At 42.2% G+C, this 139,030-nt stretch overlaps 3 protein-coding genes and 1 pseudogene across 3 annotated transcripts; 2 read left to right on the top strand and 2 right to left on the bottom strand.

Annotated features, from left to right (window-relative positions):
- Nucleotides 1–22,995: 22,995 nt before the first annotated feature.
- CCR6 (C-C motif chemokine receptor 6) lies at nt 22,996–24,976 on the top strand. The gene is made up of 2 exons (XM_068416023.1): nt 22,996–23,004; nt 23,891–24,976. Exons 1-2 carry the CDS (start codon nt 22,996–22,998, stop codon nt 24,974–24,976), a joined length of 1,095 nt encoding a protein of 364 aa, XP_068272124.1.
- A 19,853-nt stretch (nt 24,977–44,829) lies between these two features.
- LOC137672588 (centromere protein J-like) lies at nt 44,830–79,884 on the top strand (annotated as a pseudogene).
- A 3,480-nt stretch (nt 79,885–83,364) lies between these two features.
- Nucleotides 83,365–85,157, bottom strand: TTLL2 (tubulin tyrosine ligase like 2). Its single transcript, XM_068413327.1, is given in 2 exon segments — nt 83,365–83,669; nt 83,672–85,157. Coding segments are annotated over 2 exon segments (1,662 nt in total). The 3' UTR covers nt 83,365–83,493.
- Nucleotides 85,158–95,098: 9,941 nt separating this feature from the next.
- UNC93A (unc-93 homolog A) lies at nt 95,099–116,595 on the bottom strand. Its single transcript, XM_068412557.1, has 8 exons — nt 116,509–116,595; nt 113,487–113,668; nt 112,464–112,693; nt 109,246–109,371; nt 105,511–105,728; nt 104,229–104,364; nt 100,824–100,955; nt 95,099–95,364 (listed from the first exon to the last, which is right to left on the bottom strand). Exons 1-8 carry the CDS (start codon nt 116,593–116,595, stop codon nt 95,099–95,101), a joined length of 1,377 nt encoding a protein of 458 aa, XP_068268658.1.
- Between the last annotated feature and the right edge of the window lie 22,435 nt (nt 116,596–139,030).

Genomic DNA, 139,030 nt, shown 5'->3' with positions numbered 1-139,030 from the left:
AATGGGGCCTGTTAGGAAAAGAGAGGATGCACCTGATGAAGATGATTATCTTTGCTGGCAATGTTGCTAACCTTGTGAAGAGTTTAAACTAGGTTTGTTGGGTGTGGAGACCAAAGCCTGCAGGTATGTGTGAGTTGAAGGGAGCACACACAGGAGAGTCTGAGGGAGGGACATCCTTCCCTGCAAGAAATCAGGGTGACTGGGATCATCTGAAGTTCTTTTCCACAAACAAATGTGCAACAGAATAAACAGAAGTCTGTGCAGTCACAAAGCTGTGACATCTCTGGGATGACAAGAACTTGGTGGAATAGCTTGCATGACTGGAGTGCTACAATGAATGGACACAAGCTTAACAAGCAGGCAGGGAAGAAAAAAGGAGGGGGAGAGGTCCACAGGGTAGTAGTCTGAATGTGCAGAACATAAATGGAATAGAAAAAGCCTGGTGACAGGCCTGCCAAGACTTTGTTGTCATGGCTGAAGAGGAAGCCAACAAGGGATATTGTGGTAGGCACCTGCAACAGACCACTTGATCAAGAAAAGGAAGAGAATGAAGCCTTCCGTAAACAATTTCAAGAAGTCTCCTGATTGCATGCTGTGGTTTTCATGGGGATTTTTAACCACCTCCAATTTGCAGGAAGAGCAGCATGGCAGAACACAAACAAGCCAGGAGACTTACAGTGTATCAGGGACCATCTTTTACTTGGGTGCTGGACAGGATGGTGGGGGGGATACTCTAGATCTGCTACCCAGGAATAAGGAAGAAGTGCTCAGATGCAATAGTCAATGGCAACCTTGGCTACAGTGACCATGAGATAACAGTTAAAAATCCTGAGAGCAGAGAGGAAGACAAGCAGCAGAGTAACAGTCTTGGACTTCAGGGAAGTGAACTCTATCTTGTTCAGGGTTCTGTTTGGCAGGAGCCCCTGGGAAGGGTACAGGGGCCAGAGCTGGTTGCCTTTCAAAAAGATTCCTTACACTATGCAAAACAATGCATAGGCATTGCAGGAGGACACACCGGCTGACTGAGAAACTCCTGGCTGAGCTCAAATGCAAAAAATTGTATGGAAGGTGGAAGTGAGGGTGCACTACAAGGGATGACTATGGAACTGCAGAGGCATATAGGAATGGTACAAGGGACATCAAAGCTTGGCTGGAGCTGAAACTAGCAAGGGAACTGAAGACAGCAAGAAGGGTTTCTGCAAGGGCAACATCAGTAAAAGGAAGGTGAAAGTAAATGTTGGCCCACTGCTGAATAAGGGGGCTGACCTAGTGATGAAGGTTAAGAAAAAAAGATTGAGGTACTGTTTCTTCGTCACCTGTGTCTTTACTGGGCAAGGTCTGCTCTCAGGCTTCTTTGAAAGGTTGTGGTGATCAAGGGACATTCCTGGTGACTTGAAAAAGGAAAATGTCTAGCTTTTAGAAAGGTGAGAAAGAAGATGCAGCAAGCTACAGACCAGTCGGCCTCACCTCAGTCCCTGGAAAATTTGTTGCAAGACCTCGTGGCAGCCATTTCTAAATACATGAAAGAAAATAAGGTGACTAAGAACAGCCAGCATGGGTTTATGAAGGGCAAATTGTGCCCGACCAATGTGATCACCTTCGGTCATGGCTCTGAAGGCAACAGTGGATGTCATTTTCTTTGGCTTAGGCCAATGTCTCCCAAAGCATCTATGTAGCCAAATTGTGGACAGATAGGCTGGGTAAAAAGCAGCTTTGCAGAAAAGGGCCTAGGGACAGCTGTGAAAAGTGAAAGCCTGGAAGAGTGAGCTGGGAAATGGTTATTTCCCTTATATCCCCTTCCTTGTGAGACCACACCAGGAGTATTGTGTTCAGTTTGGGCTCCCCCAGTACAGAGATGCCAACAAAATAGAGAGAATCCAGTGGAGGGGCCAGAGGATGGTGATGAGGCTGGAGCATGTGACCTATGAAGAGCTGGGGCTATTCTGTCTGTAGAATGAAGGTAAAGGTGGGTGGTTGAGCTGTGGTCTTCCATGCTTATGGGGAGCCATGTGGAAAACTGACCTGCTTCCTAGAGGTGACCAGTGAAAGCACAACAGTCAAATTGCATCAAGAGAACTTCCAGCTGCATACATGAATTAAAATTTTAAAAATCACCATGAGAATGGTCCAGGACTAGAGCAGGTGCCCAGAGAGGCTGTGAATTCTCCATCACTGGAAATTTTCAAAACTCAAATGGACAGACCCAGATCAACCTCATCTAGCTTTGAAGTTAAGTCTGCTTTGAACAGGAGGCTGGATCTCCAGAGAGCCCTTTCAACCTAAATTATTCCACGATTCTACCAAAATGGACCTTTTTATGGAAGTTTAGTTATTATGGGTATAGACAGACTCCCATCTGGCTGCCTCTGTGCATGTAAACTACTTTGCATGCAGAGACAGTTTTGCTACAGTTTATCGATGCAGATGTTCATGTACATGCAAACTGTCCTACGGAGAAAGGCCAGCATTTGCGAATATAGTAGTTTAACATCAACTCTACTATAAGGTTTTAAACCTTATGTTCTTGAAGGAATCTCTTAGGAAAACGTGAGCTTAGAACATAATTGGATAGTGCACCGTGTGAGTAACTGCAGCTGATCCTTACACTTGGATCTATCTATGTTTAAAAACAAGCCAAAAGGTTTCTAAAAGTTGTTTTTCAGTTTCTTGGCAGCTTTAATTGTTTTGTTTCAATTGCTCTATGCTATGGGGAAACCACAACAGATACAAGGTAGTAAAATCAGGTCATTCGCACGGTTCCCCTGTAAAGGTTTCACGTGCATCTTCATACCAAGAAAGGTGCTTCAGCTTTTTTTGCTCCGAAATGGCAAAACTTCCCCCTCATGCGCACAACATGGTCCGTTTTGGCTGACAGATGGCCTTCAGGGCATGCTGCAAGGGGCACTATTGGGAAAGGGATGGCATGTGGCAGAGCAGTGTTTCCAGTTACTTTTTTGCCTTAGGTGATCATGGCAGAATTGCTTTTAAACTGATGTTCACGTTATATTTTAGGCATATAATTCTGGTAGTTTGTGTTAAGTTATGTGATTAAAAGCTCATCTCCACAAATGGAAAGGAGGACAGAGGATCAAGGTAACTCCTGTAGGTCCAGCTGCCACTGCCGAAGTCTACTCTGGTCCTGCAGCTCCCTTCCTGAGCCGTGGGGCTGTGAGGCTCCACACACAGCAGCCATGCAGACTGACAAGCCCCTCAGAAGGTACCCTGCAGCGGCACCATATCTCCTGCTTGGGGAGCAGAGCCTGCCCAGGCAGTGAAACATGGCTGGGAAATGCTGTGCGAGGGGAAGGGGTGGTGCAGTCCACCTGCTTTTACGTAGGTGAATGTTGGGTTATGGGATTAAGGCTGAACTCTTATGAAGGCAAAGGAGCAAGGGCAGGGGGGGCCCAGTACCGAACTGGAGCCCCTGAAGCCCCTGCCCTGTCTCTTCCCTGGGCTGTCCCAGGAGAGGTGCCAGCCCACGGACCCCCAGGCAAGCCCTCAGATCACCTCAGGCTGAGGGACCTACAGAGGCATGGGCTGACGGGATGTCAGGGAGGATCATTTGTGGAGTGCACAAGTTCTGTTATGGGATATTTAGGGCAAGGACCAAAAGGGGAAAAGGGAAGGATTGTGGTGGTTTCGGGGAACAAATGTGGGCAAACAGAGGGGAAAAAGGGATAAAAGGGGCGCGTTGTGTGCAAACAGGCTGCTGCTCAGCAGCTTGTCCGGCTGTGTTTGCTGCTGACCAGCTATGTCTGTCCTGTCTCCTCCCTGAGTGCCGTTTCCAACCCTTTCTAAGCATGAATAAAGATGCTTAAAACAGTCTAAATAATTCTGTCTTGTGGATAAATTAGGGATGAATTTAGGCAAAATCTTAACACATACATTTCCTTGAAATCAATGTGATATTTTCCTACCTAAGAAGTGTCTTACAGAGGCTGGATTTTACAAAATTATACTGGCAACCTTTGTGAGAAAAGGCACCTTTATAGTGTTAAGTGGCTCAAATGAGTGGCTGGCATGTTGACTGAAGTTTTCTTTATCTCCTTTCAACTGCAAAGTAGGAAGGCTGTGCTCTGTTCATTAAAAGGAAACTGATAAAATTGAAAGATAAGTGGATCAAAAAATTCTGAGCAAACCAAGAGGGAATTACAAAATGTTAGTTTTGTTTTTCAGAGACTAAAGGAATCCTGGAGATTAGAATTATGTACGCTTAAACTTCATTGCTAAACACACATTAATGGGAGACATATGAAATTTAGAAAAATTCTTTAAGGAATAAGTTGTAGATTTAAGTAACAGATGCTGCTGTAAGAAAGCAAGCCCTGCCCCAGCTGTTGTTAAAGTGTAGCGCTGCAAAACTGGTGTTCCTCAGTTACACTCAGTCAGTAGGCTAAGTTAATTAAGCCTTAAGTGAAATTTTAAATTGAGTACCTGAATCAGAAACTATTAAAACTATGAGAAAGTCTGATTTTTGAGCAGGTTTTTGCACTGCATGTCCCTTTAAGGTGTGGTTACAGATGTGGGAAGGTGCTGACATTAGAAATCTGACGTTATCAGAGAGAAATAAGACAAATTCTCATGGACTTCTTCCATGAAAGAGAAATTTAAATTCATGAATACCTTCTTTTCCCCTAGTTTCTCATTTTAATAAGTGTGTGCTAATTTGATGGTACTTAATCTGAAGGAGTTGAAAGTACCACTCAAAAAAATGAATACATTGGGGCCATAGGTCTCATCTAATCTGAGAAACTAGGGGAGAATAAACCAGTGTGATGTTAATGCACAGTAGCTCTTCTGCACTGATTCCTTGCATGCATGCTCATTTTGCATTAAATATCAAAATGAATTAAGCTAAACTGTGGAAAGATGCAAAGGAGTCCAGAGGGGTACTAAAAATATGGGCAGAAATGAGTGCCAAGCACCACTTTGAAAGAACCCAAGCAAATCCAGTGTATACAAAGAAAAGGAAACCAAGCACATACCCATGAATTGAGACTAGTCCAAAGAACAGTGAAGCTGAGAAAGCAATGGGTGGTAGCAGAGAGCAAGTTATGTAAAACTGATTGAAACTGTATGAGCGCCTGCAGCCAGCACACGAGAGCCATGGAAACTCCCTCTGCATTGCCAAAGGGACGGCTGAAGCTGGGCTCACTTCCCTGGGGCGTGTGGCTGTGTTCTTGATAAGCAGATATTGACTTGGGCAATTTAGAGCAGGAAGCAGCAGACGCGGAGATTAATTTGAATTAAAAAATTAAAAAGTCTGAAGAAAGCAGCACATTTAGAGAGTAACTGTGAGGAGCACTCTGGATTTGAAGCAGAAAGTCAGAATCCCATTTGTAAACAAAAATTTAGAAGGTGGACTTTGGTTTTGGCCGTGGCCTGGTGTTGTGGGGGACATGCTAGAAAATATGTTTGTTGGGAAAAGATGAAGATTTGCATGCCTGTAGGAGCTCATATAGACTATATGATCTCATAGCTCTGGCCCACTGGTTTTTGTGTAACAGAAATACCTTGTAACCCAGCAGCTCTAGCAGTGCACAAAGCAGGCATGGCTTATTTGCAGTGCAAATAGGGGCAGCTCCATAAATGTCCCTTACTCCCCTCTCGCTCATTAATGGTGGGAGCAGAACCGCAGAGGTCCTCTTCCTGCACCATAGCACATTTGTGACCACAGCCAGCAAATCAGCCCCACCCCACCCTGGGCTTTGGCTCTACTGAGCAGCTCAGGTTTGGGTGCAATTCAGAAAGAGGTGCCTGAGAGTGGAGGCTGTTTGTCTCTTTTGTCCCTTTGCTGAAGAGTAGCATTTAAGGTTCGATTCAGACTCAGGGCTATGTGGAAGATAGAAAGCATGCAAGTTAGAGCCGTGCACCTCATTCAAGACTCACTCTGTACCCGGCATTGACCATTCCCACTCCTTCACAGTGCAGGCTTTGCACCAAAGGATTGAATCTCTGCAGTTCAGCTATAAACCTGAAAGAAAAATGGGGTCACAAATATAGGCCAATTACCCATGCATCATGGAACAGGAAATCTTGCAGAACAGCCTTTTTCTTTTTTGTTTGCTCATCTCCCAGTGTGGTTTGCTATTGTGGTCTTTGAATTTAGAAAAAAGGATGCATCCTGACTTATGCTGTTGTATAAGAATGTTCTTACTGATCACCAAGGATCTGTTGGTCATGGGAAGCAAACTGAAGACTGTCCAGTTGCATGGTCTTTTGCAATAAACAGCATGTATACATCTTTTTGTCACGACTGTGCTTTTGCTAGGGTTGACTGCTTTTTTCCGCACAGTAGAGACAAATTCTGCTAATGAATGATTTTATTGTTACTTGATCCTCTCTGTGCTGCCTTGAGGGGCTGGGGAAGTGAATTGAAACAAACTTTCAACAGGTAGGAATATAAAAGAGATCATCCAAATCAAGCAAACCTATTCAGTTGGAGCTTATTTTCTCCCTCGTTGGTTCCAACAGTATAGGAGTCCAGAAGCTGAGCTGTGATAAGCTGACCACATAGCTAATGACAGACTGCTCTCTCGAGTATGGCTACCCCTCTCCTCCCCCAGCTTTTGTTCTTAACCTGAGGGTTTAATCTAAAACCGCAGTAGTCTGTTGTTTGCTACCAGCCTGGGGTTATTTGGAATGATCGCTAGTGAACTGTGGTCATTATTTTAACAAATACGATATTTCATAGAATTTAATGCTCCAGCTCAAAGCTGTGGCAGTGTAGAAAAATCTCACCTGGTGGAGAATTTGCCAGGGCTTTAGGGAAACAAGAAGTTTTGCCACTCAAGGTATTGCCTGCCAGTGTGAGATGCTGAGAGGATGGTCCCCACCATGCATTCTGGACGGGAAGGGGCAGTGCCTGCGCTGTGCACAAGGTTGCACCAGGGGAGGGGAATTTAATAGTGTGATGTTAAACCTACCTGAGTGAATAAGTGCAGGGACACTGACATCTCGTATGGCCTTGTTAACCTCTACCTGCAGAAAACTGTACATTTAGTTAAAACTACACACGCACAAATTTGTATCTAGTCTCAGTGAGGCACAGAAAGGAGGGATGAAGGACAGTAGAGGATCCTCTGCTGTGGTCAGTGGTGAGGCAGTGTGGGACCGGTGCTGAAGTCCTGGTGGAGCACGGTGAGGCACGCTCGGGTTGTGCGGTGCAGAGCCTTCCTCACTCTCAGATTTGTACAGTGGTGTTAGGAAGGGGTTGGGTTATTCTTCCTTCCCATTAGTTTGATGGAGTGTGAAAAGGTAAAAACCGCTGTTCTCAGAAATGCCCTCTGCATTCAGCAGTCCTGAAACCTGTCAGACTGGGAACTCAGCCATGCTAAGCACAGCATAGGTAGCCACAAGATGGTGGCTTAAAAAGTCCTTTGACTGATTGTTTCAAGCTCCTTCCCTTTTTATATGGTCTGTTTCCTCTTCAGTTTCCTTTCTGACTTTCCTTGTTTCCTATGTTGCCTTTATTCCTCCGTTTCTCCTACTGGATCCCTCTCCCTCTGTTGTTATCTCTGCATTTCCCCTTCTCATCCCATCTCCTCCTCAGCTCCCAGTTGCACTTGATTTCGACAGAGCAACACTGTCAACCTAACTGACACAACTGTGCTCCCACCAGCCACCTCTGCTCCCAGCATCAGGAGAAATTCCTTTTGTCCAAACACATTCTGAGGAAGGGCCATCTAGCCTTTATGGCACCGACCTGCATCTCCCAAGGCACGTTCACAGGTCTGCCACAGGCTTCATGGGTGACTCTGGCTAAGCTGCTTAATGTTTCGGTGTGGCTAAGCTGCTTAATGTTTCGGTGTGCCAAGTCCTCAATTGTAAAATGTGGGTGGATGGACCTGCTGCAAGCTGGCAGTTTGTCAGACCGTACAGCTCATGAAGTTCTTTACATCCTTGGGCGCCGCTAGTGCCCACACGGATTTCCTCCCATGTTGGTTCAGTCACCTTCTTCCTCTCTGACCCAGGACAACGGCCTGTCATTACAACTCAACAACTCTGCTGAAAGTGAGATGGTTTGCAGCTGGCCCACTGTTTCAGTCTGGGATAGGTCTGAGGAAACAGCAACACTATTGCTCAGAAGGAAACGAAACCCACCCTGGTGATGACCCTAGCCTTTAGAGCAAGTTGGAGAGGAGAAAGAGAGAGAGAACAGGCTCTTGATGGGAGTAAAGACAGTTCAACATACTTCTGTATGTAGGTGGGAGGCCTGACTAATATATCTACTGGTCTTCTCAGGGTCCTGGAAAAAAAACCTTGAATTGCCTTCAATTCAAGCAGAAGATTTGGTTTCCCCCAAAGAACACTATGTAGTTCCTGAAGAGTTCAACAGTGGAGGCTTGCACTTTTTGGTGGTACATTTGGTGGTTGTGGGGTGGAAGGAGACACAGGGACCAGGCAGATTGAGAGGTTAAATGTTCAGGAGGGGCTGCTAGGCAGAACTGGGCACCCCAGAGATGTGCTTAGGAGTCCTAGTGCAGGGGCAGTGCTTCATGCTCTAGTCTGAAGTTCAAAGCATTTGAGTGGGATAGGGACCTTGAGAGAGCAGGCTGGCAGCTATCCCAGGAAGAAGCTGCTGTCTACAAGAACTTCAAAGCCTCATCATGAATTGGATGCTAAGGTACTCTAACATAGACAGAAAACCACCCTGGGCCTTGCAGGACAGCAGAGAGAAGATGAAAGATGTTTAACGTAGGATGTTACCACCTAAGGTATAACAAGATAAAGTTGAAGACAGTGAGCAATCTCTGCATTTATGACAAAAGAAACAAGTCTGATTCTTATCTTTTCCAATTATTAGAATAATGAGATTTCAAGTTAATAAAAAACCATCTGAAACCCTCTCCAGAACAAAGCACCCTTAGTACATGGCTTATAGCAAATTGAACTCTCTCAAAGCTTCTTTCTTCTTTATTCAAATAGCAGCTTTTTATTTAACATATGATCAGAGGGGAGCTTTTAAGAATAAAACCTTGTGCTGCACTCAGTGAGGGGGCATCTTCCACAGCAGGAGCTCAAAATAACTTTTAACCACAAATCTCCTGTTGCTTCTACAAATCTTTCAATCTAATGTTCTGTCTTGCCTTTTACAGTCTTTGTTGCACTCAGCTGTGACAGAAAAGGAAAATTAGTGTAAACAAAAGTTACTTCAAAGTAATAAGAAAACCCTCAGGGAGAACTGTAAAAATACCATCTTTTCCCACACACCTTTTGTCACAGGCTGGAATGGCCTCACACTTACCCTCCATTTCGCTTAACCAGACAGGATCTACATCATGTGCTCGAGGGCTTCTCTCCAACTGTTGGCATGGGCTCCCCCTCACCCTTTGTGGGTAGGGTGGCACATCTAGCAGAGGGATAGATTCTGAAGTTCAGCCTTTCCCTTACCTACCACCGTCTTGCACTGAGAAGTGTCTACCTGGGTATTGAATCTTCACAGCTGGTTCAGATGATGAGGAACCCGCAAGGAGATAAATAGCTATCGCAAAACCATACCGTAACAAGAATTTGTTTTTTGAGTCACTAATCCTGGCATCGGTTCCACTTCTGTAGAGCTGGGGGAACTTCTGAATTCTGAGGTGTAGCTCATGGTTATCAGGCAGTAGCATCTCAGTAACACAGGACACGAATCTAGTAATTACAGTGTAGCTCCTTTCATGGTTACTCTTCAGTAGTACCATTAAGTGAGGCATCACAGTGCAAGCTCTTTTGTTGTATTTGTTTGGATTAAATTTTTTAAGCAGCCCCACATTATCACTTCAGGACTTCCAAGAACCTTCTGGCTGAGCTCAGCTAATAGGAGTCCATCCCTTTTTCTGTCACAGCTGAGGCATGGCGTTTATCACATAAAATTACTGGGAAAATTGCAGCAAAAATCCTGTATTAGTGGAAGCTGCTTGCCTGTTTTAGCACCACTGAAGTATTAACAGCAAGGACTCTTTGACAAGGGTACAAGCCAGCCTATGCTAGAGGTGGTGTGGATCAGGCTGGTTGGACAGGTCTGGCAGCACCCTGAAGAGGAACAAACCCCTCTAGTCCTGCTGCCTGCATTTGCTGTGGGAAGTGGCATGACATCCTTCTCTTTTTCAGACATGTAGGCTGAGACCTAGAAGTTCCCTTCCCGCTTGTGCTGGGAGTGGTGATGACAAGGAAGCAGGTTTTCTCTCCAACCTCACAAAAGACAGTAGGTAAAGCTTGCACCATGTAACACCTGTATATGTCAAAATGGAAAAAGGAAAACCACCCCCTGGACACCCACTGGCTGACAGTAGGTTGCTGTGTGAACTTGGACATGAGGAACACACCCCATTGTGGAGCTAGATGATGAAGAGATCCTCAGAGACCTGGCTTGGCAGTGAATGACAGTCTTGATGTCAATGTAACAGAAACCTTTCAGTTGGACATGCAGAAGGGGGCTTCTGACAGACGGGCTGCTCTGCATGCCAGCTGCAGCAGAGCAACCCAGGCATGACCAGCACACACAGTGCATTGTGTGATGCCAGGAAGACATCATTGTCCCTCCAGAGCCAGATCAGGGTGAGGCTTAGGGGATCCTTTCCAGATTTCATGCATCGCTGTGGGTTAGTGTGGGCAAACCTCACCTGTGTGAGTGAGACCTTGCCTCTTGGTTGTGGGTGGGAATGACAATTCTCACGAAAGAGAACCCTCTTTCCACAAGCAGAGAGAGGGGAGCCAAGCTACACCCAACTCTATTTACGATCAGGGCTGAACAGGGAGTAGATAGGCTTGAGAGGAATGGACAAAAGGTGCAGAGGAGCAGCATCTCTGCCTTGACAACTGCTAGCAGGTAGAAGGAAATGACTGTCTGGGCCAGATCTCATTTCAGCATTTCAGCTAGCAGTGGTCAGAGGTATTTTGGGAGAAACTGAACTTTGAAATAGAAAAAGGAATATTGTGCCTGTGAAGTAATGAAAGAACAATACTGCTGGCCCAAATATTCCCAGCTGAGGCATGATCCTGGCTCCAAACACAGACTGGTGAGGCCAGTTGAACGTGGACAGAAGGAATGCTTTGACAGAAGGGCAAGAGAAAGAAACATCTGTCAGATGGTCTTCCCTGAAGGGAGGGACTATGCTGGGGCATGTTAAGATCGGTTCCTCCCTGTCCCTCTTTGTAGGAGGAAGCAGATACAGCCAAGACTGCTTTGTGTGAGGCCACAGAGAGCAGCCATGGGGAGAAGCTGCAGATCCTGGTGAGGGCGTCCCTGCTAGCGTCTAGGTGATGATTCCTGGGATAGGGGCTAAAGCTTCAGAGTAGTGAGAGCCCACTAGGGATGAGTGATGGATCAGTGCAAATTTAGATGTCTGCCAACCCTGGTCAACAAAGTGGGAGGAAGCTGCAGTAATGAAGGAAGTGGTTAATATTACCATACTTTCCTGAATCTCAATGGTGGAGGCAACCAAAACATCCGGGAGAGGAGGGAGCATGGGTAGCTATCAGTTGCCAGCTTTCTCAAGTGTGTCCTCACAGACACCCATGGTTTTTCCCTTCAGTAAAGAACATGTCTGTGCTGCACAACACAATCATAGAATCATAGAATACTTTGGGTTGGAAGGGTCCTTTAAAGGTCATCTAGTCCACACCCCACCCTGCAATGAGCAGGGACAATACCGTGGAGAGATGAGTAAGGTACCGGGGTGGGCATCAAAAACAATCTAACTTCGAGCAAGGTAAATGGATCATTTGGGAGCTGTACTGCATCTCGCACCAGAGTTATTTGGCACTGGGTAAGGAAGATATACTGAGAGACCTGTTAAAAAGTCTTGGGCTTGCTGCAGATGGAGAAGTTTCCTTGCCAAGGCCAAGAGCCATAACCAAGTTTCTGGTTTTCCAGCTCTAAGTTCAAATCAATGCCAGAATGCTTACATAACTGAATCTGTCCCTTTGTGCTACCGGTGCTGCCTGTCAGGGAGTTATATCTGGATACCTGGGCTAATCATCTACTTTTCTTCACTATCCAGCCTGTTACTCTATTGTATCATTTCAGTAGATTTAGCTGTGCTGCATGGTTCTCCAACATACCTGCCCCACAGTGTTATCAGGTCCCTGTCTTAGTGTGGGCTAGATTATATTTATGGAAACAAACCCATTATCTCTCAGGAATGGGATGTAAGGACATGCTTGCATTCTCTGTGCAGCACAGAATTAATCAACAGCAGTTGCCAACTTGCTGCTCCTGTGAGGAAACCATCAGTAATGTGCCTCCTGTTACTTCTTTGTGTTTTTTTTTTTTTTTTTACCACCTCTATAATCACAGTGGAAAAATCAATTTTATCAAAGCACTAACCACCAGTAAGTGACTGCATGCATGAAGACCTAGAGATCAAATGATAACAGCACTTGCCAACTCTTAGAAGGGAAGTAAAAGGCAAACGATCTGCTGCAATATGAATTCAGAGAGCTGTGTTAGCTGTTCACAGCAGAGGATCCTGTGTCAGCAACTGCTCTCCTTGTCATCTGCTTGGCACAGCACCCGAATGTGCATTTACTTTCCCTCCTGCCCCACTTGGGTACGCTCAAGTCTCTCAAGGGACCGAGGTATCTAGCTTCTGGTGACTGCAGTAAGAGTTAAGTGCCCAACACATTTAAAGCTTATTAAAAGCAGAATGATTTAAACATGTGCTTGATTATCTCACTGATCCACATCTGACCATAAAGAGGATCTGTGATTAGGACACAACCTCCTTCCTACACCAGTCTGCACAAGTAGCATCTCAGTGGCAACTGTTTAGGAAGTAACAGGAGTAACATTACTGATCATTTCCTCACAGAAGCAGCAAGTTGGCAGCTGCTGTTGATTCCTGCTGTGCAGAAGACCTGGAAGAAGATTTTCCTCCTTGCAGAGCAATCTCTTGTGGGAGTTTTTCTCTGGGTTGCCTCACATCATCGGTGTGGTTAGTGGTTACAGCCTGCACTATGGTGTAGAAGTAAAATGAGGGAGTGATTGACTCTCTGAAGTGGCCAGACAACCCCTCCAATTTGTCTTTACAATTGGGAAAATCACAGTCTATGAGCTGAAAATCACATGCTGCATCTTGGTCCACAGAGGAGGAAAGAAATCTTTGAGCTGTATCCAGCCAATGCAGGGACTGCATATTGTGCAGACACAGTTTCAAATTTCATTCTTCCTTTTCAGCATTTGTGGTTTTAGATGGGAGCCAGGATCCCAGCTGCCTTAAAATTTCCATACTAAACAGCCAATTGCATCATTAGGTATATAAGCACCTTTTAAACTCTATCTTTTAGCTCTTGCTCAGGCCATGAAGGGTACTGCTGTGGAAAGAGAGGTGACTGGGGCATTCCATGGTGTGGGTCTCTTGTAAAAATAGTCATATAAAGAAAGTACAACTCTAAAAAGAAATCAGGTCAATGAATTCAACATACTCAGGTTGAAATGTCAGTGCTTGGGAGTATAGACTGATGACAGGCTTTGAGAAGCTACTTTGGTAGTTATTTCAATGAGATATGAAACAGAGAGTAAGAGACTGAGCAAGCAAGGAAAAAAAAGTTACCAAAGCGGGTATGGTCTGACTACAGCATCAAAAACATAGAAATGATGTCACCGACTGCATATTTAACTCTGCTTGTCTCTTTGCCTTGTGTTTGCAGCATTTCTGGTATGGAAACTCACTTGTCCTCTACAGCCTAATGTAAATTAGTCATAAATTGGCAGGCAATTCAGCAGAACTTTCTTGCAGGGGACCATTTACTTCAGAAGGCAGCAGTTATTTGGAAATATTTTGCAATATTTTGTCTTCTTTGTAGTGATACATTTAATTTTAAAAAAAATAGATCCATTTTATCAAGAATCTAGTTTTAAGCCTTTTAGTGTAGCTGCTGTGTTAAGCTTGGTCTTGTAATGAAATATTGTGTATGTGTTGCAGTAATATGGGCTTGGTTTCATAGATTCGTTGACACAGATGTGATCAAAGAATGTTGTAATAGGTAATTCTGACATGTAAATCTCCACTGGGCAGGAGAGACATGGGAATGAAGCCACTTTCCCCCTCCATGACCTCAGAAAGGACACTTACAAGGAAAGTAATCTCTTCCCACTGAGGAAAAGGAAATGTCTTAGTGATGCCCAGCTGTATGCAAAGCATTGCACAGGTGGTGCAGAATAAGGGTCTGGGACTCATGTTATACTTTCCTCCTTGGGATTTCAGGAACAAGCATATATTTTCTGGTCCGTATAACAGTTTCTTGTGGGCAGAGAAGGTAGGTAAGTGAGATCGTGAGTGCCTGGCATCTTCATTCAGTTGCCCCTTGGCAATACAAGGATTGTATTATTCTGTTCATCACTGTAAAGGTTCAGTACTTCTGGGATAACCTTGGGAGATGCTTTCACCAGAAATGGTTCTTAAACCTCTTTAAGATAAGCAGCTGAAGGGCAATAGTAGGAAACAGACCAAATGCAACATAATTCAGGTAAAAGTTCTTAGATTAAAGAAGTATGACTGATAGGAAATTGTCCACTCAATTTGTTTCTTAATGGAAAAAAAGCATGATTTCAATAAACCAGATTTTTCCTTCAGAATGCCTTTAGCTAGCCCAGAAACATTTTGATGAAAAATTGAAATGTGTTAATTGGAAAATGCTGCTCTTATGTCTCATGGGAGTTGTTGTTCCTTATGAATTCTGATCCTTTTCCTGCCTAGGCTTCTGTGAGACCTTAGATCATGGTATGACATTACTCATTGTCTACTTTCTCTATCCAAAGCTAGGAAACATAGTCTGGTTGGTAAGCTCAGACTACAGAAGAGAATAAAAGCATAAACAACCATGTAACTCAGCTGTGCATCTTGGTGTGTTGGTTAATTCTAAATGTATTTTTGCTATACAAACTTCCATCAAAAATCTGACAATTCTTTTAAAAACTTTTGTTTTCATCAACATTTTCTCCAAGAAAATAAAATATTTTTAACCAGCTTTTCTGAAGCTAGCGATTATCAATGGGAGGATACACTTACTGCTCCTTATGCTGCTTTCTGGAAGCCAGGCCAGCTAGGAGCTAGGCTGGTTCTAAGAAGTGATGCTGCAGTGAAGCAGAGGAGTGCTCTGAGTATGACTGTGCTCCTCCTTCAGAAATTCCATGTTTAGTCTGAGAAGAAATCACCTCTGAATCTTTACCATTTCCACATGACCAGCAAACTGTTTCCCATCAATTTTTTTAAAGTCTTCTTCCATTTTCAAATTAAATAGCAAGTGCATTGGTGGAAGAAAACTGACAGATTGTGAGTTTTTACAAATGCACTGATTATGCAGTCCCTCTCCCTCCCAAGTGCTCTATTTACAACCCTTACCCATTTAATCACCTGAGCCCTATTTGCTTCCGTGGCAAAAACCCTGGAGAAGGCTTTTAGGAGAGCTCTGTCTTCTCTAACTGCTTTGACAGAGGTGATCAAGTAATTAAAACATTGATGGATGCCAGTCAATGATGTGTGACAGTTATCAGGGCTGGGATGTTGTTATTTCAGTCCCTGACACCTTATGATTCATGAGAAGGGCTGTGCCTGACACGAGGAGGTAGATGGAATCAGGTGGGAGTGAGGCCAAAAATGTGAACAAAAAAGATGAAAGGGGAAGCAAGTGAGTGGTGCTACAAAAGGTAATGCTGGAGAAAAATTATGAAAACAACAAGAGATGTAAATAAGGGAGATCTAGAAAAGCTGAACAAAGAAAGAGGAAGAAATAGGGAGAACAAAAAGACTAAATACAGAAATACCAAAACCAGAAAAACCATGTTTGACAGGGAGTGATAAGACTGATGCAAACAAAAGAAGAAAAGTTTGAAATAATTAATGAGGAAAAATATATTGACAACATAGGATCATAATGTTAAAAAAAAATTAAATAGGTAATATGAACAACCTTAACGTAAATATCTTAGTTTACATTTTGTAGTCCGAAAGAATGATGGAGAGACCAGAACCTCAGCTGATGGCTAGATTTTTGAATCAGATTAGACTGATCTAAATTTAACTGAATGAACATTAAAGCAGGATGGAACAGCGTGGGGGGGGTGTGCTGCCTGTCTTTTAGAATACAAAAAAAAAAACCAACCCAACATCCTGAGTCATTCCAGAAGAAATATGTGGATTCTGGAATAACTCAGATGGTGGTTTTGTTTTCTTTATCTTTCAATATTTTCTTAATTAGTGGTGGCAGAAAACTAACATGTGGTGAGATTTGAGAAACCACAATAACCATATTAGCTAAACGAGAGTAGATTTCCTTCCAGAGCTCTAACACACGAAAAAAACCTAACTACATGTAGGGGCTTCATTTGTGTAATATGCAGATTTTCAAATGGTTGTGTTACAAAGAAAAAAACCCTTTCCACTTGCCACAGTGTGAAGGTGAAGCACAGAGCGTCTGCGAGGAAGGCTGTCTGGGCTTTGTAACTGGGTCAAAAGAAAACGTGCTGAGAAGGTAAGTCGGACTAGTTACCTTGTATTAACTTTGGCATTCACCTACATGGTGAATTCTTCACCTTCTGAAAGACTGTTATTCACCCTGAATATTGGTATTGCAGACTGAAAGCACAAGATACCTTTAAATTAGAGAACACCTGAATATGGAACAAGACGAGCAATAGTTTTTGTAATGGATAAGCTAAAATACTGATTTATCTTTTAATTCACCATTAAAATTCTGATTTATCTTTTAATGACTCTCATTCCATGAAATGGTGTTGATAGTATTTGGCTGCTTCTCAGGCTAATCTGTTAGTATTCCAAAAGCAGATTGTTGTCTGAGAAAGATGCTGGAAGCTGTTACTAGCAGCAGAAGTGCTTGTTTGAATATGGACTACAATCACCATGGACTTGCTGATTTGAAGTTAAATCCATTCTTGTAATACAGAAGGAACTTCTACTTCTATTACTCGTTATTTGCTGCTTCCATGACTGCCATAGGCTAGGTTTGTCTTTGTGTAATGAAGTTTGCTTTGCAAACTCCATCTCTTCAGTCCCAGAGTTATGAGAAAGAAGCACTTAAAAGGCCCACAATGAAATGGGCCAAAATCAAATATCGGCAAATCCCTTTGCCGACATAGAATGTGCTCCTACTCTGAATTTGCTGTTTCTAATAGGATTTGAGCCCATGTTTCAAAATGTCAGACACTGTGAGCAGGAGTCAGTGGTTTGCTTCAGACAGCATTTAGACAGAAAGTGAGTTCTCTGTAAACAGGATCTAGGCTGTGTTATTACAAAAAGTACACGCACATCAGCGTATCAAGAGTAAATGTACTATTCCTTAGAGCACTTGAGAGACGGAAGATTTAAAAATGAAGCTTGTATTTTCTTTCCAAGAAAGCCCAGAAAATACCTTATGAGCCTCATCTGAAGTCCAAATCAAGTTAATTAGATGATTTCCATTACTACATTTTGACATGCGTATAACAGCAAGCTAGCAAACCAGTACAACAATGTAGCTAAAAAAAAAAGTAAAAGCCCCTCTTAGCAAAGGTTAAAAGGGTGGCCTGAAAACTTGTGAAGTTTTAATGATGGCAATTGTTATAAATTATGAAATAAATAATACAGTGAAAAGTACTTCACTATTGAGATTAAGGACGTCTCAAAGATTCACAAGGTCTGGGCACCTTGCCAATCATCTTAATGTAGAAAACCAAAATACGGTGCAGTTGTTTAGGACCTTCCACCACATCATTGCTCATGCACCCTGCCCGTTCACAACCCTGCCTCTGTGCTGCCCTCTCACGCTGACCAACAGCTCAGCTCTCCTTGCTCATCTTCATAGGCCAGTTAAAACATAGGTATCCTTCAGCAACTGCTGCAAGTCACTAAATCTGGACTGCTTCAGACAGTTAAGATAGATACACTGCTGAGCATGGCAACTGCTAAGAATACAAGAACTGTCCCACAGACCAAAGGTCCGTTCAGTGCCATGTCCTACTTCTGAAGATGGCCAGATGCAGACACTTGGAAAGAAGGACATCTGCCTCATGACTTGTCTTTGATATTCTTGCAGCTTTCAGGAATCTGTGTTTTGACCATTGCTGCACCCTGGTCCTCTAAATGCAGCTGCTAGTTTGATTTATGAATAGGAATCTAAAACGGAGATAATCTTAGTTGTCTGCTACAATTGTTTCTCTTGGCCTTCTATCTTTACCTCTTCTTCTCTGCACTGAAACTCACACATCTTCTTCCCTCCATGTAACTGGACTTTACCAAACCATATTTCAAATGCTCAACTGCTTCATGGATTTAATCATAACCTTCCCCAGATCTGTGATGACAGGGAACGGTTTAGTCCAAACATCAATAAGGAGACCAAATTAAACTTATAGTGAGCCCGTTGCAGTTATTTGAGTCACAAACCAGATAGATTACACATTTTTTTTGCTTTGTATACATCAAGCAGTGAAGAGTGCTTTTCAGCAGTAACAATCAAAACATGCATGCACAGTGTCCACAAATGCACACACATATAGGAAAAAACAAGACTTGCATTTCAGGGTTTTTAACTATCTCTGTGTTGTTCTATGCAAACATGTTGGGATTTTGTCACAGCTGAAGTCAAGGTCTTGGATCCTATGAAAATCAGCCATTGAGAAAATGAAATGCCTGCTTAAATGAATATGAACAATTACGACATGATACTTTGTACCTACCAAGTCACATTTTGACACTATGCAGTGTTTTTGTTTCATTCAGTAGGTATGGTTAGCGGAAAGTGGGGCCGTACTTACGCTGCTTGGGTGCCACTGCTGTTGCGATATGCTGAGTTTTGAAAAAAAGACAAGTGTGACATCTATCATCCTGCATTTCTTTAGGTCCAGCATTCTATTAATTTAATCATGTCTTACAAGGCTGCCTGTATTAAATGCCATCTGGTGTCTCTAATGAGATCATGAGCTGAAACTGAATGTTCACACACACACTTTCTAAAGTAAATAAGAAGTTTGAAGGGGTTTTTTACTAGGTATGTTTTTCCTGCTAATGCAAACATCTAAGCTGTCATCAGAAACTAAGGACTGGAAAAGAAATGTTTATAGCTTTTAAAATTCAGGAATCATAAAATGAAATATTTTCATGTCTAGTTCCAACTAACTTCAACAACAGACCTGAACAGCATGCACACAAACAGCAAATGTTTGCGCCAAACAGGCAAATAATACAATCGCATTTTCCTTCTTTACCTGGATATTTGTATATTTTGTGCTAGCAGTTCAGGCAAAACATTTGGAAAATGTGCACCTTGACATATACTAGATTATTATTTTTTCTTCAGAAAACAGCTGTTATTCAATTCAGTAATTAACACTTGTCTCAGTTTTGCCATTCTACTCTAAGTGCTCTTGTTGATTGAAATGATTAATGATTAAACTCCTCATTTGCATGACATTAAGTGCACCCTTTGCAAAAATAAGCCATCTTTCAGATGTATTCTGAGCACAGTGAGAATTAACACCCTAGTTTTTATTATTCTAATGCTAGCTTGATTATTTAAAAAATACTATCATTACATAGCTAGCCTAATTAGTAAATGACTTGCCTCCACTTTGCATGTTTCCAGCACAGATAAGGTTAAATATTTTCCTTTACGTAAAAAAACCAAGTTATTGTTATTGCTTGTTAGGAGGAAGTGGTGATTATTTCAATTTGACTCTGTACCTTTAACTAATGCTGTTATTTCTTGGTTTTCAAATTAAAGTGTACTCTTGTTGAGGCTGATAGTAAATGTGCTTGAGGCAGCCACAAAAAGAATGTAACAGAATCACACTTCCTCATCCACCTGATCTTCAGACAATTTTCAAATCTGGTAAGTACTAAAATAAACCAGGTAATCTATAATGTATGTATGTGTGATGAATGTATTAAACCAAACACATAAGTAGGAGTGTACTTACAGTGGTGGGCAATGCTTAAAAAATATTTATTGATTCCCTCTTAACTACTGAGAATTTTTTTCCTTATAGAAATCTGTCTTTTTCCTGAGGTCTTTCTTTTATCCATTGTCTTTCGCTTGTATAATTCAAATAATGTATTCATATTTAACTGTAGTTTAATCTTACTTTTGAGTACTCACATATTGCTTTCATAGTGAAAAGAAATATGATAATGTGGATAAAGTGAAAAATAGTAAGGTAAGAAATGCAAGGCTTAGATATTTAATATTCAGAATATAAGTGTGTTTGTGTGCACGTGCATAGACATGTGCCCGTATGTGGTATATAAAACAATGTTAGAACACACGCACCTCCCCCTATATATATATATGGATTTTTTTTTATAATTACCTAATTAATGCTAAATAAAGCCATAAATATCCAGATTATAAATTATAAAGGTGCCTGTTGAGAGACTGTTGGAAAGGTTTAAATTTAAAAGAAGATTGTGTTTATAGGATTTCTAATTTAACTTCCTTTGCAGCCAGTGCATCTTCTTAATAACTTTAGTGAATGATCTTTCAAATTCAGAAAAGGAAATCAGCTCAAGAGATTTAAATCAGGTCCTAAATCTGATCTCTGCAATTCTGGTTTCAGTTTGAGTCCTTCTCTACTGCTCTCTTACCAACAATCTTCAAGAAGCTTTTGCTGGACAGTGGAAGTCCTTTTGTGAATAAATGTGTGACTGGTGGTGCCCTTGTGAATTCTTGTAGCATCAGGGAGAGTACGCAGCTGTCCCATCATGAGTAGTTGCTGTTCCCTACAGGCTTTCTGCTGATATCTTCTGAGGACTAGAGAGCCCTTCTTCACTGCTAATCTGAAGAGATCTCCTTTCTTAGCCCTCCTTGCAGGCTGTAGGAAACACCATGCTCCCTTTCATCTAAATGCCGTCACCTGTCTTCTTCTACACGTTATACTAATATTTGAGAGTGGTTTTGGCTAAGTGGAATGAAGAGTGCCTGTTTTATAGAGAACATATGCTGTCAGGCTCTGTTTGTATATTTTAACCTTGCACGTCCTAGAAAGATATGAATGACAGATACCTAGAAAAGTATTTTTCTTGCAACAATAAAATAACAATTTCTAAAATAATAACCTGGACAGGTACCCCTTTAGTGCTGTCTAACTGACGAGTTACTGTAGTTGCAACCAAGTGCAAAGGGCAATAGAAACACCAAGCAAGGACATGAGTGTCTGGCTGGATGGGGTCAGAGGATGGTAAAGCAGCCGATGGAGACTAGAGTTGCTCAAAGATGGGCTAGGGGACCACAGCTCCAGATGAACTGTACAACTTACCTGCTTACCTTATACATCTCTGCATTTCTGAGACACTTTAAATTGCTTTAAGTTTGCTTCGGAAGGTGTTCAAGTGCTTTCAGGCTGTCATATTCCTGCAGCTTCTAAAAATGAGCTTTGAAAAGCCAGCAGAGGAAGATGGAGAGGTGGTTAAAGATTTATTTAAAGGGCAGGAAAACAAGAGAAGCTGTGATGCCTGAGCAACATCATATAGTATGGGTCTTTACCCATCTAGAGTCCTCTGTCATAAGCCAGCCTCCCCACATGAGTCATAGAGTCTCATCCTCATTATGCTTTTGGAGAGTGTTCAGTCCTTTCCCTCCCCCAACTTCCCAGTTATATCTGGGCTGCATCTGCCCCACTTTTACAGATTATCTGTCTCTCTCTCTCTTTCAAAATTCAGGTAATTCCCAAACAGGAAGGATTTGTTTATCTAGACTTAAAGTTGACCCACGCGCACTTCCTAATTAGCAGCACAACTAACAAAAAGCAGAGAAACTCTAGACCAAACTGCCATTCACAGCCTTAGCAAATACAGGACCTCATGTCGTCCAGTCCGTGCAATTACTGCGTTGCTGGTATGTGCCATTCTCCCAGAGCAGCTAATGGAAAAGAGGACTGAACTCATGCAGAGGAATGCTGAGGAACTAAATCTCCTGCCTGTGGCTTCCTGTGTGAGGTTAAACAAGTCATTTAAGACCAGGTTTGCACATGTGGCCACCAATGGCCTGTTCCCCATTTTATCTGTCTGTGACTTTAGACTCTGTGGTCTGATTTGCAGAAGTCTGAGCCTTGTTGCAACCAGTCAATGGATTTAATTCTTTACATAACTGAAGGCCTTCATAACGCTAAGCACTCTTACAAGTGATGTTATGGGGGGGACAGGTGTCTCAAACTGAACATCTCAAGTGGATACTTACTGTAATGACTCAGTGCTCATGTTCCTTCCCTGTAAAATAAAGTTAGTAATACCTCCTCACCACAGGGTGTTGTGCAAATTTATTAATTACCATTTGTAAAATACTTGTCACACTGATAAAGATAATAAATTATTTTCAGAGTGCAGTCTATAACACAAAGATCTGTGCACTGAACAAAGAAAAAAAACAGCACTAGTGCTCAGTCTGTTCATGTGTTGTGTACTATCCTTTGCACTATAAGAAGCAATTATCCTGGCACTCTTTAATTTACCTCACTAGTGTAATAAAAAATGGCAAGTAATGTGATGTTAAAAGTGCTGAGATATACTGATAAAATGCCAGAGTGAAAAAAAAAGTTAAAGTGCCGTATTACTGTTATGGAGTATCTAAGGTGGTGCTGTTTATTTGTTCCATATTTCCCTCAATACACTGATTGCCATTGTCATGCAGAATTTCTGAAAGTAAAATTTACTTTAATATCTTGTGGTGCAAAGTCAATGTGAAGTAAGAGTCACATTTTCTCATATATCGTTTATTAGCTCTATGAATAGATAAGATTGTGCTCTTAATGATACTGATATAAACCATCCACTTTTCACAACTGCACATTGTGCTGCAGAGATGTGTGATTTGTTGAGATGCTCCTATGTATTGTTGATATAGCTGAAGTGATGAGATTCTTCTTTGAATAACTGCTTTATTTCCAGTTGTGTTTTTCTACTTGTTCACATTTCTTGTGATGGTTTCCCAATCCAATCTACTTTCTTTTCAGAAATCCTTGGGAAAGCAGTTTGAAGTTCTTCTCACAAATTTTTTCTTTCTGAGAAGTGTACTGCCAAAATGAATTTTGTAAGTACTTAATTGATAAACTATATTAGTACATCAATAAAGCAATGAATCTGGAAGTCCAAGCTCTTTGAGACTGCTGGTCCAAATGCCCTGATCTCAGGAGTGATTAGCTGAAGAGATGTTTCTGACAGCAGAGTTCACTGCCAAAGCACACTACTTATTGGGTTTGCACTCTACTAATCTAGCTGCAGGTTTGGTGTCTGTGGTGCAGGTAACTGTGTCTCAGGCTAGCCATCCTGGATTGCCTGTCTAACTGAGTGGAGAGAAGTAACCATTTTGGGGCTTGATTTAGCGAAGCTATGTTAGTATGAAATGTATAACATGCTAGAAGGGCCTATTCCCCTCCATTGACAGTAAAGGAATTCTAGACCTCTACTTCAAATTCAGACTTTTACACTGTAGAGTCTTCTGTAATGGCAGACTAATCCTTTCTGTGTAATGTATTTAAAGATGGAAACCTTTGGGCGATCCAAAAATATTATCTCCATGTTCATATTTTAATTAAGATTTTATGAAATTCTCTACTTATTTCTTACAAGTCTCCTCTGCAGTGTTAAATACATTTGTAATTGGGGTGTGTGGTGGGTGGAAACAGTGTAAAACATGAGGCGTTGGAGGAAACAGCATTGCTGTGGACTGTCTTGAGATGAGTTTGATATAGACTTGAAGCTGAGACATGGGAAGGACTGGACAGAAGTATTACAGTTATCGGAGGGGAAATATCACTTCCATTTCAAATCAACAAGCCATATAATACTTGTTTACTAATTTTCGAAAGATTTCCGAAGTACCTTGTATTTGTATGGCTTTTAATCTGTCATCCTTCTACTACATAGAAATTAGAGATTAACAACTATGTATTAACTGATGATCATCTTTTTTACAGACAGAGACTCGTACCACAGATTATCCGTATTATTCAGATTATGCTCTTCTTATCACACCACCTTGTTCTAAGTTAGAAGTCAGGAACTTCACAAAAGCATTTCTGCCAGTTGCGTATTCATTGATTTGTATCATCGGCCTAGTTGGTAACATCTTTGTAGTGATGACCTTTGCTTTATATGAAAGAACCAAGTCCATGACGGATGTGTACCTCTTCAACATGGCCATAGCAGACATACTGTTTGTTCTCACACTCCCGCTGTGGGCAGTAAATTACTCTGCTGACAAATGGATTTTTGGTGATTTCATTTGCAAAATGACCAGAGGCATCTATGCAATCAACTTCAGCTGTGGCATGCTGCTTTTGGCCTTTATCAGCGTGGACCGGTACATCGCTATCGTACAGGCAACAAAGTCACTTAAACTCAGGGCAAGAACGCTCGCATATAGTAAACTCATCTGTTTGGTCGTGTGGGTATCATCAATTTTAATCTCTAGTTCCTCTTTTCTGTACAGTGAAAGTTACAGCTTCTCCATCAATGAAACCAAAGAGATTTGCGATCACAGATTTGACAGAATGTCTGAAAGTGCGATGCTGAAATCACTGCTGCTGTGTCTACAAGTTGGATTTGGATTTTTTATACCTTTTATATTCATGATTTTTTGCTATACATTCATTGTTAAATCCTTACAACAGGCTCAGAATTCCAAGAGAAACAAAGCAATCCGTGTGATCGTATTAATTGTAGCTGTTTTCCTAGTTTGCCAGGTACCTTATAACATTGTTCTTCTTGTAATAGCCATAAATATGGGCAAGATAGACAAATCTTGTGACAATGACAAGATAATGGCCTATGCAAAATACACCACTGAAGCCATTGCATTTTTACACTGTTGTGTGAATCCTGTGCTCTATGCATTTATTGGAGTGAAGTTCAGAAGTTATTTTGTGAAGATAATGAAGGACCTATGGTGCATGAGATACAAGAAATGCAATAAACGTAGTTCAAGGACAAACTCTGATATTTACCATTCAAGACAGACTAGTGAGGTTCTGACTGACAATGCATCTTCTTTTACTATATAATACAATTTGAACATTATCACTGAAGGACTCTTCTCACCAAGCAACCCAAACCAGTGTCACTGTGCTTATGAAACAATTCATCTGGGCTTCTCTGCACCTCTAAGGGAGCTCCCACAATCTGCAACTCCCTTCAGGAAAAGAATTAAAATAAAAGAATAACACTGTCCTGTGGAAAACTGAAATCTTATTCACCTCTTTTCTGAAATGCACTCCTTAGAATTACTAGGAAAGTGAAGTTTACAGAGGAACCTTCCTTGTTTTCTAAGGAAAAATTGCATCTCACCTGTCCTACATCACTGAAATATCCCAAAAGTACTAAGTAAATGAATCACGTTATGCCCAGGCTCATTCTACTTACATTTATGTTGTTTCTGTTAATTACTTCTACCTGGAAATCCTATTTAAGTGTAGGTGTCCATTGTGATTTTGTTGCAGACTGTGCTAATACTAACCTAAAGAGATGGCATTTTGAGCAAAGCATGGCAGGGAAAGCAAATGGAGAAATGAAGAAATAGGCTCAAGGCTGTTGGCATAGCTGGGCTTAAGTGTTAAATCTCGTAAATCTTTGCCCAGTTCTACACTCCACCTGCTCATCAGGAGTTGCTTACACCAAGGCTGAGGCTGGTCAAAGCCAACAGTGACTTGTCCACTAAAGAGAATATTAGAAAAAAAGAAAATGAATTAAAGAGAACACTGAAATATCCATATAAAGGTTTTCTGACATCTCTTGAGATTATCTTCTGAATAGAGAAGAGCGTTTTGCTTAAGAGATTCTTCTCTTCATTTGGCACAGGATTCAGGTGCTGGAATCCATCAAAGCTGATCATCTGGTGAACGTCTCTTTCTGAAATGTTTTTTTCTAGCTGAAATTCACACTCCACATTTTAGAAGGCAAAAAACTGTACATAACTGCAATAATTCCAACACTTTTTATTGGAACTTAATCGATGACAAAACACAATGCATTTCTTGGTATTTAGCTACCATTAGCAAAGTTTCCTTAGGAATGGATTTACTAACACAAATACACATATACGAAATTTACTCTATTAGCTTCAGAAATTATTAAGGACTATATCTAAAAATAAGACCAGAATCTGACAATCCAGACAGAAGTTTTACTGAGTTACTCAGCATTTGACTCACTATGAATATAGGAATATTTATAATAAATGCAATTAGTTTTACCCAGCCGCGACTTTTCAGCAAACTCTCAGTGGATCTTCTGCTCATTGAGTGAGTTTCACCACAGTGTAGCAGTCATGGTGCGATGGCAAAGCAGAGAAGAGCAGGAGCTGGAGGGCAGAGGGGCAGGATGGACATGAGGAGCACCACTGCTACATGTTTGCAGTCTGCTGAAGTACCTACCAGTCCTCTGCAGTTCTGCTGCAATGTGAGCAGAAGCCATGGCAGTGTCTAGATTTGCTGTTGTGTGGATTTCACACTCCTACATCTGTGTAAGTTAATGCAATTTGCAGCATGCTGTTTACCTTGGTTGGTGGTTTTTTTAAAAAAGTTCACGGCTGAAGAGGCAGCGGAGCTTGGATCACTAGTCACATCTTTCAGTGGCAATGCAAAGGGCCAAGAAGGACAGTGCTGGAGATGAAGATCCCTTGAGGAAAGGCATTGATATGGCATGACACGAAACTAGTACTGCCTTGGCTGGTGAAATCCATCCCTGTTTACAGTGCAGTCTGAGGTTTTTAAATATCAGCACCAGGTGTGATTGCATATATTTATCATAACTGAATAGGAACTTAGGCAAGAATATGATACAAAATTATGTAAATGCAGATGCATGCATTTGCTGTATATAGCACTGATGATTTTCTGGAAGACAATTCAGCAAATAAATGTAACTGAAAAGGAAAAAACCCCTCAGATCTAAGAGTTTCTTGCTACATGTATTGCCTTGAAACATTCTCTTATTCAGTGCAAATTCTCTCATATCTGAATGATATTGCATCTCTCCCTCAGAGGCTGCGTGAGGGAGTGTGCCCTACGGTGGGGAGTCCATGACTAAAGCCCACCGAGCGCTATGGTGGCTCTTGGGAGGCTCGAAAGCATACCCCCACCCTCCCACCAGGCCTGCTGCTGTGCCTGCGTTGGCCTTCAGCCACTGAATAACCCAAATGCTGCCCAAACGGCCGCTGGGGTTGGGCTGGGGGCAAGACGGCAGCCAAGGGGCAGTCGCTGACCCTGTCACTGTCACCGTCCTGGTGGAGGGGGCTGGCTGACAGACCCCAGGTGGAGACAGAGGGTCCTGGGGCAGGGCGAGTGCACCATAGGCGTTGTGAAGCGGTTCCTGGCTGAAGGGGCGTTCTCCCTCAGGGATGAGGGAGGAGGGGGAAGAGAGCAAAGCTCAGTCCCACAGGACGGGGTCTTCCACAGAGAGAGGGGCCCCCCCAGGCTGCCTCGAGGGTCACCAGCCCCTGGTAACCCTGAGGGACTGTGACAGACAGAGTTTGTGTGCCTTAAGAGAAGGAGATGGGTGCTACAAAGGCCTGGAAGTCTGGCAAGAGATAAGGGCCTTGGGAACTGAACAATACTTTGTTGTGCCTTAATTGTTGTGATTCACAACTCTGGCTGGAGGAAGAGATAAGTCCTGCGGAGGCCAGGTGGTATCTTTTCCTTGGGGCCAGTCTACATGTGCAACAACTTTGCAAGGCATCAACCACCCTTGTGCAGAAGCGGGGTCATACAGTGGACACCACAACTAGGGGGGATCACGACCACCAGACACCCCTTGGGGGACCACCGACTCATTCCAAGAACAATCTAAGACTACAAAGCACAGGCATCCCAATTAGCATGAGAAGCGAGCAGAGGGGGGAGACAAGAGGGGTGTTGCCACCCTCTCCTATCTTGCATGCAAATGACCTAAAGTATTTAGACCTTCTCGCTTGGGATGCTGGTGAGTGCTCCCGCCTGCCACCTGAGGACCGATCCTGACCAACTCTACAAACAACTTACATCGCTGGATCCAAGGGTGGTGATATCTCTTTCCCTCTCTCTCTCATAATCTCTATCCTCTCTCTCTTTTTCCTTTTCCTTTTCTCTCTTTTCTCAATGCCTTTAGAAACCCAAGACACTTATGACCATGCCACTTTCCCTGTATTAATAAATTGTTCTTAATTTCACACCAGTTATTTGGTGTTGTTTCACCTCAATTTACTCCAAGGGATTTATGAACTAGTTGCGACCAGGTCGTAACAGGGACCCTGGCGAGTTGGAAATGGTGGTGGTGGAACATCTGCCTCAGGCGGGAGGCAACACACCCTCCCATCTGCTCTCTTGTGGGAGGGAAAAAAAGCTCACTGGAAGTGTCGTTGAAAAGTAGAAAACGTACCCATGATTCTCGTGGGTGAGAAGTGTCTCGAAGGGAAGGGGAGCATGTTATCTATGTGAGACCAAAACAGTGCTTGGGGTATGAATTGTGCTGATGTCAGCATCTTGCGAAAAATCCCACTTGAAGTATAGCCAAAATCTTGATAGCCATGAATGGTCACCTGGTCTCTGGGAGAAATGGGTGAAGGGTAGGATGGGCTCCAAAGGGGCTGCTGAGCAGGTAGAACTGCAGCTCCAACCCATGGGGTGCTGGCTTGCTTACTCAAGTTTTGAGGGCAACTCCAGAACAGAAGTGTGGGAATATAATGGAAGATTGGTGAGAAGGATTGTAAACATGCTCAAGTGACTTGCACCTGGGGTGTCGCAAAACACATATATCATACTACTAACTGTTGTTTAGTCTTGTGTGCTGGACAAGTAGAACATCTGCATTCAGATAACATAGGCCTGTGATAAGACTCAGGGGCACCTAATTGTTCATGCCTAAAATTCCTGCCCTGCTGTGAGAAAGATAAAAGCACAGTGGAAAACTGGTGCCTGCAAGAAACCCCTAATACACAGGCAAAGGCAGCAGGCCCGAAATCTCTCACTCTCTCTCTAGCAGGAACCGAGCTCTGCGGTGCCTGCATCCCCGCTTGCGTGCCTTTGCCCCGGGTGCTGCTTCGGAGATCCCCCGGTTTGCGAGGTAACGGGAATAAATTTGCTCTTCGCATTTTATCCGTGGTTTTGTGGTTGTTCCTGCGTCCTGCCTGTGTTGGCTCACACAGAAAGGGTTGTTAAAAATTTAATTTACATGCAATACCTTCTTACTGTTTTTTGCGAAATCTACTCTAAGGTGGACAAGCAAGACCAGAGTGAACAATGCTCAATGTTCAGCAGCGGGTAGCCATAGTGGCAGGTTGGCCAGCAGATGTTGCTCACAGGTCCTCAGATATCGTGTCTTTCCTGTGATGGCCATGTCAGCAGAACTGACAAGTGAGCTGGGGTGGGTGCTGAGAGTTTAGGGCATGGAAAGAGCACAGATTTATAGGAACTTGGGTGCTACTTCCACTGCTTATGGAGTAACTTTTCAGAGCTTGCTATGGATGCTGCTTTTTATTATTATTTCCATGTTGTGGTACCTGTGCAGTACACTGCATAGCAATTGCATGGTGAAATTTTCTTTTTTTTGTTGCATGTATTCCATCTGTTATTTTTGAAGAAAAAAGACTTGTTTTTATATAGGTCCTCATTTCCTAATGTTTAAAGAGAGAAGGATACATACTGTGTTACATCATGTTCTACACAAAGATGCGGCTGATAAGCTTCAAGGAGACTATTCTTATGTTCCTCCAGCTGGGGGCTGGGGCTGGGTTGTGGTATTGGCTGCACGTACAAGGTCTCTGCTTGTTAGTGGGTTCCATTCTGCTTTTGGTGGCTCCATGGTGGCCTTGCTTGACACTTCCCATTCAAGCAGTTCAGAAGGAGATAGGTCATCAGTGCACAGGGTTAAAAAAAGGCATAATATCTCAGTGCAGACAGCTTAAAGCTAAATCAGTTTTTTGACAGATATCGTCTCAAAAAATTACCTAATTTATTAATCATCTACCCATAAAAAGTGGCAGCTTTCTTCCCATTATATTTAAATTTCATGTGCTATCTTTTCTATTTATTTATTCATTTTCTTAGAAGAGTGATCACTATAAGCTGGTGAACCTACAAGAGAGTCACAGTGGATCTGGGATATCAAAGTCATTTGGGCCTTGCTATTAGCAAGGAAAGGCAGAATTTAAAAGAAAGAAAATTATATGCAAAGATAGATAACCGTTGGAGACTGTAGGTGGAAACTGAAGAGAAAAAGGAAAAAAGTCTAGAGATGAACATTTTTGTGATGGAAGGTTATTCAAAACTATTAAGTACATAACAGGTATAAATCTGATTTTATTATTTAGACCAAACTCTGCTTTGGATCTTTGTAGGGCAATCTTGTTGATTAGAATTATGAAAATTTTGGGGTTTTTTGTTACAAAACCAGCAAGAACATGGTGCTTGAAGCTTTCAGAACTTGGACTGAATTGGAAAACAGTTTTAGATTAAGTGAAAATGATAACATTTTCAAAATGTCAAAACAGTTTGTCTCATAAAACTTCTAAAAATGTTTTGACATTTCTGGTTAGTTTTCAGATGCTATAATAAAAGCCAAGGAAATGATTTCACAAAACCACTGAAAGAGGCTCATGATCTGTTTTTTTAGGCTGCTGGCCAGCAATCAGGGTATTCCCTCCTACCATCTCCTGTGGCAGGAGTTACCGCCTCCTGCCACCATCTGTGGTAGCTCATACCCTCTTTGAAGCAGTCTGTGCAAAGCAAGCTCCAAAACCAAAAAAACCAGGAGGACGTTTCACCCTTAAATTGTACCACACCGACAGCTCTTCATTCTCTTCTGGGTGGTGTAGTTGCAGGTCCTTCAGGCTGAAGAGGGAATGAAATGACATTTCTACTGTGGGTGCATGACATGAGACCTGGTGGTAATGACGTGACCACTAAACAAGGAGTTGTCCTCTGGGCAGCTTTGAGCATAGTTAAGTTCCTTTTGTGACAAGTTCCTTAAAAAAAATTCTCCATTTTGGGTTGAATAAACTCCATTATGTAAACTGAGCTGAAAAGTGTCTGGATTTTATTTAGTCAAGAAAACAAAACCTATTCATTAAAAAGTTATTTTGATGGCAAAAGTTCTTACCCATTCAGTGAGGATCCCTTTCCCTACAAACTGAAAAAGCTGTTGCTTGTACAATTTGCCAGCTGATATCCATAGTCAGTTTTCTTTGGATTGATGGTATTATGTGACCCAAATGTGTATCCTGATGCACCATTCATATTTTTAATGAAATCATCTTCTTCCATTTATTTTCATTGTCTTTTTATTAGAAATACATACTGAATTACTGCATTATCAATTTGAGCTATATATATAAAGCCGAGCTAAACCAGTCAAATTAATATTGTTCTATCAAAACTTTTTAAAGCTCTTATTCAGTTTTAGTATAGCTTTGTCATTCCTAGACATTTATTTTAGTTAATACAAATTAATGTAAAAATATATATTTAATCTGTAGTAACTGGAATTTATTTATAAACTTGTGATTCACTGAGGATTAGAGGAAGTAGAGAACACACAGCTCCTTCTGTAAGAAACAATGGCTGAACATTGAAGTAAGAGCTTTTCTTCAAACTAGAAAACACCTGTGATCTCAATTTACGTCAACCATAGACAGCTCTGATGTTTCAGTGCAAAACATGCTAGTTTTATTTGTGGAAAGTTGGTGCTTAGTCTTATCTGGTGTTTAGGATATATAAAGGAAAAAAGCTATTTAATTACTAGAGAACTGGTGATATATTTTTGTTACTTAAACTGGATTGGATCATCCAGCTGTGGTTTTGTTGTGATTTCTGGTCCATTTCTGAAAAACTTTTACAGAGATATGGAGCCATTAAAACAGTTACAGCTGGAACTCTACTTGTTATCCTTGATTTTCTTTGCTCATCTTTTGCTAGTATTCGTTTTTTAACCTATGAATTTCTGGTAGGTATCATATCAAGTTTTGCTTCTAGTCCACATAATTTGTCGTTATTTTTTGCAGGTATCATCAAGTATGTTTTTATAGAAACAATTTCTAGGTTCTGTATTCCATTACAAAAACACAGAATGGAGGAGAAAAAGGAAAGCCAAGATACAGAAAATGTACTGTTTGTTAGAATGCATGAATGATGTGTATTTATGGGAGATGGTTTGATTTCTAAGAGAGACTCATTTATGAAAGTTAAAATAGCCTTATTAATGTATCCTAAGTGAATTTTAATGTATAGTAATCATCTGTCTCATAAAATTTTAATAGAAAAATGTAAACACCTTTGTATTTATTTTTCTGATTCAGATTCAGAACAGGTTCAGCTCATAACAGTGGTAAAAATAGTACTGTTTTCAGAGGCTTTTTCCAGTTTATGTTTTTTACAGACCAGTGGATATATATGTTGGTTTTATACTTCAGAAGCAACTGCTAGTAATAGACGACAGTATCAGCAGGGGTGCAAATAGTCAAAACAGAGACTGAAGAACCTGGTGTACCTTGTACATTGTAGTTAATTTGGCATGAACGCAGTGTTTGTTAATAAAAGTATTATGTACTCCGGGATTTTCATAAAACCAGGATTTTTAACAGACTCATCAGTGCAGGAAACGTTTTCTGCTTTGTCTCCAATAACTTCTCTTGCTCTTGTCTTAGGCTGCATGAAGCTGGGTTAATTACAAAATATTTCTAATCAACGTTGCTCTCAACAGTTTCCTTCCCTCTCGAGTTTTCTATAAATACTTGTCATTTTGTAATTTGACTTTAAAATATGTTATTGAAGAAAGTCATAGACATAATGGTTTTAGGATGACTTTATTGCTCTTACTAGAGGGCTGAATTCCTTTTCAGTTTTTCTGTTCTTTGTATTTATTTCTGTAAGAGCACAAATTATTGATTTGTTGTAATGATACAACACTGCAGAAACATGTTAACTTGCATAAAATTGTTACTAAAGTTGCAAAATACTGGACATAAAAACTCAATGACAGCTAATTCCACTCACTTGATTTTTGTGTGAAATACTTTCTAAAATGCTTGCTTATTTGAACCTGTGAAGCCACATTTAAAATACTCATGTTCAGATTATCCTAAACTGACTTTCTATTTCTTAAATCTCTATAGATTTGAGGCCCAAAGACATGCTTTTAATCACTTAGTTTAACCTTATAATAGAATAATATGATTGTATATGACTATAATGAATAATATATGTGCAGTATAAGCTTTACCTTGTTGCTTTCCTCAGACCTAAGGTTTGTGGCTGAACTGAAATTGCGCAAGACTGTGGCCTGTTCTCTCCACCAGTACACCCCTTCCTAGAGGCTTGTTGCTGCTTCTTGTCAGTGAAAGAGGAAGAAAGTGGAGAACCCCCATTTTCTCTGAAAATAGAGTAGCTCTCCTCCTTTCAATCTTTAAGTGTTTTTATCTGACCTTAATAGGTTTTATAATGGTAAGATTTTACTTTACCACGAAAGGCCCACTGGCAACTGGGATTGCAATGTCTGGAGGGGCAGCAGCTGCTCTTGTGCAGAATCAGGCGCAGCTATGCCTCATGGAGGGGTCGATAATTATGAAGGGCCAGGCTGTGTGCTTATTATGTAATTCCAATAACAGGTATTTTTTGCTGGTTTTGCTTACAAAACACTCAAAAATATGTTACTATTCTGGATTTTTTTTAAATATGGGATTTCATTTTATCACTTCTGTTTTTTTTCCATTACAAAGACATTAAGTTATTTAACCATTGCTACATTCTCTAAGGGCATTTATGGACAAATATTTCCTGGCAAAACTACTGTGTAAGAAACTTGCCCTGAATGTCTTTTTACAAGCCTCACATTCTCAGGTAAGACTTTGTACCTGACTCTGAGTTCTGCTCACACCTTTTAGCAGTGTTTTATTCACATGTACGAGCTGGGATTTCAGCTTATTGAAAGTTATCGTGAGTCAGCTGAGGGGCACCAGTGACCTCCCAAAGGAAGGTAACTTTTTATGCCCCAAAATAATCCCAGAAAATGGTGAAAAATGTAGGAAAAGAAGAATGTAAACAACAGGAATAAATCGTGAAGTTTCCTCTCAGTTCTGCACCCCCATCTTTAAGTTCTGTAGAAAACTAGTTGAATAATTTTTGTCGTATTTTCAAAACTCAGTGGTAGCAGTGCGTTACTGCTTTGCACCAAGAGGTGCTGGTTTGTTACGACAGCAGTAAGAAAGGCACTCAGACTCTGTAGGGTATCATTCAAAATGCTATTTTATTAGAGCTAACAGAATAAGGAGAGAAGAACATAAAAATAAAACTAGAAATCCCCAGTTGCATATGCAAAAAGATCTTTGAAAAAGAGCACTTTTTCATTAATTATTATATTTATTATTTATTATAAAGGTATCTATTTGACATATTTGCAGATGAAAACTGTGTATGACAGACATCCGCATTTCAATAGATAATGCAACACACACTATGGCACACATTTACCCTTCTTGGAGGAGGGGGCTGGACTAGACAATCCCCAAAGCTCTCAACGATCAAACTTAACCATCTGTTCTATGACTCTACTTACTGAAATAAGCAGGTTGCTTAGCTATCTTCTATTTGGAAAGGTATGTAATATGGAGAACATCAACCATCTTTGCGTTAACCAGGCATCAGATTTTTCTTAATAAGTCAGATCCTTTTTAAGACAGTGTTTATTTCTAATGGCTGGTGTTGTGTCAGCATCTGAATGTCTGTTGGTTTTACTGTGTGTAACTACACATTTACACGATTCTTCTCTGCATTATACGAGTTTTACACTGCTGCAATTCTGAAAATCAGTATCAACAGATCGTCATAGGTACTGATTTGCACTTTGTCACTGTCTCGCTTAGAAGATTACTGAAATCAAAGGGGCTTTGTCCACTAAATTCAGTCCCTGCTCAATCTGTAAAAGTTTCTGGTCTATTTCTGTATATTTTCAATTCGCAAAGTTATATGATTTAATGATACAGTATAGTTCCACGGGGAGGGAAAATAAGCATGTATAGTGCCACATGAGCTGCATTTCTCTTGTCTGAAACTTCTCTCTCTGGCTTACCAATTGATTGCGTTATGGGAGAATATTGAAGGACAATTTCAGTTTATGCATTTCAGAGTCTGGCAGCCAGAGCAATTTGTAATATTCACTAAGACTGAAAATGCTCAAGGAATTTAAGTGAAGACCAAGTTTTGCTACAGCACAGGTAGAATGAAATTATTGGCAGAGAATATAAAAAAGTTCTGTATTTTACTGCTCTATTATATAATGTGTGATCTCTGATAAGGTAATGGTTATTTGGTGGTGCATGCAGTGAATTAAGGTGTTGTTTTTTTTTTTTAATTTGTTTGGCCTTTAAATAAAAATATATTTTTGTGTAAAAATTGCTCCCAAATACTGCTTTATTGCAGAAATGTTAACAGGAGTTTTATGTAAATTTTATACATTCATAACAAAAGCTAAAGTAACTGGTTTTAAGGGAAAAGGGAGAAAGAGCTAAAACAAAGGCAAATAAAGGGCCAAATCTGGACTGAAGCACAAAATCTGTTACAGACATTCTTAGAGCTTTGTAAAGGCCCTCACAGCAAACCACAAACCCAACAGCTCTTTGAAGGGTTCTGCCTGGACATTGTGGTTGTAAACAGTCTGTGAGCTTTCTGTCACTGCCTTTGATCACCTGAGAAAAATGAGTATTTATTGTTAGGGCTATAAAACTAGGTTTTTAGGAAACCTTGACTCCAGCTTCTCTGCTGAATTCTACCCCACAAGAGAACTTTTGGGAATGCAGTTATCAGAAATGAATATTCCTCAAAATCTTCTTCCTCCTACAAAGGCGGCTAACATGCGTAAGACGTGGGCAAACTTGGATATTCCGGAGTGCCTGATAAAGTCTCAAGTATTTCCAGCAGATAACTGGAGCATACAGGAATGTTGTTAGACATGAACTAGTTCATATCCTTCTTGCCTTAGGATAGGAGCCAAAGCATCCAAGTGGACTGAAAGGATAAACAAAAACTACCACATGACAGTGCAGGGTATGGGATCTGACAGCTACAAATGTACTGGGTAATGTTTTTAGGATGTGTTTGGATATGACTCTTCCCATGGACCTTAATACCCCATAGAAACAGGCATCAGAAAAACCTCCTGGGGAAAATGCTAAAAGGAAACATCAGCTGTTACAGGATCTGACATCAGCTGAGACACATTTATATTTACATAGTTCTGGTTGCAGAGAGGTTTATGCTCCCAGATTCCCAGGTAGTGACTGCCACTGTCAGACGCATTGTGTTTGGGTGGGGAAGCTTATTTGGAAGAACTGTTCATGAAAGGAACGTACAGTGAGATTTTAAAATATCCTTAATTAATGAAGAGCCAAAGGCCCAGCTGCCAAAATAATACTGCCTGTGGAAATCTGTCTTGCAAATGAAATAGGGGTTAGTGGTAACTGGCAGAAAGTCAGTTCTGTTGGTGTAAGCTGTATCCACACTATTGCTCTTATAGTCTGTTACAGCCAGAGTAGCTCCATTGGCAAGTCCTCCTCTTGTGGATTTGGCTCAAGGTGGGCTGGTAATTCCAGCTGGGAAAGTGAAAGTCACGGTATAAACTGACTGAGCCAATTATGTGGTATCACCTAGTTCAGAAATATAGCAGTGCTCCAATTTAAAGACTGTCTGCAAATTATTGTTACTATCTTCTTGGCCCGAGTTTGGGGGCTTGGGTCTATTTAGAAACTGTTTGGGCTTTTGATCAGTCTGAGTTTAGTAGCCAGTAAGGTGTAAAGAAAAAGCCACTGTTCATGGATTACGAATGTTTTAAATTTCACATTTAATATCATGACATGTTGTGAGGCACTGATACTATCCTGACAATCTCTTGAGATTACTTCAGAGAGCATGGTTAAATTTTCAAAAATCATCTGTGTGCTTAGATTTCTTTTAGCGTGTTTGCTCGCTCAGAACGGTGTAAGGTTTCCCTCTGGTGGTCAGATCCCGGGCACACCGTCTGAAAGCCCAACGCAGTGTCTGTACTGTCCGGTTCTTTGTCATTTTACATCGCAAAGGATGCACAGGAATGTCAGACCTTAAATTGATGTTAGGACTTTGTAGATGTAATCAAAGCTCTTGATGTAATTTGCACTCTTTGCAGCCTGAATGAACGGAGACATATTACCGAGCACAATGCAGTCACGCAGTTTACTTTTTTCCCCAAAGCCACGTCTTTTTTCATTGTTGTGGGCTTGAGTTGTCTTGTGTAATGGAGAATATCTACCCATTTATATTAGTACAGATTACCAATTACTTACGGTTTCTCTCTCGGGGGCGGGGGGGGGTGTTCTCCAGTTAATAGAAATCTTTTTTTTGCTTCATGGCAGATACCAGTGTCTGCAGAGAATTAAACTCTGGCCTTTTTTTACTCTACCTGCAAACTTTCTAAGACACAGCAACAGATCGTACAAGGGGCAAAGCATCATATGCCGATTTCAGAATTTCAGGCTCCCTTGCTGGGAGCTATTTGGTGAATTCCTCTTCTGTCTAGGGATTAATTTATAGAAATGAACAACAGGAGAGGAAGATTGAAATCCATTCTCAAGCTGCTTTTAATTACTGTTCTATTTTGGGATTAAATTATAATGAGCTGCCCACGCCTACTTATTTTGTCTTAGGAAGGTACTGTTTTTGCTGCACTCACCAATAGATAAATCGATCCTGGTTCCACCCTGAAAATTCCACATGTCCTTTATTGCCAGGGATTAAGCAGAACTATTGAAAAGGATAGAGCTGACCTTGTGGTAGAGGCCAATGTCTTTATATGTAGAGCTTTCTCTCCAGATTTAGTTGTACAGGGTTCTGATTACTTCCTCATAAACTCTGTGTAACCAAGAAGTGTATTTATGTATCTATTTGTATACATGTATTTATATATTTTGATATATGTATTTATATATTATGTATATATTTATATACTTATATAGTGCTTTGTAGTTTGTGAACTTTCAGGTCTCACTTTCATTCAGCTTTTATCTTCCTGAAAATGCTTGTCAGAGGTCTTTGTGTCCTAAATGTTCCTGCTGCTTCATATTTGTCTGCTTCCCAAGTCTTTGGGATCACTTCCTCTGCTAGACAGCCCCTGACTCACTGTACAGCAGGGTAGACTTCAGGTCGTTTTGGACTGAGTTTTGCTCCTATTATATTTGCTCCCATTATCTTTTTTCTTCTTGAATATGAATATTTTTGGATACGAAAGGACTGCCAACATCTCACCATGTTAGTCCCATGGATGCTGAGAATGTGACAGCTCAGTCACAGCCCCACTGTGGGACAGAGGGTTGGTATCAGAGGCTTCGATAAGAAATGGGCAGTGAGAGAAATGCAGCATATGTATAACACGAGATTATAAGAAAAACTGCAGAATACTTTTGCATTTCCAGAGAAATCTTTATTAGGACATGCTGACTGATCTTGTTTAGCTTCATGTAATTTGTGACTTCCTTCCACATTTGCTTTCAATTCCAGCCTAGTCTTTTTGTTGGGCAGGTGAAAGGCACTGAAGTGCAGCTGGCTTTCACATCATTGACAGGGTGAAGCTATGTGATGTGTTCATAGGTAATAGGATTTCTCTTTGGTTCAGCTTCTGCTGCCTATAACTGTATTTTTTTCAAGTGCTTTTTTTCAGTGTGACTGAGGACAAATCAACAATAAACTGTGTAGTGCAGACATGTGTGAGGTGGCAGGGGAAGAAGCAAGTACACAGAAAGAAACTTGGAAAAAAAGACTGAAGTTGAACAATAAAATTTCCATATTGGAAAGACAGTTCTTTCTGGAACTGATTTTTTTTTGTTACATATAGGATTCTAGTTTCAGTTGCATGAAACAGAAAACACAACCTCATCCCTTCCTCCAAAACTCTTATCTGCCAAAATTTAGGGGAGAGAACTGGGTCTAAGTAGTATTTGTTCCCCAGCATTTTGCCTTTTTTTTTTTTTTTTTTGTTTAATTTTTTTCATCCTTTCCATTCTCTTGTGGTGCTGTTTGTTTCTTATTTTGCATCTCTGTTGTGCCACCTGAGTTGGTCTTGCAGTAGGCAGGAGAAGAAACCTAGGAATCTGTGATGTAACTGGAGCTGACCGCTAAATGGATGTTCTTTCTTCGGTGATTTTTACGCTGCTCCAGCAGTGTGGAGCACTCCTGAGCAAGCCAAACAAGGCAGCTGTTTCAGCTTCTTTCTTGCCTCATCTGATTTATCTCCCATTCCCTCTTCTTGCCATAAAAGCTCCGGGAGGAGCAGCAAGCAAGGAAGCAGGGGTTGCCACTTTGTCCTGGCTGGAAGAGCTGCTGGCCACATGGCGCTGGTGGCCCTTTCTAGTTTGTTGTTTCATGTGCAGCCTTGCAGCACTTCTGCTGTGTGATTCCCATCTATTGTAGATACCCTGTCTTTAGACACCCTGATCCCAGGGTATCTAAAGAAAAACGAGGGAGAGCAGAATTATCAAGACACCTTTGAGTTGCATTTTGAGAATGTTGATGGTATTTAACAGGTAGCTAAACCATCCTACATTTAACAGAGGTCTTTTTCTATATGGCATGGTGTACAAATGAGAAAGAAAAAAAACAACAGACCAAACTGATTAAGGAGTTTTCAACTGTGACAATAATTCCACTACAGTGAAAGTTGAATGAGCAATATGCAAGGTGACAGAAATCTCTCCTGGGGCTTCTTTACAGAGGCCAAGATAAATTATATGCAATTCAAGCACCCTGGATATCCTAAATGATAGACAATAAATGAACTGTGCTTAAATGAGAGTTACCCATGTCAACTAGATTATTACACTGAATTGTGGATTCTTTTACTAAGTTGCTAGCAGTATACACTCAAACCCAGTAAACAAATCACACTAAGTAGTTCCTGATTCAGGAAGAGCAAGCCCTTATGCTGTTGTAGCTACATCCTAGAGGAAGTCATGAGCTTGGTCTGAAACAGCTTATCCAGAAAAATAGGAGCAAGTACCAAAAAGCTGAGTACTGAGGTCACACTACTGCTACATGCTTCCACGCTGCAGTGCAGGCTGTTTGGGACAGGTGGCTGCCTGTACTGCCAGCACCTGGGTGAAAAGGAGAGTTTTTTTTTAAAAAAAAAAAAGAGAGAGAGAGGGAGAGAAATGAGTCTCTACGTTTTGGCTGCTTTTAAAGACTCCAGCCTACTAGTGAGGCAGTTGGCAGTGCCTTGCCAGGAGGAGACCTAGCATCCACTTGGAGCCAGAAAGGGAAAATCCTAGAAACACTGATGTTAAGGTATGCAGACTTCACAGAAAAACATTGCCAGGGCAGAGGCAGCAGGCTGGGGTTCAGAGGAGCTGCTCGCAGCTGGGGGTGAGGAGCAGCGTTGCTCCACCTCACTGGTGGCATGAATGATGCTCCACTAGCAAATATTGAGACATGTGTGGAACTGGCCATAGATTCGAAACAATTTGCCACTGTTTGATGTCAGTGATCACAATAATGAGATTTATCAGTCATCAAACAGTAGCTTTCAAATGCATCAGCCATTATGGTCGTATGGAACAAGTAACAACTTAATGCAAATAAATAGCTATGCTCTTCACCTTAAATAAATTTATGATTACCTGTTAAATCATCAAACATTTGTATATTGCACAAGAAGAATAAATTTCAAAGCATAAAAAAAGTAAGCAAATATAAACATATCACAACCCCATCAATAACTTAAAAAACATGATCACTGAATGCACCTTCTAAATTTACTTTTCAGCACATCTCTTACAACAAAAGACTTGAAGTTTATAATTAAATTCAGTAAACCAGACCACTTTAGGCATGATGCTTTTGTGGGTAGAAGATGGTATTCTGTACATAATAACCAGAAGGGGTAAGAAAGCATATTGCTTATGATAATAAGTTGTACACTTTTTTTATACTTAGAGGAGAAAGGTCTCGGTAATGCATTTAAAAACTAAATATCACCAGAAACTATCTGGAAACTCCGTTTTGGTTAGCTTTATGCCAGTGTTGCATTTCTCTTGAATCACTCCGAGGTATGAAGAGTTAGATCTTGCTCTGGTATTACTGATAGCTCTGTTTTCCCCTATAAAATTCCTTGGCTAGCTAGGTATTTTTTGAAATCATTCACCATTCTTAAAAGAAAATACTTAAGTTTTTTTTTTGTGTTGATGTATTATATTTTTCATTGTGTCTGTTTAGACATGTCCCAAAGCATAAAGAAGTTAATGAGAATTAATGGAGAAACTCCATCCTTTTTATGTTATTTTTGGTTTTTATATTGTATGTTCATCTTTATAGAAGCCCAATATCACCTGTGAAGCAACTGCACACTTATTTGCATAAGCAGATTGTAAAATAAAGTGTCATCTTGTTATGGGATTGTACCATTCCCAGCAGAGAAGGTTCGTAATCTGTGTGTGGGATTGTTAGGTATCAGAGCAGTGCAGCTATAGAATAATAAAAAAAATCATTGGACTTTGGAGAATGCAGTGAGTGCAGGCTAAGTCCAGCATTTCAATGCTTGTTGAATATTTTATATTCTGTGCTGCTTAAAAGAAAATTATCACCACTGATTTACGTCTCCTTGTTCTGTTTATCCATATATATAAAGTTTATGGCTGTTGCTCCACTCTTAATAATATGATTTAAAAAAAGCAAAAGGAAAATTTGCAAATACTAACTTCTCATTGCTGTCTCCAGCAGGGAGACACCTGGGGAACTGTTCCAAGGTTTAGAAAAATTCTTCTCCCAAAAGTCTTTTAGATAGTGCTACTGGAAGAGGGCTTCCCTGGGATGCCCGTGTCACTGACAGCTCTCGCAGGGCTGCGAGTCTGGCTCTGAGGCTTCAGCTGAGGTCTGCAGGCCTGAGGGCATGTGGTTAACTTCCTAATGCTATTTTGGGGGACCTTATTAAAACTGTCAGGGCTTTCAGTAAGATTTCTACTTGTTTTCAGGGGAATTTGTAAGGATTTAGCAGTTTAAAGGTCAGGTCATGTATGCATGCACGTACTGACTTTATGCACACAGCTAACACGTCGAGTGCTTTAAAATTACATGGGTGGAAGGGTCTGTGAAAGTGCAAAGTATTTTACATATCTATTTTGTTTTATATTTATTAGGAGACTACCTGGGATAAAACATGCTCATCTTTATAATAGTTTTTAAATTAAAAAATCTGCTAAAGCAGAGAATCCCCGCAAACACTTAACAAGACAATCATCAGCCTCTACGCACTTCCTTGTTTGCTCCTGCCGGCTGCCAAGGTGCTCAGTGCAAAGGTATTTCTACCCCACAGGGAGTAGTTTTGATTGCTTTGGCCATATATACTGAGGAACTACTCTGTTGCCTGGAGGAGGAGGAGGCTTCGTGTGGCTTTGATTGGATGTTGCAGTCCACAAAGTACTGCGGGGACCAGGGCTGTGGCTGAGAGCTTCATTTTACTCACTAATTCCCTGGCAATCCACAACAGTGAGAAAGCAAACATTGAAAAGGTTCATGGTAGAGCAAGTTTTACTGTTCAGTTTCTTATCCAAACTGAATTCAGCTACCAGCCTAGGCAGTGTTAACTTTTATAAACAAATGATTTCTTACATATGAAACCTCACACATTAAGAATACACCCCCCTCCTCCCTGCCCTTCTGAGATTACAGTATATTAAGCTGATGAAGAAGGTCAACCTTGATGAACAGTTATTGGAATTTCTTTTTATTTTTAATGGGATAAAAGCTGACACTGTCAAGTTAGTCACTCCGAGACCTCCTCATCAGTGTCAAGGTTGGAGTATCTTTTCCTTGCTAATGATATCAGCGAGGCTTCCTCACAAAATCCAGTTCTTCATAATTCCTTACCTGCTGTGCAGTGGGTGTGCTGCCTAAAGCAAAGCATGTGTTTGGAGAGGCTTTTAGCAAGTGCTGACTGTTTCTAGATCCTACCATTCTTAGTCTTCAGATTACATTTCCTTCATTTGTATTTTGGAGAAAGCATGACCCGGACATGGAGTCTCCATGCACGTGGTACAAAATGTGATGTCAGTGGGACAGGCCACCAACAGCCTTTGTATTGCCCCTTACTACTGAGAGTAATCTTCGTGCTGGCAGCTTCTAACTGAACTTTGAACCCTATGAATTTTGTGAGAATATGTTATTTCCTAGGTTTCAAAAAAAAAGTCAAACAAAAAACCCCCCAACCAACTTGCATATAGTGTTATACTCAGAAAAGTCAGTGGCAGGTTGGAACTTTTATCTCCTCTTGAGTTCGATGTGAAGTGGGGATCCATAAGAGAAGCAAATTATCATACTCTGTGCAATACCAGGATACAACCAATACTGCTGTTGACAGCAGAGGAATGGGGAGACTCAGGAATTTGGTGTTCCCTCTTATGTTTTGGAGGGAATTGCAATATAGGGTCATGGGCTCTACTCTTTTCTTTAAATGTGATTTCTTAGCCCATCCTTTCTGATCTGTCCCTGTCCAGTCCTCTGTGTTCACTACACCTGCTTCCTTTTTTTTGCACTCCTATTGAAGATCCATTCTGTAGGGTTCTTATTTTAGCGTACAAGCATCTGCCCAGACAGCCTGGGCTTCTGTTTTAGATTTGTAGATTTCTAAAACATTTCCAGTGGAACTGTAGATTACTCTAAAGGGAGTTTAAGCCTGCAAACAACATAATGTTTCCTAGCTACACATGATGGATCTGTCAAAGCAGGTATCGAAACTGGTAGGTTGTGTATACATCTTACGCAAACCACTTACATTAAAGTAGGAAGAAGGCACTAAATACTTTTCTTGCAAGCGAATTAAGCTCTTGGGAGACGCCACATTTCTCAAAGAGTGCAAGTAAACTGCCTGTGAATCCTCCCATGGCGGACAAGATGGGTGAGATCACTAGCGTCAGCTGCTGAAATATACACCCCCGTCCCAATTCTTTAAGGTAAGTAGCAAATGCCTGGTCCCTGTCTCGGAAGGACTGAAGCCCGGTGCCTGAAGAGGGGAAGAAAAATGTTTGTGTTGTGCAGCTGTCTCAGCCATACCAGTCTCAGGGAGAATGGATGCAAGCTGTAGCAGTGTTATTCTATCTTTTTGAAATAAACATTCTTCTGAGCTACTTAAACATCAGGCGGTTTTCTAGTGATGTTTTTGTTTGGGGTTTTTTCACATGCCATTTGTTTTCTCCCGTTGCCTTCTGTTATCTCCATTCCCTGCTTTCTGCAGTCCTCTTTGGACATTAAGTACTTTCTCTAAATTTAAAGGCTGAAGATTTAGCTGAAAGACAAGGTCAGGGCAGTTTGGCAAATGCTTCTAGTGATTAATAGGTTTTGCTCTTTATTGTAATAGAGTCTTATATCGGTTCCTGTTTGTCTGAGAGTTTAGCATTTAATAGTGAGAGAGCAGGCAGTACATCTAAGCCATTTTAGCTGGTAGAAATATTGTGATTTCATCGGGTTTTGTATTGCATGTATCCTAACAGTATTTTTAATAGATATATGTATATTTTTATATACTTCTACATATGTGTAAAAGTATATAAATATATATATGTATGTTTTACAGTTTTTGAAGTCAAAAGATACTCTACATTCAGCCTGGGTTAAAAAAATAATATCTTGGATTAAAAAAAAAATAATAAGAAAGAAGACAAACCACAGGATTTACTATGTCAGTATGACACCTTTATTCATGGTGGTTTTTATTGCACATCCCTAACATGGATTTCGGAAAGCAGGGCATGGAAGCAGATGCTTTTAAGGAGGAAGACCATATGTCGCAGCAGACTGGCAGTGATCTGTCAAGCACGGTACTATCTTCCAAAATAATAATTGAGAAGGTCATGCCTTCTTTATCCCCAGGTTGGGTTGACAACATGAACGAGTCCTCTGGCAAGCAGTGTCCACCTTTATACAGCTCAGAAGCCAGCGGTATGATGGGCAACAGTAACGACTCAACAGATAACTTGGGCCATGACCAAGCTTTTCAGCATGCAGGGCAACTATGTTATTTGTCCAGCTCTGATTTTTTTCCTCAAAAGTTGGCTTCCAGTGTAACCCAGACTGGAATTCATGATGCAAGTGATACCTTGGAAATGTTCACTCCTCCTCTGCTCCCTGCCTCAGAGCCTGGGGTGAACCATTGTTCTCCCATCTACAAAAACATGGAACAGGTTAGTTTGCTTTAAATAATAATCACTGAATTTATAACTGCATATTGCATATTTCTGGTAGTTGCACAGCCTTTTCAAGAAGAAGGGACGGTAACTTTTGTGTCTGTCTATAGGTAGGAAGCTTTACTTGTAAGCACTGGGAAGTGCATCTTAACCCTGTGTTTGATTATGTTGCTCTAATGCATGCATGAAATAAAGTGCTTTTCCCAAGAGACAATTAATGTTTCTCTTGTTTCTCTTGTTGGATAGTTATTGCTATCTCCTTCCCTCCCATGAAAAAGATTGCATGTTCTGGCTCTGCATTCTCATGTGTGTAATTGTTGTGAGGCATGTTCATGTTCTTATTTCTGTACATCTTTCTATCAGTCCTCTTCTCGTCCTCCACCTCCTTTTTTAGCTTTTTTCCATTTCTGACTTTTTCTCTCCTTCTCATTTTTGACAAAGAGATGAGCAGGAGTAACTCCACATAACTCTTCCACTGAGTGCTCCATGGGCTTCTTATAAGATAGTAAACAATACAGTGCCTTAGTTGCACATTTTAAAGAAACTCATGTTTCCAATGCAGTTGAATTGATTATTTAGGATGTGTATACGCTGGCAGTTCTCAACCCTTTCTCCACTGGAAGTCTATCATAATTTTAGCCTTTTTTGATGATATAAAGGTCAGAAGTACCTGTGCTAACAAGGCTGCATCATCTGCCTCTTGCCCTAAGCCCACTCACCCAAGGGCTTCTTATTATTGTTGGTACCAGAAACACTGAGAAATGTAGTTTGATACTATATCTTCGTGACATTTTCAGACTCCAGGGCAGCAGGACCAGGTGATGAGGCAGCATATGGAGCAGCTGCAAAGGCTGGTGGCTGAACAGCAGAAAATCATTGCACTTTACAACGGAGGTACTTGGTGAAACCCTCCTGACACTGCAGCACACTCGCCTGTTGATGCTTGTGCTCCAGCAGTGAAATGCAGCAGTTCCTTAAAGAAAGCGGAGGTTTGATGGCTGTTTTCAGTGGCTGGGAGCTCTTCCTCTGGCAGCTGGGCTAAAACGTTCATTTCTTTACACGTTACGCACAAGCTGTAAACCCCACAAAACATTCCTTTCCACTTTTGTACACTAAAATTCCAGGAGAACTATGAGGAGGAGTCCTTTATCTTTAATAACAGACCTCCTGTACAGACTTCTATTGAAGTATGGATTTGAATGGTACTAAAGAAAAATATAGTATAGTGGTGAGCATTACAGAAAAGCTGAAATATCCTTTTTTTTCTGTACCTCTATATGAAACTTAGAGATTTTACGTAGAAAAAAAGCAGAGGAAGAAAGTCAGCACACCATGCTTATGTTAACAGACTCTTACCTTTAATAGTACAGCCTGTTCCTCACAGCATGATACAACTCCTTGAACAGCTTCATTTTACCAGTGGCATTGCCAGAAAATGCCATCTGCTCAGCAAGCAGAAAAAGAGGACCCCCCCACACACACTTTTCCACCCTATTCACAGTAGTAGCACATTCTCCTCAGAGTGTGATCCCATGGTGAAAGAAGAATTTAGGGAAATCATGTAGACTTGTGACAGCATTGGCCAGGCTTTATCAGGGCTGCTTGTGCATAACATCAAGCAGGGAGTATCCATAAGGGCACAGGAAGGCCAGGTGATCCTTGGATTGCTCCTGATCCTCAGATAACCTGCTGGGGAGGCAGCTTCACCTAACCCATGGGGTAGGAACCTCAGCAGCCTAAGGCATCCCCTTCATGCATCTGTGCATTGATCTGGCATCAGTCTGTCTAATTTCAAGACGCTTTGCCCAGCTGAGGAGCTGTAAGGTCTCATTCTGCTAACGTATCAGAGGATAGTTAGGAGAACTAGGTGATGGCACCTTGCATACTGCAGTTCAGTGTAGCCTGATGGGGTCTTACAAATAGCTTTTTAAAGCTGAAAAGCTACATTTTTTTAAAAACTTTTTTCCTACATTCGTGAGGAAGTCCTGTCAGTTAAAGACAGCCATGTCTTTTGCTGTTCCTCCATGCATGTATAAAAATAATTCATAGCACAGCTAGTTTGACCAGGTTGGACAGAATCATTTGCAATCAAAATTCAATGTCAGTTGCTATATGAAGAACATTCGCTTGCAAAGGTCCATGCAAAACAATAGGCTTTACTTTAGGCAGAGTCAATGATAATAAAATCACCAAGAACTTATAGTCTTTTGCTTTTTTCCCTCCCCCACAAACTGTGGGAGTTGGCACTTGTTAGTTGGCTTTAGGGAAACATGACCTTACATTATTGTTGCCATAAAAGAAACTGAAATTTTAGTAAGTTTCATCTACCTCATTAATGCATATAATAGCAATTATTAGCCAACAAAATAAAAGGGTTTAGAAAAGTGGAATTAAAGAACATTGGCCAGGAAAATACTTTTAACTTCCCTCTACTCCCAGTGTAACAAAAATGGAAAAAAATTTTTAAAAGTCTTTTAAACCTGTCCATATGCATGCATAATTAGATCTGTATAAATATAACAAATGGTCTCTGCTGGCTTCAAGTGTCAGTGTCTGTTAAGAATATCAGAACTCTGGGGCTTTGCTTCATTCCCTCTCAGCCCCATGGAGTCAGAGAACCTTCTGTAGGAACAACAAAAATTTGAGCTGGTCACACAGCGCACAACCAGATCCATTGCACTGTTGGGGTGGCTGCAACAGATACTGACATCAAACATGTTAACAGCAACTTGAAAAGCTGTATGGCTGTCAGAGCTGCAGAGTGTGTATGCAAGCAGTAGGTGTACAGTGGGGTGTACGCACCAGGTAGGAAGCAAGGGCCAAACACCAGCCCCACAGTGACCACCAAAAGCCTGGCTTCCTGCAGCTTATGTTGTCTGCTTGTGTTGTGGGGACCTTTCTGAGGGGTGACCTTTCTGAGCTTCCTGATGATGCCAGCAGTGCAAAGCAAAATGAGACTGAAAGGAACAAGAAACTTCAGAAAGAACACAGTATCACATCTGTTTGAAGGTCTTGCTTTCAAATTTGATGCTGAGCGACAATCAGTTTTTTTGGTTGGCGGGATAAGCGGGATCTCCACCATCAACCCTGCAGACAGAAGCCAAGCCACACCAGCAGTGATACCAGCAGGCCTGGCTGTCATAGTACCGATTTTCCTGATGGAGCTATGCCACTGCGAAATAGCTGTCAAGAGCCACTGCTGTATACTAGGAAGACAGCTTGAGAAAGAGACAGAATGAGGACTACGGCTAAGTAAATGAAATCTTCATGATCCTGTGCTTTTTGCCTCAGAGAAAAGTCTGTTTGAAATGGCAGGCAAATGCTCAGCAAGCTGGCTGTGATGACCAGGTTGAACAAGTACACAGCCTGCGGCTTCCAAGTTTTCTAATCAAAGCAGAACATCCACAGAGCAATTAGTTTGCTCGTTAATCCCTGCCCAAATGCCGCAATTAGCAAGATGCTCGTTGTTACTTCCACCAGCTCACTGTGAGCAGAACAGTTACGCTGCACCACTTTCTTCAGGTTCTCAGGAAGGACGGAATAGTGTGAGAAGGAAAGTGCTCTGAGTCTTGCTACGCTTCATCATGCAAACTTCTCTTCCCCTTGCCCCAGTGCCGTAAGTCACTTGACACATTTCTGAAGAAAGGAAGTACAGTTTGTATCATGAACTCATGACCAAGCTCATACAGTAAGAAACATATTTATAGGATGCTGTTTGGGTGTATTTACATATCCAGATATATTTAGCTAAAATCTAAAGCCACAGACAAAATGGTCACTTCAGTGAAAAGCTGACCAAAATCTGCACTGAATGTTCTCATTTGTTAGTGGAGTCAGTGTAAGTTGAGGGTAGCAAAAGACATTGCATAATCTGGTCCAGTAAGCTTTAAAGAGGTAAAATATGAAGAACCACTAGGGCTATGATTTATCTTATTGTGATAAAGGTAGTTGCTTTAATATTGCCATGCATTTGAAGAAGTAATGCAGTGACTAACAATAAAATCAAAACCTCATTGAACTACAGGATGTCATTTTAGTGTCTCATGGTAACAGACAGAAGTGGCTCTGCCCGCCTGCTAGCTGCGTGGTTAGAGCATCTGTCCAGAAGTAGCGAGTTGGGCTTTTTTTTTGAGCCTCTGCCAGACAGGATTTGAATCCACAGATCAGCCTTCTTCCAAAAACACCTTAACTGGAGGGTAAGGCAATTTCAGGCACTCTCCATTCTTCTTGTTGAAGTCAGGTCACAGGACAGAAAGGAATCATGGTGTGGAGACAGAAAATAAGAAGTGAGCCTAATTTTGTAACGTTATAAAGGGGTTTCTTTCCTGGAAGTAGTGAGCCTGGCCTCTGGTCCCTGTGCAGAACTGCTTACGTCTTTTCCACTTGGAAGTCTTCTAATAAAAAGTGTAACCAGCCATCCAGAGCTAAAAGGAAATCCTTCCCCTCTTTTGCATTGAGGAGTGCCTCAGAGATGCTTTGCAATACTTAACTCTTACCTGCTAAGGGACTTAAGGAGTCCTAGGGGAAATGTGTGTTTTATGTGCTCAGGAGGACTTTGTAAATTCTCTTTAATTCAGCTGTAGCATACGATAATTTTGGTATATGACTGATGGCTGCAGCAAGCATGTTTTACAATTTAGATAAAATAAAAAAAAAAAAAAGCAGAATTTGATTATTTCACTCTGAGCATGCAAACCACCAGGGAACATGAAAGCAACATTGGTTTTGTGCAATACCAGTTTAGCAAGAGATTTCTAGTTCAGTGCAAAATATTTGTCTTAAGCTTCTCTAATTTTTCTTCTCTGGTAACTATTTTTAGGCATTTCTGTTTCTCCTGGGATACCTTCCCACTCAGTAGCCACGATGCCACCCCTTCCATGCTTTCCAGCTACTTTCATTCCTGTCCAGTTCCCATCAGAAAATTCTTCCCAAGTTGAGATCCCAGAGTGCTCACACACCTCTCCCTTGGCAATGCTCTCTGCTGGGCAAAGCAGATCCCCGCTGTTTGTGCCAAACGAGAGCAGTTCAGAAATCTCAGGAGAGCATGTGCAGCTTTCAGATTCAGGTGAGTCAAAAGCGCTGGAAATCTGAAGCTAAGGCTATTGTGCAAATTGTGTGAATTTTTACCCTTGCTAGTGATTGTTACTAATTTTATTGCAGGTCGGGGAAAGGTGCTTTGTTTTTATGGTGGCTTGTTAGAAAAGCTTTTAAAGTATTTTAAACTTGACTTTTTTACTTTCTGAATCACAGTCATCCTGCCTCTCATACTGACAGAGAAATTGGGCTTTGTAGATATAAATGGAGCAGAAAGTCATTAAATTGGAAAAGCTAAGTTTTATGAAGTAGGGAGTATATTATATTTAGGGGGAGAAGCGTAAAAAGCAGGAAGTGGATGTAGCTTCCAAGGGCAAGAGAATGTGTTTCTTTAGCTGAGAAGGCCTGCTCTTTGTCAGCAACGTTGGTGTTTCTCACATTGAAACCGAGTCACATTGTTTGGAGGAAAAACAATGTAAGCTGCTACTTGGCATCTGCTCTTTGCTACACTTTGACAACCTGTTCTATGGGAAGATAGCAAAGGGTGAGAAAGAAGAAAGAGCGATTTGCAAGAAATCAGAAGTTGATTTCAAAATTGGAGGAAGAGGGAAAAATAGAAGGGGGAATGAAACTGCTTAAAGGGGGAGAGGATATAAATCAGACCTGCATCCTGGATTTCTCTGAACTTTTGTAGCAAGACCTGGCTGTGATGCTGTGAGACACTCCCGTAGTACAATTGAAACTTTAATTTCATATTCTTCAAGCTAGCTCAGGACCAGTACCCTCACTGAAAAAGTCTTGTCTCCTTCTTGTACCTAGCACTATTATTTTCTTACTGGGTTAACCTCAACCTGTGTCAGTTGCCCAGGGAAATTTATCAAAGAGCTTCAGAAATACTTCTGCCAGCACAAATGGGGGGCTGGGGGTAGGGGTGGATGAGGACAAGATGAGAGCAAGAACACATCAGGACAGGGGGAGTTATGACTGCTTTTTTTGACAGCAGCGCTGATGTAGACCTGCTTCATGTGTGTAAAACTGAGGCTTGAATGTGCAGAGGCCTTAGTACATCAGGTTAACTCCTGACTGGAAGCTGGTCAGTGCAGTTGCCTTTGCAATATGCTTCAGTTGAATGTGTGCCTGAGGGCTGGGCTGAACTGAGACCATCCTGACTGTTGTGATGAGTGTGAGTTTTTACTGCTGGAAACATAAACACGGGTGTACCAACAGCTTGTATAACACTTCACATTCTTATTTAAAGGGATAAGCACCGAGCCATTGCTTCAGTGTACTGCGAGCCCCACAAAAAAACTTTCCAGACAAGATGCTCAAGAAGAGAACAGAAAAGAAAACAAAGGTGAATCACACAGCTGCTTGGATACATTGTTCTTCCCTTGCACTGGGAAGCACTAGTTGAAAATTACAGTGCTGGGACACCTCTCCTGTTAGAGCATTCTGGAGACAGCATAGCCCCACGCATGAGGAGGGACACATGGGTTCTGTATCCCTTGTGGCTGCCAACCAGCTGTGTCACCTCTGGGTCCTCAGATGTATTCTGGTGCAAGGCAGGTGAGAAGGCTGCAGAAACAGCACTGCTTGTCTGCCGTCGGACTGGAGAGTTCTGGTGTGTAGTTGGGAAAGGCTGAGGGAAGGATGTAAAGCTTTTGTATTCCTGTGGTTGGACCAGAAAGTCCTTTCAGCATGTTGCGAAGGACTTCAGTAGCTCTGGGTGCATTAATGTGACAAAGTGAGCTATACAGTACCTGGCTACAGCAACAGTGTGCAGTATGAATGAGCCAGTAAACGCCTTTTGCTCCAGTTGACAGGCCTAACTTGAGCTGAAACAGCAAGTGTTCATTAGCTGACACTTAGAAAAAAGATTAATTGAAGTGGGAGCCGCCTTGTTGTAGTGAACATAGACAATAAGCTTCATCAATAGGAACATGTACAAATTTACACTTCTGTGAAATCCACTAGAAAATGCCCAGTTAGAAAGTCTCACGAGTACAAATACTGCTTGTTAAACTGTTTAATGAACTGGCTTGCAGGTCTGCAGTGAACACATTAACCAAACATTACAAATCTCTAGGGCAAGGAGTACAAATCATACCATTTGCCCTTTCCTTATTTCCAGCAACTAGACTTGAGGATCAGGAAATGCCTCTCTTTTTCATGAGTTGCATCCTTCCACCTACTTAATTCAATTGTATTCTATGAAATGTTTCCAAAAATAAAAATCTTATATATGTGTTGAAAATATAAACATTTCTAATTTATTTTATGGTGTTTATTTTTCATTTATTCATTCTGTAAAGGCTTTGTTTTCATTGACCTTTTTCCTGCTGCATAGATAACAGTCAATTAAAAGAAAGGATTTTCCCTGAAACTTTCTCTGCTGTCAAAGAAGAACAAAGAGAGCAAGTAAAGGAGGAGATTCCTCCGTCTCCCTTTGGCATAGAGGGGAAGATAAAGACTGGAAACACAGAGGACAGGTGAGAAATGATCTTAATCAGTCAGTCAAGCTACAAAAGCATGTTTTTCTTGATTGTACACATAGTGTATGTGTTATATTTGCAACACGAATGCTCTTTCCTTTGCTTGAGAGTGGCAGGTACGCATGGGCAGAGATTGGACAGGTCTAGGGACTGGCAGTTGATCTGCTTTGCTATAATAGGATGCTAGTTTAGCCAATTTAAATGAACTGATTTTGCAACTGTGATCTTCAAAGGATAAAAGTAAGGCAAAAGTTGTCAGGGAGAGATAACATCTTTTTTTATGCCATAAGTTCTTCTGCAGTGGCCATCAGTTTGTGATAGCAGCATCAGTCTGAGTAGCTCATTCATTCTTCTCCGTGCTCTCTCTGCCTCTTCAGCTGTGCCAAGACCAATTTTCATGTGCATATATAGTGAACAGGTCAGCGAAGTAATCCTTGCTAAAATTATCTGGAGAGAGGAGAAATGCAACTTTTAACTTGGATCAGTTCTCTGATCTGGTTCATCACTGTGTTGCACAAGGATTTGTACCAGCACACTGAGGGGGTGTTCATGGCTAGGCAAGAATGATTAGGTTGGCATTAGTGATGGAAGAAATGCTCGTAGAGTTGTTACCTTTCCTCAGATGAGGCAGATAGGAGCAGCAGCTTTTTGGCACACTGAGCCTTCCATCAAGTATAAAAGAGAAGCAGCAAAATTCTAGGCAAGTACAGACTGAAACCAATTGTCATGAATGTGTTTTAGTGCATTAACCATTTGGGAGTTGGGCACAGAGGAGGAAGAGAGGGACATCCAGAGCAGAAGGCTGGGAAGAGGTGGCAGGACCATAAGCACCTCTGGGCAAGTGGACCTGTCCACATATGCTCTACAAATCTAATCCTATTAGGCCATGCTGCATGCTAATAGACAGAGCCAGCCTGACAAACGGAAAGATTATTCGTGGTACAGTGGTGTTAGGTGGAGGTGGGGTATAGAAAGAACATTAATGTGCTGTGTAACCAGTACTTCTATTAAACCCAGGATTTTAATATTCAGTAGGAATTATTAGTAAGTGCCTAAATTAAGGCTCTAAGGACATTTCCAAAGGAATAAGATATGTTCATGTATGCTGCATTATGCTTCATTTTGAGTCAGTGTTCAATTTGTCCCTCCACAACATTGTAGACATTATTTTTCTCCTCTATCACTCTTCATCAGCTAATTCAAACCATTCTGTCAGAGACATAGTGAGTTCTTTGTGGCTGTAACCAGCTTTAGTATGGAGAAAATGCCTGAAATATTTTTCCTGTTGACTATTTTCTATTTTTAAGGAGAGACTGATACCAGCCAAGAAATGTTACTTGCTAAAAACATAACTAACGTTTAGTCTAGACAGGATGTTTTAAAGTGAGACTTAGGTGTCACATAATAGTGGTCTTTTTACTAACATGCTTCACATTCAAAAAAAATTGGAGAGAACATTTCAGTTCTAAACTCAACATCAGCTCCATGAGAATTATCAAAAGAAAATTCGTTGGAAAACCTTACAAATAAGTACCTTCCTGTTCCTTGCCTAGGCCAATCACACCAGCATTTGGTATTAGACAGAAGTCTTCTGATGAACTTCTTGAAGAACAACTTAAAGTAGACAATCATCTCATAGCAAAACAGCAGAAGGAGAAGCAGGTACTCTGCCATTGGTGCATTCACTTTGTTTTTGGCAAGTTCTCATGGACTTGGGTATTGTGTGGGCTCTGTTTTGGCTCATTGCATGGCAGCACATTTTTCCACTGTTCTTTCATGTGATATTGGAAAATTTTTCCTGCAAGTAAAAAAACTGTATTACTCAGTCACAGTCATATTCTCCAGTGTTTCCCACTGGATTCTTCTATTTCCACATACTTTCTGGGTCATAGTTTGTGCCCAAGTCTCAACATACTTAGCTAAATTAGACCTCAAGGTTGATTCTGTTAGTTTATTTCATAATAAATGGTCCATGCAGTCTCTCATGTGCCACTAATACAAGAATGGGGGCATTTCCAAATACAGTTTTTGTACAAGGGCCAAGTACAGTAATACTGTCCTGCTTTTTACCTTATGTGCAGCTTGAGATGAGTTTATGTCTGACACCTCTAGGTGTCAGACTCAGCATTTTGTTAGGCTTGTTGGCTTGGAAGATGCACATTTCGTCACTCAGGAATTTCCTCTATGTCTCCCTGGCAAAATAACATCTCAGACTGATGCATTTATATATTTCTGTGCCACATTGTAAAAAACACTCAAACTTCTTTTAAAAACAAAGAAAGACAGAGCTTGTCTCATCTTCTGTCATACAAACACTTAGCACTATCTTAACCATCTGACTCTACTAATGAATTAATGGAGGCACCACATAGTGACTCCTTGTAGAAGTTCTTGTACTTTCCCTGTAGTCTCAGGACTGTTACTTATGCACTCAGTAATCCATAGCGAGTGTCTTTAAGACTCCTGGTGACTCAGCTTTTTCAATTATCATAAATATCTTCCTTTCTGGAGAATGATTCTCGGATTGTGATTGTCAGGATTTTGGGTGATTTTTTTCAGAGCAAGGCAAAAGTAACAGCTTGGAAGGCTTTTCTGAAACGAAAAGAAGGTATGGCAAGGCTCAAAAAAAATAAACAGAAGACTTTAAAAGAAGACAGCAAGCATTCCAAAAGAGCTGGTTTGGACTGCTGGGGTCATTTCTCCCAGCCTGGCCAAGGGAATGCAGGCATACTGCAGGCAGGGGAATGCTCTCAGTTAAATCTGCAGGTCAGTAGCTCCATGCAGATGGGTACACATGCAAAAAAAACAGACTGTGCTTTAGCTGAGTGGGAAATAAAGGCTCAGACTGACTGTGAAGCAAAAGTAGTTGAGCAAAGGGCAGAAGAAAAAGGAGTGATTGGGAAAGATGAAGACATGAAGGAAAATCCCATTGACTCACCACTGAGAAGGTGGCCTGAAATCCTGCAACCATGTTCTGAAACAGTAACAGAAATGAACCTACAAGTAGGTGAGGAAAGGGAAACTCATCATATGGATTCTTTAGGGCAAGCAGGCAGAACTAATGGAAGACCTGTGGAGGGTATCCTGCAAAAGGACCTACATAGGGTGGATCAGCCTCTGAAGGGTCATCTCACAAAGGGAGCAAAAACCCCCTTGGAAGTCCTGCCAAAGCCTTCTCCACTTCAGGATTTAGAAACAGATCGCATCAAGGAGGCAGAGTGGAGTGCAGGCCCTGCATTCACACAGGGCCAGAAGTGGGTTCAGGTATGCCCACAGGAACTTGTTTCGGGGACCCAGAGCTCAGAAAGCAAAAGACAAATCCATACTGGGTTTAAGATGGTTAATGATAAGATAGTAAAAATTACACATAGCTCACCTGAGGCTGTGGAGGAGGGAAGCTCATGCTCAGCCTTGCAGCAGGAGTGGCAAAAGAAGGGGACAGCTGCCTCCACACAGCATGTTGCATCTTTGTCCTGTGAATCAAGCTGGTTATCATCCAACAGTGATGATGACCCCAAATCGCACCATGCTCAGTATCCCTCCCAGCATGGGCCTCAAGGAGTATATCATACTGAAGGACATTTTGAACTCTCTGATGGTGATTACGCTAGTGATGAGCCCAGTGGAACTGAAAAAATGTCTGTTAAAAAGTACAGCAGACCACCCACAAGGAAACAAGATATTCAAGTGATCTCAAGACAACAAGGTCTCTCTTGTAGCACAAGCAGCAGCGATTCCAGTACTGGGGCTGTCAGGCTGAAAGGGAGCAAGGCTCGCTCTTCTCTTCAGCAGTCCCTATTTCTTCTCACAAGATCGAAAAGGAGAGAGCATGAGCCTGAATCAAAGAAGGAGAATAGGGCCAGGGATGTTAAAAGCCTAGATCTGCCATCTTCAACAGTGGCTGGTGAGATTCCAGCTTTCAAGATTAAAGAAACCCCTGAAGCGGAGGAACCACAGAAAAACCTGTTTACAGACACATTAGGTAAGAGCTACCTGAGTTTTGATTTACATTTATTTTCCACAGGGGAAAAAATATTCTCCACAAACTTCTCCAACATGAGTCCTTTCCACTGGCTACTGTTCTTCACAAACTGCTCCAGGACTTCCCCCACATTGACTCCTCAGCCCAAACCCATTGTCTGTCTCTTTGTGTAGGATCAGTCAAAATCAGTTGTCCTACCTGCAGTAATCGCCAGGGCAGAAATATTAACTTCTAATGGCTCTCAATTGCTCTATCACAACTTGCTAAGCACACTCTACTCCATGTCAGGCTGCTGTTAAACAGGGTTCCTGAGGTCTCTTCAAAAGTTACATTCAAAATAAGGTTGAACTATCACATGGCATTCACATTCATCAAAAGGAATGCAGCTACTGACACTGATACATCCCCAATTCAGTTTCACTTATCGTGATTTGTAGGGCTTAGATTGCACTGCTAAGAACTATGCTGGGAACAGAATACTTGCATAATTAGGCAAAGATACGTTAAATCTATTAGACAGATTAAGCAATAAAGCTTACTGCTCTTATGTAGTCTGTGGTTTTATACGTAGAGGGGGTTCATAAATATTCACAAAGTTCTGTGTACTAACATAGATGTCTTTATAGAAGAAACCCAGAACATCCTTACCAGAGAATTAGAGACTGGTGTATATCACAGAGGAACCCCTTCACTGACTACGGAGAAAGAACAAGAGAAAGCAGTGCATTTTTGCAGGTAAATCTGTATACACCATAAATTGATTTGCACGTGCACTAAGGCCAATATTTCCTGTAGGATACTTAAAATAAGGCTGCTAAATTCATACTTATTAGATAGCCCCTTTTCAACTGCATCTACGTTCCTTCAGAACTGAAACACTTATTTAGCTGTCTAGATAAAAAGCGCCTAACTGAAGGGGGCCAGCTCTGAAAACACTGGTGCAGTTTGGGTCTTAAAGCTGAGTAATGCCAAATGCTTTTTATAAGTTGAACATCTCCAGATTACACTGAAATCAGTAAGAACTTATTTTATGGGGTCAGGCCTCTGATGGAGTAAAGGATAAACTTCTCATATCACATTCACATCAGGGTAGTCCATATTTCCGAGTTAACAAAAAGTGTATAGCATATGTCAAGGCCAACAGCATTGTTATTTCAGAAATACCTATCTTCAGACTAGACTGAGGATGTGTTTCGTACCGGATAGATGAATAACTTGAAAAGTCACAGAATCACAGAATCACAGAATCACAGAATGTTAGGGATTGGAAGGGACCTCGAAAGATCATCGAGAGATTTGCTTTTGTAATTTGTAATTATTACATGCTGAAAATTGTTTTGGTTTTGTTTTGTTTTACATCTTCATAGAAATGAAATAATTCCTTACCACAAAATCCCGTAAGAAATAAGTTTTGCAACTATGGGGTTTGGAATGGAAGTGCCATCACAACGGTACCTAATTACAGGTTATGCAAATACCTCTAATGAATATCTGGCATGCTTACAATAAAATTAAATATATATTTTTTAATGTGATGAAATCTGTTAGATATTACTAGGTACCGTCTCCTGTAAACACAGGAGAGATTCTTTTCCTTTTTACATTTCAAGCCTAGTTCTTAACTAGTGCCAAATAAGCATAATTTATTGGTTTGGATTTTTAATACATAATGCAAACTAAGAAATTATTTTTCACATCTGCTTGTTTATTCCTTTTGATTTCAAAGACCGTGGGATTAGTGCTAAAGGATATTTCTGAGTGACATTTATCAGTTTGTATGATTTCCTTCTATAGCTGTCTTTTAGCAAAATAGTTTCAATGTCTTAAAATAAATTATGTCGTTAAAGATTCTTCTTGTTTGTGATCTTGCAAACATATTGGAAGATGATCGCCAGCTGACTCTGATACGCGTTCCAGATGTGAATATTTGTGGGATTCAGTTCATAAAACTACTAATGAAATTAGGTGCTGCTGGTGTAAATTTTGGCTGTAGAGGGATGTAGTGGTGCAGAATTACTGCAGTGCACTCTCTGCCAGCACTGCATTCTCTGCCTGCTGACAGTGCTGCCTTAGAGATGACATGGCTTTGATTTTTTTCATAATAGTGCAGGTTTTTTAAAGAGCTTTCTGTGGATCTATTAATGGCATTAACCATAGTAGCCCCTAGCATTTTCGCACAGATATTTAACCAAAAATACCTGCCTAGTACAATGTGTGCAACTTTTCACTCACTTTTTTAAATTTATGAGCTAAAACTAATTGTGAAAGGCAGCTTCTGCTCCTTGACTGCACTGGCCCTGTGCTGATTTATGCAATCCGAGAACCTGCTTCCTATTTTTAAACCAGTAAGCCTACTAGGAACACAAGATTGCCACTACATTGATAGCATTTCACTTGTGCCATGTTGACAACAGGTGCTCACTGGAAGCAATGAAAATCCTTTTGAGAGCAGCACAACATGCCTGGACTTGCCCAGTCTATCCATTCTCTCGTTTCCAAGCACTTTGTTTCTAGACCTTTGCAGGCACAAATAATACAGGCAAAAGGGTGAAAACCATTGGGATGTAGTCTGTTGTGTGTGTCTGGTGCCTAACAGAGCCTGGAGAGCACTCAAGGCAGTAGCCTGTGGCTCCAACCTTGCAGCACTGAGGGAGTTACTCCTGACATCAGTCAGAGGATTCAATGATGGTCATTTCCTTGTTTCTTCAACAAGGACAACTTGTTTGCCATTTTTAATACATAATTTCCTTGTAGTATTGAACCTGCACTCTTTCTGGACCAACAGCAGTAACCACCAGGTTTGGTTTTTTTCCCATATGCATTTTGCTAAAAGGCTTTTTCTTGGAAAAAGACCTTTGCTTCATGTATGTTTTTGCCTCACAGCCAGTCTGCTGCAATGTGCCTCATTCAGAGGTATGCCCGGGATTTATGCAAGAATTTGAGTTAGCACAACGTACTTAGCCTTTTTTTCTATATTTTCTATCTGTGATGTGCACCTAGCTCCTGTTTGCAACTTATAGCTAGGGTATGAACAGATCGTCTGAGGCTCCAAAGAAGTATTGTGTGTGCTCCTGGCATCGTTGGTTATTACATTTCCTCAGGCCAAGGTCTGTTTGCTGGCCTTGAGGCAAAGCAGCACAGCATAACACGTCTATGACTAACCTGTCTTACCCTCCAGCCCAGGAGGGTAACTAACCAAACTAACCTAACCTCCAAACCTTGCCCAGCATTGCCTACTACAGTGCTAGATGGCTGATGCCAAGACCAGAGGTCATGCTAGTAATATGGCACTCTGGGCAATTGCACGCTTGGGTTCATGCTCCAGATCTGATTAGTTTATTTGTACAGATGTAACTCTTGTGCCATTCTGAAGTGGTTGATATCAGCTGAGCTGCTCGAATTAATATCTATCTGGATTTTATTTTACAGGATGCAAGAAACTTAAGACAGTTCTGTTCAGTCTTCAGTGGAAGATGTTGCATATAGAACTTTGCATCTTGCTTTTGTTCTAGTATATTGTATTTCAGGGCAACTGGTCCAGTGGTAGGCTGGACATAATCATGCAGGGGCTGTATTTCCTAATTTAACTGTATTAACGTGAGGAGAATTAATACTTCTATTAACTATCGATGAGACTTTTTTTAGCGTGCCTTTAACCAGAATATTAGCTAGGCTTGTTTAGATAGAAAACAACTAAAAAAAAATTAGGCAATGAACTGTAAAGAGCAGTAGGATATGGAGAGTTCATGTATCTCAGAGTATCTTTGAGAACTTTCATATTTTGCTGCTGAAGTGCTAAATTCCATTACAGAGAGGAAAACATGAGGTCGTGGCTGCCTCTTGTAGCTCTTGTTGCTTTTCAAGTAATAGTGATGGCCAGATGGTGGCTATAGGTCATGAAGTGAGCTGAAGCAGGAAGCTAACAAATAATTTAATATCATATTAAAAATTAACTAAGCAGCTGGATCATAGTCATAGAAATATACTCCATTTGAGGATATGTAAAGATTTATACTCTTCCCCTCTTGATGAGTTTTTAAGTGTGCTTCCAGACCACTCACGCCTTGAAACATTGAGTTCAAAGGCAAAATCTCTTCTGGGTGCTGAGCTCCCACATTTAACTCTTGAACTATATTTACCTATGGAAACTAAAGTACTTTATCACCTTTCACTCAGGTCCATGGCTGTTCTCCTTTGTAGGAATGACTGGGCTGCTGGAAATACAGCTCAGTTCCCAGCCTTGCATGATGAAGTGCTTCATAGTTGCAATGTCAGTGAACAAGCTGTGCCTTCTGCAGGTCTGCCCTGATTCAGCTATCTCTCTGAACAGAAAATGTGTTTAAAAGCCTCTAAGTTCATGGTCATTACATTGTCAGAGAATTTCGATGAGAATTGTTCCATCTGCACAATAGACTAAATTTTGCAGCTGAATGCATGCATGAGTGTTGCCAGTGATGGACCTCAATTTTGACAATTGCTGATAACTTGTTGCCACTCCCAGCAGTATCAGCATATATGGGACATGCCCAAGCCCTCCAAAAATCGTGCTCAAAGAAGGCGCATCTAAAGGCAGTCTTTTGTTATAGTCTTTATGCCAACTTCATACTCTTTGTTTACCTTCTGAACAGAATACGAATGGACCAGCTCAAGACTGTCAGGAGCCAGGAGCTGACTCACCCTTTGGAATACAATAGAGACCAGATTCACCCACTGCAGAAAGAAAATATTGCCCATAGCAAGTTCAAAGGAACAGCTAGAGGCACTGGAGAAAATGTGAAATCAGAAGAAATACAAGTAAGCTGTCTTCTGTAGAATGAATATGCAGTTCTCATCAATTAATATCTTTCCATGCAGGTATCTTATGGTAGTACCTGAATCCTTCCATTTGTCACAGATGGCCAATTATTCGTGCTACTTCTTGAGGACAATTGTGTGTACAGTGAAGATTTTTCATGTTAATAGGACATTGCTTTGGTTTGTGTTTTAAGTGTACATCCCACTTTCTTTATATAAGAAGAAAATTAAGCTGTGCCTTTTATTTTGCAAGTAAGGTTGGGAGGTTCCCATGTTCCTTGTACTTCCTTGTACTGGTTTTCCCAGATCTGAGCTGGCTCTTGAAAAATTTCCAACTCCTGCAATAGCGGGCTTTACATCTTTTTGATATAAAGAGACAGTGTGCCAGTGGCACAGAGCTATTGGCCATCATTCTCTATTCTCATCCCTGAGCTGGGAGTTTGTTGATTTTTTTATTTAAATTATCCTGACCTTTGGCTTTGACGTATTTTGATAATATCTAGCTGTGTATCTAACAACCTAACCTGCCTAATAACATCCCTGAGTCATTTACTGTGGTTTCTTCTAAGTTCCTTTAGGGAATTCTATCTGTTTGAATTCTCTGTTTCAGCTTCCTTAATGATAAAGTAATCTCTGAGTATCTGTGGCTATTATCCCTGTTAAAAATAGCTATACATAATATGACTTCAAGTAATTTTCTAGAAGAGTCACTGATAAAGAGAAGAAAAAAATGGTAACCCGTGTGAGAGTGAGAAAGGAGATGGGGGCAGCTAAAAGCTATATTTTTATAGGATAAAAAAGTAGGCAATGGTAATGGTCAGAAATGTCTGGAACAATGTTCTGCTGCAAAAGGATGTCTAAACCAAACTGATATGTTTGACAGCAAACTGACAATTTCAATGATTTTCTTGACCAGAAATTTTTCAGAACAAATGAAACTGGCAAGATAGTACTTTGTTCAAACTTTCTATACTTTCTTAATTTTTCATTTGTAGATTTTTTAAGTACATATTTTTGTACCATACACATAGTGAATGTTTTTTTTGTTCACGTTCCATACTTCTCTAGAGGTAACGTTTACAACAGGAAATTATTAACTGTTTCAGTGAGGTTATTTTTGTGTTTTGAATAAAAATATTTTGAATATCCTCTCTGCACAATATTTTGAAACATCAGTTTTATTTTGACCTGGGATTTAAAAAAAAAAAAAGTTAGAATTTCTGCCATGGAATAATTGTGTTTCCTGACTAGGTCTAGCCCTAGAGATGAAATTTGATAGAATTGTTTTAATCTTTTGTTCCCACCTGATAACATAATGACTGCAGGTTCAAAAAGTTAGTTTTCCATAAAACAATTACAAAACACTTTCTGAGACACTTATGTGTGTGATTCCCAAGTTCAGAAGTCTGCTGCTTCTTCAAAATGGCCAATGGGTGTGCCAAATTTTAACCAGACAGCTCACAGAAAAGAAAGGGTGCTGATGAGGTCACAAGTGGGCAGATACACAAGTGAAGGGAAAGTAGGAAAGAGTTGCACGTGATGATTAGTTGACTACAGAACAAACTGCACATTTCTAGCTTAACTCCACCAACATAACTCAACACAACTCAGTTCTGGGGCCGGAGGTGGTGGAGTCACCATCTCTGGATGTGTTTAAGAAAAGCCTGGACATGGCACTTAGTGCCATGGTCTGGTTGACAGGGTGGTGTCAGGGCAACGGTTGGACTCGATGATCCCTGAGGTCTCTTCCAACCTGGTTGTTTCTGTGATTCTGTGTGTAACATCACATTTGCAGTATCCAGCATGAGTGCTTTGAAGGAAGAGGATTCAGTGTTGGCATCAGCATGGGTGAGGAAAAAATGGAGTAGGAAAAAATAATGGAGATGCATGTATATGGAAAGTCCTCTCCAAAATGCACCAAATTTCACTACTTGCATTTTCCTGAACTCAATTGAAAATTATGTCTTTGCCATCCCCTGATGTTTGTAAGGACCATTTAATTAATCATGTGCCCTTGTCACTACATGAAGATCTGATGAAATGACGTTTTTGCTATTAAAATATACCTTGTATCTTTGCCTTCTTTTGAAAACATCTACATGCAATGGTGTTTATTTGCATGATTAGTTTGCATTTCCTGATTTTCCTTCACACATCCAAGGACTTCTCTCTGCTCGCTTTGTATCATTTGGTTTGTTTTAAATACAGGAGTTTGCAGGGTAGTGGTTTGTTTGGTTTTTTTTTAAGAAATCATTTCAAATGTGTTCTTTTAATATTGCAGACCTTTTTATTGAAGACCTTTATACTGTAGACCTTTAAGCAGAACAAAAGACTCCATGCTTCCTTCTGGGTATGTAAGATGGGCATGCCTAGTCCAGAGCAGGCAATGACATGACACACTTCTTTTCTACTGGTAGATATTAAAACAGCAGATTGCAGGACTGCAGGAGGAGTTCAAGAGAAATGAGTCCTGCTGGCATGCTGCCTACGGCAAGCTGAGAGACCAGGTTGAGTTGCTGACCAGGCAGAACATGGAGCTTCGAGATGAGCTCAGAGTTTCAGAACATCAGAGATGGAAAGCGGAAAAAAACCCAGAAGCTGTGAATTTCATGGACAGAAAACCAGAGACCCCGGTACTGGAAGATATTATCTGCTTAATAGTGTCTGAAAAATTCAGGTGTGGTTTTTCTTTGGAGCTGGCATGTGTGAATACTGTTCCTCCATTCCTGCCATGCTTAGCCTAAGGGGAGAAAATCAGCTCTATAGTAAGTCATGTTAAAATATGCTTTTTGAGTGGTCCTCTTCCACTTAGCCTTAGTTATCCATGAGGTGGATACCTCTATAATGTGATTCAGCCAACCTATCTTAGACACTTATATCAGTGTCTATAAGGGCAGATGTCTCCCTCCACTAACTAAGGAGGGAGTCTAGATAACTAATTTACATTAAGTACCTAAATTACACAACTAAAGTGTCCTGAAATTAATTCTGGTATTTATGTAAACCGTGACAGTTATATACATAAATACCAGAATTAATTTCAGGTTTAGGCCAAACCAGGACATTACGCCATTTACCTTTTTAATAAAACAGCTCTTCAGCCAGATGCAGCCTGGTTTCTGGCGATAGACACAGTGGGACCTTTTATTAAATCTCATTTCAGTTCTTATTTTGTGCTGTAAACTTTCTGGGAAGGAAACACTGTCAGTGGCCTGCCTTACAAAAGCGCAATGTGAACTCCTGAATGGGAGTGAAGCAGGAGAGACAATCAGGGTGGAAAATATAGCTGGCTAGTGTAAATGTCTCTGGTGATCTCCTGAAATCAAAGAGGTTTAATCATAGGTTAACAGATTCTATTGCCCTTTCTCATTCAGTATTCCATTTGTTTAATACACTTGTAGAGTTACTTGCTACCTTACTATATAACTGAGTAACTTCATTTAAGGGAGTTAAAGGAAGGGAGAAGAATGCTGTTACCCACTTCTTACACAGGAGATAGCAAGTCTTGGTGAAATTAAATGGTTCAGACTAGAATTCAAAAGACATAAGTCTAGTTTGAGTGGGTCATTTCATCTCCTTGTGTATTCAAGGGAGAAAAATATGTGCCTTTAAAGAGGGATCAGTTTCATCAAGGTGACGCGAACAGATAATTATCTTCTAGTGGTGCAGTTTGGTGAGATGAATCCTACTCTTCCACAGAGTGGCTGAACCTAGGAGAAAATAAAATTGAGCCATTTACTCCTATGTATTTCCCTAATTTGCAAATCTAATTTCTAGTAATGTATCTTTAAAAGACGTTAGAAGCACCAATTAACCTGTCCTTTGCTTTATGGAGTGAAGAAGTTTTGGTCTCTCTTTTTATTTGATTTTAATGTACTCGTTGATGAGATTTTTCACCTGGCACTATTAAGTTCCATTGAAAATGTCATTTCAAGTTACATTTAACTTTATTTTTAATTTTCTCAAACCTATCTGTTCATATGACTCATACTTTTATACATTGTGGAGGTCAGAAAAAAATAGATTAGAGTCACATGTACAGAATGAAAAAATACTAACATTCCCATAAAAGCAAGGGACATGCTTTGGATCATTTGGTGATGTAGAACAACTGCTCAAGCCACTGAAGATTTTTGTTGTGTGAGAGTAATATTAGGATGCTGTATATAAAGATGGTAGAATGCCATATACAAAGATTGTTGTGTCTGGTACTGGGGAGTTTCAGTCCCTAGCAGAACAAGATGTGGAATTTCATACATTGTGTTTAAATATCATTATTTTTATTACAACAGAAAACCAGATGGTTTTGAGGGTTGTTTGATTCTACCGGCTGAGACTTGAACTTAAAATTATATATTTATAACAAATTCTCCATTAGGTTGCAGAAGCTATTCTGCGAGAGACAGCATCTTCATCCAAAAAAGAAGAAAGATCATGGAGAGACAATCAGAAGAGCCACAGCATCTCTCTTGTGGGGCCAAAGACCTCTTTTCAGAAACACTTCTTTAGAGACGTGAATAGCAAAGTATGCATTCCTATTGCCAGTAGTCACTTTTCCACAGTTTCAAATATTTATTTAAGAGAATGTTCTTTGGAATCAAAATTTGTGCCATGAAAGTCTCTGTATAAGCATGGTCATGTTTTCTTGCAGTGGGCTTGTGCTGTGATTCAGCATAACTTTGCTTGTAGTTTTTCTTCTGATTTTGCAGTAGCAGGAGACTAAACTTTTTTCCTTTTCCAGACCTAACTGAATTGCCTGTTGTTTGCAGATATGCTCTGAATTCATTGTACCTGCTACTTCACAGATTGGTTTTACAGGGAACCACCACACCTTGCTTCAGCAAACTATAAATCCAGCATTTTGCCATTTGAGGTCTTACTTACCAACAAGCACTAGAGGCCTTCGCCTGATAAAGTCAGAGGGAAAATCACTCAGCCTTTTACAAGTTGTGACAAGTTAACCCAGTATGTCAAGTGAGATGCTTGTTTCTGACTGGTGTCTCTATGACTGCTCCTCCACAGCCAGCTTACCACATTTCTTACACATCTCACTGTTTAGAATATATAGACATCTAAATATCTCATTGTGCTTTTCTTTCTCTTGGTTTTGTATTTCTTGCTTGCTTCTTATTATGTGCATCTTGGTTATTACAAGTCCCCTTTCTTCCTTTTGCTCACATTTAGCTGAAATCTGTTCTTTGTTCAAGTGAACTGTCTCTCTGAAATTCCTCCTACCTACTGGAAACTAATCTCCCGACTCCATTGGCTAAAGCAAAACTTAGCTCAGATTAGCCAACATACTGCTCTCTCTACCTGTTTAGGGACTGAAATCAAATGTAAAACATGTCAGATGAGAAAGGAGGCAACTGTTCCACTCCACTTATCGTGACAGTGTGTGGCTTGAAAGTCACTAGACAGTGGCTTTAGTGAATCCTGCGTGGTGCCAGATATCAAAAGACATAATGATAAGAATGACTCTAAACTGAATATGCTTAAAGGGCAGAGTGAGTCATGTGTGAAATAGTAACTTCAAAGAGGGTGCAGATGTTTTGTGCCTGCCTTCAGGATTGGCTACATTTCTAAGCAATATATGTTGTTTATAAGTTAGAAGGTGGAGGGTTCAGTTGCAGGAAATTGTTTTATTTGTTCTATACTGATGTCGGATCTCCCCAGTCCCTTCTACAGCTGGGATCTCTCCATTCCTCTGTGCTGTGGTGGACAGAATTACAAGCCAGACAAGTAACATGGGATATACTACCTGCAGTTAAAGTGGCCAGTAAAGTCAAAAAGCTATCTTTGGTACTTACCCTGGCAATTTTCAAGGTATGAAAGAGTTTGTTTCATCTGAACGTCTCAAACACTCTTGCAAAATGAGGAAAAAACAGAAACATTTATTCTACATAGAGACTCCCTAAGATCCTTCGAGTTCATTTTCCTCCTGTGGCACACAGCCATGTGCAAAAAATATTGTGGCTTCAGCAACAGTTCTGAAAAGGGGGAAGTTGAGGACAGCAGACTTTTGGGCTCGCTGTTATCTGAGCTTTCACCATCCAGACAGCATTGGATCCAATCCAACTGGAATCCACTACAAGCATGAGCTAGACTGGTAGGCATAGTGCCCAGATGTCCTGAGTGAACTCTGAAATGTTTGACAGACACACGTTCTTTATCTGATCTGATGGCAGAAGAAGGTCTTGCAGTGAATAGAGTGGCTGCTGACTATTTGAATCTAGAACTGAAGGCTCAGGTAAATGGAACATTAAACAGAAGCCCAAAATCTGTGTTGTAGCGATAGATCTGAACATGGTGACTCACTTGTGTTTCCTTTGTATTTGAGCTCTCTTTCTAGCCAGTGGATGCTTTCCCTTAAAGATTCTGTGAATCTGGACAATTCTAAGGTTTGGATGTAGATAAAACAAACTCTCATGCTGTTTCTGTCCAAAATTGAGAAACTGTGAATGGGAACACATCAACGTGAATGGGATAACCTTGAATAACAGAAGTAGAGATGCATGCCACAGGGACATGTGTATACCTGTATAAGATACTTAAATTAAAGCTAGCTAGGACTGGTGAGTTTCATCAGCTGTAACCAAGAAGGCAGAACAGCACTTAACGTCTGACAAAGCTAATAGAATTTGAGGTTATATACAAAAACAATTGGGGAGCAAGTCTGAATAATGAACAGCACAGGTTAAAGACACAGATTTTTGGAAGACATGATTTTATGAAAAAAAACCCCATATCCCAGAGATGTTCTACATCTCTGAAAAAGACATATCCTGGTTGCCTATAATACTTTTATTAATGATAATTTCTGTTTGTACCGTAGCATGACCTAGTTGGTGAGGAAGTGGACACTTCAAGCTGTGCTTTAGTGAGACAAGATAAATGTCCATTTTAACTGCATAACATTAGTGATTCTTCAAGAATATGGCTTGAAAGATGTACAAGTTGGCCAAAATGGTTAATAGTTATTAATAATTAATATGAATTAATATGAATTTTATCCAAATAAGCTGATTTCTGAATGCATCACATTATACATTTGGCAGGAACGAGTTGCCAGTTTCCTGCCAGATGTGCAACTATGGATAGATGTTAGTGATTTCTATGACAAAAGATACATTAATTTGCACAGGGGGGAGTTCTACTGAAAAGTATACTGAGAACATTTCTTAATGTTTTTGTTGGAAAAGTTTCAACCAAGGTCAAATGTACTTATTTCCAATCTTATTAGATGGATTTTGATGACCTTTGAGCATGTTATTTCCTTGTCTGTGAATGTCCTTCCTGACCATTTACTAACTCTGAAGCAGGGAAGTATGAGTTCTGGGAATATGCAGACAGACTTTTATAGCATTTGCATTTTCACTGCTTTATCCATGAGTATTTGTTGCTTTTTCTCAGCTTTCTGATCTGTTAGTGGAAATGCAAATTCTACATGACAGAAACTGATATTTGAAGGTTATAAGAGATACTTATTTATGGGAATTGACAAATGAGAGGTTGCCAGAATTTGATTTGTATCAGAATGACGAAGAACTGTAGGTATTAACATCTGGGAGGAAAAAGATCATTAGAAAAATTAAAGGATTATTGTTGAGCATGAAGATCAAGGAGAACATTGTATTTTTAAAGTTTCTATGGTCTAGGTGGACCCTGAGTAACACCACCTCCTCCTGCTCTCCACTGCCTGCCTAATAGCGTAGATCTGTAAGACTGGAGGAACCTTGAGAGGCCACCTGGTCTCTTTTGCTAAAAGCAGGATCAGTGTCACTGACAGTTATTTGATCTGTGCTTTGCTAGCCCCCATGAGAAAAATCCAAAATGAGCTGTCATCTTCTGCTGCCTACCTGTTCTTTTAGTTCTGAAGTAACTCCATCCCTTTTGTTTTCACCAGCTAATCAGCTGATTAATTTTTATTCTGTTTTTAGCAGAGACGGGAAACAATTGATCTACCTTGTGCATGTTGGGAGGCCGTTTCTTCCTCCAGCCTTGCAACCCCTTTGTATCAAGGGTCTGCATTTACTGGCGATCCACATGTTTCCAATGAAGAAAAGTAAAAAGATTTATTGAGATAATTTGATGACTTTGTTTATGAAAGTGATGGAATTGAGAGAATCTTTATCAAGAACCTTATCATGTGTGATTAACCAAATACTGAGTACTTGAGTCTCTTAAAACTGTAGAGTTAAATTGCAGTGGTTGCCTGGGTTACAGTCATTGCTATGATTTATGAAACTATCTATCTCTTAGAATGATATCCATCTGTATGAAAACAGAGGCCACACGTAATTCACTAAGCCTCTCTTGATTCCTCTGACATTATTGCTTTAAAAATAGGTATGTTAGTGTATAATTTAAAAATGTGTAATCTATGTGATGCATAAAAATTGAAACCAGCAGCTTTTACAACGGTATATGTAGCAAGCTGGAGTACCTTTACTAACACTGTTCTGCATGGAGGCTCCCTCAACTGAATTGGTTGTTCTTTAGAACATAGGGAACAAGCCTGATCATGTTCATGGAAATACCTCTTCTTTCGCTCTGGCTTCATCTTGCTCCATCACTTTTGCAGTCCAATACATCCTACTTCATGAGCTTGTTAGTTCTTTAAGTTAAAAAGAATGAGCAAGTGCCTCTTCTAATCATAATTTTAAGGCCTATACAGGTTTCTGTCCCTGGGCTAAGGCATCACTCATTGCATTGCACCAGTAAATGTTGACTTCTGAACATCCTTTTCAAAGGTGGCATTTAGATAGCTCATGAGGCCTCCTTTTCTAAAACAGGCTTTCTAGGCAGCTCTATGTTAAAAGGAAGGAAAAGGTTTAGCCTTTTAAAATTCTACAACTTTCTGGTGTTGCAATAGAGTTTCTTTCTTGGCTCCTTCCTTCTAAGAACATCCATTAAGTTGTAATGTCATTTATTAATATAAATAAGGGATATCTATCCACAACACCAACAGATCCCCTAAATTTAATTGATCAAATTGAGAAAATTTTACAGCTGTCAAAAATGGCCATAGTGACTGTTGTCAGAGAAGGAATTGTGCAGTCTTCCTGTGTTTGTGCTTTGCTAGTCCCATGTCCCTTGAGCAATAGTTCATGGACTTGGGCAAATGAAGCTGATGGCAAATATATTCTTTCCATAGACTGCTTACACTAACCTTCCCAAGCAGCCACTCTCCAGTGTTTGAGACATTTCAAAATCAGAATACCTGATACCATTTCCACGTGTCTTTTGAATGTTTCTTTGTTTCTGACAAAATGTCAGAATGTGCTCGCTCCTAGTCATTCACCAGTTAAACTCGCTAGAGATTCTTCTCCTATCAGTTCTGACAGACATAGACATCATCCCTTGCCATTTCTGGGACAACTTCAGCAATGTGGGCAGTGAGACTATGCCTTTGCCTCACGCTGTCAGGCATTTCTACTTTAGGTTCAGTACCTTCAAAGCTTTGATTAGCCAAGAGTGCAACCTCAGTTTTCCTGTCATACCAGCGTAATGTTTTCTTTGCAGCTACCAACCCCCGGCAGTCACTGTGTAAATCCCTATATCTCATGGTGATCGTGAAGGAATATTTTATAGAATCATAGAATCATAGAATGTCCTGAGTTGGAAGGGACCCACAAGGACCATCGAATCCAACTCCTCTCCCAGCACAGGACAACCCCGAATTCACACCATGTGTCTGAGGGCATTGTCCAAATGCTTCTTGAACGCTGTAAGGCTTGGCGCCATGACTGCTTCCCTGGAGAGCCTGTTCCAGTGCTCCACCACCCTCTGAGTGAAGAACCTTTTCCTAATATCCAACTTAAACCTACCCTGGCATATCTTCCTGCCATTCCCTCGATTTCTGTCACTGGTCACCAGGGTGAAGAGGTCAACACCTACTCTTCCACTTCCCCTTGTGAGGAATTTGTAGACCGCAATGAGGTATGTTTCCTCTGTGCTCTGATCTAACGTCTCCAAGAAAAATTGGGGAAGTGCTTTTGAGCAACTGTGATCTTTCCAGGCTAAATATCTGCTATAGTTTGTTTGAAACTGTTCACATCTCATTTCCCTTCTGTCACTCACATCTGTCCTAAGGTCCTACAAGGCTTGTGTCAGCCTTGATTGATGGTGAGGTATGAAGGCAAAATGTAAAAAGTGTGGACATCTGGCAAGTAAAAATGAACTGTCACGCAATATATTTTACTGAGGTCAGCTCAGTTGTGGTATCCCAGGGAGGGATATCTTTCCTTTTATTGTCAGGGTGGTTGGACCCAGGGATGAGAGCCTGAGAACAGCTGTTGGCCTCGCACTATGCACCTACAATTGACCTTGAATTGTGCCATTGACCAAGTAGAGAAGCAAATGTGGGAAGCAAAATAAGACCTCAAATAGAGAATTACGTATAAAATGTGCGTACGTGTGTGTTTGTGTGTGTGTGTGCCCACATACAAAAATAAATATTTTCCTAAAAGTTTTAAACACTTAATGATGCACCTTTTGTAGAAAGATTTTTAATGCTATGAGAAGATGTGTATATCAACTTAATACAAATGTATTCAAACCTTTTAGGCAATAAAAAGCTCTGTGCAAAGGGCTGATCTTTTGAGATTGGTGACAAAGGAACATCAAGAAAAGAAACCGTCCAACTGCTCCCTTGGCAGAAGCACAACACCAAATGGCAGGAGAACACCTCACCATGGAAGACTGACACCTTTTGAACCAGAAAAAGTAAGTCAGTAGCAAGGTCTATTTCGACTGCCTTTATTTTCCTTTTACAGTACTGTTCAGAAGCTGGATCAGGATCATGATCTCCACATAGCTGCTGCTTGGTCTTCACTCCCTGGTACTACAGGGTGTTTGCCAGAAATTATCTTAGAGACTGTTTGTACATTGAGCTATTTGGGCACCTGCAGGCCAGGGCATGGGTGAATGCTTTGAAACCTGTCCCCCTGCTCTCAGAAAAAGTTCAGAGGTGATCACAGGCACCAAGCATCGGGGCATCGCACGGGCCAGTGGCTCCCTGGAGGCCAGGGTCTGGGAACATCAGGGGCTCCCCAGGGATTCTGGCAGGACAGGGCCCATCCCACTGACACAGCCAGGGAGAAGGGCAGGCTGGGGATGGGAGTCAGGGTCAGACCAGAATCCCAATCGTCAAAGCCCATAGTGATGAGGCAGGTCTGGGGTTACACCAAGAAGTCAGCCTATGGGTCAGGGCTGGGGTCTGGATCAATAAGGTGCAGGGCCAGGCACAGGCATGGCTGTGATGCAACCCAACAACAACAAAGTGTGAGAGCCACAGCTGAAATGCAGCTCCCAAGAAAAGGAGGGAGAGGGCCCTGTCTCAGGCTTCTTCCAGCTCTTTCACCCACATCCCTTTCTTCACAACAGTCTGAATAAAGATTACGCACCTGCACCATATCAGCCAGCTGGTCGTGTGCACAGGCAGCTAAACTCTTAGGAATGGGAAGTGCACTCTGGCCATGTCACTGATAGCTCCCATGTTACAGTGAAACATGACTGTATGTCAGGCCTCTCCATTTTGCTTCAGGTTGTACGTCAACCCGCTCCTACTGGGAGGACAGATGACAGGAAATCACCTGGAGCTGTCTCGCATCTGAGTGCTTTTAAGGAGCCTAACTCATCTTCCTATGTAAAAGGTAAGGTTTGTGGGAACTTTTTGACTGCTTTGAGTGGTCTGCAAATAACTCGGAGACACTGGTCCCCAGCTCTCAAGTTACAGGCAATATGTTGTCACCAAAAACTCTCCTATGATTCTTAGAAGAATTATAAAATTTTTATTTTACAAGAGAGGGAGAACAGATTGTGCTGTTGCCTGCAATCTACTCATAGAGTTTGCTGTCCTGGAAGCCCAGAAGATGGGGAACAGATGTGGTCTGCACTTCTTATTGGTCCAGGACAAAGCACCTTTGGGAGGATTGGCAAGCTGTTAGCAAACATTATCAATATAAGAAGCAATGTGTTACAAGAATCTGAGAGCTAGCATCTTTAAAAAACCTTCTGAGATAGGTATGGAAACATGTAATTCAGCAATTTTCCTGTTTTCAATGACCCCTTTTACTTTGCTTTTTCTCATAGGCCAGTCTTTGCCCATTTCAGATACCTCAGAAGACATGCCCCTCTCACATAACCCCAGCAACACTTGCAGCTTTGCACCCTGCAGTAACAATGAAGAAACAGAGGTATTTCACCATGTAACTCTATAAAATAATTCAGTGAGTCTGTAATCTTAGTTTTCATATACACCATGCTAACTCCCATTTAGCTGGCAACAATACTCTCCTGGCTTTATTTTCATGCTTCTACTCATGATAAGTACACTCTTTAAAACAATATTGCAATGGCTTACAAATAATATAGTAGACTTCTTTATCAAGATACTCCTTCACAACTGTTGGATGTTAATACATTTATGTTGCTAGTTAACATTTTAATTTTGGCTCAGGAAGAAGAGACTCTCAATCTTAAAGAGACAGAAAAATCACTAAAACCTCAGAATAAAGTGGCTTTTGTGACTACACACAGGAGAAGTGGCATAACTACATATGACAACAAAGCACCTACAGACAGTTCTCCTGCTTTTCTGGATGCTGAAGCAAAGGTTTGAGCAACTTATGGTTCTGGCTCTTATATGACCAGCAACTTCCTTCTTTCCATTTGTGAACTGAAATAAGACACATCAAGAAAAAGAAAATCTTCCATTCCCATTTCCTATGCTATGCAACGGACACAGAGCTTTAGGGACCAATCTGGCAACTTCAGCCACTGTGTTTACAGCTTTTTACGGGAGCATCTCATTGCCCTGTGGGGAGCAGTATTCCCTGTTCCCTTGGATCCCACAATTCAAAATGCATCACATCTTCAAACTGTAATTAACACTAGCTAGTAACTGTTTTGAATGCTACGTGCCAGATTTCAATTAACTGAAGACTCCTTTATGCTGCCAGATAGTCCAAAGAGCACTCATTGTAACAGTAAATTGCATGTGGAACATCCTGAATAGCCCTTAGTTACATAGTTAGCATTACCTACAGCTAAAAGAACCATGTAATTTGTTTTGGCAGAGTGGATCTAGCTAATACAGGTACCTTTCTTTGCAAATCAGTAACCCAGTATTCAGAGATAGTTCTGTTCTTTGTTCTTGTGTTTATTCTCTCAATTTCCTGTAGTGTAGGTTCGTCAGAATGCACTTTTGTCCCCTCATTTTTGGACTTTCTCTATGCTCTCTCTTGCTTTGCAAACTGAAGTTAATTGGAGTTAATGTGCAACTTTTCTAGTTATGACTAAAAGATCAAAATTCATTACAAATGCAAGGCAATATCAGAAAGAAGGGCAGCCTTCCTGTGTGTGTGTGAAAGTAAATGCTTTTTTGCACAGTTGATTAAAATTAATGAAAATATGTTTAAAACATTTCTGTTTATATAACGCTGACTGTGATGTTTTCATAATATAGCCTCCAAAATCAATATTATCTAGAAGATCAGCGTCACATCAAGAAAGAAGAAAAAGTGAGGAAGCGGTGCAGGAAAAAATAGAGTATCGTGATGGAAAGGTGAGCTAAAGTAGGATGCAAAGATACTTGAAGAGATCACCAACAGGACTGCAGTATAGATGGGAATCACTGCTTCAAGTAGCCAGAGACAATTATGTCTCCAGTTAAGTGTCTGTTCCTTAAAGGAGAGCTGAAATGTAAAGTTCACACCACGAATGGTAGGAAATAATATATAGCTGATGGGCTGGAAATCAAGTAACCAAATTCTTTTCTTCTCTCCCACAAAGATTTGCTCTATGACTTTCACCAAGTCTTTTTTGTTTTAGCTACCTCATTTGTGGGCTGGGAGAAATGATATGCTTACCATTAGAAATGAAAATGTGCTAGTGGGGTAGTGATGGTGTTTTGTAGTGCAAGATTAAAAGCCATTCTTTTATTTCCTTGGAAGTGAATCTAATGGCAGTGAGCTGTGCCAGCTGGACACCACTTGCGGGAGAAGTCTTTTGTTACACACAGCTGGATACACCTGGAGTAGAGTCAGAGAAGTTGTGCTCAATGCAGCCTGTCCAGTTTGCTCAAGCCACCTGTCAAAATTGCCAGTGATTCCCCACTTGCATCTTGAGATTGCTTCCAGCTACCCTTTGTCCTGAGGCCCATAACTCGTCATGGCAGCTGGTTTTGCCTCTTTTCTGGAAATCCCTGTCTTCCAGCAGGGGATGAGTGGGCGATTCTTACTGGCTTCCCATTGTGTCCCTGCACTCCTTGTCACCAAACTGGATAATTTGTTCCTGAGTGGCCATGTCACCTTTCCTGCACAGCACCTCAGGAATGATCTTGACAGGCTAATTCTGTAGATGAGTCTGTGCATTGGAAATTTGGTGCATTGCTGTTGGGAAAGGTTGTCAGCAAGATGACCAAGTGAGCTGGTGCTAGTTTCACTGCTGATAGACAAGCACTCTTTCCAACAGTGTTGCTGCTCATCTGGGACAGATCTGAAGTCAGTCCCAGATGTCCCTTCAATTACTCTACTCCAAGCAGGCTTATCCTGTTAAAACATTCCCTTGATATTGACTGAGGGTAATCTATGCCCAATTACAGTTGTCAATTTTGGGTAAGGTTTTGGCTAGATAAAGTTTAAGACAGTAGTTCAGTTTCCGTGTCTGTTCAGTTCTGGGCTTTTCTTCTCACCCCACCAACACAGGCGTTGATTAATAATACCTTCCAGTAAGCAGTCATAGAAATGGCTTTTGCAATATAACAGTTGTTCAGGGAATATTGGTTTGAAATGCCAATTCTTTTATAGCTAATGCTGAGATGGGCTCTGTGAAAGCTTCTACCAATCACAATTCCCTATTGTAGAAGTAGAAAATACAAAATCTGTTGTTTTGATCCTCAAAAGAAATACAATTGTGGAAAAAGTTCACTCTGACATTTTTACCGCTGGGTTTTATTCATAAAATTGAGTGGCGGGGTGGACTTTCTTGTCCAACTAGAAAGGTCAAAATGGGGATTGATGCCTCTAGAAAGAGAGATTAACTCTCATTTAAACTATGCAGACCTTCTTGTAGCAATGCCTTTTGTCGTAAGTAGGTGTAAGAACACGTTTCCATTACTAACTAGCAATTTTTAAGTAAAATCATTTCTAAAAAACTAAAATCTTGCCCCCAGTAATCATTACAATGCCTGTTTGGGGAAATACCGCATTTCTGTTCCCCCAAACATATTAATTCCATTTTTTTTTTTTCATTGGGAGGTATTCCCTTTTTGTGAAGAGTCTGATAAAAATGGAACGACATGTTAGAGCTACAGTGCACCTTCTGGTTGTCTTCTTCCTTGGACTTCACCAAATGAATTATATTATGGGATTTAATATATGCTGAACAGAACCAGCTGCCATAGTAATTCCAGGAAAAGTGATTAACCAGAGGCTATGCTAGGTGTGATGTTTTCTTTGACTAATGTATTGTTTGTAAAAGAGCACACTGATGACATTATTACCCCCTGTTTTTAATAAGTCTTCAGCAATTTTGTAGATCTCTGCATGCAGCCACATTTAATTCCGTAGTACTGAATGTCTGTACAGGCTTATGTTACTTGGAATAAAATGGTTGTTAACATATGTCAGCAGTCTGTGTTAATACATCAAGTTCATTGTTTTGGTTCACGCAATCCAGAACCAAGGTCTCTTGAGTGACTTGTATGGAATGTGTACCGGCATACATGAAATTAGTACAGACAGTAACTCGCTGAAGCTGGTCAAGGAAAAAACTGAATGGCTTCCCTATTGACACAGGGCTGTGCGCTTTTACCTCACTTACCAGAAAAACAAGGTGGTGGGGTGTGAACTTGGGCTGAGTGCTAGAAGTGAGTTCATTTTGTGAAAAGAAAATTACTTTTAGTCTTTTTTACAGACAAATGAGGCAAAAATAATGTACCTGTGCTGCAGAGATAACTTTTGAAATACAAAGGCATAGCATGACTTAGTTCAAACTCCAATTTAATTGGAAGGCAATGCAATGTTGCTCATTTCCTTTAGTTTAATTTACATTAGATTCTCCACGTGTTTGAAGGTAGAAGAGGTGCTTACTGATGGACGTCGAATCATCACTTTCCGCAATGGTACTAAAAAAGAGATCAGTGCTGATAAGAGGATGACTACGATTAGCTTTTTCAATGGAGATGTAAAGAAGATCATGCCAGATCAGAGAGTGGTGTGTAACATTTTTTTTTTCTTTAAGGAAAATAAAATGATTAAGCAATTTTCCAACAAGGTCCTATGATTTATCTTGATCTATCAATTCTGGGAGAAATTGATGAGAAAGGGTGCTGGTTTAACAACTCTGAGTGGTGAGACTGCTTCAAATACAAGGACAAAAGAGGAAAGAGACGACGGTAACAGTCAAAGGAACAAAAGGGTAGTTGGCCAAGCAGATTAAAGGAAACTAAAAGAACGCAAAGGGCAGGGGCAGTCATCTGAAGAAAGGACTGGATTTTATACATTTGCAGGATAGGTAGCACAGGGGGTTCTTCCCTCTTGGTGTTATGTAAATATAAATAGTTAATAATAATGTGATCTAGAGTGGAAATAAGTGAGGCCTTGGCAGCAGTGGGACTACTTTAAATTAATAGTGCATGGATGGGAACCAAAGCAAAGAGATGGGAAGATGACTTTCATGCATGCACTGTTGTCTTGTACACTACAGAGACGAAAGCAGCAACATCTAGACACAGCCATGAGGAGGGAGGTGAATGAGAGGAAGGAACAGAAATGCAAACATAGCTGCTTTTATGGATGGCAGATACAGAAAATGACCTTGAAATGACTTTTTTAAGACTGCTTATTTTATGGTTGAATCTGCTTATGCAAATATTGTGAACAAACTTGCAAACACTTCACTCTCCTTCCAGATTTATTATTATGCAGATGCACAGACAACCCACACTGCTTATCCAGATGGCCTGGAGGTGCTGCAGTTCCCTAATAATCAGATAGGTATGCAAGAGCTCATGAATGTGAACTACATGTGCAGGAAGGAAACCTTCTATTATGAAAGTTTCATCTGAGTCTGACTCCAGCAGATTGGGTTTTTTCTTCTCAATTTGCATTGTCTTTGCATTTGACTTCCAGTATGTTCCATCACTTTACTGCCCAGTTTCTCCTACAAAGCAAAGATAATAATGGGGTGTAAATGCATCTCTTCTAATTTTGATTATCTGATTATTTGATTCTTTAATTTCTTTAGCAGTATGCTGGATATCATTTCCATCCTCATGACAATGTCCAAAAAAAAATCTGATCTAGCTCTGTGTAAAGCAACATGAAAGAATACTAGACAGACTTTTTACACCTTCTTTTCCACAGAAAAACACTATCCTGATGGCACACAAGAAATTGTGTTCCCAGACCACACAGTGAAATGCCTCTATAGTGACGGATTCAAGGAAACTTTTTTCCCAGATGGTACAGTAGTAAAAGTAGAAAAGTAAGTCTCACGTTAATGACAGGAACCAGGCACTGGGCACAGGTACAATGATATTGACATTTAAAATTGTGGTTGGATTCTGCATGGCTGGGAAATTTCCAGATGAAAGGAGAAAGGATTTGTAAGGTAATGAGGGTTTTGCTATAATGAGGCACTGAAAATTGTTCATTTTTGACCATTTGTCACTGGCAAAGTGACTGTGAAGTATTCCTCATTTAGTTCCATGTAACTTTACACTGGCCAGGGTTGCTGGGAGATCACCAGTTGCCTGTGGTAACAATGTGGGTACTAAAGGACTCAGGATGAGGACTCCTGAGCTCTATTTCTAGCTTTTTGGCTCCCTTTCTCATCTTGGGCAAGGCATTTCATGTATTCTCTCTCTATTCCTCCATGTAAAATGAGGAAAAATAACCATAGGACTTTCTTACACACGCCTCTTCTGGGCTTAGGGAGGATCCTGTTGTAAAATAGATTTCCTGCTTGCAAAATGCCTTGAGGTCCCTGAATGAAGAAGTCATGTAAAATTTCATGTAAAAGATCCCAGCATCCGTTAGGTTTTATACCATGTACTGAAGTACCTTTGTATTGAAAACTTATTGTGAGATCAGATCTCTAATGCCATCCCATGTAAATTCTGAGGTGAATCATAACCTGAGGAAGTTGTCACTTGGCATTATTTTCCACTTTCTTTGTGTCACATTAGGCAGCTCAATGAGATAGGTTAATAACAGATAGTGCCTTCTCATCGCTTCATTCATTGCTATTTCTTTCAGGAATGGAGATAAAATAGTGGTATTCAGTAATGGCCAAAAGGAGGTTCACACTGCACGGTTCAAGAGGCGGGAGTACCCAGATGGTACTGTAAAAACTGTGTACTGCAATGGCAGAGAAGCAACAAAGTACTCCACTGGACGAGTTCGAATCAAAGATGAGGAGGGTAATATCATCCCAGACAAGAAGTGATTCCTCCCCTAAGGGCTGCACTGTATGTAAGTAGCTCAACCCATTTTCCTGGCACGTCAGAACTGTTAGGAAGATTTAAGCCTTGTGAAAATGAATAGATGGATCTGTAGGGTTGATATTTACTTTGGTTTGGTGACTGGTGCTCAGTCTGGAAAAACCTTACCTGAAAGAAATGTCTCTTGAGTTGGACTTGAAGGAAATGCAGTCATGCCCTCTTTGTGTATGTAACATTAAAAGAAATGCCCATCGTACTTCTCATCAAAGTGTTTGTTTCATGATACTGATCACACTTTCCCTTGTTTTTCTCCTAGTTAGTTACAAAAGTGGCTACAATTAAGGAGCATGGCATAAGAACCTCAAATACACAAAGCTTTTCGAATTTCAGTTCAGTGCTGCCTTATGCTGACTAAAACAAATCTACGGGGTGTTTTTGTCTCAGTTAACCATCACAAAAAATGTGGAAGTGATTAATGTTTTCAGTTGGTTTGATTCTTTGGAGCAGAAGATCCCAGCATGTATCAGGCCTTATCATGAGCTGTACATTAGATCAAAATCTGAGCAGGAGTTCAGTGAACAGTCACACCTCTGATGTCTCTTCCAACATAAATTATTCAATAATTATATGATCACAATCTAAGAACTCCTGTCTCGTGCATTTGAAGATAAAATGTAATGTTTATTCCATGCTGGTCATTATTCTGGATGAAACAGCCCTTTCTTTTTCCTCCAGCAGTCTTTCCTCAGACCTCCTCTGTGTTGCTTTGTTTTTGAATTAAACCTCTCCCACTACTGCCTATATTCTTCCAGTAGTGCAAAAATATTTCTGGTCAGTGAATCTCTCCAGCTTCAAGGCTCTTTGGATTGCGCTTGATACCTAAGGTGATTAATCATTTATCAGATGCTGCTCTCAACTGCCTTCCCCGTAGACTGCCCGTCCATCATCTGTCTTGAATTTTTCCAAAGCACTGAAGTATTTCCCCTGTCGAGCTCAGCTCATTACCTGCCCATTGACTGAGAAGACCAATTATCTCCTCATGCCCTTCAAATTCCTGTAGCAACAAACACACTTTCATAGCATGCTGCTTTAGCCTTTTCTCACACCTAAGTGCAAAATAATTGCAAGATTATGGAATTGCTCTTTCTTCTCTTCAGTTTCTAGGGGTTCTGACTGTGGACAAATCACCATTCAAATCACAGAGCATCTTTGGAAGAAATAGATTGAATAGAGCAAGAAGCGTTGCTAATATTGATCATACATATGCATCAGTTTATGAATTTAATTATGTTGCCCTGAACATCCATGCAGTTCGATGTCATCTGGTGTGATAATAGAATTGCATTGTTTTTCCTTTACTCCTGTATAACAAAGGAACAATTTATAAACCTGTGCTTTTCACTACTGAAATATTTAATATATTTTATGTATTTTGTAAAAGGAAACTAATTAAAAGAAATCCAAGAGATCATTCTTTTCCATGTGCTTCACTAAGAATTTCAGTTCAGCGCTGCCTTATGCTAACTAAAACAAATCTACGTTGTTTTTTTCCCTCAATTAAGCATAACGAAAAAAGTGAATGTGATTAATGTTTCGGTTTGGCTGGGAAACTAGATGAGATATACTAATGTTTTGTAAAGGACCACTGTTTTTATTGCCAGGAATTCCTTTTAACAAAAGGTGCCTGTTCTCCAGTTAATATGCTGACATTCTCTTTGTTTCTATAGTAATGCAGAAAAAAAGCTTTGTTTGCGGCTTTTAGCCTTAAATCACCGTTTGCCATTCAATAACCTGTGTATATAATCCCTTCTAATTGTAAATTAAATAAGGAACAATTTTGTTTGCATGCTGCTTGCTCCTTGCTTTGTTAAGCGCTCTCTACCCTGCTTGCAGGAAGCAATCTCATTCTGGAACAATTAGGCCTGCGATCCTGCACAGGTGTAGCACATGGGGGATATGCGCAAGTCAGGCTCTAAAACTGTGCGCATGCAGACGTGCACGTGTGCAGACACCTTGCTGATGTGTGCATTCACCTTGTTTGCTCCTGCTTGCAGGGAGGTTGTAATGGTACATAAGTATGGGCCTGGTTCTACTTTCTGGCAAATCAATGGCAAAACTTCCACTGGTGAAATCAAAGGGTGAGACTACTGAGGATTTCACAGTACTTCTGTCAACCGGTGTGTGGCCACCGTTTTCATCAAGACATGTTTTTCAAGTAGCATTTTATAGCGTAATACCAAAGGGATTATTGAAATAAGGAGCACAAATTTGGTTTGAAAAGAAGGAGACAGAAAAACACCTACGCAAATGACAAGCTCTGTCAGGTATGTTATCACTGGGGCTCCTTCACGGACCAGTTATGACACATGCCACATTATTTTTCTCAGGCTGATTCTCACACCCTGTCTCCTCTACCTTCCACTCGCATTAGTTAACCAGAAGCTCTACCAGCTATAGTTCATTGTTGTAGGAACACAAATAATCCAATTTAAGTGTGGCTGCATATGTACTTAAACTGTAGCAATACACGTACCTACTTTACTATGGTTTTTGTCCTAGAGGGTTTATAGCGAACAAAATTTTGTGAATCCTTCAGGGAGATGGAACACAGCTGGAAAACGCCACTTCTTGTCTTTCCACAGGTTTTCTGGCATTAGCAGAAGCATGCTACTGCCAGCTTTTGTCCTCAATTTTGATTGAAATTTAGAATACGCTGTGACTTCTGAACAGAGTTACTTCCATTCAAACAGCTGGGGGCAGCAAAGATGTACAAGGGAAGGGTAGTAGGTTGACCATCATCTCAAATGCCTCAGTTCAGTGTTAGTATTTTTCCATGCACATCTGATCACCAAAGTTTTATTGCAATTGAAACAAAGCTGCCTAACGACTGTACCCATCAGGTGGCTAATGCAGAGTCTGCGAGAGAGAGGTCTGATTCAGTCTTCAGAACGTGATATTTGCAGTTTATATTCTGCCCTCTGTTACCTTGGGAAGCCTAATTATTTCTTTATTAGGAGTTTATCTGAAACAAAACACTGGAGCAGTACATAAATTTTTTTTTAAATTACTTTCCATAAGAATTTCTACAGAATCCTACTGGTCATAAAATGAAAGTTATTTCATACTGTCATTTCATAAAATGCAAAATTAATTTCTGGAAATGTAGGTCAGGAACCTCACTGGATTCTTCAAAAATGTGATAGTTTTGTGTCATTCATATTACCTGCACCTTTGTAAACTGAATGCATGTTGAATGCTCCCCAGTGTAAAGTGACTAGTTTTTCAAGTCATAAAGTCCCCTTAGTGAGTAAAAGAAAAGAAGCAAAGATCGCTGAGAAAAATAATAAACAAAAGCTAGGATTTCTGAGGATGTTTTGAGATATGCAATTCTCCATTTTTATTCTGGGATTACCTAAATATTGCATGAATTACTTTAAAAAATTAGTCAGTACTTTTATTTTAAAAAATAATCTCTCATGGTAATTGCTAAATTACAATTTTAAAATTGTGTATTGTTTGAGACATCTCTCTTTCTAATACAATTCCAGTGTACATCTACCTCCTTCAAGCTACAGTTATCATTTATGATGTCTATATAACCTAACATCATGAAGTTACACAGAAGTTAAACAGCCTACACTTTTCTTTGTGTTCTGCTGTTTTGATGGTAACTGTTTGCTCACTAATTTGTTTATTTCCTTTATGATGCTCTTTACATCTGTCCCATCCCTGGAAGCTTGAAGTGCAGCTTCATTGAAAGGAAAAATAAGGACAAAATCTCCTACCCAGGGATAGGCCTCTGGTCTTCATCAGAGAGGAAATAGGGGCGTGTGGTTAACTCGTAGCTGCAGAAGTTGGCTGTAGGTAACCAGCGGTTGAGTTGGGCAGACTTGTGTGGAGAATGCCCAGCTCCTTGGAGCTGTTTATTTTTACCTTCAGCTTTTGCTTGGGAGGATATTTTTGGCATGTTCATCCTTTCCCGCAGCTGGGAAGTCAGTGTTTTTCTTGGATGTGCTCTGGCAGTTTTCTTGGTCAGGGTAGCCACCTTACAAATTGATCCTCTTGCAGCCTGCAGGGCAGGTTGTACAGCACCAGCAGAAGTACATTTACCCATTTTTCGGCAAGTGAGTAAGCCAGGAGCCTCCCCGCTGGCACTCTCACCAGCTATGCTCCAGGGCACCCGCCTTCTGCCAGACTTTGTCCCAGCCACTTGGTTTCGCCTGAGAGTGTCAATCTGTTTGTAGTTCAGCAGTTCAACAATATCGTGAAGAAGTTTTCTTTTCACAGTGTCATCAATGGAACAGTCTAAACACAAGGCTGGATTGTAGTTGACTTCTAAAAGCCACGGCTTGAATTTGTCATCAATCAGGATGTCAAAGCCAAAGAGCTCAAAGCAATTGGAAGCCATTGGTAAGGGGCTTACAGCAAGCAGGGTGAGAATCACTATGTTATTGATCTTCTGCCAGAGGAGCATGTCATCAACCCCAAATATTCGAAGGTAAGAACGAAATTTGCTGAACGTCCATTTGCAGCCACAGCCGATCCCTTCTTTGTATTTTTTATATGAAGCTCCGTATTTGTTGATGCTGGTGTTTGTTAGGTGGGCATAGACGTTGTCCAGAGAACCAAGGTCAAACTTTTCAGTGGCAAACCTCACCAGTCCTTCTTCGTAAGTGTAAATGGTGAGGGGGCAAAAACTAGTGACACACACGTAGAGGCGCAGATCCAATTTATATCCTGAAATAAGCAAGGGGTTGCTAATGTACTTCTGCACGATGACTGTACAGTCATATACTAAGGCTTCAATGTCTTGGAAAATGAGTATGCCCCTTCCACGGGAAAGATGCACAGGCTTGCAAATCCAGTAGCTAGGTCTTCTGCTTACTGACTGTCTCTCCTTGCTGTATTCTGCTATAAATTTGACATAGTCATTGGGCATGATGAATGCCACTGGACTGAATTCATACAGAGCTGATCCATATGCTCCTTTCATACGTCTCAGATGCCTTGCCAAATAGTCTTTTCTGGTGATCCGGACAGCTTCTGGGTAGTGGTTGAGCCTCTGCCATGGTTTAATGCTGTGGTGGTCTGTCATATGGAAAGGTGAGTTCCGCCAGTACAGGTTCCAGTCTGCATCATCTTGCTCCTTTTTGTGAAATTCAGTCCACCCACATTCCAGTAAAACCTCACGAACTATTGCAGGGACATTTTCATGGAGACGGAAGACCAAAGGCCTCAAGATATCTCTCGTATCATAGTCATCTGCCATCATCTCCATCTTACTAGCTGAAAGAAACAGAATTGCCAGGAAGAAACAATGAAATTAATGCCACAGATTGTGCTAGCAGTCATCACCCTCACGGTATTCTTAATGCCTGTCACTCTCAACGTATTCGCAAAGTGTGTTGACCCTGTGTGTTTCTACGGTCCATGACTGAGAAGTCAAAGGCTGTGTTTAAGCTGAAAGATATGTAAAAGGGCATCGATTCCAGAGACCTGTTTAGGCAGCGCAAAGCATTGGCTGCTGCAAAGTTATATGTCTCCACACTTCATTTCCTTTTTCTTTGAGGTAGCTTACTACAGCAGTAGTTGTCTCAAAGCTTTTGTAATTCTTGGATACTCAGAATTTTTTGGTTTTTTGCAACTGCCTTCAGCCTAATGGCCAAAACTTTGTCTAGTAAGACTTGCTGTGCACTGCTGCATTGCTGAGACATTCTGCTAACATATCATGTTACCCTGCTCTGAGCAAACTCTTGGTCAAGATTATAAAGTCTGACACAATCCATCCACAATCCACTCTCCATCATCTTTGCTAAGTCGTGGGCAACGGGAGAGGTGCCTGAGGACTGGAGGAAAGCGAATGTCACTCCAGTCTTCAAAAAGGGCAAGAAGGAGGACCCGGGTAACTATAGACCGGTCAGCCTCACCTCCATCCCCGGAAAGGTGATGGAGCAACTTGTTCTTGGTGCTGTCTCTAGGCACATCAAGGACAGGGGGATCATTAGGGGCACTCAGCATGGCTTCACCAACGGGAAGTCTTGCTCAACCAACTTGATAGCCTTTTATGAGGATGTTACCCAGTGGATAGATGATGGTAAAGCTGTGGATGTGGTCTATCTCGATTTCAGTAAAGCATTTGACACGGTCTCCCACAGCATCCTCGCAGCTAAACTGGGGAAGTGTGGTCTGGATGATCGGGTAGTGAGGTGGATTGTGAACTGGCTGAACGAAAGAAGCCAGAGAGTGGTGGTCAATGGGACAGAGTCCAGTTGGAGGTCTGTGTCTAGCGGAGTCCTGCAAGGGTCGGTACTGGGACCAGTTCTATTCAATATATTCATTAATGACTTGGATGAGGGATTAGAGTGCGCTGTCAGCAAGTTCACTGATGACACAAAACTGGGAGGAGTGGCTGACGTGCCGGAAGGCTGCACAGCCATTCAGAGAGACCTGGACAGGCTGGAGAGTTGGGCGGGGAGAAATTTAATGAAATATAACAAGGGCAAGTGTAGAGTCCTGCATCTGGGCAAGAACAACCCCATGTACCAGTACAAGTTGGGGGCAGACCTGTTGGAGACCAGCGCAGGGGAAAGGGACCTGGGGGTCCTAGTGGACAGCAGGATGACCATGAGCCAGCCGTGTGCCCTTGTGGCCAAGAAGGCCAATGGCATCCTGGGGTGTATTAGAAGGGGTGTGGTCAGCAGGTCGAGAGAGGTTCTCCTCCCCCTCTACTCTGCCCTGGTGAGGCCGCATCTGGAATATTGTGTCCAGTTCTGGGCCCCTCAGTTCAAGAAGGACAGGGAACTGCTAGAGAGAGTCCAGTGCAGAGCCACAAAGATGATTAAGGGGGTGGAACATCTCCCTTATGAGGAGAGGCTGAGGCAGCTGGGTCTCTTTAGCTTGGAGAAGAGGAGACTGAGGGGTGACCTCATTAATGTTTATAAATATGTAAAGGGCAAGTGTCATGAGGATGGAGCCAGGCTCTTCTCAGTGACATCCCTTGACAGGACAAGGGGCAATGGGTGCAAGCTGGAACACAGGAGGTTCCACATAAATATGAGGAAAAACTTCTTTATGGTGAGGGTGACCGAACACTGGAACAGGCTGCCCAGAGAGGATGTGGAGTCTCCTTCTCTGGAGACATTCAAAACCCACCTGGACGCGTTCCTGTGTGATATGGTCTAGGCAATCCTGCCCCAGCAGGGGGATTGGACTAGATGATCTTTCGAGGTCCCTTCCAATCCCTAACATTCTGTGATTCTGTGAAAACTGATGGTAAACAGTAGGAAAACGCATATTGATACCAATGCTTTTTTCCTCCTTTGACATAAGCTGATTTAACTCACTGATAATCTTCTGCTATTCCTCCAGTGAGCTCCTCCCCAGTTCCTAAAGAGAAGAGCACATTCTTGTCTCATTGCTTTCCTCTCAAGAAAATAATGTTCCATAGAAATGTATGTAGATTCTGAATGAAATACCATTTCTCATTATCTATGGTGGAAGTAGTTAATGGTCCACATCTATTTTTATGGGTAAGAAGCACATTTAGAGTTATTTTGGGCATAGCAGTTCTCATATAAACAGTTCATGAAGTGTGCTCTTCCCTTCCCAGCTAGTTCAAAATTACAAGACTCAGACTAAATCACCTGTCCTACTGGCTGGTGGCATAGGGGGCAAAAAGTCCTATGAACCTGCAGATTTGACAGTGTTGCTCTTTCTCTCTTTTTTAATTTCCTGAAACCCTACAGAGGTGCTCCGTGACGATTAGACTCTGTTTGGAATAGAGAGCGTCTTGGATGAGAGAAGAGTATTTGTGCCGAGGACCATTCTGACACAGCAGTAACATACCAACCTCCACCTCCTCTCAGAAAATAGCAAGCAAAAGAAATACAAAGGGGGTGGGACATATGCTACACAAGACTCCTTCACATCCTGTTTGTTTTTAGACTCCAGAATGAGTACTCTGCCTTCCAAACAACTACAGAAACCAAGGGGACATGTCACACCTAGAAGTACTCAATGCAGTGTGCAGCTGAGTTGGCCAGGGATGCTTTTTCTGTGGAAAAACTACAATTTGTTGAAATGGAAAGTTTTCTTCCAGAGAACAAACGTAATCTTTTGCCAGCTTTTTTTATTTCATTTGAATTTTCTTGTTTTGAAATTGTCAGAATATCTTATTTTCATTTTTTTAAAAGACAATGGTTCAGCCTTTTTTAAATGCTAATTTCGTTTTAAAACTAAAAGCCCAAATGTGAAATGAAATGCTTTACCATTATCAAAGTGTAAATTAACATAATTCAAAAATTTTGCAAGTCACAAAACAGTTTAAGATTCTCATTATTTTATTTGAATGTGAAAAACAATTCAAAAATTTTTGCAGCATAAAAAAATGTTTCTCTCTCCACTCTGACATTTGGTGACTCTCTCGTATAATGTACAGTCTTGGCCGTCGAACACATCCTGCTGCTGCTAACAGGCTCTGAGGGGTAACCACAAACCAGTCACAGAGCTCTTCTACAAGCAGTGTCATGGAGTCTGTAACAAGTGTGTTACAACGCGGAGAGCAAAGCCAGGAGAGTCTCAATAGGGGCTTGATGGAAGGAGTTTTAGAAAAGGGTCCAGGAGGTACTTCAGTGAGGCTGGGAAGCAGGGCAGTGGTGTTACAAGTATATGGCTACTTTACCATAGGACTGTAGTATGTAGGTTAAAAATAGCCCTGGGCCATCTCATGTCCTGTAGCGAGGGAATCATTGCCTAAAAATGAAGGGATTTGAAGCAAGCTTTTGTCCAGGATGTGAAGAATCAGGCTCCTATTGGAAGAGGACCTTAGGCCTCATTAATGGGCTGAGATTGTGGCCAAAATGTGAATTTCTGTATACGATGACTTTCTGTATTCCAAAGTAGTTCTATATTCCAATAGTAATATGTATATTAATATATACAGTGACATTTTACAGTCAGTACCCTTCCATCTCGGGTTTAAGCTAGTATTGGAAGGGAGCAAGATCTAAACTGCATTGGGATTATTTCTCTGAATCCCCTTAGAGATCAGAGATTCCCTCCCTGTACAGACTGCAGCTAAATTCTCCTTAGTGAGAGCTTTCCTTGGGTGAGGGGTTTATAGGGAACAGGAGAGAAACATGGTAAGCAGGTACTGAAATGCAGTCATGATGTAATAGGACTTACATAAAATACCACGAAGGGGAAAGCAGTCTTGCTGTGTCTCTTGCAGTCAGCGCTTCTTTGCAGACCCCAGGAAGCTGGGGACTTGCTGCTGAGCTTGTGCACAAACCTAATGCTGTGGTCCCAGGAAACGTTTGTTATCTTTGCTTCCACTTTCTCTCCTGAGAGTTCGCTGTCCTGTCTACTTATTAAATAGCTCTATGTCACATGACAAAATGAAAAAAAATTACATATAGAAAACTAAAGAAGTTTTATAGCAGCTGGTTCAAATCCTTGGGCAAAGATTAATAAATTAAGAAAAAAATGACGTAATTGAAGGTAGTCATGCTAAGCGTTTTGATGAGTCAACTTATAGACTGCAGTTAGCTTTGTCTTTTCTGCACTGCTCAACATTGCTACTAGCAGTGTTTCAGTGAAAGGCACTGTTGTACGCGAATCCAGTGCATAGTAACTGTGCCATCGTGATCTCTGCTAGGTAATCATAAATTAAGCTGTTTGTAATGTCTGAACAATGAAGCCTTCTTTGGTGTTTTGTTCATGCCAGCTTGTATTAACGAACACCTTTCATACCTCTGGCACTCAGGGAATAATTTACAGGAAATTGGCTCACCAAGCCTAGATATAACAAATGTCAGCTTCAAATTCACAGGTAATCAAATGTAAAGAAAACTTTTTAACTAACAAAGAACATCTACCTGCTTTTAAGGAAGTCATATCATATACGCAGAAGCTCTTGAAGTGTCATTATGAAACAGTAACTCTAGAATTAGGCATTGGTCTAAATGAATAAACACAAATTTCACTCACTTTACTCTGTTTACCCATGTGCCCAGATGAACGTCCATCTCTTCACTACCTGTGTTCCCAGAGGGCTCCGTGTACAGCCCATTCCTTAATAACTTGGAAGCCCACTCACGTGTCTGCAGACATTCTTCCACAACACAAAAACATGCTACAGCTGTCTCTGACCGTGCTCAGGTTTAACACCCACCTACTGCTATTGCCAAGTGGCACCCAGAAGTGGCGACCTTCCCCCGGAGGAGAGCGGGACGCTGTCACCTGTGACCGCACGGCTCCAGGGCCTCGCAGTTGCAGCGATGCCGCAGCAGCAGCAGACCCCGCACGGGCCTCCGCAGGCAAGTGCTCACGTGAGCTCAGGCTTCGTGCCGGCCATGCCTGCTTCCAGCAGTTCACGCGTCCCAGTTGCTCAGTTTTACACCTATGGGAGGAAATACAATCCTTAATGGTTAGGCATTAAAAGCGTGTGTTTGTCAAGTCAATGCAGAATGCCTCGGTGTAATTAAGCTCAGCAGACTGACTGGCAGTCTTTCCTATCAAGTCTTTAATTCCTCAGGGTCACAGATCATAACATGGGTCTGGAAGCTGCCTGACTTGGGATTTAATTTCAGAAAGAACCGTTTTAACTATTTCTTGAGGCGACGGTTTCTGTCTGGTACACCACCCAGGTTCACGCCGTGCCTCCCAGGCTACACAGCTTCCTCCTGCGACTCAGCTGCAGCCATGGCGGAGGGCTGCTCACCCACCGGGGACTCCCTGCAGAAACACCGCCCGGCGCTCTGAGGGCACCCGGTCTGTCAGCGCCGCGACACTGCTGCGGGGCGGGGGCCCGGCTGACCTCCCCTGGCCGCACATCGTACCTGGGCCCGCCGGGGCCCGCCGCCACCGCGTGCCTGCCCTGCTCTTCGCCCGGACCGCTGCTCGCCCCACCGCCAGCTCCGGCCCACTGCCGGCCGCAGCTGCCAGCCAGGCGGGCGGGCGGGCGGGCGGGGGAAGCGGCGGCGGGCGGGCGCGGGCCGTTGCTTGGCGATGGGGAAGGGCGGGCTCTCCCTCCCGCAGGCCGAGGCCGGCAGCGCAGGGGGCGGGTGTCGACAGCGTTCGCCCCAGCTGCCCCGGCTCTTCCTGCGCAGAGGCTGGGGCTGTTCCTTGTTGTGACCGCCCACGGCCTTTTTACCCCAGCAGGCCGGGGAAGACCCACACCAGGGCGCCCAGGAGGGAGAAAACCCGTCACCTGCGTAACCCCCTTCTCCTGCGTCGCTCCTTACCCGCCGCCCTTGCTCACAGTGCTCTCTTCTCCTTCGGAGGTTGGGGCATGCCGGCTCAGCCCCACCACCTGCCCAGGACGGACCTCCATCCTCACAGGCCTCATGGAGGGAGCCAGCTTCATGGGGCCACGCACACGCAGAGGTGTAGGTGTCCTTGGAGCTGCAGGTGTCAGCTGAGCCCCTGCGTGTCTCACACCTCCCATTTGTGCAGCTGAGACCCTCCAGCTGCTTGGACCTTTGGCTCATGCCATAAGACACCATGATATTATGAGCCTCATGAAAGCAATTACTTAATGTATTAATATTAATTACTTGAACCTGACTATCTTACGTTGCAGATGAATGCCATAATCCACAGGCTGCACAACACCTATGTCCTCAACAGAGATTGTTGTGTGACCCAGCCTCAGTCCCCAAGGTCTCTGGAAGAAATGGCTCAGCCGTCCTTTCTCAGGGCCTCTCCTCCTGTCTGGCATAGGTGGCCCCTCACTCAGTGTCCTCATTACACACAGAATCACAGAATCAACCAGGCTGGAAGAGACCTCAGGGATCATCGAGTCCAGCCGCTGCCCCTACACCACCCTGTCAACTAGACCATGGCACTAAGTGCCATGTCCAGTCTTTTCTTAAACACATCCAGAGATGGTGACTCCACCACCTCCCTGGGCAGCCCATTCCAATGTCTAATAACTCTTTCTGTAAAGAAATTCTTCCTGAAGTCCAACCTGAACCTCGCCTGGCGAAGCTTGAGGCTGTGCCCTCTTATCCTATCGCTAGTTGCTCGGGAGAAGAGGCCAACTCCCACTTCACTACAACCTCCCTTCAGGTAGGTGTAGACTGCAATAAGGTCACCTCTGAGCCTCCTCTTCTCCAGGCTAAACAACCCTAGCTCCCTCAGCCATTCCTCGTAGGTCAGACCCTCCAGACCCTTCACCAGCTTGGTCGCCCTCCTCTGGACTCGCTCCAACACCTCAACATCTTTCTTGAAGTGCGGGGCCCTGCATTGTCTCATGGTTCTCTTGCGTGAAGGCCTGAGCCTCCTTCTACACCTCTAGGGAACCACAGTTTGGGACCGAGGATGCCAGGGAACACATGGCATTCAGTAGATGAGCATTAGCAGGCTTATTACCCATTGCCAAGTTTCAGGCACATGACTGGGGAGAGGGATTAATCTGGCTACAGCTTCAAAGCCCAAAGCTAGTGTCCATTGAGATGGAGTAAACATGTTCTCTGCATCACCAGGTGCAGCTGTGGCTTTCATTACCAAGATAACGGAGTTTTTCCTCATGCTACCTGTGGGATGGAAGAGTTGTTTTTCCCCTTATTTTACAATTGGGGAAATGAGTAGAGTAAAGTTCTGTGACAAAATCAACAGTGGAAAACAGCTCTCCAAACCACAGGCTACACGCTCCTGTCTCCCATGCTGATTCTGTGTCAGTGATACTGAGGTTCTCTGAGGTCAGAGCACCTTTCTCTTATTCCTTGGTAGCTCCTCATGGTTTCAGCTGGAATCTGTGGAGTAAGGAGCCATTTGCTGGGATACCACTGCTGAATTTTACTGCAGACAAATCTTGGGCACACAGAGTACAAAACAATTAAGGAGGTATGCTGGGTTGACCCTGGCCACCAACAAAGCACCCACCTAGTTGCTCACTCCCCCCACCAACGGGATGGGGAGAGAATCAGTAGAGCAAAAGTGAGAAAACCCAGGGGTTAAGATAAAGACAGTTTAACAGGTGAAGCAAAACCGCATGTCCAAGCAAAGCAAAATAAGGAATTCATTCACTGCCTCCCATCAGCAGGCAGGTGTCCAGCCACTTCCTGGAAAGCAGGACCTCAGTGGGTGTAGCGGTTGCTTGGGAAGACAGAGGAAGATTCGGAGATGTGTTTCACTGTCTGTTATCGAGGTGAAGTCAAGTTTCTGTATCAGTTGGAAGCAGGGCAGGGTGAGAATCAGCAGCAGACTAGCAAATCCATGTATAATCTCTGGGCAGCTGGGAGGCTCTCAGGATTCTGCAGCCACAATCGTTTTGCCAAGAGAAATGTGGATCTGTGAAGGAGCCCACCTGCCACCTTCTTTTCTGCAGGACATAATGAACTCTACTTAATTCTATGAGACCTGGAAAAGAAGCTTGTCATATAAAAAGCCATGAAGCAACACAGGTGAAGTCTGGAGGGCAGCCCAGGTGCTCGGGAACAAGGAATGTTAGAGAGAGAGTAAAGTAGCATGAAAGGTATTGTTATTTAAAAGCCCTAACAATTTGGGGATTTTTTCCACTTAAATTGTATTATTGATTTCTATCATGTTGTCACACCATGTGGTGCCTCATCCTCCTGTTATAGTTAATAACTGAGAAGAATTAGTTTCAAATGTTAGCTACATGGCATGCAGCAACTTAACTAGCCATGTAGTTTATTTCCAGGGGCAGCACTAAACTTGGATATGAACAGCTTTGTCTTCAATTTTATGTGTAGTAAGGGGAAAACCGGGGGAGGCGTGCTCGCAGGTGCTGGGGATCGGTCCGGAGTAAGCTACTTGATCTCAATGTGAGTATGGAAGCTTCTCGTTTATTAACAAAGAAAGCAGTGGTTATATAGACTATGCATATGTTAATCGCGCGCCCCGATCGCACTTGTGATTGGTCCATAGGTTTACATATTCAGAGCCGTGACCACCCCCTCCCCTCCCGGATGTAGTTTTGCTTCCCGCAAAGCAGGCACCACGAGGTTCTTTGTTCTGCTCCGTGCAAGGGGAGTGCAAGGTCGCTAGCTCTGGGCTTAACCCTTGCTCAAAGCCTGGGTTGCTCAGACTGCTCAGTGACTGACACAGGATCATGCCCCTTCTCACTCAACCAAACCTCTACATTTATGCTGTCTGCCTCACACAGAGGATCTGATCCTAGTGTCACTACCAGTAATGATCATGATATCTGTACAGTGCTTTCTCATCAAGATGTAGGGACACTGCCCAGAAATTACACTGCACTCTTCTTGCAGTAAAACCACAAAAATCCAAATCTGGAAATAATACAGTATGTATAAAACTAAATCGAAGTTGAAATGAGATGAAGGGAATCCTCGTCTGAGCCACTGCTAAATGCATATAGGTCTCAAGGAGCATATGCCCATCCTCCTTTTCTCCTTTTCAGTCTATGACTTGCACTGCTATCTGCAGCCTCTGCACGGCTGGGTTCCCCAAGTAACAAGCCCTGCCTGCTTATTTTGAAAACGACTCTGTCCATGGATGGGAGACTGGGGAAAGTTCATAATGACTGAAGGATTTGGTCATGCAGAAGGCATCTGTTTTGGGAGAAAGCTGCTGTAAGTGGTGAGGGAAAAACTGGAAATAGGAAAACCAAAAGGGAAAGAGTGCTGGGACAGAGGGATGACACAGGCAGAAACAGTTGTCTGCTGACCTAAGACAGGTTGGTGGACTCAGCAGTTAGTGGATTTTGCAGTGTTCAGATATGAACTGTGGATATAGCCAGTTTATAACTTGATGTTATTGACAGCAAGTGTTAAAGAATGTAGGATATGAACAATATACATCTTTATAAATAGTCATTCCATGAAATGATGTGTGTTGTCTGCAGTCAGCTGAGCAACCCCAGCTGCTATCATCTTCTCATGTTGCATGTGGGCTTTTCAGGGTTTGATTGTAAAGTTATGCAACTAGGTCTGATCCACAGATATAAAAATGTGAAGACTTTAGGAGTCTTATTTACATTTATTAAGACTTTATTAATTAAAAAAGGAGAAAACATTTAGTTCGTCATCTGTATGAAAGGGTGAAGTTAGATAATCTTCACTTATAAAGCTGAGATGTCAAAAGAGATTTTTACTCCTAAGACATTTGCATTATACTGGCCTTGAAATCTGTTCCTTTACCCGCTTTCTGGAGACAGTACATGTTGGAACACCCTTGGAGATGTGCCTGGCCAGTTTGCTTTGCCTCCATCACTCTGACCCTATTGGATTACATGTGCGTTTCCTGGGTGAGGGGTCCTACATTTTCCTTCTTTGTAGCAGTAGGGGTCTCAGGGGAGCTCTTCGCTTCAAGGTATTCAACTGCTCCATACGTCACCATAGACAACACAAGCACAGACAATAAAATGTACAGTTTGATGTAGACTTGCAATTTGGTGCTATAGGCATAAGCAATGACAAATCCAAGTGATTCCCAGAGACGGTAATTGGCAAAGGCAGCCTCCTTGTGTTTCTCAAATAAAATGCCATAGAGTCCTAGAAGGAAGGAGAGACATGGCTTGTGAAGATTAAGTCTGAAACCATGTATTTTCTGCAAAGGGAATAAATAGACCACAATGGGAAGATAGACCCTCCTTCATAAATGTCAGAGAAAGGAAAATACAAGCTTTGTCTTAAAACATTTTTGCACTGCTGTGGATTGTTGTAAGTAAGTGAAATAACAGAGCAAAAATGACAAAAGAGAATATCAAAGAAAAAGGGAAAGAAAATAGGAGAAAGGAGGAAAGGATGAGTTCTACTGAAGTGAGATGGCAGGAAGTTTATTTTTCAAATTATCAGCCACAAAAGGTTCTTGCACTGACAAGTAAGGAGGAAGAGGTGATGGCCAGGAATGTCCCTTGACACTGGAGAGTGTCCATGTATAACTTTTGGTAAGGTTATACCAAGTCCTTACAGGCTTTCAAAGAACAGGCAGTTTTGTCTAGGGACATGGTCCTTAAGGACCGTGTTGCTCTTTCAGTGTGGGGTAGAAAGGATCAAAGAACCATAGGGACCTCCCTGCTGCCATCCTTCACCACTTTTCTGGGGAAGCTGCATGGACCCTGCATGTACTGTCTACCTGTTCTTCAAACCATTTCTTTCACCTGCATAAGAATATGCAGAGACTGTTCATGTAAAATGCATGTCCCTTGTTTTCACAAGAACTTGGCCTTAGGGAGCCCCCGGGTGAGGCTTGCACAGTGTTGCCAATGGTAGCAACGTGTGCTATTCATAGTTGCCAAGTTAAGAGAAACAAACTGACCCAAAACACTTAAATCAGAAAGTTGAGGAGAGCGCTACAACTGGGCTCAGATTTAATACGCAAAGGAAATTCTCCTCTCTGAGATAACCAGCTTTTCAAATTTTCAGCTCCTGGATGGGTTGGCAAAAAGAATATCCTTGATGCATACAGAACCTCTGGGCAGCAACTGGAAAATTTACTTGACATAGAGACAGCTACACTGATCATCCTAACGCGGTCGTGTTCGCTGGGAAGTCCCACTGAATTCAGTCTTCTCCACATCCGCAACTGGGACTCGGGGAGGGTTTCCCAGCCTCCAGGTCTGACTGGTTGGGCACACAGGGAAGGGGAAAGAGCTTGCTTCCTCTCGGTGCTGAGCTAGCATCAGTGGTGATAAAGAAGCAGGCGTTTCCACTGACTCAGCTGTGGTGTGCAGGGAGCGAAGGGGAGGAATATTGTGAACCTTGACTCTTCTCATCCACTTCTGTATCTAACAACACAGCTGAAACATGCACATTCAGCCAAAAGGCAGAGAGGAGTACAAAGTTCTCTAGAAGTCTGGGTAGGCTCAAATAACCCTTCAGTTTTGTTAAGAAGGGGGAGACATCATCTGTATGTAAAAATTCACTGCTTCCTGATGACTACAAGAGGACACTTACTGCATGATTCAGTTTAAACATGATGGAAAACCTGGACAAGTGCATCACAAGATGTACTTAGTTCATTAAAATGCTTAAATGTAGTGTAGTGTGAATTATTTGATAATCCTTCATAGCTTTGCCTAATAAATGAACAAGTACAAGTTGTTCATCTAACTTTGCTAATATGCCCTGTGTTTTCTTCTGAAAAGGGATTAGTGAGGAGAGTTTAATATAGGAGGTTTCTGATGTGTAAAGATTCTGGCTTTCAGCTGATACTGGTTTTCCCTTGATATTCTGAAGCCTTCTTTTTTGATCAAAACACTGGGAGAATTAAGTGAGGATCTAGTGCAAGGTACAGCTATAGGAAGGGCTGACTTGGCAGGAAAGTTCTCATTTCCAGGATGCATATGTGGTATTAGCTAGCAGTTACATAGGAGCACAATGGTGGTTTTGCCTCAAAACTAGACATTTGTCCTTATCACAAACACTGTCAAGTGGCTCAAGTTGCCTGGCTGAAGCTTTAGCAGGACCTGCTGGGCTGGCTGAGTGGAGAGGCTGCTAGCTCTGAATTCTTGCAGCTCACTTCATGGAAATTATCCTCCCTGTTTACCACTGCCCATTTTCCCACTCCATCCCCTGGTACTAGTTGGCATGTATATATAACAGGACTGCTGGAAGTCATTTGAGTCCAGGTTTAAAAGCTTTCCAGACTGATTGGTATCCTTTCTAAAGACGCATGTCAGCCTGGAAAGAACTTTATTTTACTGTAGTCTACCCGATAGCTCTGTGCTACACAGTTGTAATGCCCCAAGTGCAGTTATTGCCGGGGCGGGTAATAATAGCATCTATGTTCAGGTTAGATAAGAGAGGGCACTACACACTGAAATGAAGCAGCTTTCACTGGAAATAAATGAGAGTGTCCACACACATACACAAACATGTTAGGAAACCTTTATAAGATGAAGTGACTCATCTACTGTTCCTCTAGAGGGAACTCCAGTATTAACTATCCACAGCAGGCCAAAGTAAGCCATCTTCGATTACCATAAAATGCGTTAAGTATGTGGCACAAGGCCATTATATTTATTCACTGGTTAATCTACTGAGGCTCAAGCAGCAGTCATGGGAGCTTGCCAAAGGAAGGACCACAGACCTCGGTCCCCAATGCTGTTTTAGGGGTCTTATCTCACCTCATAGCCTTTGAGCTGGGAATTTCTCATGTGATGTGTATCTATCTGTATAAAACTGATGAAGGGGAGAAGAGATTTAGTCCTAAATGGGCATGTCAAACTGAAGATCCTGTTCTGGGATGCAGCATTATGGAGTAATGTCACTGCACCTCTCTGTTAAGGTTTCATGTCATCACTGAATGTTTCAGTGTGACAATGTGACAAAGCAAACTGTATAATTTTATAACTGGGAGCTATGGAACAGCTGAAGAAGGTACAGACAAAAAAAATACTGTGCAAGCGTAAGGAACCTTTGTTTTTTTCCCAGCTGCCACAAATGTGAAATTTTCACAAGTATCCTGCAGGAATCTGGGAATGGAGATGACCTGTACAGTGCTGTAACGGAGGTCACTCTTGTCACAGCACTGCAGAGCTCACTCGCCATCAAGTAAGCACAAGACTTTGTCCACCATCTATGCCTCATCAGTTTGGGAACTGCAGCCACTTTCCAGCCTCCTTCGCTGACACTTAAGTCCTCTGTACTTAGCCCTTTTCCTAATAAAGGCACCAGGTGCCTCTTCATCAGGCATGCAGGGACCTTACTGAGGAGATGTCTTTCTCAAAAGACATCTCAAATGTATATAAATGCCTGAAGAGGGTAGAGCCAGGGTCTTTTCAGTGGTGTCCAAGTGACAGGACAATGGAGGAGTGACACAAATTGAAACGCAGGAGGTTCCCTCTGAACATGAGGAAACACTTTTTTTACTGTGAGGGTAATTGAACACTGGCACAGGTTGCCCAGGGAGGGTGTGGAGTTTCCCTCCCTGGAGATATTCAAAAGCTGACTGGACATGCTCCTGGGTAACTGGCTTTGGGTGGCCCTGCTTGAGCAGGGGGATTGGACTAGGTAACCTCCAGAGATGCCTTTCAACCTCTTCTGTGATTCTGAAAGAAGCCATGTGTCTGAGGGCAAGGTTTTCTGGAAAAGAGAGAAACGGGATAAAGGCCAGGTCCTTTATCCCAGTGGGAGACTAAGATATGGCTCTCAAGAGTGTTGGGAAGGAGCCTGATGAACAGTTAGGAAGACTGTGGCTGAAGAAGCAGGAAATGCATGAACAGCTTTGCTTCAAAAAGAGCAAATGCTCACTGATGATATTCTTCCATGAACCTGAATAATGAGAGCACTGATTTAAAATTGTACCAAAGGCACAAGGCTGTGGGCTGGGATGAGAGAAGATGAGAGTGTGTCACTTGACATATGTATTAGCTCTCCTCTAAGGGATACGAGCTGGAGCTGCTGGAGGGGCAGAGACGTCTGGCTGGTCACTTCCTTCTGTGTAGAGGGGGAGCTCTGCACGTGCTAGAAAGGAGATCACTGTTAGTGCTGGGCAGAGGACTGTGGTGTTTTCCCTTTGGCTCCCTAGGAAGAACATGATAATTTGTCTCGTGGGTGAAATCATCAAAGCTACTGAAGCAACCAGAGGGACCAGAGGGAGGGAGACCAAGACACATAACCTGATATGGGCCCAGATGAGCTAGTTCTGTCAAGTGCATATTCCTATGGCATCTGCCAAATATGAATTTGATATAGAGGAAAACACAGGCTATGGCATTGATTTAAAAAGAGTGTGGCTGACAGTGATTAGCAGTCTTTACTTCAAGTCATCACAGACTATAGCTCTTTCTTGCCCTCTCCAGCACTTCAGTGTCTGTCTTTACTCCCTATAAGAGAACTTCCTCTAGTTTTGATTGAGGGATAAGTTTAAATAATCCCTTATGGAAGTTGGTTTGTATTAGCTCATTATCTGAGCTGTCAGTACATAATAATTGCACTGTATCACAAAGCAGTAGAACACAAAAGATTATAAAAGCAACCGTAATGGATTAGATAAGAAGTCCAACTGTACACTTCCAGTAACAGACTCCTAGGATAAGAGTGTAAGAAATGAGGCAAGTATACAGTGATCTTTCTCCCCCAATGCCCTCCTGACTCTGGCAATCACAGACATAGAGACTTCCTGAGTTGGAGATTTCCTCTGGACCACTAGGCTTTAATAGCCCCCAAGAACATTTTACCCTGAAGTGATGTAATTTCAGCTTAAAAACATTTACATTTTTGGCAATGTATTCCATACTTCGGTTACACATTGTGTGAAAAAAAGTGTTTATTTTGATTTATATAAAGCCTGCTGCCTGATAACTTTATTTTGTGACACTAGTTCTGTTGTTAAGAGAAACAGTGGATTTCTAATCACCTTCTCCATGCTATTCATGATCTTACTGACTGCTTTTCTTACTTACCACTTGTCCAGGCTAAAGTGGTCTAGCTTGTTAGTCTTCCTTCAAGTGGAAGTCTCCCATGACTCTGCTACTTTTTATTGCCTTCTTATGCCTCACCACATTTGACTATGATTTTTGAAACGGAGCAAATCAGAACTGCATGGATTTACTTGGTTGCATAATGTTGCTCTCTGTGGTTTTCTCCTTCGATTTTTTTCTAATAATGTGTAACAACCAATTTGCTTCTCCTTTTGTTGCTGAGCTTTGAGTTGATTTTTTATCCAGAGTGCTCTCCTTTATTGCAAAATACAGACTAAATACATCATTCTTCTGAGTTTTCTAATTTTCTTTGAAATACTTGTACTCCTCCAGAATATTTATTCTCAGTATCCCTTATCATCTTCTGCAGTGTTCTTCTCTATCTTGGAAAAATTTGTTTAATGAGTATTTTACTTTCTTATTCCCAACTTGTTCTTATTTCTTCTACTTTCCAGTGAGCTAACGTATTTCTTTTAGATGCTGTCTTAAACCCATTATCATTTTTATGCACGTGATGTTTTATAAATACAAACATGCAGATTTTTATATCTCAAGAGAATTCATGTCATTGTCACCAGGACTTACCATTAGTTTGTGTCTGCCAAATGGCATCAGATAGGCCCCAAAGAGCAGGGAATACAAAAAACACAGCAAGCTGCTTAGGATGAGGTTTCCACAGCAGTAGTGCTATTATACAGGCGGCGTTTGTAACTGTGGCTGTTGATTTAGAAAGAAAGAAGAGAAATATAAATGCTATTACAAACAGGACACATAGTGGTAGATAACACTTTCAAATTCTTCCCCCAAATAGGGCACAAGGCAATCTTAAAATCTTTCTGGTTCATTGAGATTTGCACTAACTTGAGTTGATATCACGTGAAATACAAGACAATGCAGTCCTTTGGCAGGCTTCAATTCAATTCACCACTTGCTGAATGAGGAGGGTAGTGTAGTGTCAGGGGATGAGGAGAAGGCAGAGGTGCTCAGTGCCTTCTTTGCCTCGGTCTTTAATGTCAAGACCGGTTGTCCTCAGGAGACTCGGCCCCCAGAGCCTGAAGTTAGGGATGGGGGGTTGCGTGAACCCCCTGTAATCCAGGAGGAGACGGTTAGTGACCTGCTGTGCCAGTTGGACACCCACAAGGCTATGGGCCTGGATGGGATTCACCCCAGAGTAATGAAGGAACTGGCAAATGAACTTGCCAAACCACTCTCGATTATCTGCCAGCAGTCCTGGTTAACTGGAGAAGTTCCAGCTGACTGGAAATTAGCAAATGTAATGCCCATCTACAAGAAGGGTCGGAAGGATGATCCAGGGAACTATAAGCCTGTCAGCCTGACCTCGGTGCCAGGCAAGGTGATGGAACAGATCATCCTGAGTGCCATTACACGGCACATGCAGGACAATCGGGGCATCGGGGCCAGCCAACATGGATTCATGAAAGGCAGGTCCTGCTTGGCCAACCTGATCTCCTTCTATGACAAAGTGACCCGCTTAGTAGATGAGGGCAGGGCTGTGGATGTAGTCTATCCAGACTTCAGTAAAGCATTCGACACTGTCTCCCACAGCATCCTCCTAGACAAACTAGCTGCCCGGGGCTTGGATGGGTAGACTCTTCGATGGGTTAAAAACTGGCTGGATGGCCGAGCCCAGAGAGTGGTGGTGAATGGGGCAAAGTCCAGCTGGCGGCCGGTCACTAGCGGTGTTCCCCAGGGCTCAGTTCTGGGGCCGGTGCTGTTCAATATCTTTATAGATGATCTAGAGGTAGGGATTGAGTGCACCCTCAGCAAATTTGCAGATGACACCAAGCTGGGTGGGAGTGTCGATCTGCTGGAGGGTAGGAAGGCCCTACAGAGGGATTTGGACAGGTTAGATAGATGGGCTGAGACCAACGGCATGAGGTTCAACAAGAACAAGTGCTGGGTCTTACGCTTGGGCCACAACAACCCCATGCAGCACTACAGGCTGGGGGAAGAGTGGTTAGAAAGCGGCCCAGCGGAAAGAGACCTGGGGGTGCTGATCGACAGCCGGCTAAACATGAGCCAGCAGTGTGCCCAGGTGGCCAAGAAGGCCAATGGCATCCTGGCCTCTATTAGGAATAGTGTAGCCAGCCAGTCTAGGGAAGTGATTGTCCCTCTGTACTCGGCACTGGTGAGGCCGCACCTTGAGTACTGTGTCCAGTTCTGGGTCCCGCACTTCAAGAAAGATGTTGAGGTGTTGGAGCGAGTCCAGAGGAGGGCGACCAAGCTGGTGAAGGGTCTGGAGGGTCTGACCTATGAGGAACGGCTGAGAGAGCTGGGGTTGTTTAGCCTGGAGAAGAGGAGGCTCCGAGGTGACCTTATTGCAGTCTACAGCTACCTGAAGAGAGGTTGTAGTGAAGTGGGAATTGGCCTCTTCTCCCAGGCAACTAGCGATAGGACAAGAGGACGTTAGGAAGAATTTCTTCTCAGAAGGGGTCATTAGACATTGGAATGGGCTGCCCAGGGAGGTGGTGGAGTCACCATCTCTGGATGTGTTTAAGAAAAGACTGGACATGGCACTTAGTGCCATGGTCTAGTTGGCAGGGTGGTGTCAGGGCAACGGTTGGACTCGATGATCCCAGAGGTCTCTTCCAACCTGGTTGATTCTGTGATTCTGTGATTCTGTAATAATTCTGAGAAGCATCCTGAGCTGATACGGCTGTTAGCCCAAAGGACAAGAACTGCCACTGAGTAGGAGAAGGGGCTGCTGAAAGACTTGCAGTCACCATGTGAGGCCTGTGGGAAGGGGGAGGAGGCACCCTTCTGCTCTCCTTACCCAGTCCTTAAGCATAGATTTCCTTTCAGGGCCAGAGGAGACAGTTAAGGGTATCTAGAGGGTTTGGTGATGTTTTGTCTTTCTTTTTAAAAGCAGAATGTAAATAAGTCACTGATTCCTCCCCCCACAGGAACACCTTTACAGGCTGAGTACAAAGACCATTAAACAGAACCGAGAGGTTCAGAGGCCTTGCATTACTAACACTATAGGGGTTTTTTATTATTATTATCTGGGATTTTTTAAAATCTAAAATGAGTTTCATAGAGTGAGGCATACACCTAGGACAGACATGTATGTAAGAATCTCTGAACTAGTGACTGTAGCATAAAGGACTCTAAATTTCTTGTTCCTTGGCCAGGTTTAAAATTTCCTGTGGAGGAAATGCCTAGAATGTCTAGATGCACATTGCCTCAGTCAGTGAAGTTTCTAGTAATACAGGTTACTGTGTAGTGGGAGTAAGGTATCAGTACACTTCAGTATGAATACCTTCGTGGATACGGGGACACAAATGAAATATTTCTCGGTATTTTTCTTCCTCCATTACTCTGTTACTCATTGGAACAGTGTTCTCTGGAGAGGAAGATGTTCTTAAATATACAAAACTCTTCATATGCCAACCTGAAAACTACTGACCCATACAGAGACCCTCAAGTTATTCTAGCCTGACACACTGGCATATGGCTCTTTCTTTTATTTTTCTCCCCCTAGAGCAAGTAGTGAAAAGGACACCAGGCCAACCTTTAAAAATTTGCCTGAAATTCCTAGACTGGTTGCTTAAATTCCAAATTCACCATCCCCAGAGACTCAAATAAACAGTGTATCTCATGAGGTTCGCAGTTGCATTCACTCCATAAAGGTGAGGAGTTTCACTCCAATGGAGAAATCCTTCTCAGGTATAGTGTAGGCCTCAACATCCCTGTGGTAAGATCATTTATCACCGGTTGCATTAGAGCTGTGAAGCATCAAATCTGTAAGGCACTTTCTGAGTAGACAGTGTCCTCAAAAGCAGGGTGAACTACACCACCAGCAAACGGATGTAAGGCAATGACCTAAATACAGTGGTTAACTGGGCTGCCTCTCTTCTCATGAATGAAGTTTGCCTCCAGATTGACTTTAGTTTTAATTGGTAGCTGACAGCAAACTCTCCCTTTGTAGTGCATGCAAAGGAGGGAGCACTGGATATATATTTTACATACCTAGTGCAAATAGAAGTTTTGTACCCGTGAACTCAGAGATCCTTCCAAAGAGCAGAGAGCAGAGGGAATTTACAGCTGAAAAGCAGATCATCACATAACCAACGTAGTGTATCCCCAGGGCACAGGTCACATATGTCTGGAAGAGAAGACACAGTGGTGACACGTTTACTTCAGTGAAAATATGCAGCTAAGGTTCAAGGGTCTTAGTCTGAGTATTTGGTAAATAGCCAGCATGGATGAGATCAAAGGAGCACAGCTACAGAGTTTGCTGACAAGTCCGTGGCGTTTTGACATAGTTGGCCTTCAGGAGCGATATTCCTAACCCAGTTCCCAATCAGACTGATGCCATGCAAACAGAGCAGTAACAAGCAGGAGAAGAAACCAGAGCACTGCTCATTATGCAAATAAAACTCCTGGAAGAGGCATTAGGAATTTTCTGCCCTTCCCTTGATAGCCCAAGAGATGAAAATTGACAGTCACCACTATGGTCATTACAGAGCAGCTCCCAAGAAATGAAGACAACCTCACCTATAAGAGCGTACAGCCAATGGAGATGGCCATACAGTAAATGCCCCTTTCAATCCGTTCAAACACAGCAGCAAGTGCACTCTGCCATCTGCTTATATGCAAGGTTTGAAAGCTTAAGTGTCAAATAAGCAGCTCAGGAAGTTTGCCCCTTTCTTTGGAGGCTTTCTCAATGAATGTCTGGAGACCACACCTGCTGTGGGTCTAGGTTTGTAGAGGAACTGGAGCAGCAGAGGTGGTTTTGATCATTTGAGTCCATCAGGGTTTGGACCTGTTGCACTAGTGACTGGTGAGGGCTTTCAGCCAGCCACATTGAGGGTTTGCCCTCTTACCGTAAAGGTTCTCAAAATAAAATATGTGGTCAGTGTGCTGACTTGCACTTATACAAACTCTAGGGAAACCAGAAGGAAGGAAGATATAAAAGCTTTGCAGACTTCTGGCTTTTCTCCCAGTTTCTTATTTACAACAAGCTGAAGAGTTTGAACCTGTAGCTCTCTGCTGTGGCCTCCACTGGTGAGTTAAGGTCTCTACAGCATTCTTTTTAAGGCTGTTCCAAGGGACATATTTACTGCTGGCCTCTCCTGTTTGAAGATGTCACTCAGAGTTCATTCAAGTAGAGTAAGCAGTAATTTAGCAAACCACAAATCACCACTGAGAACATCTTCATTTAACAAGTAAATATAGATCAGATGCAACAGTAAGACACAAAGGCACAAAAACCAATCAGACACAAATAGATTTTCATTGCCATCCACACCTTTGTGTAGTCACCAGAAAGAAATCCCTGTTCAAACCCACTGTACATTGTCAGAGGGATTAGAAGACACTGTCTTTTATCTTTAAGATGCTGGAAAGTTGCTAGGAATGTAGACCAAAAGGATGGTGTCTCTAGTATTTCTTTCTCAGTCTCTGCTTGGTCAGATTTGATCTGGTCCAGAAATATAACAATCAGCAACACAGCTAGCACACCACTAGCTGCAAAAACAAAACAAAAAGTGCATGAAAAAATGAGGAATGCTGGAAGAATGATGGGAAGTCGCTTGCTACTGTTATTGTTCTGACTTAGTGCTTAGGTCTCTGTGGGATGTTTTGGCAGATGCCTCTGATTCCGCTGCAGTGTAAAGGCCATTTCTGTGTAAACAAGAAGGCCTGATCTACATTCACATCTTCTTCATACAGCTGCGCACCTCGCAAATCCCCTCAGCTTAACTGTGACTGGCCTGTTGTGACAGCCGCTGGGCCAGCTGCATGGCCGCAGAGGGTGATCACTCACCCTTCCAGGGCAAGCCAGGGGTCGCGGGGACGAGGAGCTGGCCAGAAACAGCTCCCTCGGGAGCTATCAAAAGACTTTAAATCAACACGAGAGAGGAATATTCACTTCCAGTGCCAAGGTTTTCATATCTAATGTGGGGATCATCCTTCAAATACATGGAAAGAAAAATAAAGGGCTAGAAGTGGAACTGCTGTCTTGGATCCCAGTATATGTTGCTTTTTTTTTTTTGTCAGCTCAAAGCCGTGCTTTTAGTACAGAACATGTGCTATTTTAAAGATGGTAGTGAACAACTCTGGGTGACTTGAAAAAGATGGAAATGACAGCTTTGAACCTATCATTTCCTAGCAGAAGCAGCATATGAAAGAATACATGGGGTAGTTAATCAGAAAATGATCATGTATGTATCGATCTAGGTGTGTTGCTCATAGAGGGAATCAATACAATTTTTTTCATGTTATCAAGGAGATAACTGTGGCTCATAATATGCATGAAGCAGCCACAGATTCACAACTGATTGCTTCATTACAGATGCAAGGCATGATTGTGTTTCCTCTCTTACTTATGCTGACTAGAAATCCATCCATGGAAACAAGTGGAGTTCAGAGTAGGAGGAAAACCATTCACATTGCCTGTTAAATGCACTTGTATGTTACTGTGTATGGGCATGCTCTTTTCTGTGAACTTTTAATGTCCAAATATATTAGCAGATTTACAGTAAATTGCCATCAATTTTTTATTGCTTATTATTTCTCATCCATGTCTCCTAGAATGAAATTTTATTCACCAGTGTCCTGGCTCTCCACTGTGGCTGAGCTGTAAACCTTTCATGATTCAAGTCATTGTTGGTTCTGCCAGGGTGTTTATTAGTGCTTATGGGCTGATTGCAGGGCTTATATGGGTGAGAGCAGGACATCCACATTTACAGGACAAATATTCTAACAAATATGTCAAATGAATCAAGAGCAGTTATTGGAGACAAGTAACTGCATGGCTTAATAGTGGTTGGTATGAACATAAATAGAAACATCCACAGTCCTCGAAAGAATAAACAACAAAAGACTTAGCCATTATTGTCTCCACCCAAGCTGGGCAAAATGTGTATTCAGCAACCAAACATAGGAGACATTAAAAAAATGTCTGTGAATGAAATATTTAGCTATTTGATTTCCCTTGAGGTAGGAAAAGACATATCTTTTATTAAGTGCTTAAAAGAAAAATGAAACCCTACTGACACGGGGTCAGTAGACAGTAAGGTTGCATTTATTTTGTATGAGCAAAACCTAAGGGAATGCTGTATATGTTAGTCATCAAATTTAAATTCAAACTTGTGAGCCAAACCTGCCTTTAGCAGAAAGGCATCAGCTCCAGCACGCTCTGGAAGGGAAGTGGGGGGACGAGAAGCTCAACATGAGCCGGCAGTGCGTGCTTGCAGCCCAGAAGGCCAGCCGCATCCTGGGCTGCATCAAAAGAAGCGTGGCCAGCAGGTTCAGGGAGGTGATACTGCCCCTTTACTCTGCTCTCGTGAGACCCCACCTGGAGTACTGCGTTCAGCTCTGGGGCCCCCAACATAAGAAGGACATGGAGCTGTTGGAGCGAGTCCAGAGGAGGGCCACAAAGATGATCAGAGGGCTGGAGCACCTCTCCTATGAAGACAGGCTGAGAGAGTTGGGGTTGTTCAGCCTGGAGAAGAGAAGGCTCCGGGGAGACCTCATAGCAGCCTTCCAGTACCTGAAGGGGGCCTACAGGAAAGCTGGAGAGGGGCTTTTTACAAGGACAAGTAGTGACAGGATGAGGGGGAATGGTGTTAAACTGAAAGAGGGTAGATTTAGATTAGATATTAGGAAGAAATTCTTTACTGTGAGGGTAGTGAGACACTGGAACAGGTTGCCCAGAGAAGTTGTGGCTGCCCCCTCCCTGGCCGTGTTTAAGGCTAGGTTGGATGGGGCTTTGAGCAACCTGCTCTAGTGGAAAGGTGTCCCTGCCTGTGGCAGGGGGGTTGGAACTAGATGATCTTTAAGGTCCCTTCCAACCCAAACCATTCTATGATTCTATGATTCTATTTTCTCACCAATTAGGAATGGAGGTTGGGGAAGGAGGAAGAGTTTGCTGCGATGCATGTGCCTGGTGAGCACTGGCTCTGACCGGATCACATACTCTCTGTTTGAGCATATGACAAATTCCATGCATCTGCCTCAGCATAAAGAATACATCTATGTGCAGAGACTGCAAAGATATTTTAACGGAGGTAAGGTGACATATTGCCTTGCCAGATACTTCCCCTTTATCCAGAGAAGAACTTGTTTTGAGCCGGATACTTTTTGAACTTTCCTCACTGAAAGAAACTTTGCATATCTATTTTTGTCTTTCTGATTTTTGATAGCATCAGCCTTCCTTGTGTTTGATTCCTTTTTAGCCTTATTCAAGGAAGGTCTATAGCAGCTGTAGCTACTAACTGGGAGACACGCCAATTTGCCTAGTGCTTCTCTTTATCTTCGCCTTTCACACTAAGGTATTGTAATTCAAGCATCACAGCCGAGAATTGACTGAAGTTGTAAAATCTCAACAGGGATCCAAAAACCTCCCCGCAAATGATTGCATGTTCTGGGAGCTGTGGTTCAGGTCCACCTCTAATTACAGTGCTGTTCTTGTGCTAAAGCTGTTTTACATGTGGTAGGACACCAGCCAGTTCTGATAGGCATCCCCAGATGACTAGAAGTTGGTGAGTTCAAGTACCACTAGCTGGCTGCTCTTAGCATCTTGGACCTCTGCATGCATACGTAAATCTGCTGAATGCCATCAGTAACTAGTTCACCATTTGCTGGCCGTGAAGATGGTGAATTTAAAACTATCATCTGATGCATAACTGGATAAGCTACTGCAATCCTCTAATTGCAATGTGGGCATACTTTGCTACTAGTCTGTTGAGCAACACTGACACGGGGTGAAAGAGTGGGGTCACCATAGTGGGCTTCAGCTTTATTCCAGGTGAAAAGTGTAAAGAATGTCTTGCTCCTTTAGACAACAATGATACGGCACTGGCACAAAGCATATGAAATTGTTTAGGAAGGAGTTGTTTACATCTCTCACATATCTTATTTCCTTTTAGCAAATTGGATTGAAGGAGGAAGCTGGAAACTTAATCTGCAGTGTCATGCTACGTTTCACAAGTAGTAGGTTCCCCACCAGTGATATTCATTAAAGATTGTGTGGATTACTTACCCGTGTAGATCCCTAGCAGAGTGTAGATTAAGGAGTTGGAGGTTTCTGCTGACCCAGTGATGTTAGTGGTGTCAGTCATGCAGTCGTACGCTCCGCAGCATGCCAGGTTTTCTTCTGAGATTTCCACTAATTCAGTAAGAACCAAAAGAAAGGCAGGACAGGGAAGAGATCAGATGAGTGCACGCTATATGTAAGGATATAAGGAGAAGGGAATCCAGCACTCTGTGATTGGTCCTGGTTTCAAATCCTGCCTGATTAGAGATGTTTAACTTCAGAATCCAAGTTTAACATACAAAAATTTGGTTTAACAGAAACAGTTGCTCAAGACAGAACACTGAATTGATGGTTACATGGAGACATGGACTAAAGCCAGAGGCTGAAATCTGAATCCAAGCTCAATTTGCAGTATTTAAAGTTCCAGTGTGTATCTGTACCTCTTAACCATAATACCCACAAGACAGGTCCCTCAGTTTACACCCCCACTGAACTGATGGACCTCAGTTCTTACAGCCAGAGCACATTATCCCTCTCCAGGTAATTTATGTATATGTTATAGGAATGGAAGCCACCTCGAGACATCTTTTTGTTTTATAAATTCAAATTACAATTGCTCACTAATGCAGTCTTTCAAGAAATCAGCTTTCCCTGTCTTTATTGCTTTATTACTCGCTGTATTACTCTTTGAGAACATACTTGAAACTAGAACAGTTCAGCAGGCTTTGGAGTAAGACCTTTGTTTTGTTCAATCCCACCAGTGCTGTTCTGGGCATGTGTCAAAGCCACACACACGCGTGTACTCACACACCCTGTGTGTCACCACGACACTGTGCCCACTTCCTCCAGTACCCTTTCTGTAAAGAAAAAATACTAACCCAAAGTGTGAGCCTGAATAAGCTGCGTAGTGGGGAAGGGTGATCAAAAAAACCACAATTACTTCCACGCTTTCACTGCAGAATTTGTCACTGGTCCAAGCATAATAAAGGAAGTACAGTGTACCTTGGCTGATTCCTTAACCAGGACTTGATCTGTAATTTTTCAGTTAGGGTTATTGTGTAACTACTTTTAGTGTGTTTTTCCCCATTGCTTCCAATCAAAGCTGCTGCGATGTGAATCAGCTGTTTAACTAGCTTCGTCAACAACTTTAGGTTCAACATCAGCTAAAACTTAATAACATAAAGAAAATCATTATCTTATTATAGCCAGTGGCTACCCCTACACAGTTTTGGATAAACAGACCCTCAGCAAAATTACCATATGCAAAAGGTGAGTCACACTAGTGAAGTGTGGAAGTGTGTAAAACAAGTTTTCTATCTGTTCGTGCATCATCTGAAGATGAAGATGCATATACAATTAGTGATATGGAAGCTGCAAGGCAGGGTTTGCTCTATTCCTCTGTAAATAAGGCTGCAATAGTGATGAGTGAGAAAGGATGATTCTTGTAATTTACATTGATTACTGTCTTCTGTTGTACTATTACTTCATGGTGTAGCTTGCCTTGCTGTGTCTGGATGCAGTGGTGTGGGCAATATGTCAAGAGTATGTATGAGACACATACATTTTCTGCATTTTGTTTCTGCAGATACATACCGTATCTTTTTGACTGCTCAGTGAAATTATACATTTTAAGTATATTGACAACATGGGTGGGTATCTTTGCTGCACTGCCAGAGGAGAGGAAAAGAAGTGAGTGCCTGGAGACCCTTACCCCCCTGCAAGAAGCTCCCTCTAGATTAAAGCTGAATCTTACTGAGAAGGTACAGTTGGAAAGCTTATAGTATGACTGCTCATCACCATTGTGAAGATATGCAAGGCCTTTTGGCTTTGAGAGCTGTTCATAGAAAACCTCCCAGGAGCACAGCATTTCCTGAAATCCAATGTAACTGATGATAAAAAATAAGTAAAAGTTAGAGTTTCATTAGAATGTAGAGGAACATCCTCAGATGTAAAACTAGGAGAGGATTTACAAGATAGAAAAAGAGTATTTTAATCCTCTTATTAACATCACTTAACATGATGTGTGCTGTGAGGCAGAGGAGAGTAAAATGGTTTCAGTCTGTGCAGACCCCACAGCTGCACCACAGCCTCTGCCCTGCAAATGAAACCAGAACAACCATTCCCTCCTGAGGTATCGTGTGGCTCAGTGATCAGGTCAGCAGGGCTCAGTTGCACTTGATACAGTCTTTTAGCATTCTGCTTTGATGGTGTTTCATCTATAGCTGCTTGAGTTTAAAGGAAACGTGATTCTCTGTAAGTATCACACCTTGTGACAACTACCGTGCCATAAACGCAAGGATTCAAAGATTAAAACCTGACGCCAGCTCCCCGACATTTAGGTTTAACTGAATATCTATTTGAATACCCTCCAGAGGACATACTGTTTAACTGAGTCAGGGAAGAGAAGTGACTTCTTGCTCATAGTAGCAGTGTATATGGGAAGCTCTTTCCATGCCCATCCTGTTCTGACTTTGACAGGATAGGGAATGCACAGGAGACTGCAATGATAATACACTGTAGCACTTTGAATCTCTAAGGTGGCATCCAAGTATTAACTTATTTTCACAACTGCCCTTTTAAAGCTTACACCAATTACAAGTGTGGGAAATTAGGGCACACTGTTGAGTGATTTCTTCAAGCTACATTGGCATCTCCTGTCTGAGCCTGAAATACAGCAGAGGTGCCCTGGCATGCAGACTCCTGCCAACAGCTACTTCTATTTCTTCTTGACAATGCTGTAAATCACTCATTTTCAGCAAGCACCAGCATCAGCTTGACTAACCTTGAATGTTTAACAGCAAATGAATCCAATACTACAAGCTTTGTGAAAAGGATGCTTCCGTGTTTTGCCTTTTGTTTTAATCCACTTTAAATAGAAGTCAGATGTGAAATACTGTCACTGCCAGCAGCCTATCTATGCTTTACAACACCGGGGTGGAATTCAAAAGGAATTCAGTAGACATCTATTTTTGAGCTAGTTATCTGAACTCTATAGCTGCTGAAGGGTTGATTGATAGAAAATAGACACTTCCAGAGAGCAATTTAGTCCATCTATTTCAGACATGTACCTTCAGATGAGCTAAGTCACATCTGAAGTTCCTGTTTCCACTGACTATGAAGGCAATGGAGGGTCGCTAGCTCAGCTACAGAAATCTACCTTTTAACTATCTAGAACTAGCTGATGTTTATAGGGAGAAGCACCAAGATATTTAAATATCTTTTACCTTTGTTGGAAGCTTGACTAAATATCAAGGATGAGATCAGGTTTCCCCAGATGCCAGAAGACTGAAATATCAGAAAGAAGACCCCAAAGTATTGGTTGATAATGTCTTTCCCATTTTTTCCTGCTTTCTCAGCATATGAATTGCCAGCAATGGTGAGGTAAGTGCATTTGGCAGACCAGAGTGGTGCTCCTCCTAAGCCCAGGATCACAGAGGTAGGGATTAGTGTGTACCTGCCAAAGAACACTTTATTTAGCATAGTTATCATCCATTAGCATAATAATCATTTGCCTAAAGATCCTGAGGCAAAAATAGACATCAAAGACATAGATTTATCCTTTGTGCGATTCAATAAATGTACTACATGGAACCAAGAAAGGGCCAGTCTTATGAAGTTTAGGATGTGCAAGCACTCCTAGCTGTGTCCAGGGGCTAGGTCTGGGCTAGGCTGACTAGGTCTGTGATCATGTGCCCTGTCCTCTTGTAACTGAGAATTAAATTGCACCTGCACTTCAGAAGATGGATCACAACAACTTTCCTCTTCAGCGCTGCATCCCCTGTCACTGGAGAGAAGAGATAAATTGTTCATCCACCTCCGAAAGGGCAAGGCGAGAGCTGGCCTTCTCTTGTCAACCTCTGCTCCCAGAGACACTGGCTGGAAGTCAGCCTTCCCTTACCAATCTTTTCCAAAACAGTCCTAAAAGTTGGATTTAAAACGAAAATTCTGGTTATTTTTTTTCTGAAGGGAAATCTCTGCTACACACATGCGTTAGAGAAGCAGCTTCTGGTGAGCAGATGGATGCATTCATACTGGCTTTTTGCACATTTTCACATTTTCACCTCTGTGCTTCACCTGCTACTGGATTTATTTATCCCTGTTTCGTGCAGGTAACACCTTTTGCATCCAACTTTCAAATCCACAACACAGAGGTAGAGTAGGAATTGAGAAGAAAAAGAAGAAAGAACTTTAACCTTACTGATTTTGTTCAAACACAATTGACAGGGGTTAAAGTATTTAAATTGTACCAGCTAGCATAGAAGTTCCCTAAGGAGAACGCGATGTAGCAGCACATAGAGCCTGCGATGGTCCACTTGCAGCCCAGCTTCTTGATGAGGATTGGAGGGAGGAACATGGACGATAAGATGAGTGCAGCATAGAGAACACTTAGGGAAGCAACGCCCAGGCCTTCTTCTGAGTGGAGACTGCTCTGCATGGACAAAAACAGCAGTTGAGACAAGTTTTGTCACAGGCATATGTCACTATGGTGTACAGAGAGTGGCTTCAGGCAGAAATAGAGAGATATGGAAGCTGGGGCTGGGTATTACTGTCTCCTTTCCCCAAGCAGCCTGATTATGGATTTATGGTTTTCCTCACAATGGTAGCCCATTTATGAATATACGATACAGAACCAGGTGACGATTGCTCAAATTCAAAGCTTTGGTAAATCAGACTTTAGATTATTTAATGTAATTCTTTTAAGTTTGTCTTTGAAAGCAAGCTGAATGAAGGATAACCTCTTTTCTTGGCCTTCCCTATTTGTCTCAGGCAGGAATATCCTCAGGTCTGCATTGCAAGGGCTGACTTAGCAACAGTGGATGATTCTTTGCTTTAAACTACAGGTCTGATAATTTCTAAATTCTTCAGAGGCCAAGGTCCAAATATCCTAATATGCTCACAGCAGCCCTTTGTAGTTGGAAGTAATTGATTCACCCACATTTTCACAAGGGAGGAATAACATTTTACTGATCTAACTAGGTTTTATATTTTTATGCTCAAAATAGTTCTCCGCTTGTCTTGATACTGTGGAAGTTGTAATAAGAAGATCAAGATGCTGCTTATCAACATTTTCCTGTTTGTTTTCATTAAAAGCTGACACAATCCAGTACAATTTTGGAAGGAGGAATGGATGCTGGGGGGGTAGCACTGGAGAGCGCTGGAGGAGAGCGAGGCTGCTGGTAGCTGCACAGAACACTTCCAAGCCCTGCGGTGGCTGCGTGGTCTGGCCATGCAGGACCATGGTGGCAGCTGCACAGCACCCTTGGCGATAGGCAGGCATCAGGACAGTGAGGGGAGGAGGTTCTCTGTTGAGCAGTGTCAACGTATTTGAGAATCAGAATGGTTGTTTTGTAGAAAGGCAAAGTGGCTTCCCGATCCCTGAGGTCCTACTTCTGAAACACCACATGCCTGGTTTTGTCAGCTACAGCTTCCAAAAATTAGGAGCCAGGACTCCAGAACCATATGATTAGCTTAATTGTTACTGGTTTGGGGTTTGTTTTTTTTGGGAGGGACAAGGAGGAGGGGGAATGTTGAAATAAATGATGCAAATTTTGAATGCTTGTCCTGTAGGCTACTATACAATAAAATAACCTACTTCTCATTGTGTCTCAGCAAGTCCTCTTTAACCACCAAGACAAAATGGAGAGAGAAAAGGGCTACTTCAGGAATCAGGACCAGTCCCTCCTGCAGCATTAGGGGAGGCTTTATGTTCCAGCACTTAACTTGAGCGTGTACTGTTTCAGATGGTGGGGCTGACTCGTGGCTTCCTGGGTTTTTATCTTCCCCCATCTCATTAGTCTGCCCAGCTCATAACATCTCCATCAATTTTTGGGACTGTTTTTGCAGAACTTCCCTGAACTCAGAATTTGACAGTGTCAGCAAACAGGAACCGCTCAAGGAGAGAAGAGATGTACAGAGCTAGCATGCACCTCTTCCTGAAATGAGGTCAACCCCTTGTTACTGCAAACAAGTGCATCATGTTATATATCAAGCTCTACCTTTAAAGCATACAGATTCCCACACCAGTGGGAAAATCCAACCCAATTGATCAGGGTCATCTTCTAATATTCTGCCTAAAGTTGCTCATGGATGACTTATATCCATTTATTTGTCATGAGACCAGCAGAGTCTTCTAGTTTGAGAAGTTCCTCCTTGTGTTTATCTAGTATTGATAGACAGCAACAGTAACCCTCAGTCTTTTATTTTGGCTATGCTAAACAAGCCAGCTCTGATGGTAACTGAGTACCATCTAGCAATTTAGAAGTCTTCAAAACACTTTCCAGAGATGGAATTTGTTTTCCATTTTGCAATATATTATTTTGAGAAAAATCTCAGAGAAATTTAGTTTTCATTCAAACAGCTTTTGTGGACCTAAAGAATACTTGTCTGACATAAGTGTTCAAACTATTTGAGAAGTACTGGAATAAAATATTTAGTAAATGCTATGGATCTGGGTGAGGGATACTAACCTGCACCAAGTTGATGTCCTAACCCACCTCAAAAAATATTATAATAGAATCACAGAATAATAGAATCATGGGATGGTTTGGGTTGGAAGGGACCTTAAAGATCATCTAGTTCTAACCTCCCTGCCACAGGCAGGGACACCTTCCGCTAGACCAGGTTGCTCAAAGCCCCATCCAACCTGGCCTTGAACACTGCCAGGGAGGGGGCAGCCACAACTTCTCTGGGCAACCTGTTCCAGTGTCTCACTACCCTCACAGTAAAGAATTTCTTCCTAATATCTAATCTAAATCTACCCTCTTTCAGTTTAAAACCATTCCCCCTCGTCCTGTCACTACTTGTCCTTGTAAAAAGCCCCTCTCCAGCTTTCCTGTAGGCCCCCTTCAGGTACTGGAAGGCTGCTAGAAGGTCTCCCTGGAGCCTTCTCTTCTCCAGGCTGAACAACCCCAACTCTCTCAGCCTGTCTTCATAGGAGAGGTGCTCCAGCCCTCTGATCATCTTCGTGGCCCTCCTCTGGACTCGCTCCAACAGCTCCATGTCCTTCTTACGTTGTGGGCCCCAGAGCTGAACGCAGTACTCCAGGTGGGGTCTCACGAGAGCGGAGTAAAGAGGCAGAATTACCTCCCTCGACCTGCTGGCCACGCTGCTTTTGATGCAGCCCAGGATGCGGTTGGCCTTCTGGGCTGAATATTGTGCATGCCTTCCTCACAGAAACTATGGAAAGACTGGTGGGTTTCACACAACCAGCTGGCCTGATGCCCTTCCAGGCCAGCTGTCCTGCCAACAAGTGGGAGATGCTCCACTTACCTGTAGACTCTGGAGTCCTCCATAAGCAGTGAAGAGAAGTAAAAATCCGAAAGAAATGACCAAAACATTCTTAAGATTCCTTTCCATGTTGATTCATACAAGACAAAGGTCTGCCGGTGCACAGAGTTGATCCAATTATTCCACAAGATGCTCTGAGTCGGAGAAAAACAGCTACGTTTTGTTGGAAAAGGTCGCTTTTCTCTGCATTTGTAGAGGAAAGAGTTGTTAATTATTTGAGGACTGGGCAGTGAACTTTACTTTTTCTGATACTGAAAACTCCTTACGGAGTTGTTTTACTCATTCACCTCTTGTGACTGAGGCACTAATGAGCGCTCCTGAAGGACATCTATCAGGTTTTATTAGGTAGGTATATAAGTCACTTGCAACACTTGTACTGATTTTAGCATTGCAGTCGTACATTATATGGCTCTCTCCTACCAGTAGCACAGAAGAAAAAAATTGCAAGCAGTGAAACGCCTGTGTGGCGTAAAGGTACACTAATCCATAAAGGGCAAAGATTAAAAGGTCGTACTGAAATCTGTATTAGGCCTATTGCTTAACTAAGGTTACAAAAGAATACTAGGAAATGAGATTGTTTGTGTTACAGTGTTGTCTGCATACACCAGCTCTGTAGCTGTGCAGTGTAGCAAACCAAGGTTGTTGGCTGCTTGGCAAGTGGGAGAGTCTTCGCCTGTGGTGAACCCTGTGGCTTTGGTGTTTCAAATTTAAAAAGCCATACTCATGAAAATAATTTTTCCTCATCTTTCCCATCAACTCAGAAGCCAAGAAGAAACATGGAATTAGCAGATAAATGAAAAAGTAACTTCCCCTCCACTCCTCCAGCCCCTGGAAAACAACAGCCTTTGTGGGACGTATCACAGAATCACAGAATCACAGAATCAACCAGGTTGGAAGAGACCTCAGGGATCATCGAGTCCAACCGTTGCCCTGACACCACCATGTCAACTAGACCATGGCACTAAGTGCCATGTCCAGTCTTTTCTTAAACACATCCAGAGATGGTGACTCCACCACCTCCCTGGGCAGCCCATTCCAATGTCTAATAACCCTTTCTGAAAAGAAATTCTTCCTAATGTCCAACCTGAACCTCCCCTGGCGAAGCTTGACGCTGTGTCCTCTTGTCCTATCGCTAGTTGCCCGGGAGAAGAGGCCGACTTCCACCTCACTACAACCTCCCTTCAGGTAGTTGTAGACTGCAATAAGGTCACCTCTGAGCCTCCTCTTCTCCAGGCTAAACAACCCCAGCTCCCTCAGCCGTTCCTCGTAGGTCAGAGAAGGTATCTTACCTTGCCAGTGCCGCCCAGCTCAAGGAGTGAAAAGTTTCCCCCTAGCCAGCCAGTCCTGCCATGTTTGCCCCTGCTTTCCCCTATTTTCAGAGCCTGCCCTTGTGAAGTTGCATTGCCTGTTTGTGGCAGATTGGCCATCCTGCAAGACCTGACTGAGCTTTTGAATGTTCCCTTTCTGAGCACACAAAGTCTTCTCTGCCCCTAAGCCTGGCAGGATGAACAGACCATCTGCAGACCCTTCCTGCAGCTATAGCAGAGGAGGGATTTGAACTTGGGAGCAGAGTGGAATGCAAAAATCTCCATGCTATAACGTAAACTTCTTCAAGTGGAGGTGGTCTGTAGGGTGTCCGTAGTGGGACATGCACGGTGAGTCCCACAGTCTAGTGGGAATGCACAGCTAAGACCTGGTCTAAATCCCACTAGATGGCACAATTTTGCTTCCCACAGGGACATTCGAGGGTGAGGGGAGGAAGCTTTAATGTATTCATTCATTTAATACATTAAAGAGGTCACAGATAGTTTCTACTTTGGAGAAAATTCCAGTATGTGCTTTTTCATTTTCTTCTCTTGTCTTATAATCTTCTTGAATGAAATAATGCAGAAAACATAATCTTTTAATTCTCTATTGTTAATGGCACTTGTTAATGGTACTTCTATATTGCAAGCCTAGATAGTTAAATACTGGCTTTTTATTTTACAGACTACTACGCTCAGCATGCAAACACTTTCAATTAGATCACAATGATACTCTTGTTTTGTAGTGTTTGTAATCCTCTACAAGGCTTATAAACACAGAATCACAGAATCAATCAGGTTGGAAGAGACCTCTGGGATCATCAAGTCCAACCGTTGCCCTGACACCACCCTGCCAACTAGACCATGGCACTAAGTGCCATCTCCAGTCTTTTCTTAAACACATCCAGAGATGGTGACTCCACCACCTCCCTGGGCAGCCCATTCCAATGTCTAATGACCCTTTCCGAGAAGAAATTCTTGCTAATGTCCAACCTGAACCTCACCTGGCGAAGCTTGAGGCTGTGTCCTCTTGTCCTATCACTAGTTGCCTGGGAGAAGAGGCCGACTCCCACTTCACTACAACCTCTCTTCAGGTAGCTGTAGACTGCAATAAGGTCACCTCGGAGCCTCCTCTTCTCCAGGCTAAACAACCCCAGCTCCCTCAGCCGTTCCTCATAGGTCAGACCCTCCAGACCCTTCACCAGCTTGGTTGCCCTCCTCTGGACTCGCTCCAACACCTCAACATCTTTCTTGAAGTGCGGGGCCCAGAACAGGACACAGTATTCAAGGTGCGGCCTCACCAGTGCCGAGTACAGAGGGACGATCACTTCCCTAGACCGGCTGGCTACACTATTCCTAATAGAGGCCAGGATGCCATTGGCCTTCTTGGCCACCTGGGCACACTGCTGGCTCATGTTTAGCCGGCTGTCGATCAGCACCCCCAGGTCTCTTTCCGCCGGGCCGCTTTCTAACCACTCTTCCCCCAGCCTGTAGCTGGGGGCCGAAGTGTAAGACCCAGCACTTGTTCTTGTTGAACCTCATGCCATTGGTCTCGGCCCATCTATCTAACCTGTCCAAATCCCTCTGTAGGGCCTTCCTACCCTCCAGCAGATCGACACTCCCACCCAGCTTGGTGTCATCTGCAAATTTGCTGAGGGTGCACTCAATCCCTACCTCTAGATCATCTATAAAGATATTAAACAGCACCGGCCCCAGAACTGAGCCCTGGGGAACACCGCTAGTGACCGGCCGCCAGTTGGACTTTGCCCCATTCACCACCACTCTCTGGGCTCGGCCATCCAGCCAGTTTTTAACCCATTGAAGAGTCCACTCATCCAAGTCCTGGGCAGCCAGTTTATCTCAGAGGATGCTGGGGGAGACCGTGTCAAATGCCTTACTGAAGACTAGATAGACTACATCCACAGCCCTGCCCTCATCTACTAAGCGGGTCACTTTGTCATAGAAGGAGATCAGGTTGGCCAAGCAGGACCTGTCTTTCATGAATCCATGTTGGCTGGCCCCGATGCCCCGATTGTCCTGCATGTGCCGTGTAATGGCACTCAGGATGATCTGTTCCATCACCTTGCCTGGCACCGAGGTCAGGCTGACAGGCTTATAGTTCCCTGGATCATCCTTCCGACCCTTCTTGTAGATGGGTGTTACATTTGCTAACTTCCAGTCAGCTGGAACTTCTCCAGTTAACCAGGACTGCTGGTAGATAATCGAGAGTGGTTTGGCAAGTTCATTTGCCAGTTCCTTCATTACTCTGGGGTGAATCCCGTCCAGGCCCATAGCCTTGTGGGTGTCCAATTGGCACAGCAGGTCACTAACCGTCTCCTCCTGGATTACAGGGGGTTCACACAGCCCCCCGTCCCTAACTTCAGGCTCTAAACCAACCTGGTGGTACTTTTTCCCATCTTTTTAGGTTTATCGACCCTTGCAATTTTCAGGTAAGAAATTTCAGAAGAAATTTACACCTGGTGATAACATGCTTGTTTCTGTTTTGGACCCCTTAGAAATAGTCTGCAAAATTCTAGGGGTTTGAGATCACAGGTTTAAAAGCACTGGAAAAATGAATGAGAAATGACGTTTATCCTGAACAGAAGTGTAATTATCACCTGCTCTGGCAGAGGAAAGAACCAAGGATAGTGCAAAGCACACTCAGTTATAAAAGCCTTTATTTTAGTGCTCTTTCTTGACATTAGCAGTAATAACAACACAGCTATAAAAAATCAGCATTAACTGAGCGCTATTTTTAAAATGCAGTGTTGGATAGGCTATCTGATCAGCACTTGTGCTCTGGAGGAATTCTTAACTCCTGGCTCAGTCCTGACCTCTTAGCAGCAAATGCTGGAGAGCAAATGGGGGATGGTGGGTCTTTTTGTGGAGTTTGGGTTTTTTTTCTCTCTTTTCGACTGATCAAAGACATTTCGGCCTGTTCCACATCCCTTGCCCAGAGCTTTGGGTTATCCAGGGGCCCGGTCCTGAGCCCCTCCTTAGGAATGTGAGGAGTCTTTACCAAGGAGATCTGATAAGGCGGAGCAGCAATTCCTTTGGTACCAGGCAGCAGGCGGCTCCTGCAGGCCTGCTGTGTATCACCCCTGACACCGCTTTCATTCTTTCTGGAGTCTAAGATTAAGTGAGCCTTAGGAGCTGTGCACTGCATTTTGGGCTTAGCTTTCATGTAGGAGACTGCAGCCACCAAACTGAAACGGCTCACAGAGCACGATCGTAAAAATGGGAGATAGAAGAGGCTGGTTAAATTGATGACCCCATCCCACAGCCCCTCATGTTTATTTTCCTGTGTTTATTTTCTTAGTGTTTACACTGGGGGCAGCCTTTGCTTAAAAGATTATAGCACCAGAGGGTAACTTTGGGGGGTTTTGTGCTTCATAATTATAATTTCCCTATTTACTCTTTGCTGGTTAAATACATTGGTTAGGCAGTTATTTTAACAACAACAACAAAACAAAAAACCCAACACTCAGAATACTCACCACAGGATTTTCTGTCTTAGGAAGCTTTTAGTTGATTAGCTCCTTGGTGATACACAGTATCCCTTGAGCCTCTCTGTAGAAAGGATGAATATTTTTATATGCCAGCTGGCCAGTGGTTTGGCCAGCCACATAATATAGGCAAGTGTTGCAAGAGCTGTTCTCAGAGCTGGCGCTAAATGGCACTAGTCTCTGAGGAGCTGACACTGAGTAGGAGTTGCGGACACATGCTTGCCCATGGATGCCTCCAAACACAAGGATGGGAAGAGGGGAGAGTGGAGACAGAGTCTGCATATTCCCACTTGGAGAAATGAAGCTGATTCCTGCCCTTTTTCCATGGTGAAGGCATTGCAGATGTACTAGAGGGGAACATCAGGACCAAGCCTGTTGTCCTGAGCTGCAGCAGTTACTACAAAGCCCTTAGAATCCTGGCTTGTGCTGGAGCTCTTAACTGTGGCAAAGCCAGCAGGTTGCATGGTCCTTCCTGGTAAGCTACAGAGGACTACCCGGCTCACACTTCCAGCTGGTTGAACCCATGCTGCTGCTATTTAATCCATCCTGTTGGACACATGAGCCCCAAATTGTCTTTCCAGAGACTAGTGCTGGGCAGTCAGGAGCCTCCTGTGACTAAGCTACCACCACCCCAAATGCTCACCTTCTGGGACTGTCACACAGAAGACACTCTTCATGGGCTGTAGCAGTGTGAGTGTCCTGAGGAAATAAATTACTTCTCCAGAGAGTGGCGTACCTGTAAAACATAAGGCTGATGCATTGAGCAACATTAAATTATCTAGATATGAAAAATCTTTCACATTTTGCAGCTGGCATAGGAAAGCATGGCCGATTCCTAGGAGATGCTCAGGCATGTCTAACTCTACTGCAGCCACACTTTTTTTCCAAAGTCCTGTTCTCCCAGGAAATTAGCCAGTCCTGACATACCTGCAGTGTTCCCACCTGTCAGACCAATGTCTGACTTCACCATTTTTATTAGCCCCTTCAGAAAAAAAAAGGGGCTAATTAAAATTCAGGGCTGCTTGGTCCAGGCTGCCTACACAGCATTTCCTTTGTTGCTGTGCAAACCTGTCCATGTTGCTCTGTTCTTCCTCTCCTCCTTCACCACTGCTGATGCTCTACTGATTTTGGAGTTGAGGCAGGAATGGCTAAATATGATGCACATGCCTTGCAAAGCCCAGCCATTCCTGACAGGGGGTTCATGATTTTAGGAGTTTACCTTACTGAAGGCTAAGCTCACCCATTTCCTCAGGGCTATGTGCAAATCTGCAAGGGTCACATGGCATCTGGCTTCTCTCAGTGTTTGTGAAGTTGTGCCAATGCCATTCTAGTGAGTGCTGGTTGGGAGCTGAAAGGACTGAGGTGCAGTTACCTATGGCTGGTGGCCTTAGAATATACAGGCTGTTACATGTTGAGAGAGGGTCTGCACTTGGATGTGAGATCCGTAATACTGAGCTGAACAGATCAAGCAGTAAAAGCTGTTTTCTCCTGGGAAGGGGGTGGGAAGGGAGTTGCCAGTCAGTGAACTCATTTTGCCCATAAAGTCAAAGGAAAGTAGTTTTTGTTGTGCCAAGGACTCCAGCAGTGTGAGTTGTTCCTGTGCACCTCTAAAGGTCTAAACATCTCCCCCTCCTCCAGCATTTCAGCTCTCATTTCCAAATTTCCCACATTTCCCTTCTCTCCTTTCAAATACTGCTCCTTTTCCACCATGCAATGTATCCACTGATATTGTCCTTTCATCTGTTCTCCCAAGACCCCTCTACATGCATGGCTGCATAGACATCAGTATGCCACTTCTGTCTGAATCCTACCTGCTGACGTCCTCTGTCTTCCTCTGAAGGCATCAAACTGTCTATCTCAACCTTCCTTTATGTCCTTGATGTGTGCCATCCTTCCTTACTGCTTTGCTGTTCCCTAGCCATCACCCTGCCTTCATCTCTCTGCTTCTCCCTCCTTACCTCATCTCCTGAGTGCCAGCAGACTTTTTGCTTCTTAAGGGAGTCACCTGAAAAATGCTAGTTGTGTTCCGATCTCACAGGTCATTACACTACTTTTAGCCGCGTTGGCTGTAAAGGTCTCTCTCTTTCCTCAACACTGCTCTTAACATCTCATGAGGCCCTTTTCCAGCTCCACTACCTATCCCTTAAGGAAGAGGAGGAAAGGTGCCTTGTCTTCTGGGCTGGGAGCCAGCTCATGGTAGAAGGGGAACCAAACGGAAAAAGAGCAGAGAGGGTGCAGGCCAGAGGCTTGAATGAAGTTGTGACTTTTCTATCAGTAGGACAGTGTGGGAGACTTTCCCCGCAGGACACTTGTCTGCTCTGCTGAATCCAGCTGTCCAAATAACCAATATTGTCTCTATAGTAAAGGCAGGACTCAATTTAGGATACAAAGATGTGATGCCAGTTCAGGCTCACTCATAAATTTTTATGAGCTGGAGAAACAGTTCCTTTAAGTGTTGGACTCATAGATGTTACTCGCTTCCTGAGATTTTAATCTCTCTTGGCTGGAGCTTTCAATGCATGAACACGTCTATAAGGGTGCTCACAGACACTAATTCTAGCCTAGGGAGAGATTCAAGCATTTTGAAGGGAAGCCCCTGCCCTGTGTAGCAGCTGACGTCTCTGCAGAGAACAGCTAAGGAGATCAGCCTCTCCAGGCTGACAGCTGCCTGTGAACGACCCCCTGTTTCTCCATCAGAGTTGTCTTGCATTCATTCTCTTATAAAAAAGTGCTTTCATCTGTTTCAGACTCAGCCTATTCACATTTTACCTTCTTAAAACTGTTGCCTGAGCACTGACATTGTACATGTGCCTTGTCCTGCATTTTGGATGTTTCGGAATAGCTGGGGCAAACCCATTTCTAATCCTAAACCAGCGGCTGTGACTCAGTTGGTAGGACTTAACACCCTGCTAAAATAAACATGCCACTGTTGTGATCTGTGCTTTTATAATGAAAGGGTAGGGAGGCGGATCCTGCATATGAACAATAGACTTTTGTATGGCAGCGGCTCTGAAGTCTTAAGAGCCATTTACTGAAAACTGCTTGACTGCATACCGGTTGTTCACATGAGCATGCATCAGACATTCCTTGCACACACCCATGATGTAAGCTGGGAGGATGGGACTCTGTCAGCAACCCAAACCATGTACTTTCATGTTTCCTTTTTGGTTCAGAGGTGGCTGCTCATGTAATTAATGTCCACTATCAAGCTAGCACAAAAAAAAAGGGCCTATAAAGCTCAGCCAGGAAGCCACTGCTTTTGAAAGGCTATCACAAAGATTTGTGACCAATTTATCTCCTTGTGGAAATAAAAGGGGAAGGAGAATGAGACTTGGTCCCAGACAGCAGGATTGCTTAAAGGCATTTTGGTGTAGACATCCTGGGATGTGGAGGTTCTCACTCTCCAGTGCCTTCCACCTTTTCATTTGTCCATTGGTTGCACCCATGGCTGGAGACTGGCGTAAGAGGAATATTTCCCAGCTATTTACCACCCACTTGCCATCGATGTAAATATCTATGGCAGGTAAAAGGAAAAGGTAGCATGAGTCTCTTCCTCTGTAAGCCTTGCTGCCCCTCCCTTGTGCTTTCTGTCACTGAATATACTATAACCCCATATAGGAGCAGGAGCGACCAAGCTGCAGAAGTGCAAGCAGGGGTCTTGAGAGTGAAGCATAAAAAAGGGCGGTTCTGTACAGGCTGGTGTGCAGTATGGCATGAGAGAAAGGGGTTGTTATAGGCAAAAAAGAAGATATATATTAGAATTAATCAGAATGGGAAATTTTGTCATTTTATTTCCTGCAGTAAATTTTGATGACAAAACTTCTTCTCTATCCCAGTAAGTATGACCAAGTGCCTGGGGCAGGTGATTACCCGTGTTACCTGACCTTTTCTGTGACACAAAATATGAGGAAGCTCCATAACCTTCCCACAGGGTGACAGAGAGTCTCCCTCAGGCCTCAGCAACAGACTCCTTCCCTTGCCCCAGTATCGGTAAATCACGTAGCCATCCAGGACACTGTTTCTCTACCAGGCGTCCCTGACCCTTTTACTCCCATCCACAGTGCTGCCTTCTCCCACACATGTCCCTCCAACTGCAGGCCCATTAGTCTGCATCTTCTTGCATTCAATCAAATCGGATTACCTTTTCAAGTGGCTTCCTGTACTTTGAAATTATGGAGCTATGATAGACCTCCCTGGAAACAGGTACTGGAGTCCAGCTGGGAATGTCTTGACGGTTGCAGCTCTGAACAAGCTTCACATTTCCTATCCATTTTAGGGAGATTAGCAAGCCCTCTGTGTATTTCTAATCTTGCATCGATCTTTATGGAAATTGCCCCAGCATGCTCCTGAGGGTTGCAAAACTCCTATCCGATCCTTGTTTGGAAACACCTCTTCATTTTGTCAGTCCTTATGTGAGCCTTGAACCAAGAAGCAAACAGTATTTAGAAAGACAGGGCACATAGAACTCCACCTCTTGCTTATCATCTGAAAAAAGAGTAATTACTATTTTGCTTGCGTTCTTGCTTGCGTATTCATTTCTTGTGAACTGTTAATATTCCACCAAAGTGCTCCCGCCTCCAGAGAAGTGCTGAGGTCGCTTATCAGAGTCACTCCATCCATTTCACAGAAGCCATTCCATAACTTCAGGATGGTGAGGACTATCAGTCAGGCCCACCACAGTATGGTGGGCATATAGTGGGGACTCGAAGGTGAAAAGTGACAGTCTATTACCATCAGTTCCTTAGTCACTGAGCAGTAGCACAGGAATAGTCACGTATACAGATAGTTTCACCCTGGATTATATCTCTGGAAAATCATCCTTGTTGTTTTTTTCCTATTAAAAGTAACTCACAGAGTCTGTTCCAGGATCCACTGCAACCACTGGAAGACTGCTGACTTTGGCAACAGTAGCTTCAGTCCTTCATATGCCAGTGGATGGATGCCCTTGGCTTTCCCACATGAGAGAGCTAAAGCTTGGTGAGGTCAGATTAAGCAGGAGGCTAAAGACTTCCGAGCATTGTAGGACAACTCTGGAGAAATGTGTAGGAAAAACTGTTAGAGCAGCGGGCAGGAAATCTAGAAGCAATATCTGGTTCCTAACAGACTGCTAATTTTAATAGTCTCTCTGTGAGAAAAGGCATTTCCATTCTGTTTGCTAGATTCCCTAAGGCCAACAAGCAGACCAGAGTGGACTAAATATGTCTGTGGCTACTTTAAAAAAAAACTTCAATATGCTTAACTGTCAGAAATTACAAATATGATGCTAAGTGTGGACTCTTCCATACCAGCCCTCTGGAGGTATGGTAGTTTTAATTATTCAGCAGTAAAGCCTGACTTAATTAAGTTTTATCTTAAACATTCTCTTCCAGAGATAGATACCTTTTTAAGTGACTATAAGTGTTTTTCTTAAACAGACCAATAGAAAGAAATCCAGAGTACACTACAAAAAATCTCAGTGCCTTTTCATTGTGAGATCTCTGCTCTGGAGGGGAGGAGAAGAAAATAGGGAGTAAAACCACATCACATGGAGAATGCACACCAGGAAGTTTAATGCAGCAGTTAAAGAATAGCAGACAATGAGCAGGGACATCTTCAACTAGATCAGGTTGTTCAGAGCTCCGTCCAACCTGACCTTGAATGTTTCCAGGGATGGGGCAGCTACCACCTCTCTGGGCAACCTGTTCCAGTGTTTCATGACCCTCATTGTAAAAAATTTCTTCCTTATATCTAGTTTAAATCTACTCTGTTTTAGTTTAAAACCATTACCCCTTGTCCTATCGCTGCTAAAATGTTTGTCCTCATCTTTCTTATAAGTCCCCTTAAAGTATTGAAAGGTCGCACTGAGGTCTCCCTAGAGCCTTCTCTGCTCTAGGCAGAAAAAAACCAGCTGTCTCAGCCTTTCTTCATAGGAGAGATGTTCCATCCCCCTGATCACTTTTGTGGTCCTCCTCTGGACCCACTCCAACAGGTCCATGTCTTTCCTGTGCTGGGGACTCCAGAGCTGGACGCAGTACCTCAGGTGGGGCCTCACCAGAATGAATGGTAATTAATTTTGATATTCAGCACAAATGATTCTGGCTTTGTGTGTAAATATGTCCAATTCCCTCTGATTCCTGCTGGTCCCTTAAGCTGAACCTGTGTTGAGCCTTGAGGCTATTTTAAGCTATGGTCCCTGGGAACAAGTCTGGTGCCTTTGACCAGCCAGGGATTTAGGCGGTGCAGGGTGCACATGCTGTTCCCCCTGAAGGCCCTTCTGCAACAGAGAGGAATGGTAAAAACAAGATTTTTTCATGACTTCTGCATGAATCTAGCTGTTCATGGTAGCTTTTGACTGGAACTGGGGCTGTAAGGACACACGGTTTAGTACATCATGGTGCAAGCTATAACCTAGTCGTCTGCTGTGCAGAATCCCTCTGCAGAGATGAAAACCCAGCCAGGAGGAGTCATCTGTTTCTTATCCTTTGCATTGCTGTTGGGGAACCACAAGGACCTTAATCCCAGGGGCTAAAAGCATTCAGGACTTGGTTTTGCAATAAGTGGAGCTCAAGCCTGTGTTTTGGGTTGCAAGTATTCTTTTACAAGTCAAGGTCCTGATATGGGCTTTTAATTAATTATACTTTGAAATCTTCCTCCTTTCTATTTAAGTTTCGGGTGTAGGTGCAGAATTCCAACAGAGATAACTTCTGCTAAAACAGAGCTCTTTGGCAGCATGAGTAACTCAAACCTCAGAGAAATAGCTTAAATATTGCAGCCTAAAGTGTTTGCTGAAATTATAATTCAAAATGGATAAAAGTCCTTTCATTTCAGCTTTTAAACAGAAGCACGGCCCTCCTAAAGACGTAATCTATGAGGCACGTCAAAGGTTTTTGACATTTGAAATTATACCTCCAGTACTGAAGAGAGGCTGTCAATTTGTAGCTTTGTGCTTTTTCTCCCTCTAAATGTGAGTAATTTCTTTTAGCCCTCAGTACATCACTTGTATATTGTTTGTGGAGCTGCTTGGGTTTAGTAGATGAGAATCAATAAATGAACCATTTACTGACTGTGAAATTGACTTTTATAATTGAGAAACTGCTGAAAATGTATGTATATCTGAAGGAAGCAAAAATCAAACTGCATTATACTGTATGTTTGCTGCAGATCTGAAAGAAGTAAGTTGATCCTTTTGGATAAAGGTCACAGAATCATGGAAATGTTGGATGGAAGGGACCACTGGATGTCATCTACTCCAACCTTCCACTCCAAGCAGTGCTGTCACCAGCACTACGTCAGGTCAGCCATGACTTTGTTTAGATCAGCTCTTGAAAAACCTCCAAGGATGGAGCCCACACAGACTTCCTGGTAACCTGTTCCCATGCTGTGCTACCCTCCTCATGAGGAAATGTTTTCCTTTGTGTAATGCAAAAGAATCATTCATGGTTTCAACTTATTTACAATTTTATGTTAATATTCTTCTGTTAGGAGAAAAAAAGTCCTACCTGTGCAAACTTCAAAGGGGGGAAAAGCTGCTTTCCAATGTCAGAAATCAGGTATCTCAGCTAGTCAACTCAATTAATCATCTAGGCTCCCTAAATGCACTTTCTATTAATGGGGAAACTGTGGCACTCCCAGATGGAGATTCAGAGGGACCATGCTAGGTACTGCCCAGAATGAAGGGCTTTCTGCTACTTTATCATGGAAAGTGGTGGGATTGTTTATGAAATCAGCTGGCACTTAAGGTTATCGAGTCAGGGTGTTTTCTGCTCATTGCGTGCAATAGACTGAAACATAAGCAGAAAAACTGGTATGAGGCCTGGAACAACATAACCTGGGCTGAAGTTAATGTTCCTGTACTAAGGACCACTGCAACATTTATCTCCAATTTAAATAATACTGGTGTCTATGTTTAGCCCGTACCCAGGGCTAAACAATAGCCCATTGTTCTATCACCCAAGACCCCTCCCCAGCTGAGAAAGGGAATTGGGAAAAGGAAGGAGACTTGTGGGTTGAAAACTAAACAGATCTAATAAAATAAGAAACCCAATATCAATACTAATACAAAAGACACAAGGTTATACTCAGCCCATAGAGTGGTGGCAAGTCCCTCCAGAGCTAGTAACCATTGAGGAGAGAAGGAGGAAGAAGAGAGCAGATCAAAAAGGCCCAGCTCCCTACCAAGCTTTCCCATTTATAGTGAATGTGACGTTAATGTTACAGAACACACCTGTGGGCCAGCCTGGGTCAGCTGCCCTGGCTTTCACTGCTAATGACCTTGATCACCATACCACAGCTGGCCACAAACTGAAAAAAAAGTCACAGAAAATTGATTCTTTAAATTTTATCCCCGCAAAACCAGGACAACTGGACAGTGGGAGCTCCCTGTGGACAGTTCTGGTGATGGATCTTACTCCTCAGGCAAGAAGCCGTGTTGCTAAGACTTTTCCCAGAGACAGACGTGAGCAATGTGTTCAGCTGCTAGATGCTTATAGATAGAGCCTATTATTTTACAGACTGCTTGGGTACCTTATATAACCTCACACAATAAGTAGTACAGAATGGCCTCATAGAGAAAGAAGTCTCTGGTCTACAGAATCCATTGTGAAATTTATGATAAGTAGGTGGTAATATAAGCCCTTGCTAGAAATGACCACAGTGCAAAATTAGGCTAATAGTCACAAATCTTGCCTTAGTCTTCATGTTGGGTTCATACTTTGAATATTTTTGCAGGTAATGGGCTAGTGCATATCACTGAGTTAAAATACCTTGTTCTTTGGAGGATTGAGAATTTGGGTCTAGATATAGAGTTAGGATATCTATTGCTAGTTTTTCTGGGCTTTCTATACTTTTCCTACAGAGTTGCCACTAGACCCTTTTCTCCTGAGTGGAGTATTCTGATGCTCCAAATGCTACAGGATTGTAGGAATTTCCTTTAAGAAATCAGAAATTCTGTTTGACTTGCTGCTCAGGTTTGATGCACTCTTTCTGTCTGGTTGAAGTCTTTCCATCAGATCAATTCTTAGGTATTGAACTTCTTTGACACCTTGCTTCCGTAACTTCCCTGGACTTGCTCAGCATACTAATTTTTCTCAGTGATTCTTCCATATCTATTCAGAGGCTGAGAGTCTTACCTATGTCATGGCTGATCTTTCTTTTACCCTGCTTATCCTATTGTCTTCCCCCTTCCAGTCTCTGAGCCATGAGTTGATAAAGACAGAAGCTGAACACAGCAGATATAGTTGACCTGTCAACTTGAACCTGGAAACCTGCTCCTTCAGCATCTGACTCTGTTTAACAAAAACTGGGCATGGCGAATTATCAAAGGGAGTTCTGCCTCCGACTTTCTGCTTTTCTCTAAGAACTTGCTGTGAAGACCTGTTTAGTATCATGAAGCATATTAAAAAAAAAAAACAAAAAAACAAAAAACTGCCTTCCGAAGGCTCAAAGGCTCCTTAGAAGCACGTTTGCAGAGGCTTCATGAAAAAAAGAAGCCAGATATCATGTTAAAAGCTGCAAGGTCAGCCTGAAGATCCATAAGGGTCAATGCAGCTTCAAAAGGATGTGAGGGGGGAGGGTAATGTGTAGGTACTGTGTCATGGCATTCTGTGTTTGTATGCACTTACTCCTTTTGGCCATTAATAGAGAAAACCCTTTATAAACCAGGGCCAGACCAATCAAATGACCTAATTTTCTTGAGTTTAAAAACCAAAGGAAGAGTTTGACAATTTGGTAACATGAAGTATCACTTTGTGTGTGCCTACTAAAATTGCACTATATTTAGAAATGAGAAATAAAATTTTGGGTTCTGTTGTTCCCTAGGAGAGAGAATGCAGGCACCAAGGAGAAAAGTTGAAAGAGAAAAAGAAATGTGGCATGCGACTTAAAGAGCTCCTCTAGTTCATCTGTCTGTCCCATAGCAGGATCATCTCTACCTAGGTCATTTCTTTTAAACATTTGTCTAATCTCTTCCTAAAGATGTCCAAGTAAAGAGGTGGTACAGACCTCTCTTGGCAATCTATTTCAGACCTTTTACTCTTCCAGACTTCTTTGAATATATAACTTGAGTCATTCTTGCTTCTGTAGGAACCAGTTACTGGGGCCTCATAAATGTCAGGCAGCAGAGAGAGGTAACTTTGTATGTCCTGCAGATGACACCCCTGTCTATAAAGTCTTGGATGACACCTGTAAAATAATCTTGAATTCTAATCCTGTCTCTTCCTGGTCTCTTCCAGTGTCATATCTTCTGCAGAAGTAGTCAAGCTCCTTCTCTATTCAGGCCTCCAGATCATCAGTGAAATCAGTAAGCAGGATTAGATCCAGGATAGATACCTACAAAACCTTGCTCAGTGTCTCTTCCCACTCCAGTTGTGAAACAGGGTATGTAGTCGCTGAGTGTAGCTCTCTGTGTGCATACAACCTGCACTAGTTTCATCAACACCCTAGCTTGCTTATGAAAACGTCACATGAACCAGGGGCAGGAACATAACAAAATAAAGATATGTGACTCCTACTGCTTCTCCTCTAGCTATAAAGCCTGTTAGCCATTATAGGAAGGAAATTCTATTGGTGTGACAATTTTTTTTTCTTAACAAATCCATTCTGGCTGCTACTTATTTCCATTTTCCCTTCAACAAATATTTTGTAACAAATAGATCTACTTTTTCTTTCTTTTTTTCTTACTTTTTTTTTCCCTGGGAATTGAAGTTTTGATGACAATTGTGCAAATTTTCATGGATTTTTCCATCACTTTTTAAAGACAGAGGTGATCTTCACTCTTTCCCTGTCTACAGGAAAAACTTTCCATATTGGAAAGAGGGATGGTAATACACAAATCTAAGGACAGCTAACTAAATGCACAGGTGGAAAGAGCTGGCTTAGTAGAACAAACCATCTGAAATAAAGCTTATTGTAAAATCACTTGTTAGACATGTATATTGGAACATGAAAAGAAGTACTAACAGCACTTCTTGTCACAAGATATTAGTGCTGAATTAGGAATATAGAAGTTATTGTTCTTGATGTTGGCAAACAGAACTTAACCTAAAAAATCAGGATTTTATTTTTGCTTGTTTAAGCATAATTTCTCTCTTTTTATCAGGACCACCAAATTTCAGAAAACTCTGGTCAGGCCTGTTTAGGACCATGCAGTTTAGTCTTGAGTTTTCAGATGAACCTTCGAAAAGCGGCCTTGTCTGCTTTGAAAAGATATGCAGGATCCCTGCAATGAAGCCTTTCACAAGATGCATGTATTTGCTGTAACAGCAAATCCTCTTTTCCTCCTTGGCAGGTCTCAGTTTTCCATTTGTTTCCTTGTTCTCTGCACCATGTAGTCTTTCAGGTGTTACTGTGTATTTGCACCACATGGCCACATCCCAGGGAGAGCTGCAGGGAGCTGGTGCAGAGGAACTCCCCAGACTCAGTGCTGTGAAAGGAGCTACACAACTGCCCTGTTCTGCATTGTTCATTTCCAAGCATTGAGGGCTCAGCTTCCCTCTGGGGAGAATGGCACTTTAGGCCAGAGGGAATCTAACATGGTCTGAGCCCTGAAGTTGGGCAGCAGTAGCTTGGCATAACACCATCAATGCTGTCTCAAATACATCTTCATGCAGACTTCCCCTGGTAAGAATAGCTAAATATCTATGCATCTATTGCATTGGGTGGTCTTGCCTACCTAGGCAGCGTTGGACCTTTACTGATTCGCAGGAAAGTCACCATTCGAACAAGATGAACATATTTGTTTGTTTTATCCAAATGGAGAACTTCAACTATCAAAGGAGTGTTTAATGCCCAGTGCTAAAGGAAAAAATTTATTGTATGGCTTTTTCTTGTCCTTGGTTTCCCACAAAACAGTGGTGAATGCTCTATAAATAATTGCGCTCGTCAATACTCAAGGTCTACATTACCCAAATTTCCTATTCAAGCAGGCATATGAGGTTGCTTTATAAGCAAATAAAATACAAATGATCTCTTCATCCCCCATATAAACATATTAAAGCCTTCTGGGAATTACACACTGTAATTTTTCTCTTATGCTTACTCAGATGCTCCCCAATGTAAATTTTTACTGATCGCCTAGAACATTCTTTTGCCCAGACCTGCACACACATTTGGGGTGTTTGTGATATGCAACCTGGTAAATCCAGCAAGTTTGAATTAAGTGGGTTGAACATCACCAAATGCATGAAGTCATACGTGGTGCTTCCTCTCTGTTCCTCTTAAAAGTTAATTAACGGGAAGCTGTATTGCTGGCTGAGGGGGTATTACTGTCTGTGGAGAGGCACTGTTGTCAGAGTGAAGTGTTAGAGATTCCAGTAATTTTGTAATAAGAGGAGAAGAATCTAGGATTGTTTCAATCTCAAAGGTCACATGTGTACCGATGTGAACCAGTGTACTTTCACTAAAGTCAATGAGTCTAGGCTGGTTTACACTAGATGAGCATTAATGCCCATATGTAATTCATCTCTGGGGTTTGCGTTTTTTTCTGCCTGATTTGGCATCCATTGAAAGCCAAAGTACATTAATGAGACTGTATGAATTGCCTGTAAAGGCAGGCATATCTTCTCAGAAGCTTCTGCCTTGCCGATGAGTGTGTAGGAGTACCATATTGCTGGTCTATCCAAAACGATTCTAAGAGTAAACAGTCCTCTCTTCTTTTACTTGACAGGGAAACAGAGGACAGGAGAAACAGCATATTATGAACCCTTTTTTTATTTCTGGTGAATCAGAAGCAGACCTACAGAACATAAGTATTTGCAACTCTCAGTGCATCACACTTACGGTGCTTAGAAGAGGAGACCTAGAGCTTGTCCCTGTTCCATGTTTTGCTATTTCCTATTAACCAGTATATAGGATAAAATACAGGATCCAGTATCCAGTCTGCCTGTTCCCTCTTTCCCCCCAGAGTGAATACCTGCATCACTGGATGACAGAATCATTCACATGCTTACTGCTTTTCCCCCATCTAATGCACCTTCCGGTCTTTTTGTAAAGTGGGAGAAGCAGAGGTGGATCATATAGCCCATAAGCTAGCAGGCTGGGCACCTTTCTTGCAGGAGGTGAGAGAAATGGGCTTCAGTCTGCAGAAAGAAGAGGGAATTGAATTTGTTTCTCACAGCCAGTCCTATGTATTAGGCATATCTCAACATACTTGGGTAAAGTCCCTTGGAGGAGACAGGCCCTACAGGGAGCATTCCTTAGCCTCTTATTGCTAATTATAGGTGTAATCTACTAAATGCAGCCATGTGGGAAGTGATACCATTTCAAGAACTTGAAGACTCTCTAGCTCTGGAAGGTACGTGTAAAATCAGGTGCCCTCCTGGTTTACATAGACTGTGCTCAATTAGCCATAAACTTCATTGGCTGTTGGGTGGGACTTAGGTTTTAAAGCTTCCTGGCATCCTTTTATGGATGGATGATTTGAAATCTTAAATGATAGCTTCTTCTCTTTTACTTTGCTTGACTACTTCAGATTTAAGTGCTGAGCTATCATATATTTGGGTGTTGTGAACTGGGATTACTTTTTTTCCTTCGTAAAACCCCCAGAACTTCAATGTGATGAATTACAAGAATAGTGATGTCAACACAGAAAAAAATCCAAACCCCTCCTTTGGAGACATCACATGCAATGCCTGTCAACCATGCTGAAGAAAAAGGCAAGATGAGGCAACAGGGGGACGGGGGAGGGGAATAGTGAGGGGAGGGAAGAGAGTCTGTTAGATGGGAAAAGATAAAGACTGCAAAACAAAGGATGAGAAGCCATGTGCTTGCTATCTACAAATGAACACACTACAGAAGGAGATTTATGTAGGTTAAAGGACAAAGGTGGTGCAAGATCAAATAACTATGAGGTAGCCACAGTTAAATAGAGGCTGCATATCAGCAAGCTGTCAAACCATCAGAGGGAAGACATTCTGGGGTGTCTATTAGAGAAAGTGACCTGAGAGACACACAGATAATTTTAAAAATTATTGTATCAATTTATGGAAGTGATAAATGCCACCTGTCAGACTGAATTCAGTAACTCAAGATGACCTGCTTAGTCCCATGTCCTGTGTCAGCCTTTCAGTAAAAGGGTTGTTTCTTGCTAATTTTCTGGGAGGTTTATTTTCTCCTATGATGGAAATGGGTTACAAAATATGCATTCTGATTGTTGTTCAAGCCGCAAACTAAAATATTCAGGTTCAGTGTATGTTATTCACTCAGGAGCACACATTCATGCAGGAGGATACTGTTCTAGCAGCTGGTCAGCTGGAGGAGAGACTGTACTGCTTTCAGCCCCAGGCTGTCTGAAATAATTTTTCAGTGTCCTCCATTCCCTGTGCTCATGAAATCACAAAGACAGCACTACCAATTCTAAATATTCAAAATTATAACCATAACCCTTGCTGTAACTGCTAACATAATCATTTTGTCTTCAAGATAGTAAGATTTCAAGATTCGGAAGTAAAAGATGTCATTTGTCATGTGTTTTTGGAGATAGAAGCTTCACTTTTTATAGTTATGAGGATAACAGCTCACTGTGTTTTTTAAAATGAGAGGTGAGATCTTTGTACATAATTCTAGAAATTGGGGCTTCACAAAATTACCAAATAACACGAGAGAGAGGAGGGGGGAAAGCCTCCATCAGCATGCTACTTCTTTTTCCAGACAAAACCAGAAACCATCCTCTCCATAAAGTATTCTGGTGACATGAGTATTTTTATAACCTGTTCCTCCTAGAAATGGGTATGGAGGAAAAAGCAGCAACACAAAGGTGCAATGTGAGAGGGATACTGGCTTGTTGTGGGAGCAGTGGTCAGGAAGGGTGCGAGGGTGAGAGGCTTCCACATGCAAGTGCCATTCCTGGAGGCTCCCAGGTTTGACTTTGCCCAGGCAGGCAGAAGAGGAGAGACTATCCTTCGAGCTAAATAAGGAAAACTTGGCCCCTGGAAGAAGCAGCAGGAAACAGAAAAGTTTTGGGCAACCATGACTTTAAATACTTGTTTTTAGCAAATCAGACCCAACTGCCACCAGAGCAACCTGGAAACAAGGGCATTTCTACTTGAGAGCAGCCAGGCTAGGCTGACACTCCCCAGCTACTTGTAGCGCTAAAAGTAGCAATGTTGGAAGCCTCCCAGTTCTGGACATCATGTTCCAGTTAACAAAAATCAGCCTGACACTCCTGCCTGTGCCCAAACAATTGGGGAGCCTGAACACAAAGTTATGTGGTCAATTAGTCAAACATAACATTGCAAGACTTCTTGACCTTTCAAAACTGGAATGAATTTGCCAAACAGGAAAGAGTAGGAATGAAGCAGAACAAGTAATTCAGAAACCCTCTGGGTCTAATCTGCCAATGCCTTGCACCTCCAGCCTCCTTTCTCATCTCCTAGCAGAGTAATTCATGAGTGTCAGCAGATTTTCAGGGGTGAGACCAGAATCCTGCCCAACCTGCTCTGCTGCTTCTGCTTGTGTGAATTAGAAGAATGTGGTGTTTTATCCCCATTTTACACTGACAGAGGTGTGTGTCCCTGTGTACCTCTGGCAAGCGCCTCTCCCGGCTGAGTTATTAACTGAATGCTCATTGCGCATGGCTGATGCACCAAAGTAAGGACATAGGAACAGCTGTACCAGTTCAGGCCTCGGGTTCCTCTGCCCCACCATTTGATTTCTGACTGTGCCATGGGGAGGAATAAGGTTGGGGAAGAGCATACCATACTCTTCTCTTCCAATATCTAGTTATTTTCAGGTCATTTTCTGGAGTTTGACACAGTACTCTTCAGTAGCCCTTAGCTGATCTCATCTTCCAGTACTTTGGGTCTTTTGGGCCCCAAAAAGTACAAAAAAGTACTTTTGGCCCCCAAAACTGTGTCAACATAATGTTTTTTTTTTTTCTGTTTCATTCTGTCTCTCTTTCCTGATAATTCCTAATACCTGATTTATTTCTGTAACTGCTGCCCCAGCACTGAGTTCATAAAATACGCATGAAGGAAAACTCATGGCTGGGTGGCACAGCTTTTATCCTCATGTTCTTTGAAGTCACCTGGTCCCCCTTCAAGCTTTCCCCTGGTGATGAATACTTGGCTGAATTAAGGGAGAGATGAAATGGCTGAGAAAGCCACAGGACAAAAGGGAGAAGGAGCAGTGCCTGTAAGTGGGTAGGCAGCTATGGCTGTGTGAGCTGGAGGGCAGCGTCTGGCTTCCCTTCCAGCTGCCTTCACTCTTCCTTCAGCAAGTTCTTGAGGAAACTTGGGCAAAGAAACACACTGCTGCAGTGGTTGCTGAGGGCAGGACAGCTTTTCCCAGCATCTACTGAAAGCTGCTGCCTTTACACCTTACCTTCTGCCACTCTGCACAGTGCTTGCATGAAGCTGCCAGCGGATCTGCCCCTCAGGAACAGACATGGTCAGTGAAGCTGATACCAGCAAGAGGGCAGCTGCCTGGATTTATTCATATTTTTTTTCTCACTGTGATTTGCATGTTCTTCCTTGATGGCTGTTACCTTCTCCTCTGGAAATAGCAGCCACGGTCTATTTTCCTGTTTGTTATCCTTTGGGAGTATTTTCAGTGAGGTCTCCAGGGCTGCCCGCCTTGGCCCCAGCACTGCGTTCCTTCTTTGCACCCCTCATCCCCAGGCACACCCTCTTGGCAGCCCCGCTGCCAGGACCTGCAGGCACCCCCCAGGTCCTCAGAGAGGGCAGTTAAAAAGAAAGGAAAAAAGTAGCTCATGAATAAATGGAGCTGCATCCCCCATTGTCTGACAGTCGTGCAACTGCCTTCTCTGGCTTCAGACCAAGCTGCAAATTATTTTTGCCAGTCTGCCCCGGGGTAAGGCTGCACAGGGAACCAGCAAGCGCACCCCAGACACTGAAAGTAGTGGGTGCACTAATCCCCCATGCCAGATCAGAGCAGTGATTCAGTAGGAAGGGTGCTGCTTGGTGGGTTACCAGCAGTGGTATGAACGACACCATGATCAGGCAGGGGGTTTCCTAGGGGAAGCCTCCTCCCTCCCATTGTCAGTGTGTCTGCCCTTCTCTGAATTCTCCAAATTTAGGAAACTTGCATATATAATTTGTGGTAGTGGGAGATTACATTTGCACTTTTCCCAGGGAAAAATAAAAAATAAATTAAAAAAAAACCTAAAAAGTAATGCAAAACCTGGAGATGGATTTATGTTGAAAAAACAGGCCTGGGCATTAATTTGGGAAGACTTGAACTGGATACTCAGACTGGCCTCTACCTTAAATGAGCACAATGAACATTAAATCAAAACTCAGTGAAAATTTGTGAACTGTGTGGCTTGAATTTTTCTCTGCAGGAAATTGATTTTATTTAAGTAATACAGTAGTCTTCTACTTAGACATTCAGTGAAAGGCACAGTAGCAGGGTACTCTGGGGATAGTCCCTTTTAAGTTGCCTGGAAAAATATTATTGCTGATGAATCTGTTAAAGCAGTAGCTTCCCCTTAAGCCTGTTAATGCTCAGTGATATGGGTCCTTCTGTGTATTTACTGACCATACCTTTGCTGTGAAAGCTCATCACTGGCACTGCACCTTTCAGACTGAGGAGAGGTGTGGACAAATGGAGCATCCAACACTGCAGCCAGAAGCATGACTGGAGAACATCCAGCCTTTCCAGACTTGCTGCCGTTCACACTCTGCACTGACATTGTGCAGCTCCTAATATTTTGCTGCCCTAGGCAACCACCTGTTATGCTTTTCTGTTGCAAAGCCAGTCTGC

The sequence above is a fragment of the Nyctibius grandis genome, chromosome 1 (genome assembly GCF_013368605.1).
Source record: "Nyctibius grandis isolate bNycGra1 chromosome 1, bNycGra1.pri, whole genome shotgun sequence".
NCBI classification, from domain to species: Eukaryota; Metazoa; Chordata; class Aves; order Nyctibiiformes; family Nyctibiidae; genus Nyctibius; species Nyctibius grandis.
Note: the sequence above shows the minus strand (reverse complement) of the source record. Positions and strands in the feature narration are given on the sequence as shown.

What these genes read in the sequence shown, in the direction of transcription:
- UNC93A (XM_068412557.1), bottom strand. Translation starts at nt 116,595, where the DNA reads ATGGAAAGGAATCTTAAGAATGTTTTGGTCATTTCTTTCGGATTTTTA. An exon ending in TTTCTGGTGACTACACAAAG is followed by an intron (nt 104,365 to 105,510) that starts GTGTGGATGGCA and finishes CTTCTCTTCCAG; the next exon opens with ACATATGTGACCTGTGCCCT. An exon ending in AAAACTTCTATTTGCACTAG is followed by an intron (nt 100,956 to 104,228) that starts GTATGTAAAATA and finishes CTAAATCAACAG; the next exon opens with CCACAGTTACAAACGCCGCC.